General features: G+C 40.4%; 1 protein-coding gene across 2 annotated transcripts; it reads right to left on the bottom strand.

Annotated features, from left to right (window-relative positions):
- Positions 1-24,913: 24,913 nt before the first annotated feature.
- On the bottom strand, positions 24,914-136,448 carry unc13c (unc-13 homolog C (C. elegans)). 2 transcript variants are annotated; one of them, XM_085764924.1, is made up of 32 exons: positions 136,106-136,448; positions 125,101-129,360; positions 107,802-107,824; positions 107,121-107,167; positions 105,880-105,958; positions 102,836-102,907; positions 98,671-98,890; positions 97,417-97,644; positions 93,878-94,019; positions 91,974-92,143; positions 89,710-89,825; positions 89,266-89,429; positions 83,319-83,475; positions 82,127-82,195; positions 73,089-73,178; positions 71,901-72,029; positions 63,150-63,283; positions 60,909-60,994; positions 48,821-48,947; positions 47,347-47,443; positions 46,579-46,722; positions 46,265-46,342; positions 44,069-44,146; positions 40,283-40,371; positions 39,785-39,922; positions 38,512-38,635; positions 37,902-37,961; positions 35,883-35,963; positions 32,431-32,578; positions 29,471-29,563; positions 27,534-27,693; positions 24,914-26,580 (listed from the first exon to the last, which is right to left on the bottom strand). In XM_085764924.1, the coding sequence occupies exons 2-32, from the start codon at positions 129,191-129,193 to the stop codon at positions 26,295-26,297; spliced, it is 7,722 nt and encodes a 2,573-aa protein (XP_085621050.1). In that variant the 5' UTR covers positions 129,194-129,360; positions 136,106-136,448; the 3' UTR covers positions 24,914-26,294. The 2 variants fall into 2 exon arrangements, with proteins under 2 accessions (XP_085621050.1, XP_085621060.1); XM_085764934.1 differs by having other exon boundaries at positions 102,836-102,889; positions 125,101-129,358; positions 136,106-136,346.
- Between the last annotated feature and the right edge of the window lie 7,731 nt (positions 136,449-144,179).

The raw sequence follows: 144,179 nt of genomic DNA, 5'->3' as shown, positions 1-144,179 counted from the left end.
CTAACTCCAACAACACCTGTTCCACGTCGGTCGCCTTTGTTCACTGTGCCTGGAAGATTAAGAATGTTCTGCAACCACACACACACCCCTAGTGGTATGGTGGTGAAAAGCACAGGGATGCGGACGGTCCATCGACGCAGAACCTCGAGAGGTGCACGGTGCCTCGATGCCACCGTGCACGTCGTGGAGTTGACGGAGAAGCATACTCTACATTTTAGATGGGGGTCCCCTGTGGCCCTTCTCAAGGTTTCTACCCCCTTAATCTGTTCAAGGATTCTGGGGTTCTTGCCCTCTTGACGGTGAATGGGACTGCAGAAAACATTAGACACAGACTCGGCTTACCAACTCTGCTGTCACAGCTGATAAAGTCCTCACTCCTTTGAAATTAGAAAATAATACTTTTAAAACTTGTATTTTTACTTTACTTTAATTTTGCCTTTGAACACCTTCCTTGCTATGGTTCTATTTTTCTTTTGCAAATACTTACTTATTTGCGTTGCATTTTTCATTCAAGAAATACAGAAAAGTATGATTTAAAGGTCCAGTGGCAGTGTGTAATAACTGGCAAGGTTTACTGTATTGGCAAAATCTGATTATACTATCGATGAATATATTTGTGTAAGTGAATAATCACTATAAAATATAACTTGTTGGTTTGTCCTCCACTATCACTTTTCCAACGGGGGGGGGAGCAAGCGCTAAATCTAGAATCTGAACGCTAGATATCACGGTTTCTCCCACATTTTACACACTGGACCTTTAAGTGTTATTTAGATAAAAAGTCCCACTCTACATAAACAAAAACAATTCTGAGCAGCTTTGTTGGTTCTACTAGAATTCAAGAGGTCTGAATCTTTTCAAAATGATATCTCGATGTTAGAATTAGTCATAATTTCATCACTGATGATGCATAAAGATTTCTCCTGTGCCATTATTTTTTCATGGTGGTTTCTTAAGTGCCTCCTTGCTCGCAGCTACAGTCCACAACACATACACATATCCTCTCACAAAAGTGCACTTAGTTTTCTTAAATTTTAATCAGCTATAGTAAGTCTGCTCTAGAGGACAATTTAAAAAGAAATGGCTTTATTAACGGTCAAGTACCAACAAGGTAAAACTGTTGATGACAATTAAAGTGTTAACAATACAGTGTTTCCCACAGGTTTGCAAGGATGTTGAATGTTTTGTTCCCTCAGCACTTTCTCCCTGCTAACTCTTATCTGTTACAGGATGCCTCATTGGTGACACATTAGGGACAATAGTACAATCACTGTGGTGATATAAGGACAAGAACCCTCACTGGCTTCCCATCTGCAAACAGTCAAACCTGTTGTTTTGAACACATAACCATGGCTCTGCATCACTCCTGCTGGGTCTGAGTGCTGCAAGACACAACGAATCAAAACAATTATACTGTAAACTTTAAATTTACATTTAAGTCTCTTAAAGATGCACTCAACGAGCATTGACCCAAGGGTTTCACATTAAGCAGTAAAGAAAATTGCTCAAGGGCTGAGCAAGCTATGCATGGCATGTTTATTGCTGGCCTTATTTATTCTAGATGCCCACAAGGTGCTTTTAGGACCACGAGCCTGTAAAATGTGTTATGGAATTGCAGTGTTATCTGCCCCATTATTATTAAAGCCATATTATTCACACATGGGGCTAAAATGTGGGAAGAGCAGAAATAATGATTGTGGAGAGTTCCGTTACTTGGCAACCTCTGCATGCCTTTTCATCAGTCATTAAGGATAATGGCAGACATGACTGGTATAGTGATGCAAAAAATGAAAAACATGCCTTTTTTGATGCATGAGAGGCAAAGTGCTGCTGTGAAAACAGCTCCTCCGTGTGATCTACAGTGCACATACCTAATTTGGTTTACACTGATAATGTGAAAGACTGTCAGGGTAAAGGATGATTTATTGTTAATGAATAAAGGCCTATCATACATCGGCAGGGTCGATGTAGCCCCATCTGGTGAGGTCTATTCTAGAGGCCTTATATGATTTTCAGTCTTCACTCTTTCATTCTTCTCTAAGCCTTACAAGTATTCAACCACTGAGCAGTCACTTCAAAACTAGACCTTGACACAATTTCAGCATTCTTGACATACAGAGATATGAACTGTACAAATGTGGTGCAGAAATTAAAAACTAAAAACACATACATGTGAAACACTTGTGAAATATGGAAATCATAATACAAATTCAAGTGGGTTAGCATGTTCGCATTTGGAACTCAGAGCAAAATAATGAGAAGACGCTTTGCTTTCCCCTTGCAATTGCCTCACAAGAACTACCATTGTGTGGAAAGATGCACAAAACAAGAGGTTAATTTTATATGGAAAGTGCATTGTCTTTTTTTGCATCACTCTGCAAATCTTAGATGAATTGTAGATACGGGTGATCTTAGGAAACCTTGCAGAAGTTATTTCAATTTCTTTGTTTCACTTCCAATTCTAAAGCTATTATAGGCTGTCTGGTATTGGGTCAGCTTGGGAGCATCCACAAAGCATAACAATTAAACTGAAACAGAAAACATATAGGTTGGGTGATTTGAACCTTGGGTTGCTGCAGTGGTTTTACATTCATCAGTTTTCATCTGCCCGACATTCTCACTGAGGCTTAATGCGGGAATGGCCTGAGGGTGACCCTCATTTTCTGTTTATATTGTTACGCCAAGGTTTGGCTCCTGCCCAGCACCCAGGAGAAATACCTTGCACTTTGTTATCAACAAATCTTCCAGGGAAGCAGCATCAGACATCGTCTGGATGTCTACTCCAGGTCACAGAGTTAAAAGACACAAACATATGGCATGCACTGAATCAGGAATATTCAGATCAGAGGTTCTTCTACCACTAGCACATGCTGGTTTCATTTTATTTTCTTATTGAAGCATAAATGTTTGTTCATGAAACATCCTACATCCTAAAGCATTAACACTGGTTTGCTATAATGGGTAAATTGCAGTCTGTGTTCCTCCAGAAGTAATTGTCAGAGAAGATTGAAAGTTTACGGTCTAGTTGAACGATTAAATATACAGTCAAGTGGTGCAAACAGGGCTTCATGGTGTGTTGTTGGCAATTTTGACAGTGTTGTATGTACATAAATCACTGCCTCAGTTGATTTTCACTGCAGATGTATTGGTTTCACCCTTGACATAACCACTAAACAAAACCAAGCACAGGGTTTCCTGCAGCGCTTTCCTGTTAAGGCTGCTGCAAAATACTGCACACCATTGACAGAAAACATCATTCAACCAGAAACTGCAAAAAAAAAAAAAAAAAAAGTATGTGTCAGTGGTAGGTACTGCAATTAAAAAACAGCTTCTTAAATTGACCTTCAACTAATATAATGCTGCTCTCTGTGATTCCTGTTCAAGGTGGGGTGAACAAAGTCACATATTATATTTGACTTCAGACAACACAATAAGGAAAGAATGGGTCTAATTCCTTATTTTTGCCCCCGAAAAAACCATCTTGTCCCAGAGAGAAGGCTCTGAGACAACTCTGAGCCAAACAGATGACTTGTGCCATGAGGCCATGAGGACACTTGCCCAGCCTGAGTGCGCTCAACTGATTTATGGTTTCAGTGCTCTGCCTGAGCTGAGATGATTATGCAGGCAGCTCCCTGGGCCCCAAGCAGCAACATAAAGGTTATTAGAGTTCCTCCTCCACTCCACATCCAGCCATATGGAGAGACCGTGGACAGATGAGTTTTTAACTGCAGCATTGTGGACCCAATCCTTCAATTGGGGTTGGGATCACTTCTATGCAGCTGGTCAGCACAATTGCAACATTTTCACATTCTCTTATACAAGTTTCTAATCTCAGCCTGAGCTTGGTCTTTACACAGCATAGCCACTATCAGCTCATCTTTGTGGTTCCCACCAACAATCTGGGTAGCTCTTGCCAAAGAACTGTGTGCAAGGCCTCTGGGGAGAGACAGAGAAATCAATAAAGGATTGACTCTCCCTCCTTCTCCCTAATCCAACCAGGTTCAGACATGTTAAGTCATTTTCTTTGCCATGTAGCTGTTTATTGGGACTGTGGGTTACTGCTGGACAGCTAGGACCAATGAGTAAGAAGAGATCACCAAAGGAATTCTCAATGGCTCATTAAAGGCATCTTCATTTGGAAGACAAATGGCCCAACGCTAAAAGGCAATGAATCTTGATCTGAACAACCTCTGTGACCTGCACTAGACTATTTGGTGAACCTAGTAGTCAGTAGTCAGTAGTGCCAGAAATGGGGCTTTGTGTAAGACTGGGTTTTGCTCCAAGTTATGACAAATCAATAATTGCTACAATTTTCCTTTCATCTCTTATTTGAACTATAGTTGCAAGAATTTCCTGTGTTTGTCTTGAGATTGTGAACAGCTAAATTAACACTATAATAGAAACATAAAGGTTGACACGTCAAATTTGGACTTTTACTCAGTTTGAAGCATGATGTTGTTGCTTTGTTTAGGTTTGCACTGAGCCTTTTAGTTTTCAGTTTGACTGCAAAGACATGTAGATTAGGTGAGCCAAAGGCTTGAAAACATCTACCTGCGTGACTGTCTCTTGGCTCTGATGGGTGGGGTGGGATTCGTCATACGCATCCTTCATCCAGTGCTTCAAATCTGCCCTTGTGACCCTAAATGAAAATATGTGGAAAATGGAAAATGAAAAGACATATCACCCTAGACAGTTCTTTTTGAATCACTATACTTTGAATTGTAGGATCAATTTATTACCAATAACCATGGGGGACAATCAATAGCTGGACAGCCATTGGTGAGATTTATTCTGACAGCAGCTCTCCTGAAAGCACAACAATACAAGTGTGAGATATTACAGCTGTCTTCCCTCGCTCTAACCCTGTTCAACTCATCATGGCCTCATTTCAAAGCATTTTATTACTGCACAGCAGTAGCAGCCCTGGTGAATACAACCAATATCTCTAATGACCGTCTAATGTGCCATCATTTCACCAGCTGAAATAAACAAACTATCAGCCATGTCATCACTAACATTTGAATGTAACATTTCCTGTAGGGTAAGCTACTTAGCTGCAATGAGCTCAATAGAATAGACATTTCTGAAGGACTCTGAGAGCAGTTAATTGCTCTTATTTGTACTTCTGTTAGAAGCAATAACACTGATGGTGAGGATGGGCAACTATCTTTATGGCCCCAGCTGTTTAGATATTGATAGACCTAATACTTTTCCTAGTAATCACTGTGGGGTAAGTTAACAAATTGGAAATTGTGTATAGATTGGACCTGTGTAAATCTCTCTCTGTTCAGATAATTAAGGTTATATTAGCAGCAAGGACCCAAGTTACTGGTACTAGCAACAGACTGCATTAGAGGCTTTGAAAGGCATTCTGTTTTTAAGCCACACCCTAATGCTAGCTGTTTTTATGTTTGTTTTGTTGATGTTGTCCAAATGTGTACTTGAGGTGGATACTGTGCTGCTTTCTTGGCCAGGACCCCCTTGCAAAAGAGATTCTGAATCTCAATGGGATTATTCCTGGTTAAATAAAGGTTAAAAAAAAAAAAAATGAAGTCTATAAAACGAATTGTTGAACAAACATTTTAGATTAGCTGGGCTAACCGTTAGCTGTTAGCCGTTAGCAGTGTCAATAAACAATAACTCAATAAACAGCCCATGAAAAAAATATTTTTTCCAGCGGATAGTTACAACATGACTGAGCTAACTGGAGTAGGGTTTTAACAGCTGACGTCCTGATGTCAACTACGATAACTAATTACAAAAACGTGCACACAGAAATAGTAATGTTTGTTCAATAATTTGTTTTATAGACTTAACAAACATTAGTCAAAGGGTTTTGGCAGCCCGGAGCCCCCACATTTGGTGCCTACACCGGTGGCTAACGCTACCAGTTAGCCGCTCGCTAGAATGCTACTAAAACCGACTTCCATTGTGGTGTGACGCAATGGATCATGGGAAAATAAAGTGGTGGATAGACTACAGGCATGGACTTGATTGGGGTCAAAGAAGTGATCATGGGTGAGTAGTCTAGCTCTACTTTAAGCTCTGTGAAGCCGTTTGGGGAGGATCTCCTAAATGCAATTTCTGAGGGTAATGAGACAGGCACCGTTGCACTGGAGGCCATGGAAACAATTCTCAGCTTGATTGACGACAGGTCTGCATCTTCGTCCCCTCCCGCTGGTGTGTCTACAGAGAGGATGAAAAGTTGACTTCAGATGGGTGAGAAGGTGAAGAAAAAACTCTTGATAGATTCCTTTGCACAGGAACATTAACAGATGGCTCCTCCAACTGCTTGAGGCAACAGATAATGAGTTTGTTCAGATAATGGGCTGGTGGTCATCTACTGTACATTGGACCACCTGAACTCTAACATTGAGCAGCTGACTGTGCATATTCTTAGTTAAGGAACAACTTGTTATATGGCTACTTGCTCAACACAAAAACCTAAGGCCAGGAGTATACAGTTCAGCTGCACAAAATGGCTCTTTTGTCTTCTGATTCTATTCATTGCAATTTTGCAGTTTCACATTAATGTGAATACTGTGTAAATATATACGTAGAATAAAAGTCTACGTATAAAAGTCTACTGTTTCTTACCATAAGTTCAATGAAAAGACTAACAACACTCGCATGGTCTTATACTTAAAGTGAAGCTAGCAGCAGTGGCTGAAAAAACTTTATGAATGCCTGCTGTCTGGAGTTTGCCTAATATTCACAGTAGAGTTGTATCAGTCCTTTCTAAGAGACTAATTAAAAGCATGTTTCCATTCAGATTCAGAATGTCAAAATATACCTTTGAGATACTGTCTGGACTGGCAATGAGACCAGGGAAAATGACTGACAACAAATTAGACAAAGTTAAGCAGGTTTTCCCAGGTTTTAAAGTTTACTGATAATTCAGTAAACAGTCTAGTCTTTTTGGTTATTTGTCTGCCCAGTACCAGCAAGGTGGAAGAAGACAATTCTACAATCATGTTAATGCAATTCCCCAGCCTTCCCCTTTGAGGTATCACTCACGGGATGATAGCAATAAAAGCCTACAATCATGGCAGTGGTCATCTGTATTCACAAGAGTCCTTCAGCCAGGGAGTGACTTTGTTGTGGTCTTACCAATCCTCAGCATCACTATGGCTTTCTGAGGCTCTGTGGGTGTTAAGGGATCCTGTCAGGGGTCGAAACAAAGATGAGTGTGCAAAGAGCCCGGCTTCTGGTGATGATGCATCATCTGAGGAGGGAAGCTCCTTAACATGGCCTGTATACCTGCGCCATCTCCTCTCCTTATAGAGATTAATGATCCAGACATCCATTTAAGCCTACGGACGAACCCGGGCTACAGTGAGCCACAAATCATCAAGTCTTTCAATGCAGGTAATGTCAACCTATCCTCATTCTTTAGACAATGTAATGTGAATCAAACCAATGAGTTGTGACCCCTAAATCATAAGGCTGACTGGCTGAGACACCCTCATGTTGTTTACACAGAATGGCTGTCGAATAGAGGACTTCACCTGGTACACATTTATCAAATTAACAGGAAATCATTGTTCTGACAAAGACAGTTCTGACTTCACAGGTCTATATGCTTTGCCATGCTATTATTATTATTAATTTATTTTTTATTACATGCTTTCCCATATTTCATATCAAATGTGTGACATCATACAACATACAGGTAAAAGCAATGCGCTGACCTGATGTCCGTGCTTCTTAAAGGACAATTCCAGGCGAATTCAACTCAGGGGTGTATTTTCATATCATTTTAGGTCTAAAAGAATGAATCTGAAGATTTTCAGTTTAATCGCTCCTGTTTTGCGGTAGTTGCGTCTGTCCGTGCATCGCCACGGCAGCAATGAATGGGAGTGGATGTAAGTTCCGCTGTTTAGGCTGTTTCCAGCCCTCAAAGCCACATTTTTTTTCCACAGACAGCGTCAGATGGCTACTCAAACATGCACCGAGAAGTTTATTTACTTCAAGCAAGCCGACATGTTTGTAAAAGTCGATCTAATTCAAAGTCTCCTGGAGTCTCGCGCGAGCCCGAAGTTGCAGTGCTGGTGTATTCAGGCGCAGTCGGAGCTACCGCTTGTGTCATAAATACAGGAATATCAACTCTTTACTTGTTTCTAGTGTACATTTTTTTCCACATACAGCGTCAGATGGCTACTCAAAGATGCGCCGAGAAGTTTTTTTTACTTGAAGCAAGTAAAGAGTTGATATTCCTGTGTTTATGACACAAACGGTAGCTTTTCCCACTGCTCCTGAACACACCGAGCACGGCACCTGGGTCTCGCGCGAGACTCCGGGAGACTTTGAATTAGATCGACTTTTACAAACATGTCGGCTTGCTTGAAGTAAATAAACTTCTCGGTGCATATTTGAGTAGCCATCTGATGCTGTCTGTGGAAAAAAAAATGCGGCTTTGAGGGATGTAAACAGCCTAAACAGCGGAACTTACATCCACTCCCATTCATTGCTGCCGTGGCGATGCGCGGACATACGCAACTACCGCAAAACAGGAGCGATTAAACTGAAAATCTTCAGATTCATTCTTTTAGACCTAAAATGATATGAAAATACACCCCTGAGTTGAATTCACCTGGTATTGTCCTTTAAGAGACACCATGGCAGACGGGACAAAAGACAGCCAATACCTATTGGTAAGACATTTAGGGACACTAAACCTGCGACCTGAAGGGAGTAAATGGAACTCAGTGTGCAAAAAATGCAGAGGATCAGAAACACTGAATCGGCCCTTTGGAAATCAGTCTTTCGTCATATAGCTGTTCAAGATTCTTGAGGCCAGAGATCTTGCAGCACAACCTGAGCATTTTTACCAGTTCTCTTTTGTTCTAAAGCCTAAGGTAACCAAACAAAGAAATCACATTAGCAGAGTAAAACATTCTCATTGGTGTCGTATCAACATTGAAACTGCGTAATTTCCTTCAAAAGAACAGGTGTTGGTTTACCTTTTTACAAAGGAGGTCTGTATTTGCATCCAAATTTAGCCTGTCATCCAGAGCATATAGCCTACAAAATTACAAAAGTTACGTCACAAATACTACAATGTACAAAAATATGCACATCATGTCCACTGTCCACTCTGATTTTATCTGATTTAAAGTACTTTATCATCGGATATTGTCTTTAAGTTGATTTTAACAGTTAATGACACATGGAATTGCCCTTTAACTAATGAAAATAAGTTTGATGATTAAACTTGAATACAGTGTGAATAAAATAAGGTACAGTATAGCCTATGTAAAACATGTGAGCACCATTAAACATTCTCAACATGGATGACTCATTCATCACATGCAGACAAAGCTGCTAACTACCATGGCTAGTTACCCATACAGCCAGATGTAATAATGTTTCAGAAGGGTTCAGAATACAGTAAAAGCGTTCATACAACCAAAAATGACTTAGCATAGTGTTCACACTCCCAACAGCTTCACCGCGAATGAGACGCGGCCAAAGATAAACCAAGGGGGGAGTTGTGGGTTCTACAAATGAATACCACTTCTGCGTTCAAAAAGCTGCAGTTCTCCGGCGGCCTCTAGGGGCTGGGACCAGAAGTGAGCAACTCTCCATTGACCCCCATGTTAAAATAGCCGACTTCACAGCTTAAAAAAACGTATTTACAGCCTGGTACATTTTATTTTTTTGGTCTCTAGTTTCCACCTCTATGAACACTGTGGGGGCGTGGTTATGTTGAGTGACAGGTTCACAGACAGTTACCGGCCGTTAACTGGTTGCTTCAAGTTCAGTGGGCGGGTTCTCAGCCAGCTAACCACCGCACCTCTCCAAATATGGAAAGTAGACTCCCACTAAAATCCAAGATTGCGCAGTTCAAATCCCCGTAGTGGGGTCACAAAACAGACTCCCCCAAACCAATGGGTGATGTCACGGATGCTACATTCATTCTTTTTACAGTCTATGAGATAACCGACGTGGCCATGGGACTGTGGCCAAGAGCTCCCCCGGAATTAATCAATCATGGGCGACAGGTTATAGGCAGATCACAGATCAACTCATCTAGGTTTAGATGAGGTTTAAACCTCATTTTAAAAGAACTTTACAACTCATCAATTTAAACAGAAAAAAGAAAAGAGGAGGCCGCATTTATACATTTATGTTTGAGGCCAGCACCTTTTTAAATTGGATGTGAGCGACCTTTCTACTTTTTTGTACACAACTCATCAATTTATAAATTAAGTCTCTTTTCACTGTTTTTATTGACTGATTCTTTATTTTAAAAAAATCTGACTCGAGGTGTACATTTCAACATAAGTCCTTCAACCTAAACAACACCTTTTCTCTCTCAAAAAACGCGACTAAAATTGATGGAGGCAAACTGGAGTTACACCATGGCTACCCGGCGATAGCGATAGCTACAATGCTAAAGTATGAGAACAATTTTTACAACCACAACAAACACTCAAAAAACAATCAAATATCTATGGTACATGACTCGAATCCTTATGACACACCACTTAACTCATAAACTGTACAGTATAAACCGGTATAAACAGTATAAACTTTGTGTTTTTGCATGTAATCACTCACCTCAGACAGCCGAACTCTGGAACGTCCTGGAAAGACATTGCTAAATGATCGCAGAGCGCCTTCTCCCCGCCACATAAACAAACACTTTTTCCTTGTTGTGATGATTTCTTTACAAAAATAAACGGTCAGAGATATTTTGGACATTACCACTGCACTGCTCGACCGTTTATTTTTTGTAAAGAAATCATCACACCAAGGAAAAAGTGTTAGTTTATGTGGCGGGGAGAAGGCGCTCTGCGATCGCTTAGTAATGTCTTTCCAGGATGTTTCAGAGAACGTCTCTGGTTCGGCTGTCTGAGGTGAGTGTGATCAAAGACGGTTTATCTTTGGTGTGATTAGGCCAAAGATATTCATGGATTTATATCGTTTATAAACCGTCTCTGATTAGGCTATTCAAAAACACATACTCAGTTTATACTCAGTATAACCGTACAGTTTATGAGTTCAGTGGTGTGTCATATGGATTTGAGTCATGTAGCTACCATAGATATTTGATTGTTTTTCGAGTGTTTGTTGTGGTTGTAAAAATTGCCCTCATACTTGTTATGATTAGATGTTATTACATGTTTGACCGCTAGGCGGCAGTACTGGTTAGTAGTCAGCTTACCGTACCATATAACGGGGTAGAGCAAGACTGCATGAAGCCACATGTATGTTGTTGAGAACGTGAGACATTAAACTAAGTTACTTGCTATCAACACGGCCTCATCCTTCGAACACGAACATGACATGGTACCAGGAGTAAACTCGAATGGACGACATGGATTTAAAACCACCGGAAAGTTTGAAACTAACGGGGAATGTCGACGAGAACTGGCGCACCTTCAAACAGCGATTTCACCTTTATGTTGCGGCTACGGGACTCGAGGCTAAGCCGGAAGCAAGAAAGGTAGCGCTGCTGCTAACAATAGCAGGGCCACAGGCCATAGAAGTATTTAACACGTTCGTGTTTGACAGTCCTGAAGATAATGAAAAGTTGGATGTAGTGCTTAGCAAGTTTGATGCTCACTGTTCTCCGAAGAAGAACGAGACGTACGAGAGGTACGTGTTTCGGTCTCGTACACAGCGGCAGCATGAGCCCTTCGATAGCTTCCTGACGGACTTGCGGCTAAAGGCGCAGTCCTGCAACTTCGGAATGCTGACGGACTCCATGGTCCGGGACCAGATTGTCTACGGCGTGGAGGATAAAAAGGTCAGAGAGAGGCTACTACGGGAGATGGAGCTGACGCTGGCAGGAGCCATTAAGATCTGCCAGGCCAGTGAGCTGTCCCAAAGGCACGTGAGGACGTTCAGCGAGATGTCTGCAGTCGCCTCGGCGCAGAGCGACAGCGCGGCAGCGGTTGGAGCAGTGTCTTATCAGCGGAGACGGCGCACACAGACCCGGCCTGCACAGCAGGAGGACGTGATGATAAACTGCAAGCGCTGCGGCTCACAGCACAAGCCTAGACAGTGTCCAGCGTTTGGTAAGCAATGCTCCACTTGCCAAGGCAATCATTTTGCTAAACAATGCTTCTCCAAATGGAAAGAGGGGAAGAAAAGAAAAACTGTAAACTTAATAGACGAGCCTGATCTAAGTGACACGTTCTTTGTTGGAATGGTGAATTGTGAAAGTGAACAAATAAATAAGCCAATAAGACAATGTAAATGATGTCACTACAGAAGATAAGTGGATAGCTCCTCTAATGATAAATGGGACTGTAGTCACCATGAGATTGGACACTGGTGCAAAAGCAAATCTCATAAGCATGTGTGATGTGAAGGCAATGAAAAATAAGCCACAAATAAAAAGAAAAGAATCTGGACTGAAAGACTACAATGGGCGGCCAATCAAATGTTTGGGCACGTGCAGGTTGAGTGTCACAGTTAAAGGAAAAGTGCACCACCTATTCTTCTTTGTTGTGAATGAGGGACGTGAATCACTTCTTGGTGACAGAGCCTGTGAAGAACTGGGGCTTGTGAAAAGAGTGTATCGCATCATCCCAACCATAAACCCAACAAATGACTCTATGGACACAATTGTTCAGAACTTTTCAGATGTTTTCAAGGGTTTTGGTGTTTTGCCCTTCACATATAAAATACAGTTGAAAGAAGGAGCCCAACCAGTTGTGCATGCAGCACGCAGAGTTCCTGCTCCACTGAAAGACTGCCTAAAGAAAGAGCTCGACAGAATGATCATGCTAGGAGTGATCAAAAAGGTTAATGAGCCTACAGACTGGGTCAACTCACTGGTCATCACAAAGAAAAAGAATGGTGAGTTGAGAATATGTATGGACCCTAAAGACTTAAATGAGAGCATAAAGCGTGAACATTATCAAATACCTACACGTGAAGAGATCCTCAGTGAAATGTCAGGTGCCAAATACTTCACAAAGCTTGATGCCTCACAAGGCTTCTGGCAGCTGAAACTGGATGAAAGCAGCACCAAGTACTGTACCTTTAATCGCCTTCGGCAGACACTGCTTTCTCAGACTGCCTTTTGAATCAAGTCAGCACCTGAAATATTTCACAGAGCGATGGAGCAGATCATCGAGGGCTTGGATGGAGTTCGAGTCTACATTGATGACATCATCATATGGGGGTCCACAGCCCAAGAGCACAACGAGAGGCTGAACAGAGTTATGGAACGCATACAAAAGTATGGACTGAAACTCAACAAGAGTAAATGTGAGTTTGGCGTTCAAGAGATCCTCTCCTGGGAGACAAGCTGTCTGCACGTGGTGTCGAGCCAGATAAAGACAAAATACATGCAATACAGAACATGCCAAGGCCCACAGACAAGACAGGGGTGCTACGCATCATGGGGATGGTGAATTTCATAGGTAAATTCATTCCCAATCTGACAGCAAAGACATCATGCATACGAGAGCTTCTGCACAGGGACTGTGAGTTTAAATGGACAGTGAAACATGAGCATGAGTGGCAAAAACTCAAGGACACACTGAGCACAGCACCTGTGTTGTCATTTTATGACCACACGAAGAGGATAAAAGTGTCTACAGATGCTTCCAAAGATGGTATTGGTCGTCTACTCCAAGCTGAGGGTGAGCACTGGAAACCGGTAGCCTATGCATCTCGGGCTATGACAAAAACTGAATGCCGATACGCTCAGATCGAAAAAGAATGTTTGGGACTGGCGTATGGTTTGGAGCGGTTTCATAGCTACATGTACGGCCTGCCGTCTTTCACCGTCGAAACTGATCATCGACCGCTGGTCGCCATCATCAAAAAGAATCTGAATGAAATGTCTCCACGGATTCAGCGGTTAATGATGAAGATGCAAAGGTATGATTTTGAACTGATATATACTCCAGGTAAACACCTAGTCCTTGCTGATGCCCTATCCAGAGCAACTACAGGCGACAGTGTGAGTGCAACGGACGAGGACATACAGTGTCACGTGAACATGGTGTCGGCTACACTGCCTGTGTCGGACACAAAGTCAAGACAAATAGCTGAGGCTACAGCAAAGGATGCTGAGCTACAGCATGTCATGAAGAACATGGATGAGGGATGGCCAGCTGGTTCATGTCCACAATTTTACCATGTCAGAGGTGAGCTTAGTACTGTGGATGGTCTGCTGTTGAAAAAGGGCAGGATTGTTATTCCACGGGCTTTGAGAATGGACATGTTGCACAGGATACATGAAGGCCATCTCGGCATCGAAAAGTGCAAAAGGAGGGCGAGAGACACGGTTTTCTGGCCTGGACTGAACAAAGACATTGAAACACTTATAAGTAAATGTGAAACATGCCAGAAACACAGGAACAAGCAGAGCAAAGAGCCTATGGTGGTAGCTGAGGTGCCAACAGCACCATGGCACAAAGTAGGAATGGACTTGTTTCATCTCAGAGGTAAAGACTATTTAGTGGTAATGGATTACTACTCAAACTTCCTTGAGATGGCGCTACTAGCAAGCTCAACATCAACTTGTGTCATAACACATGCTAAATCTATCTTCGCCAGGCATGGCATCCCACACATCGTGGTGAGCGACAATGGCCCCTGCTTCAGCAGCAAAGAATGGCAGAAGTTTGCAGTGCAATATGATTTCAAGCATGTGACGTCAAGCCCACTATGCACAGTCAAACGGGCAAGCTGAAAAAGGAGTTCACATTCTCAAGCAACTCCTAAAGAAAGCAGCTGACAGTGACTCGGATCCGTATCTGGCTTTATTGAGCTACAGAGCATCACCTCTTCAGTGCGGCCTGTCACCAGCTGAACTGCTGATGAAGAGGAAGCTACGAACAACATTGCCGAGTCATCAAAATGACAAATTAAAGCAAAAGAATCACTCAAAGATTGAATATAAGCTACGACAACAGAAAATGATGCAAAAGTCATTCTATGACAGAACAACCAAGCATCTCCCTCCACTGACTACCGACGACACAGTCAGGATTGAGGATGCTGATGGATGGAGTACAAAAGCAACTGTCCTGCAAGAAGTTGCTCCACGATCGTACACGGTGAAAACTGATGATGGACAAATCCTCAGACGCAATCGTCGCAGTCTGTTAAAGACTCCTCAAGGGACTGTTGGTGAGCTCAGTGTAACCTGTGGTGAATCTCAGGTAATTCCTACACCTGTTATGGACTGTAACACTGACTCTCACACACCTACTCCAAGCGAACCTGAGTTAAGAAGGTCCACAAGAGAAATCAGAAAGCCTGATAGACTGAACTTATAAACAAAGAAAATTCAATATGCATGTTAAACATGTTGAACAAATTGTATATTGATTGATGTTGTGAATGTGTTCTAAATGGTCTAGTGTTGGCTTAGATATGAGTTATGCAATCTGATATAAACTGTTTATACTGCTCATGTGTTGCAGAGTTATGCTGAATGAGAAATGGTTGAAATAACTGACACAGCTAATGTGATAATTCATGTTAATGCATTTTGCCTTAGAAAAGGGGGGATGTTATGATTAGATGTTATTACATGTTTGACCGCTAGGCGGCAGTACTGGTTAGTAGTCAGCTTACCGTACCATATAACGGGGTAGAGCAAGACTGCATGAAGCCACATATGTTGTTGAGAACGTGAGACATTAAACTAAGTTACTTGCTATCAACACGGCCTCATCCTTCGAACACGAACATGACAATACTTAAGCGTTGTGGCTATGGCTAGCGCCGGGTAGCCATGGTGTAACTCCAGTTTGCCTGCATCAATTTTAGTCGCGTTTTTTGCTCCCCCCCCAGCACTGGGTGACCATCAGGACAACGATTTAGGGGTCAAAAATGACCGGAATTCTCCTTTAAGACAAGCCTGGTTGTAATGATTACAGGAATGAGAGGGGTTAATTTTAGGCCTACTGGGGTCAGTTTAATTACCTGAAATCAAACAATTCTTTCCTGTGTCATATAACTGTGTTGTTGATAAATTCATCCACCACAACCTACTTTTTTTTAACAGTAGGACCGTCTTTTGAGTGGATACTGTATTGTTTCACTTGTTTGTTTGGTTGGTTGTTTTTTGGTGCCTGAAACATGTTTTTTTCTGCTGGCTGCTCCACTGTTGTCCTTGTGCTGCTGAGTGCCTGTCATGTTAGCACACTGACGTGAGTCTACTGCAGATAATATAGGCTACTGACCATGAATGACTTCCTCGTACAACCCCAGTTCTAATAACCCAAACAATCTATTAATTAAGTAATGTATTGTTTGTAGCCTATATAGCCCTGTGGTGCTATTAAATGGAGATGAGGATGAGGTGTGAGAATGTGTTTGGCTGGTGCAGCCTTACAAAAAAAAGAATGATCTTCACTGCATCAAAACTATTCAGCAGGGACACAGTGATATACAATATGAAATTACTATACGTTTGGGAAACTCATTTCATTCATTTCTATGTTTTTTTCTCTCAAGAGTAATCCTGTACAAGTGCAATACAAACATTATTAACAGTCAAAGGTGATACTGTTAGTGTAGAGGCCTAGAGAGGATTATTGGTGGAAAATTCAGATAGTGTAAAGGCATAAATAAATATTGTAGGTGTTTTTCTATCCAGGCACTAAGACGTAGCAGAGGTACTTTGCATTAATACAACACTGCACTATTGTAATAGGACTGACATTATTTTGAGCTCAAGAACTGGCCTGAGGCTCCCCGGGGCTGTGCTGTCTGGGAATGTGGGTGCAATCTATTACATCAGTCTTGAAAATAATATAATTTTAGGTGCACAACATACAGTAAAAGTTAGATCATTACGAAAGAAATGGATTTTAAGCTATATACAGTTCGTGCTGCAGTAGTCAGTGTGGCAAAGTGAACAGACAATCATAGAAACTTTTATTGCACAGTATCTGATATAATGAATCATAAGGGAAAGAAGGAAATTCTATCCTTCAGTAGATCTGGATCTATAATGGCCTGAAGATAATCTGCAATGAGGTTATTCCAGCAGCCTATAGTAAGTTACCATGGTGACACACCTGATGTAAAATATGAACAATGTTTTATTCAGATCTTAGTTTTCTTGATAATCCTGCTTCATGAGGCAATCAAGTGTGGGGGGGAGAGAGATAAGAGAAGACTCAAATAGGCCCCAAAGATGGGAGTGCCCAGGTTCTTCATCCTGGTTCGTTACTTGGCCAGCAACCAGTCTGGACTACACTGCCTAAAAATGATGAGATGTTGCACTGGTAAATACCTTAGCTTGCAACACAGTTCTGGGCCTTTCAACACATTTATGTAGCTATTCTGAGCTTCTCTAGACACTTGTTGACTACTTGTGGCATGTAGTTTCATGCTTTGACAGCATGCAGTGCTGTGTATATTACATTCAGCGTGCATTGTATATATGTTTATATACTTATATAATGGATAAATGAGAATCTCTACAGTGATATTATTCTGAATAATTATCTAATTATAGTTACAATACTGTAATAATTAATGGGGAAGATAGAAGAGAAACTGTACAAAAAATGTAAACAAAAAAATGCATTACATAACAACATTGTTTTTTCATGCTCTAATTTTGATGTTGTAGAGTTACAATTAATCGCTTGGGACGCTTTCATGCCACATGTCCATTTAGAGAATCAAAGACACTTAAGTAGTTTAGTGGAAAGCAATGAAACCCCTCTCTCTGACCATCTGCCACAGGGCTTTCCTCTTTACTCTCCAGCCTGGACAGAAACAGGGGCAGACTGTGGTGACCTAATGTTGAAAGTGAGACACCGCCACCTTCCAGCTGGGCAGTGCATCCCTGCCTGGTTATTGATGGTTAGAGAGGGAGATGTAGCCACAAGGAAGTTGTGCATCTTAAACTGTCACTGCTGATATTTGCAAGTCTGACAACCTGCCTTAATTCCAAATGCCATGCTGTGCAAACGCACACACAGACATGCTCATGCATATATAAATTTACACATAACCCGGTTCACTAATAGACATGAAAAAAGCTGTCATATGTCAAGTATTAGTAAAAAAAAACAAAAAAAAAAACGGACTTACATGCAGCGTGTGTATGATGTGTAAAGGTGGCACTGTTCCAGTGATTATGATTAATAGCAAAACTGTCACTGCAATGGCCATGGCTGAATGCCTGCATATAATTATGTTCCACTCTATAAGGTTATGCCACACTGGTGGTGGATTTGTGAGGCAGTAAATGCATACAAGTCACATCATTTACATTGAACATGTTGGACAGCCCCACACACAATTTTATGTGACATTACAAGCATTATGGGCAGGTCATCCATGACACTACTTTAAGCACTGACTGAAAATGCTGGATGGGATCTTAAGGGTTTGTCAACAACTGCAAATAATTGTCATATAATATGTCAGGAAAATAGCTCATGAACCAATTTAGACAGACATTGCCTTACATCATAAACCTCCATCTGTTTTTTTCACATGTTCAGTGAGAGAAGCATTTAACACTTCACTCCTGTCACGTGGTTCAGGACACAGAGTTGGCATTTACCTCTCAGCCAGGCTATAGGTTGGTCTGGGGGCCCTAGATTCGGACTGAGCAGGGAGCAGTCCAACTAAGGCAGTAAGCTGTAATTACACAGGAACAGATGGCCATGCTGGAGGACTCTCCTCCCTCAATCCCTTCCTCTCTCAGACCTGCTACCTGCAGCGCACTGAGCTCTCGTCCCCCTCAAAGCTTTGTTGCTCATAGATTATTGTCTAAACCAAATGGGGGACTGGCAGGTTGGCTCACAGTTAGAGATGGCTGTGTTAGCATGGAGCAACAAGCACCATCACAGAAACAGCCAAAACATCATACCCTGGCCTCTACGGCTTACCATCTTTGAGCATGATATCAAATAATACAAGTCCCAGGGTTGTAGATGTTGTGTTATTGCGTCTACTGTACATACACACCACTGAGAGGTCTCAAAATCCCCAGAGAGAGGACTTCCCTGAAGATGTTTGACAGTATTTCTTGAGATATTGCATTCCTACCAGGCACAAATGGAAAACATTTTACTTCTTCTAAGATTTGAATAAGAGCTGCATTCACTGACTGCAGCAGCAGGAAAAAAAACATGCAGTGCAGAGTTGTTGCCATTTTCTGAGAGTCCTTCTGTGGACTCCCATGAGATAAAGATGGAATGGGATATACGGTATGCTTGCTGTGACGGCCATGTCCTTTGTTCTCTCTTTGAAATCACGCGGGTGATTTACGAGTCAGGAATATGAATAATGCCTCTGTTGTGTTTTGCTGTGTACCAGTGGCCCAGTGCAGAAAAATATATTTCAGCCCAACTGTATGGTCAGGCGAAGACTATGCATAGAGAAGAACATTGGAAACAAAAAAAGGAGAAATACTCTGGGAATTTTATTTACATACTTGTTAAATTAAGCCTAATATGAATAATGCTACTTTGAGCCACCACATAAATGATTCAGGCACCCTGCAGATGGGGGACAAACATGAGATTGTGGCTATTTACTGCCGCCATTTGAGTTGTTTTCTATACCCCCAGATTTCTGATAATGCCTGATAGAAACAGGCCAGCCCAAGGCTTTAAAACGTAATGATTTGTCAAATCAAAGTGATATACTTCCCATTGAGCGATCTGGTGACCAGATTCCAGATGTAGCCACTTCCTTTCAATCATAAGCTGCAGAATGAAACCGTGTGCAGTCAACTGAAAACTACACCTAGATTACTGTAACGCAGAAGGAAATAAATTACATTTTCTCCTCCCTTGTCGTCATGTGTGTTTGCTATAAAAATGTCAACCAACAGAGGCAATTACAGCCTTGTTTGTGCCAACTACACACTAACGGCTGGCTGCTCCATGTCATGGTTCAGATCAACATCTCATCTTTCAGGGTCAAAATGCTTAGGCTGTTGTCTTGCCGTCGTGCAAGGATTACTGCAGAAATCACTTGTTGTGTCTCTCTGGTAGTGCACTACTTAGTGCTCTGCACATGCTGCTATGGTGTCACCACCTCTGGGCTTTAATGGCAGGCTCTTAAATTCTCCATTGTGAGTGTAGACCTACTTTTCCTCTGTTTGGCAGAAGGAAGAGAAGACTCCTATTGCCTGCTGAGACACACACGCAGCTGTAATTTCACTCAGCCAGACTGGTTAGGTCAGAGGGCAGGGCAAGTGTACACCCATAGGACACACACAAATCACTTATTTAAGTTTAATTTAATACTATATAGTTCATGGGCACACAACACAGGAACAGTAACTCACATGCAGGTCACATCTCTCTCACAGCAGACACTGTATATGGTACACAGAAATGTACACACACACACACACACACACACACACACACACATACATCTCTCCAGACATGTGTTTGTGATGATTTATTAAAGCAGCGAGAGGAGAAAAGGAGAGGCACTGGGCAGCAGTGATGGAGTGAGAAGGGGAAAGCCATGGGGAGATGAAGTGGGGCACAAACCTCCATGACTTGTCACACTTCTACTGGACAGTGTGATCAGACTCAACTTCCTATAAGAAAAAAACCTAATAAAATAAAATATTTATTTTAATAATAATATAGACATTATAGTTGGTAAAAATGTAATTCGTATAATTATAATCTTCATGTAATTATGCTTTTTGTTAATTCTCATAGTCATCACAAAAAGTATATGTGATGGATCTCAAGTCTGTACTTCAAAAGAACATACAGTATCAGGACAATGACTGAGTGAGATCAATTAACTATAGGCTACTACACTATAATGCAATGTCTTGTCAATCAGATGAAAACTAATAACTACTTGTGTATGGTTGGGCAGTAGAAAGTTGGGAGATTAAAGTGCATCATTTAACAAAAAGGTACACAACTGATGATAGAGGGTCTACAAATTATATTTGATTATCAAATATTGTTATTTGACATTAGCTTTGTCATAATGGGATGATTAGACCAGGTCCATTGTGGTGCTGTAGCTGGAGACCTTGGTTTGGTACCCAAAGTACTGTTGTTGTTGTTCTTAAATATTTATTTGCCCTGTAGCTCATAACATTTAAATGTATTTAAATTTGAGGGGCTGTGTATTTAATGACTGTCTCTATTTTGGAGAACTAATTTGCTTTATTTTTTTGCTTGAAACTGTTATATTTGTGTCATATTGTACAACATTATTTATTTATTTATGTACATAAATTTTGTCTCAGTATATTGTTTAGTTTTTTTTTCTTTTATTCTTTATTTCATAGTTAACACAACTGAATCAGGTTGTGTTGCTCCCCCATCATATATGATCACATTACATCATATATGCCTTTAAAAAATATATAAGTTTATACCTTTATGTACATATGACATGATGTGCCTCAAGGTTTGGATCCACCACTTTGGAAATCTGGCCTGGGTTGAAAAAATCCTGCTGTGAATGAGTAATCCCCCCCTGAGGTGAGCTCCATCATCAATCTTCCCCTGAAGAATAAACAGCCCTCCGATTTGAAGGACACAGAAAATTCCAGGCTGGATGCTTCATGTCTGTTGGGTTGTTACTCACCACATAACAGCTGGCTGCACTACATTATCGCGCAGATGGACATGTTCTTGTTCTTGTGCCCCATAACTTCTGGATGATGTTGTTGTAATCTTGTCGAGCTTCATTGCGGTTTTATCTGTCTGTCATACGCTCAATTAGTCACCCCTGGGAATCCATCTAGGCTTTATTTTAGCAGATTAATCCAAAGTATCTTTGGGATGGAAAATCAGCTGTCCTGATCGGCAGCTTGTCCTGAATGTGTGCACACATGGAGATAAGACCAAGGGTTTAACAACACGGTCGTCACCTTACCGGGAAATCAGCTCGTCCTTTGAAATGTGCCGCAGATGATGACTAAATATTCCTGAAGGAGTTGATATTATGCAAATGAGGGGTCAAGGTTGTGGCAGTCAAAGTTGATGTAATTTTGTATCTTGGCAGCTCTACTGTAGAGTGAGTCACGCTAGTGTTTCCTTCTGTTTCCCCTTTCTTCTGGGAGCCTGTGAGTGAAAGTGACAGTATTCCCCTCTTCCCTGTTACAATAAGCTCATGTGTTCCTCTCTTCACTTACTGCTTCCATAATCTTTGACTACATGGTGTGAGAGTGAGCTGATATGACTGGTATAATTGGCACAAAAGAAAAAGGTGGACTGGGAGCTCTATATCTCTTGCAATAGCTGGTAAATCTTTTCCCCACAACTCTGAATGGCTCTGAATGTCTGTGGATATATAATAGCTACCTTTGATTTGACTTGATTGATTGATTGTGCCTAACCATGTAGTAAAGTATCACAATTCAAAACTATTTTGCTAATAAAAGAGTGCAACTCTCACACTGCTATTGCAAAAAACAATCACCCTGAGTTAAGCAACAAATAAAAGATAAATAAATAAATACCAATGTTTGTAGGATATGCCTACAAGAAATGTAGGGATTTTTTTTTAGCAGGACGACTGGAAACAGAGTAGCTAGCCTACTGTAGCTTTCTTTAAAGTGCTACCCAAAAGTAGTAAGTAACCAGCAGTTCACTGATAGACAGTCTTCATCATGTTTGCATAAAGCCATGTGAACTTCCAGGCTTTATGCTATGGTAATGAAGAAAAGTAAATTTCACACAGTGTCACAATGTTGTGACAATTATATACTATTGGTGTAAGGTTATGAGCAAAAAAGCTGGTTAATCAATATTTGTGTTGTTTTTTTCCCACGGTCTTTGCTGGCATTTTACCATGAGCATAAAGTGAGACTTTAAAGTGTTTTTGTGGTGTTGTTGTTAAGGAATTTCTTGGCTATGACATGCCAGACTATCTGCTGTCAAAAAGGTACACTTCCATTAACCTGTCTATCAACATATGTTGTAGCTGAAACATTATAGATACAACAGTGTGCAACAATCAGAAAAAGAACCCTGGGGGTACACATGCTAAACATGTAAGACCTGCCATCATGTGTATGAGGGGATTTCATTGATCTCCAAATGCATAACAGTTAAAGTTCCTTACGGTCTGTATCTCTTTTCCTTATTCTGTAGTTCCCCGTATCTTCATTTCTCTCTGCCAGCTGTTCTTTTATCAACTTCTTGATATTACTCATTTTCTTTGTCCCTCACTCCTTTACAACGCAACTGGACTACAGGACTACAGAAAAGACAAAAGGGTGACACTGACAAATGGACTTACTTTGTCTGGCCCTGTCCTATCCTGTTTCCAGGTGATTAGCTACATTGTGTGGGCTTTTGAACAAGGGGTGGCCTGTGGCTCGAATAATCTGATTTTGATGAATGGTAGGTCTTTCAGTCATCTCTGAAACACAACTTACAGTATTGTGATTTTGTAGTGTCATATACAATTATTCCTTGCATTCAACTCCTTAAATTGGGCTTTGCAATGTTGTGCTTGAGGCTACATTTCACATCTATCCTGAAATGAGCTCTCCGAGCTTACAGGGATGGCACAAATAAAAAGTGGCATTAAAGTTTTTCCAGGTGACATGTTTTTATGGGATGTGCTTCTACTCCTGTGGGTGTTCAATAGAATGACATTAAGTAGAGCATGACTGATCTGAAAACATTCATCTCAGCACCATGAAATCATTAAAAAGGAAACTGATGACAAAGCCTTCATGTTTAGTGCAAAAGCATTACAGTATCTGGTGGGAGTATCTGTAGGTGCTTTTCAAAGAATCTGCATCAAACAACAAAAACGCCTCAGATTTCTGCAGCTAAGTTTCCATGCACAGACGCCACAGGGAAGTAGGTGAGGAGGAAATTATTCATTTTGAAACCCACTACCATTAATTTCAGTCAATAAAAAAATAAACCTGTCATGATTCTTTAATTTGGGGGATATTCTTTACATGTCAAAATGCCATACTGCTCTTTAGTGTGAATCCGGAATAAGGTTGTCTCTGAGGCAGGGTGTGTTCAGGTACAATCTCACGTACAATATCTTCAGTTGATTAATGGTGCAACATCTGCTTGATGGTGGGCTGAGGGATGTTTGTAACACTTACAGGGAAAGTGGATCAAACACATCAAAGTCTGTTTACAGGTCTACTACTGCACATGTGGAAAAAGTTTTATAAAGACTCTTGAGGCTCCAGAGGGAGCTGTGCCAATCTGATAAACTGAATCAAATGACATTATCTTGCTCAACCATCAGCCAGTTACCGAACTTTGTAGCCCCTCATCTCAGCTTCACGTTAGCGACTAGACAATATTCCAGCTGCTACAATCACACCACATCTGGATTTCAGACCAAACCGCCGGCAGTCGCGTTGCATTGCAGATTTAGGCCACAGGTTTTGACAGGAAGAAGAATGCAGGGAAATAAAGACAATATTCATAACATCAATTTAGCTTCTTTTGAAAAAACAAAACAAAACAAAAGAACTGTCCATCACAAGTCTGATAGTGTTAAAGATGTACCATGCTAAATTGTTTCTTTGTGCCCGTATTACTCATAACACTGAAATATGCACCATGGGAGCATACAGATCTGCAAACATTGATGCAGTTTCTTTTGTTTTCTTATAAATAATGAAATTGATTGGTCTGCGAGTTGCGTTGCGTCCTCACTTTGGACACACCTGACAACATGTCATCTTTTAACACCTCTTTTACGCCAACAAAGTCTACTTGAGATTAAGCATGACAGACCTGCATGCAAAATTTGTCAAACTGTTCTCCAAATTAGAAGATTAAACTTTTTCATATTTAAGATCTAAGCACAAAATGCAAGACACCAAAGTGCATTAAGTTTGTATGAATATTACTTGACAGATTAGTTCTAATTATTTCAAGTGAACTTAATGCTTCAAATATAAAAATTCTCAGAAATGACAAATATTTGTGTTCGGGTGTTAAAGGGAAGCTTACTGGACAATTGTTCAAATGACCCCAATGTCTTAACACATTTGCACATACTTTATGCACATTGAAGAAAAGTAGACTTTTGTACAATATCTCACTAAATATATTTACATGACATACAATTCGCCATCAGTGCAATACATAGGAATGTTGCATATTTACCAAATGTTATACTCTTTCCTTTATGAAGAAAAATAATTCCAATGACAGAAGCTGATATAACTAATGTGTAAAGTAACATGTGCAACTTTCATATTGGTTAACAGCTTCACAGGAAATAAAAAAAATAAAATCTTAGTACCACCTTATCAACAATCAAATAGTAAGCATTGAAAAAGTAATAGATCACATGTACATATATATCTTCATACATGTAATGGATTGCTTTTGTACAAATATTTTATATAACTTTGGCAGTTTATCAGGAACAAAGTTATCGGAAAAATATGAAACAATAATATCAAACTGTCAGCAATGTCATGTAAGCTTGCCTTCCAAAGCTCATGTTCACAGTGGTCATTCAGAAAGGCTGGAAGCCGATGGCTGAAAACAAAGAACAAAAAGCCAAAGAAATAGAAAACTTTTCCATCCTTTCTGCTAAGACTGTTAGGACTGGAGGCTGTCGTCATTGTTGTCATGGTTATAAAATTACAAACACCTATGAAGGTTTACATAGCAGTCATCGCCATTTAAAAAAACATGGTCTATTTTCAGGTCGACTTAAAATACAAACAGTTTGAAGGCAAGGGGACAGGACCCTGCTCGGTGGTCACTGTGGAATCATGGGAGAGACATGACCGAGAAGAGGACATGCACAACAGTGCTGTGTGGAAGAACGTGAAGCCGAAAAACGAGGGTGCAAAATGAAAGACTTTGCAACAATCAAAACGCCACACGGTCAGAAAATGACTTACACTGGACAAATTAATCGAGCAAATTTCAAACATACTAAGTTCACCATAATTCATATACGTTGGTTTTGTTCTTTTTTTTTCACTGGTTTGGCACTTTATTGGAACAAATCTCTGTTCAAAAAGACTAAATGTTGTACAAAAGGTATTTCATGTCTCGTTAACATAACTCGTAGAATATAGTACTTAATAGTAAGCATACGGTAAGTAAACACTTGTACATACTGTAGTTTTAAAATGAACATTCCAACAGATGTTTTACGCACATGCACAAAAACAAACAAACAAACACAACTCTCTCTCTCTCTCGCACTGCCTCGCCACATTTGGGCCTCCTCCACTTCTCTTTGGACAATCTCATACTCATGCTGTTTCCAGATTCTCTCCTGAAAGAACAACTGTGGCTACAGCTCTTTCTCGTTCTCCTCCTGCTGTTTCTCTCTATTGCTCACTTAAGACAACACAACTCTGTTAATACTGCATTTTTTTTTTTTTTTGCTGCACATTATGACACTTCCTCTGTCGAGCGTGTGTCTGTCTTGAGACGCACAAACTCTTTGGCCACCTCGTCGTGGGTCCTTTGAGAGAGTATCCTCATGATGGTGAGGCCTGTTTCATCCATGGCGATGCTTTTCACCAGGGGGTAGCAGGCGGAGCAGCTGCCCTTGTCGGCCAACTCTCGGAGCTGGATGACCGTCATGCCGATGATACGGTCCTCACGGGCAAAGCAGTAGTCCTTTACTGAAACATGCAGCTCGTAGGCCTCTGGACCATGTTCATTACTCAAAACACTGGGAAAATGAAACAGAGAGATAAGAGAGGTGAAATTCAAACATGTTTACATGATGCAAAATTAGAAAAGATTTACTTTTATGATAAACAGTACTGATCCTGAAATAACTAGCATACATTGTAAAGTTTCCAAATTAGTCCAGATACTTTGATGTAAGTCACTTAAAAGAATACTACACTGACTTTGATGGACTTCCTTTAAACATGATTCCAACTTGATAAAAAGCCGAAAGGCTTGTTCTGCAGAGCTGCAGATGAGTGTAAAGTCACAGCTTTTGGGAGACTTACATATAGCTTTGTTCCTTGCTGAATATAATGTGTCAGAAAAAGAGTTTGACTGGGAGACATTTCCCCAGTGAAAAGCCTCCCTATTGTATGTGCGGCTGTGATGTGACAATTCAATCATGCTTGCAAGTGAAATGAATGTTTCTATTCAAATGAGTCATCAACTTAATGCCTTCTTAAAATTCAAATGACAATGCCAGGAGTAAATCTATATGCAGATGTGCTCTCACTGATCATGCTGCTGCTGCTACAACCCACCCTCAGATCGCTTTAGCTCTGTGACTTTACTTGGCTTGGCTCTAAGAATTAAAGTGTTGACAGTATTGGGGACAAGCTTATAGACTGCTGAATCAGTGTCTTGACTTATGTTTTAAAACAGCAAAATTGCAGCTATTCTATACAGTGCTTAGAACAACACAGTGCTGGGAAGGGGGTAGGTTTTACTGGTATTATGCAGTATATAAGTTGCTATCTTGTAGTGTGCAGATAACACACTGAGTACTAGGTGGAAGGTGTGGCAGAATACAGTACAGGAAGCTGCACACAATTTTGTGGACTGAATACAGGCAGATAAAATGCTGAATATGAATTATAGGTTTAAAGAACACACTCCCTACTCTCTCCACCTCTGTAACTACAGTAACATGAAGGAGGCTGGATTACTCACTACTGGAATGTTTCATTGTACTTTGGTGACCAGTTGTTATTCTTGGTCTTGGTGCTGAATTTGCGCTTCTTGTCAGCCAGATGTGGTCCCACTGCGTTGACCTCTACGAACGGACGGAACATGGCGTTGGTCTGCCAGATGAGGTTGTTCACACCGACCACTGAGAGACACAGAGGAAGAAATAATCAGCAACATCACAGGTTGTAGAAAGTTAAGGAGGAATCCATGCAAAACACAAATGCTGGCTAAACCTCCTGGCTCCATTTTCTATTTTTGGAAGCAGATTTATCTTATCTCCACAGATAACTGGCTAAATGTAGAAAATGTCATATGATGCCGAGATACTGTCAGAACTACTGCAACAGTTTGACAGCAGAAACGTTTCCACTTCTACTCACATTAATAGTAAACATCTCAGGATGTCGGTGTCTGTAAATCACACTGCAAAGATTTCTTGGGGGGAACTCAACATTTTGTTGTGACATAAAAAATTTCCATCATAAAAGAGGCCAGTCTTCTGATTGGGCACAAAAAAATCAAAAACATTGAGTGTATGTTATATGTTTTGTTTTGTTTTTTTTGTCTTGTGGTTCCAAACCAGGGTCATTTTGGGAAGTGTAGAAAAAATAATAAATAATTCTAATAATGTGTTTTCCTTTGATAGGAACATCTATACATGGCTGTTGTCAAAGTAACCTAACTGCTTTTCACATTGTCTGCTGCTGGTTGATTATAGCTGTAGTGCATGTGGTGGTGCTGCTGTGGGAGGTGCAACAGTTTCAGTTGTCAGCTGAGTCCAATTTCTGTTACTGAAAATGAGAAGACTAAAACCAATGTGTGATTATAGATGTGGATTTAGCAAACAGTAATGTGCCTAAGTAAACAAGCAATTTGCATGAGAACCCAGCACTGTAAATTGACTAAAACAAACATTTTAGGTGCTTTTAAGTAATAAAGGAGTTAGAATCTGGACAAATGAGAGCAATCATTTGTACATGACAACATAACATATTTAGTAAACGAATTAGTGTAGCATTCATAGACTGGAGTCTGAAACCATTAAGAGTCTTCAGGCACACCATTGGCTCTGTGAGACTGTGCTTAAAACAGCAGCGCTTTGAGCTAAATGTGAATGTCATGATGCAACATAATTGCAACAACAATGCTAATGTGCTGCTGCTAAACAGGTAAATTGACTGTGTTCAGCATCTTCGTTTAGCGTTTTAGTATGCTAACATTTGCTAATAAGCATCGATCTCACCTGCTGTTGCTTCTTAAAAAGGGTTACCAGACAGATTACAATCTTATTACAATACAGCCTGAGGAAGACATGGATGTGTGGCAAAGTTCTTGGCAATGTATCAGATAACTGTTGAGACATTCGAGACAAATTTCAACATCATGGTTGTGCTATAGAAAAAAGTCAATCATCACAGCTAGGATTCATCCTCCTGGGAACTCTGATGTCTCTACCAAATCTCATTGCAATCTGTCCAACCGGGTTCAGTCTGGACTAAAGTTGTGGGCCAACCAACAGACCGTCCATTATGCTGTGCTAGTTTTATGATGAAAATACAGACATTAAAATAAAGATGATTACGATCTTTAAACAATAAATGATAGGCTGAGCCACAACTTTTTTTTATAGTCTCTGCAAACAGACAGGAGATTAACTCCAGCTGTGCTTATATTTTTCCATATAATGGCTTTAATTATGGCATCAGCAATCTTTCAGATGCTAATTTCCTAATTTTTTTGTCTGTGAAACGAGCTCCAGGACTCTATAACAATGCTCCTGACCGTGGCCCCAGCAGCACTATCACACAAATGAGATTATCACCATGAGCCGTCCGTGACGAGCCTTTGAACATTTTGCAGGTGTGAATTCATTTGAATAGAAATGATGAAAAGCAGGTCTGAGTATGGAAAAAACTCACCCTTCACGCTGACTTTGTGCTCTCCAGTGCCAGGGTGAGAGATGAGATTCACTTGCATCGACACCTCCCCCACCGATCCGTTGGATGACTGACCTGGACACACACCAAAACAGCAACAGGAGAATTGGACAGAGGCATAATGAAAATCACAGAAGCTGGAGCAGAGGCAAAAAGGAAGCCGGGCAGAGAAATAGAGAGATCAGGAAACAGAAAGAGAGAGAGAGAGAGAGAGGATGAGAGGACCGAATCCAAAGGTGTGGGTGCGGCTTTATAAAAAAAAAGAAAAAAAAAAGGTGTGTTTAGAGCTCTCTGTGTGTCAAAGCTAAAAAAAAATAAACTGAACCTAAAAAACAGGAATAGGGGAGTAGAGTAGATTTCACCCTCATGGCAGCCCATAGCAAACACAACTAGGGTTTCCTTTAGCTTCAGGCTGAACACAAACAAGAAGAAAGAGGAAAAAAAACACAAGAAACATGAAATAATCTGCTTGGTTTGAAGGCCATGGCAGAGGCAGATGGTGTGAGGGGATTCAATAAATAAACAATGTTCTACACTATGAAATCATCAAACTGTTCAGCTCAATAGAAATATAAACACAACACTGGATTTGACAGCATGCAGACAACTCGAGTGGAAATGAAAACAGCATATCAGGAAGAAGGTAGTGAGGGGACAAGAGTGAGCAGGAGGAGGGGAGGGGAACTAGACCCTGGCCTGCACAGTTACGTCAGCATTACAGTTTCAATCACCATGGACTTGTTGTTGCCAAGAAACAATTACAATTGATTGCTGACCATGTGTCTCACTTTGCCAGATGCAGTGAGTCCTGACCATTTCAGCTGCCTCCAACAACTGCCTCGTGTTTCACCCAGCACGGGATCAACAGATGAACAGTGGAAGGCAAGCGCCGGTGTGGTTGATGAAGGGGCATGCTGATCCAATCGCTAATCAATATGTGCCAAACATGCAGTGCCCATTATAGCTGGTAATGAAGAAACAAGCCTTGTGATTTATTGTAATGAGACCCTAAGAGGCTGAGGGAGGCTGAAAAACATTGCTGCTGCACAATTAAGCAGTGGACTTGTGGGAAATTAATGGAGCAATGCTACACTACATTTACCTCAGCCATCAGCTCACATAATGTAATAAATAAATAGGTTCTTTATTTTTCTGATGGAAGTCAGAGAAGAGACGCCATCAGGCTCAAATAGAGTGCGGGAGGGACAGACTGAAAAGCGGTGGATAGAAGAGGCTGAATAAGATGAATGGTCCATAATGAAGATAAAGAAAAGCAGAAGTAGATAAAACAAAGGTGCCAGCGAGGAGGGTTAGCAGATGAAGTGAGAGAAATGGGAACAAAGGAACTGAGCGATAACAAAGGTGAGCTTTAGGCATCAGTTGTTGCATGCATGCAGATTAAAATTTTCCCTTTGCTGTGTCAAACAAAGATGTTTTTTTTTTTCAGAAAGAAACTGAGATATTCACATACAATTACTGCATGAGGAATGATGTGTGTGTTTGTGGTAGTTAGTACTGTACTTTCAGTGAGGCATGAAGCAGCTATACTGTACGACCTCATCCTGCTCCCTAACAAACAGAGACACGTATGCGTCCAAGCGCACACTTGACAGGAGTAAACCAGCACATGCCTTGGTCTAAATGTGTCGCTGTCAGAGCACAGGGGTCGGTGATTAATGAATCAGTGCCCACTGTGCTACATCAAGCATCAGCACATCCGCACACCGTTTACTGACCTAATGCACATCAACCACTTCGCTACCTACACTTATAGACATCACATGAGACCGCTGCAGATGAAGAACGACAACATGGTGTGAAGTCAGAACGGGATGAGAGATTTAGAGAGGGGGAGAAGAGCTGGAAACGCGTCGAACAAATCTCAAAATAGCACACAGCGAAAACACTGTGCGTCTATGCCCATCTGCCAGTCAGTGAGAGCAGCAGCGCTGATTGGTCCGCTCGCTGCCCGGCTGACGAGCTTTTTCCCACTGCCTTTCTGTTTCCTATGCAGCGTTCTGCAAGGCTGAGCACACTGAGGCAACCAGGAGCTTTAAGCTTCAGTGCCCCAGTGGGTTGAATTCCCTCTCAGATCTCCCTGGACACCTGAAGGTATTTCTTGGCTTTAACGGAGGTAGAGAGGGAAAAAAAAAGTTCCATATAGAGATGAATGAATGAGACAACAACGCATAAAAGTGTATCAGGAGGAGAGAGAGAGAGCACAGGGGGAATTTATAGATTACACCACACATATATCTTAAATGTCATGACAGTGTTTTTATGCGTCTCTAATCATAGAAAGGGAGTGAGAGAAGGGACGTGGGAGCATTCAAACCCTTCAGGGTATGGGGTGAAGAGGCCTCAGATAACTCTTTTTTTATTTATGGTGAAAGAGACAAATTACTTATACACTGAGAAAATAAATGCAATTACTGCGATGTCCATTGCATATATAAGCTAAAGAAAATAAAGTGACGCAGAGACCACTGATCACACACATCCTGCAATGAAAAGGGAGCTGAGACTACCGGGAAAAAAAGCACAATGTGGAAGCACAGTGCACAATGTGCAGTGGAAGGCTGCAGACATGTCATGTAAAAACTGTGAATAAACCATTTCACTCCTAGAGTTCATCAGGTTTAATTAGAATATGTTTAGGTGCCTGAGAAGAAAGTGCTAATGTGCTGCTGAATGATAGTAACCACAGCTTGTTCCTTTTTTCACACCTTCCTGGACCCCTTCACCATTTATAGTTCAGCATTTTTTTTCAGGAATTAATGTTCAGTTGTTGTTTTCATAGCAACCTTCCCAGTCTGAATCTGCCCACCTGGAGCAGAAAACAGCTCTTCAATCAAATGTTTTTCAGTATTTGAATGCTGAGGCAACTCCGCTCCCTGATGTGACACTTAATGCAGCCTTGGCTCAGAATAAAGCATCCTTACCTTGAGAGGTTTGGGTGCATATATATTTCTTGATCAAGGCATCTGTAGGTTGAGTGTAAAGGCTGAGAGCATATTTGAGGGACTTCATATCAGGGCTCTTTTCAAGGAAGGTTTTCTTCAGCCCATTTCCTCCAGCATGGAAGTATTGCTGCAAAAAAATAGTGTAGTATAGTTTTCCAGAGTGAAATAGAAACTTTGAAGTAACTTGGAAACATAAGGGGAGCCTCCTTTGAGATTACACATGACAGCAAGTTATTGTTGCCTGAGAAAAAGCCTAGGATTAAACAGACAGTATGCATTTTACAAGGAGGAGCAAACACGGAGAAACCAGGCAAGAGACAGCAGTAATTGTCATGTTTGTAGCTAATTACCATGCATTTACATCTGAAACCAGTGCTTGGATGGTTAATGCACATTTGTGCTGATAAGCCTGATAGTTCAGGACAAACATGTCTTCGCTTTCTTTTCAAGAGCTGTCACCTCTACCACATAGCATGTTACTGTAGGTGGGAGGGTGGCTATGGACAGATCTTATTAAGAGAGGAGGGAGTGCTAAAAAAGAAGTGACAATGAATGTAAGTTCTTGGAAATCTTTTTTTATTTTTATTTTTTACTTCTTAGAAATTGGCTGCTGCACTTAAATGGCACTTTGCAAATCTCTGAAGCCACTCAAAGCATTTGAGAATGCCATTCTCCAATTAACACACACATCAATTCAACCTTACATCACACCCATACTCACACTCACAGACATCAGTGAAAACCTAGGGGTCAGTATGATGCTGCAGGACTGGTGGAGATGGGGATTGAACTATGACCCATTTCTTTTTTCTTGCTGTTTTTACTTTTCATGCTTTTTCTCCTTTTAATCCTTTTAGCTCATTCAGTGCTTTAAAGCATGTTGTTTTAATACTTAAATCTTATATCTTACTGTGGTCCCTTCTCGTCTTTTATGACTGATGTCAGGTCAGAACTCTGCAGTGACTTGACACAGTAGGAGGTTGTGGTTTCTGCCTCACAAGTGTCTTATGAATCACAGTTTGACCAACATGTGCCTCTTGTGAACTACACATAATCAGGCATGCAGGCGGTGAGTCATTGAGTCATGGGGGGAGTTTATCAGGACAGAAAAGACAGAAAATTAAACAGCACACTCATAATGAATCCGGATATATTTTGTGATTCAGGTTTATACTTTCTGTCACAAATACGCTTGGAAACCAAGGTTAAGATAATGTTGTAATGATGCGTTAACGGCCAAGGTTCACACAGCAGGCCCATGTGACCTGAATCTGGATTTTCTCAGCCTATATGACTCAGATCTGATTATTTAATGTCAATGTGAACAGCATAAATCACATGGAATCTGATCTTTTTCAAATTAGATTTGGACCACTTGTTATAAATCACACATGAAAATGATTTTTTTTAAAAGTGACGTCACTCTGAACAAACCATGTGACTCACATGTGAACTCAATACAACTCCTTCGTCATGGTGGATCAAGCTACGTCATAACTGTGCGTAGGGAAACAAACAAACAAACTTAATTCCACTATTCCTAGCTCAGGGAATGTGGACAGCTGCATAAGAAAAAATATCTAGAAAGAAATCTAAAATGGATTGCAGTGGAGATGTAGTCAAAGTGAGTTTATGAGAGTTAATGAGAAGTACCTAAAGAGGTTCAGTGTTTAGAGTATTCATTTATTATCAACCACTGGTCCATTCACATCACTTTGTCAGAGCATCATGACTGATCAAGTGTATCTGGTCAAGAAAGTGCTGCGCAACGTTGGTATATGCCTTCAGTGTTACTGTTAGGCTGCACTGCTATACTGCCTCTGGCAAAACGGACTAGCCACCGCAGCAGAATGCATGCTTAAAATATCTCCCTGCCTCTGGCAAAATCACCTGCCGTCATGCCACCCTTCCACCATTTCCTCTTACATTTCTTTCTATCATCATTCACCTAATATTTAAATCTGGCTTAAGGAAAAGAGGTGATAATGATCTTTATTTTTTTATCTTTAAAATGTTTTTTGTCGAAAACACATGCCATTTATTCTAGATTTCCATTTCCATGGTCCATCCATATCAACTGCACCAAATCTAAACTTGATGAGGAAGATGAAGCAGCTGTTTTTCTTAAACATGTCCTTTAGAGGTAAGAGTTTAACGATTGGAGTAAATGGTGCATTATTAGAGATCTGTTAAATGGACTGCAAGCTGTCTTTGTTTCACGTGAACTCCTCTGCGGACCAGTGCATTTACACATTATCCCACCCATTAGTTTTCACTAGTTCAAAGTTCAATCCATTTACAGTGGGATAATCACTAAATGCAATCATGACTGAATATTCAAATAGCTACACTGAATGTGTTAATTTGTGAACACAGGAATACTAGTAGTCAATAATACTTAAGGAGTTTGTGTATACAGCATAGTTAGGTCTGTTTCAGCATATTGATACTGTTTTTGGTCTTTTTAAATATTATGTCTGTAACCCTCTACACATTTTGTTATCTGCTCTCTTACGGCATTACTCAGCTCTGTTAATTGATTGTTCTCAGCGGAATACTGATGAAAAGAATTCCAGTGACGTGATTGATCTAAACCTGCAGGTAGTTTCCTTGGAGACAATAGAATCAATTAGTTTTCTCAGCACTTTATGATGCACTGTTCCCCCTGTGGCACCTCACCATAACTCTCCTCTTGTCCCTGTAGAAATGAGGCTTGGTCTTTGGAAACTGTCTCATATCCCTTCACAACAAGGGAAAAAGAAGTGAACAGTGCTACACTGTATTCCACACTGTTGTTTGCAGAGAGGGTCTGGGCATCTTTCCACTTTCTTGTTTTTTTTTAATTTTTAATTGAATTGGCACTCTGTCTAGTGTTTCTAAAACTATTACGGTATTTATTTCTGCTTGCAACTACCTCGTGTCTCATCAAGAAACACTGAGGAGCCAAGGAGCTGTCATGAGTATCTTTTGTATTTGTGAGAATACCGTGTAGAATAATATTACTGCAATTTAAAAAGCAGATAACTGAAACTGAACAAAATAAACAGTTTTTTTTTCTTTATCCTAAAATTGTGGTGTGCACCTTTCCCAGCATGTGAATATCCGGATAAACATCAGGCTATTACTCCCCCAGTACATATAATTTACCTTGCTTATAATACTAACCTATTTAGAGTGTTGATAAATGGAGGGCAATGACATTTCAGTTCATGATGTACCAAGCACATAGCTAAAGCCACAGAGTTGCAGGTCTAACATATGTTTACAATGTATCTATGTTTTATGAAAATAAATAAATTCTAAATAATTTAAATCAATCTGCATGTCTCTGCTGTGTCTTGAGCAGCTCAGTCGTCCTATTTGAAGGTTAAGCTTAATCATCCATGTGGTTTTTGCTGTACAGCCAAAAGTATAATCAACATAAAACTCACCTTGATGGTGGGAAGAACAAGGTCCATGGCTGCACACTGGCGTGGAGTCAGACTTCTGGCTTCTTCTCGAATTACATGCTCCTGGAGGAAATAACAGAACAGTTCGAATACTAATCAGCAACACAAGTTGCATTCAGAATCTGAATTCACCAAGTCCCTTAAGCATGATGCATGATGGTTACATATAAAAGACTGATTTACAAAACAGCCATTTAGCAACTGCATTGTCTGATGCTGTTTCACATCAATACTAATTTCTATAAGACTTTGTCAATTATAATCTGAGCTTGTGATTGTAATACAGTAGCCTCACTAACTTCTAGACTGACATATTTCCCAGGTGTTTTCTTTTGAAACCAGACAAAATCTTTTCAATTAATGTTGCATTAAATGTTGCCTCAGAGAGAAATGAATCCAACAGTGCAACATCAGCCACAAATGTTCAACATACTGTACCCACAGTTGGAGAAACTTGAAGAGACTGCACACGGTGAAACATAATAATCACAAATAACCCCAACAAATTATGGGCTGCTAATGAAAAAAAAACCATGTATGTATCTTGTATTCAGACTTTTGAATAGATTTTGGACAAATGTTGTGAAATGAAGAATATTTAATAAAGAATGGTCTGTTTTGGAGAATTGCACTTGAATTCCTCACTTGATTTGTATTGACCCATCAAGGAATCTCACCCAATGCATGAAAACAATGTCACAGTGAGTCCAAAATCACAAAAGGCTGCAGGCAAGAGCTATCTCTTTAATGAAAACCCCATGATGCGAATAAATAGAGGCTGTGCACACCTTTTTCTCGATTTCTCTGATTATGACCTGGAAATTTATAAGTGTGAGATATTTTAGGGAATTTATTATCCCCCCTGCCAAGGTTAGGAAGGAACAAAGATAGAATACTACAAACAAAAATAAACTCATTTTCAGGCAGGTGAGTTCTGCCTGAAAATGACCTTAAGGTTTGTGGAGGGCAGGTGGGTCTGCACACGTCACAAACAATGTTACAGCTCAGATAACTCTTCTGCTATTCCCTGACTTCATGCCATTACATGGGTCAAAGGACACAGCACTTGAATAATAATTTGACAGATACTGATTTTGCATGATATGCTAATGTTATGTTAATGAAATTACAGTCATGCATGAATAATATATATTAACTGAACAAGATGATTATGATTATAAGCAATAAATGTAACAAATAACTTTTAAGAAAATCACAGTTTAACTACACTGAAAAAAAAAGAAAATTTAATAAAATGAGCTGAGGATTATCAGTCATAATCAACAATATCAAGAGGATAATAAACCACCTCAGTGCTTCAGGAGCGGGACATAAACATATCCATCTGTGTACTGATGTACAGTAAGCAGATGTTGCCTCAAAGGACATTCCACACAAAACACAAAAATGAATATAAATACATCAACAAAAAAACACACATTCACTTTGCAACCCCCATGATTCAGAACTGAAATACTCTGAGGTACTGTCATGCCATGGTTGTTAGTAAAACCACAGTGTAACCACTGATGCATTGCAGTGCTGCCCTACACAGAGCTCTAGGGATTAAACATCATCTGGTAACACTAGCAATTAAGACACCAGCCTGGTTATGTTACAGTAAGATGTAACCTACTGCACAATAAAGCCTACAGAAGCTTAGCTACAGTAAGCTAAGCTTACACGACTTTGTTTTCAAATGACATTATCTAACTATCCATATCTGGCAGGGTATGAAATAACAGTTAGATTCTCTTCAATTCTCAACTCTCAATACTCAAATGTGGATTAATAGACATTTTGTCTGTTTATTCTGTCATCCATAATTATTCTCATGTACTGTACTCTTTCCATCAAGATTTCCGTTTATGTTCACTGAGCTGAGAACAAGGCTGCCAAGATATGAGAAACTGATTTAAAATCATATGTATGTAATTCAGTTAGTATAGTGTTTATGTAGTGAGGTGTGAAACATCCTTCTTGGACACAACTGAAAATTACCTTCAGTTTGGACAGCTGTCCCAAGTCCTTGGCAGCACTGAAGATCATCTGAGCTCCTTGCTGTTGGAGAAACAGATACTTTCTGGGTTACAGAAAACCACACAAGGGGAATAGTCAGAAACACTCAATAGATGAATGTGAAAGTAAAATGATTATATAACCAAAATAAGAAACTGAGGCTAAATGGGCATCATTTAACTGAGGCTAAATGAATTCAGTGCATCAATTTTTTTTTTTGGAAGCTTTCAGTGGAAAGGATATTTTTTGAAAAACTGCTTGACATGATGACACTAAAACCTGCATGTTTCCAATGTCAACAACAGAAAACTTTTAATGAGAAATTGCCGAGATGAAAAATGCCAGCCTGGTTTTTAGAGAGGGATTACTTGTGTAAAAAAATCCACATGCTTTAAGATTTTGAGATGCCATGTTGATTCATCTCCTGTGCTGTACAGTAATTTGTGTGTTATGAGGGAAGCAGGGAGAGCTGAACAGATGGAGGAAACGAGAGAGAGAGACAGGTTGACAAGAGGAGGAGGGGCTGGGGGTGGGGGCAGGAATGAAAAGAGTAAAATAAAAAGCAGAGAGACAAATAATTGATGAAACTTACACTCTGGTCACTCAGTGGAGGCAGAACAATTGTTCTCTCGATGGTGTTCAGCACAATTTTCCATAGCTCTTTGAGGACTCGTTTCAGTACTGTCTTCTCACAAATCTTTGCAAATAACATCAAACTGCAAAGCAAAAAAAAGAGGGGCCATTGTCAGGTCAACACTCGCTGCTCGTGGTTCAAATGGAGCCAAAATGGCTGAGGACTCCAAGTGATGACGTTTTTATAAATAATATGATTAAGTAAAGAAAAACACCTGTGATTCATAGAATAAATGCAGAAGCTTTATGCTTTAATCTCACCCTATTGTGAAAGCAGGGAGTCAGTAGACAGGAGGAAGGATTTTGTATTTCCATATCATTAAGAGGATTCCCTGTAATACCCCATTGGCCTCAATGTTGCTTTGACAAATGGTTGAGAGCGATTCCCAGAGCTCTGCTGAACCATATCATCGCTATGGTTCTTTCAAGAATGCCTAAGAAGTAAATACCGACCCTCAGTTGAATTAATAGACATTCACAGATAATGGAGGTCTCCTTTTTTTTTTCTCTCTCGAAAAATGGTAATGATTATGATACTGCTGTATTTATTTCACTGACAAATTTGGCGGACCTTAAATGCTCCAAACTAACATTAGACATTGAAATATAATTATTGAGGATTGCCTCAATGTTGATTGTGTCTGAGAATGTAAATATCATTAATGAGGTGATTGACAGTGAGCTGAGCAATATTCTTTGGTCTCTCAGAGTTGAGGGTTTTTCATCCTGCACATGTTGATAAGGCTGCATTCAAAAACGCAATGACGTGGCAAGAAAAAAAAAGTAGACCCTACTTTATATTAGGTATGGGATTGCTGTGTTGATGTAGAGAAAGGGCTTGTTGCCTCAGAAAAAAAGGAAAAGTATCAGGTACATGGAGGTCTAATCATATAACATGGTAAGAATTGATCCCTATACATTTGCAATATAGTGCACGTCAAGTCCCTCTCTCTTTATAAACTTCTCTTGATCCATAACAATCCCCATAAATGTCTGTCAGCTGGGACTTGGGCATTACAAGTGTATGGTGCTTAGTTTCAAGAGGACTGGGTAAACACAAGTGGGCAACCTTAAATCAGTAATCACTGCTTTATATTTTGTTGATTCAAGCCACCATTATAGATTCTCAATACTATACAGTACCAAAATGAAGACTGAGAGTTTGAACTCTTCAGACACCCTAAGGACCAAATCCGAGGTTAAACTTTGATCCTATTTTGATGGATACTCACTTTTTATCCAGAAGGTCCATAAGAGGCCTGAGGACACTCTCTGCATCCATGGCAGCGTTGCTCCCTTTGGCAGGACCTTTCATCTGGACCAGCTCCTGGTTCATCTGCTTCACGCAGTCCTCGATCACAGGTTTGAAACTAGGTGAGAGAAAACACAACAACACTTGAAATCTTCTGTTGCTGAGTGTGTATTTCAGGCTTTAGGGAGGTGCAAGCTTGCTCCTGCTGGTCCTATTAGATTATTTAAAACACCTTAAGAGTAGGAGTGTCTTTTGCTCAAGCTGAAATGTTTAGCAACTTGCTGTGCTTGTGAAGCATGGTGTGCGGCAAGTGCTCGAGTCAATTATAACTGGAATACATGTCTGTCAATAACTAAGTAGTGTTGTGGTACAATTACTTTAACAGAATAAGAAATGAATGAGGACATTAACCTAAATAAGAATTATCCCATACAGGTACGCACACACACACAGTGAGTCAGACTACTGTAATGCTTACCTGGAGCCAAACACTCCACTGAGCTCATCCAGCACCGTGTTGAGTTTATTCTGCAGCTCCTTTAGCAGATCACTTGCCTCTGCATCCAGCTGTCGGTGGAAGACAGACAGTTACTACATCATTACACATACAGTAGCCCACACTGTCTAGAACTCTGTGTCTCTGGTGGATGCCTCAACTGGGGTGGGGGTGTAAGGAGGGAAGACGACAGACACAGAGGAGAGTAACCTGCCTTGCTGGTGGCCTCCCACTCATTCTGCCTGCCATCTGTGCCAAGTAACGTTCTGAATACAAATGGAAGGCTCACCTCCGAGCGCTGCAATGATGACTGCTTGCCGAGTCATGAGACATGGTGTCAGCAAAGAGGGATCTAGGCTAGTGGTCTCTCAAAAATGGGAAATTTTTGTGGACTACCACAGTACACATTACAGTAGACAAAGTTTGCCGTCTCCCAGGGGCATAAAGCTGACATCCATACATAAAATCTTGTATCTCTGTATGTTCTCATGCCAAAATTTGACTGACTTGCCTTAACAAGAAGGAAATTCACAAATTTATTCACAGCATTTATGTGCCCATGCATGGTATGTGTTGGGTTTCTGCAGTGCCATAAATATGCATGTGCATGTGATGGATGTGCAGATGTGTTCATGTTTGTATTCGTCTGAGGTTTTGAGTATGATGTGAGAAAATGCATGGGTGGACATCAGATGTCTTGTGTGTATTTATGTCAGTGTATGCATGTATAAGTGCATCCGCTTGTCTCTTATGAGTGGGCTTATGAATTACGTTTTTACAAATGTCCAAATATTGATGTTTTGAATGGGGGTGGAGAACACACGTTGCTGAGGCTGAGTGCCTGAGATGGTTGTGTGAGGCCAGGCACCACACCACATGCATGACAGATCGTCACATTAGAACCGATAAGCTTAGCCATGGAGCCGTTCATCTCACACATTTTAATGGCGGATGGCTCAGCCGGGAAGTGGACGTGTAAACTAAACCTTTTATAGACATTGTTATTCTGCAGACATGCTTCTACTGTATCTGCAGCATGAATGGGATAGATTTATAAGTGTGTGAATGTGTCCTCACATGTGCGCGTGTTCATACCGCTGTCGCTTGAATGGAAGCGATTGCAGCATGCAAGATTTTTCTGTCACAGAGAAAATTGCCCATAGAGGTTAGAGATGTTATTTCGCTGTTTGAGTAATGGATAACATCTTTTCAAGTGATAGCAGAAAAATACTGTAGGCCGTAGTCTTTTATCAGTTCCCCCTAGCCTGGGGAAAGTTTTAGACTGGGCTCTAATCTGCAACCTGGCAGTCTCTGAAATTGAGATTCTCAGTTTTTTTCAAGGACACTGTATCTTAATGGGAATGCTGGCAAAGGAAATTCATCCTGCTGTTAGATAAACCAAGGCACCTGTCGACCCCCGAGAGTTGGAAACTCCATTCTGACTCCATGTGGCACCTGATGCTCCAGTCAAATAGCTACCTGAAGATTGCAAATCCTGTCAGAAAAACCTTCATTTAAATGTAGTCAACAATATAGTAACAGATAATTTCTGACTTGGCCAGTGAGGCAGTTTTTTAGTTTGGAAATATCAACGATTCACCTTCTGAAATGTCAGGATAGAGATAAGGTCCCGGTTTGGCATGGAAATTGGATATGATGTGGAGAATGGAGTATTGAATGATAATTACATATGGGACGCTATGAATACTGTAGATCACATGTCTTAGGTCTTTCATGCTCTATTTGAACTGTCAGAGACTAGTTATTGTCAGCGTGTGTGCTAAATCTATGTACATGGTGTGATAACACCTCAAACTTTTTCACATATCTTTGACACTTATAGAACTAATAGAATAGAAAGTGACGTAGTGATGAAAACTTAGTGATTGACAATGTTTCCAATCATGGTGATGAAACTTTATAAAAAGTAAACATCAATTTCAGGATCTATCACCATGGTAGCTGGTTTCACTCGACACTGAGCCCTCCAGAGTGAACAAACTCTCCCCTGGCTGAAAGCCTATCAACTGCAGCTCAGCTTTGTCTGTTTCAACAACACAATATCTGCTCACCGGCAGGTTGTTATTCCAAAACACTTTGTCCTTAACAGTTCCGAGTAAATAAAAGTTTAAAAACCACCGTCACTAAAGTGAGAAAAGCACATTAGCAAACAGGACAAACACTCAAAAAAAAAAGCCAGATATCAATCTGTGGACATCAGTCCATGATGATTCCATAAATGTGGGCACTGTAAGAGATTATTGCTAATCTCTGTTATTGGTAATGCTTTGATAACAGCTGTGGGTAATTACACTGGCTCTCTGGGAGTTAATTGCTGATAGGGTACTATTCTGTAATGAATAGGCTACTGTGCAGACAGGAAACTAATGGAAAACCTTCACAGAAAATACACTTGAGCTACAAAATTAGGGTGAACTACCTAACATAAAGGCTTCTTTTGCATTATTTTCCAGACAGAAAAAACAGTCTGGGAGTGATCCAGGTCTAGATCTGCTACCTGGGAGCAGGGAGCAGCACCTCAACTGAGAAGCTCATTAAACAGTCTGAAAAATTCCTGTCTGAAGCATTTTGTGACTGCAGCCTGGGGAATGAATAGAAATGATCAAAACCACAGCCAGCAACCTGGTGAGCCCCTGACTCCGCTCTTTACATAGCAGAAAAAGGGAGGGGGGGTAACAATGGACTTTAGTAAACATCACTCTAAATTAGCCATGGACAGAAAAGTGGCAGATAGAAAAAAAAGCAGGCTAAAAATAAAAGTGGGATCGGGTGGGTTGAACCACTATCCCAAGGGCGCTGGGGATGGTGAGCTTGAGTAGCCTGTCCAGAGGGGTGATGGGTAATTCAGATTCCATATGCTCTGTGGCACATGCTGCTGGAGGGGGTGGGGTGAGAAGCATAGGAGCGTGGAGGAATGGTGGGGAGGCATTGTGGGAGGAGGGGGCGTGCTTTTTCGTATCATTCGGTAAATGGTGGGAAGGGGTGTTAGGGACGAGTCCTATTGCACACACCTTACAGAAGGACACAACCCCCTCCTCCTGGAGACAGAGAGAGAGAGCACAGGAAGGAAACGGGGGGGAAACAGGAGACACAACGACAGGAGACAAGACGCAAGGCAAGACAGGCGTTAGATACGGAAGAGAAACATGCAAGTAAGTCACAAGAAGCGGAGGTCGCTGCTTCTGAGGTTAGACTAACAGACTGACATGTCGACAGGGAACATATTCAAAGGTGCTTCAAACCCAACACACAGATTTAGAGGGTTTAAGGAGGAAGTTACAAAGGAAAGGTGATATTAACAAAGTGAACTTCATGACAGATTAGTCTATTTGATGGGTAAGTACATAACTGAAGGAGGGAGTGTTGGGGGTCAATTCACTTTCACTTATAAATGTCATTTGCAATGATCATCTACATAATCATGACACAGTATTTATTCCGCAGCAGAGCGCTGATCTGAGGATGGAGATTTAAACCTCAGTATTAACTTGCATCTACTCTGCCAAAGCGTCCTTCAGGGATGACACCCAATCCTCTGAAGCTCTGGGGATCCTCCACTTGAGACAACCTTGTGGCGTGACCTTCCAGTGAAAGGACACACGTCATAGTGGTGTTGCGTTATAATATTTTTTTTTATTTGATAAAATATATTTTTAGACCTGTCAGTTTTGACAGTTGTATTGAAAGTGAATCGCCTCAAACCTTTACACACACTCAGCAGACAGACACACGCAGGTAAGCACAGACCTGTTTGCCTCCCATGGACTCGAACATCTTCTCCAGCTGGACGCGGAGCTGCTGAATATTGTTGAGGAGGATACAGGGCTGTAAAAGTACAAGAATCAAAATGAGTACATTGTCTCTGCAGTGTTTGATCTGATGGGGCCAGAAAAAAAAAATCGTTAACATTCTGAAAAAGCTAGTACATTCAATTTGCTGTTCTCACAGCTGTTGTCACTGTACGGTTACAGTTTGTGAGCCAGAAACCAGCAAATATAATGGAAAACACAGGGCGAGTTGTCGGACAAATCACAAGTATAACAACGGTAAAAATCCATCAGTTTTGATTTCCTGACACTTCATCTATACAAAGATACGAGGTTTCTGCACAACATCAAGGGTCAGAAGGGAAATGTGATACGTAATATACAGCAGGGAGAGAAATGTCTGCACTGAATATGTCAGGCATTATCGATTCTTAGATCCACAGCAAGTTTAACAGATGACAGACATTAATCACGGTGCTTTTTATGGAGACTGGGAGTCATTCTTCAGACTTTTCAGTTAGGCACCTATTATATACATTATCTACCCCCCTCCCCACCACCACCACACACCACCACCAAAAAAAGAAGAAGAAGAAAAAAAAAAACCCAACAACACAACTGACAAAAAATTATGATTGTGCTAATGGATAGCACTAAAATGATAATTCTCTATCCCATAGGAGCAGGATGATTGGTGTCTTTCAGTCCACAAAGCAGCCAGTGGTGCCTCCGCAGCAGCACACAAAGGACCACTCTCTACCAGATTTATGAGCATATTCGTATTGAGAGTGATTAGATATTCTAAATCTGAATGAACGTAATCGCGAGTTCCCACAGCTATATATGTCCATCTTGAAAATACAGAATAAGGAGGTTGATTACATTGGATATACTGTCAGTTATAGTATGTGAGTGGGTGATGGGACATCAAACAAGATTATAGATATCAAATGAAAAAGAAACCCATTTCACAGTGGTGAAATTATGTACATCTGCTCATCAATTCATTTACAGTATTCATTAAGATAATGCAGTTTGAACAGGATAACTACAAGCTAACAAGTTTTCTCTGGCAGTATTATTTACATCAAGAAATGTATTCATACCAGTTCTATGTTTTACAGAGAGACTAAACAGAGCCCTCGGGATTCAACAAATGGGGAACAAGGTGTCACAGGGTAATCATATCTTACACAAAACAACATTTATAAGTCTGAAATTGGTCAATTTTGAAATGTAATTTGAAGCAAACTGAACATTCGAACTTGTAAGTCATGACCACACTGTGGCAGTTGAGACAGTTAGTCCCCTGATGATTTAAAGGTGAAGTCACCTTCTTCATTACTTCACATTGTGTCGTGTTCATCTGCGCAGGATTTTATATTGTGTAACAAGCATGTACACATGTACCAATGCATCCTTGCGAAATTTGCATGACATAAACAAAGTGGGACAAACTGCTCACCAGTGTCACTGGAGGTGTAAAACTTCACAAGGAACCTTTGGGTGTTACAGGCTGCTCAGGTTGGGGACCACTGATGTTCCTAGTAAAGATGTCTCTGACTCATTTCATGTGTTATGAGACAGTTAACAAATTAGAGATTAGGTTTAATTTGATGTAGTCCTGTTACCGTATAACACCATCTGTCCCCTATTCCCTGTTTTCCATCATCTGTCTCTCTTCAGGCCTGTCTTGAGAAGAGACACTTCATGTTTTCTCTGGGACAATTGTAATGAGCCTGTCAACACTGTAAAGAAACATCTGCCTCCCCCGCTAGTTCCCTGTGTGTTATCTCTTACTTCAACTTCAAAGACCAGTGTGGATAATTAGGCCACTCACAAGGCTCCACATTTGGTCATCCATCACATTGAACAATGGACAGAGAGCCCAGAAAATACCAGTGACTTTGCTCCATCAGCTTTGGGCTGTGAAATGAATAATTGCATTTCACTTAATAAAGACTGTTAAGAGCATTACAGAAGACGCACCGGGCTCAGTTTAGAACAGACTGTGCTGCTCTTTGAAACATTTTCTTTATGGTCTCCATGCCAACTGATGCTCAAGAAGATCATCATGGAAACACCATACTTATACTCACCACATTTGTATTTGCATCAAAAACCATTGCATTAATGGAATCGTTAGTATTAATATTTGCAGACTGTGGGTACTTACCACATTCTCCTTACTCGCATGTGAAGGAAAGTCCTTGGTTACGATTGCAGCATACTGCAGAAGAACTTTGTTGATAGTCTGAAAGGAGGGGTAGAGACAGTGTTATAATTACAGTTTGTTTGCCATTCTATTATTGGATCTCTGGAACTCACTGAAAACTTTAAGCAATGACAGCCTGGTAACAAGATTATATCAAAATGAATAAATATACCAAAGAGTCTTCTCAGATCAATGGCAAACTCTTTAACTGTGAGTTATTACTTCCAACAAGAGCATTCAGGGTTCACTGGGGGGGCCTTTCCAAAGAGCCTGACCTTTGCAAAGCGGCACATGAAGTGAGCCAGAGCCTGTGGGTTTGGACACTCCAGTTTCTTGATAATCTCAAAACTCTGGTTTAGTTGAGTGAACACATCCACCACCGAACAAGAAAAGAGGGCGTGCTCCGAGGTTTGCTGGAACTGTGGCAAGAAAGAGAATTGAAGGAAAGGACAAGAAGTCAGTGCTAACGGAAGATTACATTTATGTGGATATTTCCCCAAGAAAGTGCCCCTTTATGAATACTGTTATTAACACTATTTATTAATACTGTATATTCCTCTCTACTACTTCTCTGTTTAACATTAAAAATATATCAAAATCATAGTGTTATGCAATGTTTCAAACAGCTTTTTGTTGGCAGCAACCAGAAAAGCTTCTCTACACAATAAACTGAAAGAGAAGTCCAAAAAAATGTACTTCCAGTGTGCTAATAAAACTGACACATGCATACAAGCGTGTGAAGGTGTGTCAATACTTTGCAACAATTTCTATGCCTTGTGAACACATTTCCTCTCATTATTGCCTAATATCCCTCTGTGTCTTTTGCTGCCCTAAAAATTCATGTTTTGCTTCCTGTTTTTATAAAAATCATTATCAATTTAATTGATATTTCAGTCATATCCCTGCCTTTTGATGTCTGTAAAATTCCCTTTATCCCCCTGCAACCTTTTCCATACGAGGTAAATTCAGTCTTAGCAGACCTTGGATAATTGTTGGTTAAATATAAATCTACACATTGAGGAATAAATTAATGCTGTACTCACTCCATCTTTCTTGTCCCTTTCCAGTGCTCCATTCAGGAAATCCATGGCAACGTCCTCATTTTCATCAAGCCACTGAATGACAAACGGCTCAAACCACCTGGAAAAGAAAAGCCTTCTGTCACTGAGAGGTCCAATCACAGTTGGATCATTTCATCTGTCAGGAGGGCCAGATGAGTGTGGGTTTACGTGGAAAGACATGATGATAAACCATGATTTTTTAACTTCTAAATAAACTATCAGGGAATGTGTGTGTGTTTAATGAAGATGTGGTTTGGGCCAAAGCTCCAGCACAGTAGACACTGGTATCAGGTTTCAGTTTGGAGACTGTGAGGCTCAGCCAGAGGACAGCAGAGGACAGCAGAGGACAGGACAGGCCTGGACGGCTACGTCAGGTAAGGAAGTACATCGGTTAGTGGAATAGTAATGCTGTTTTGTCTCTTTCACTTGGCCATTTATTTGCTTAATACAGTGCCTGAACTTGTCCTCAGAGCAATGGATGTCCCCCCGAAAGCTTTTTTGTATTCACGTTAAGGGCATCTGCTACAGGAGGGAGATCCAATAAATAAGGTGGGTGTGGCGACAGAGAAAGAGAAGAGAGACGGGCATACAAAAGAGAAGGACTTTGTGTATGAGTATGTGTGTTTGTATGATGTGTGTGGCTCTGGAAGAATCAACCCTGCCAGACATCGTGCGTGAGTGACAGTGTTTGAGACAGGGAGGGCAAGTCATTACTCTGATAGACTGGCATGATGGGACAGGGCATTGCCTCCCTCCCTCTCTGTGTTACATGTGTTTGAATTGCAGCTGTGGTACATATGATTATGCATATATAAGGAAAACAAGACACGTGAACAGAAGAACAAAAACATGCGGTTAGCCTATACATTTGTTTCCTCATCTAAAACAGTTCATGATCAGCTTGTTTTAAAATATGACAGTTTTACAGATTCAGACTCAACCACTAACTGGTCCAAGTTGCAATGATAGTGATTACCTTCACATTATGATCTTTTTTCTGTTACGGATAAAAAACAGATGATTTGATTGATTTTAATTTAAGCTATAAAACATTCTTCTGAGATCAGTCTTTAAGTCCTTGCTTTTGTCTTTTTGCCTTAGTCACAGTATGTAAATATGAATGTGAGAAATATTAGTGACCATGTGAACCATGAATGATGTGTATGTCCTCAGTCCTAATTCGTTCAGACATCCTGAAGCAATTGAACAGTTTGAGCTTTGACTTGTCAACCTTTTCCTCTTGTTTCTTGTTGCCCTGTCTTAGCGTGGGTGTTCTTGTTTCATTATGCATTTGTAGTCAATTCTACTTTGTACTGTTTTAGCACATCAAGTTGAATTAAATATATCTCCTTAATTAATAGTGTATCTGTGCACTTTTGCGCATACTGTGAAGTAAACGTCAAAGCGTGTTGATGCATGTCTTCCTGTACACGTGTGAAAACGAGTGGACACTTACAGTGAATATTCAGGAGGAACACCCTTGAAGGCCGGCAGTTCACGGACATACTCATTATGGAACCATTTGACTTTGAAGTGAAGATTCATGTACTCTGTACTTTTGCATAGGCGGTGCTTGTCATGCTCTGTAAAGCAGATAAAAATATGAGAAGCATATATGTTAGCATGTACAGTAGAAATGTGTAATATTCATGAACTGAACACACAGCATAGTACATTGGAAGGCAGAACCGCAGGGGTCAAACTTTGGTGCCTTAAAATAGTGAACATGTTGCATGTGCCATATTTCTGTTGCTTCTTTGAAAGAAAAAAAAAAAAAAAAAAGCTCACTAGGCCCAAGCATAAACACATTCGAATAGAAATGTACAAATATTTTAATATGCATAAAAAGGACCTGGGCAGCAGTGGTTGCTTTTAATCTGACATCTTAATGGGCTCGATTATGTACAGCATAGAGATATCAAAGAATGAGAAAATAAAAACAAGCTTGTCTATGTGTCCTGCTCTCCTCAAAAGAAAGAATGAAAGCCCCTGCTTGAATGACTGCAAACAAACTGAAGCTAAAATGGATTGGACTTTCATATCAGCTGACATGGCTGCTGAGTCATTAAGTCCAGCTCACTGTAGACATTTCAGAACAATTAAACATTTCCATGGGATCCCCTGGAGAAGTAATGGATGGTGATGGTGCAGTAGAGGGAGGGAAGGAAGAAGAGATGAGGGAAAAGAAAGGAAACCAATGAAGCAAAAACAGAGTGAAGGATAAGAAATGAAAGCGAGAAAAACACAAGGGAGAAATACAAACGAGAGGGAAACTATTCTGCAACGGCAACACTGTGTAAACTCAATTGTCTTTGTTACGCTTCTGCATGTAATGCACTGACACTAAGAGGAAGAAGCAGACAGAGGAGACATGAAATAAATTACAGATAAGCAAGTTAATATTGCATAAAACACTAAAAAGGAGCAGAGTGAAGGCTTAGTTAGGGAGTGTCTTCATCAAAAAAATGAAAGTATTTGTCATTTGTTTTACAGCCTGTTTGAATTTTCTGTACAAGTAATCTCCTGTGGCCATGTGAATAACAGCTGCTGTGTACGTATCGGGTACAGAGATGGAAGGCGGTGGGTGGCTCGGTGTGCAGTGCATCTGCCTCTCACACCAGAGACAATGCAATCCACCTCTGTGCTGTTTTCTTTTATACAGGATCTAAATCTTTGTTAAGATCAGAAAGTCATTCAGTTAAAACGACAGACTGACATTAAAGTGCCACCCCACTACCTTCACATATGAAGTTCAGATAATGTGTGACAAAGTATGCTACTCAGTCTTTCAAAAAAAGTTAAATAATCCTCTATGGTTGTGAAGGTACCATAGCAGATCACCTCAGCCCTGTGTGTGTGCGTGTATTTGCCTTTATCTCTTACTCTTTACGGTTTTGTTTCACTTATTTTGTCCAGGCTTTCCTTCTCATTTTAAGATTTTTGTGTATATTTTATCCAGTATGCAAATAGCCATGTAATCCTTTTTTGCATGGCAGACTGCAGATATCTGTTTTTTTTTTATTTTGCTGCTGTTGCAGTTTTCCACAGATAAAATGTGGGGAGAAGAGGAGGCTGCATCTCATCATAAATGGTCACTTGAAACACATTCGAGGCATTTTCTTATTGCCAGGTGTGAATCCATCTCAGCTAAATCCACATAATATGTGTCTCTTTGTGGACACTTGACAGCAGATCTTATACACTGGTGACGCAGAAATAAAGAAAAACATATTCATATCCCAGTCTTTTGCAGATGAGATACATACATCCACACAACATCAAAGACATGTTTAATTCCAATGCATTGCACCCTAGCTGCTGTTCCTTAATCCTGAGTGCTTACTCTGATGAATAGTGCAACGCCTGCCACTGCACACACTCCTTTAAGCTGTGAGGAGAACATTTCCATATGTGTAATTAACATATTTACCTGAATGACAATATATTTAAATGTACAATTCAATGTTAGACTGGACGAGTCAGTTTACTGCAGCTCATTGCAAACCCACTTTTAAAACTGAGGGTTAAACAGATAAACTAATCAGCCCAGATCACAGTGTCATGTCTTCGTTTTCATTACGGCAGCCATGGTAACAGAATGGACTGCCTCTGCCTCATGACTGTATGACAGATCTAGACATTTGGTGTCTAGATGGACCTTTATTGTAAAAACCAATACAGAACTACAGCCATAAAATATTGTGTGCAGCATCGTTCCTATCCAGGTTATTTTCTCCTCTTACACAATGCCTGGGGTTTGTTTGACTTGCACAAACAGATTTTAACATCTTGACGGACAACTTTTCACAAATCTCAGGAGCCACAGCAGGAGATTGTTTAAAATTTTACAATGTCCTGTGCATTACAATGACACAATGATCCCAGCACCTTGCAGATATTTTCTGTTGGAGCTGAAGACTAGAAACGGCTGGGATCACTGCTTTCATCTACACCTAACCTTCATGGTCAAAGTGGCTTTGATGGCTGAAATTGCAGAGGGATTTAAGGTTTCACCTGGATTCACCTAGTCAGTCTGTGTCATAGAAGGAGCAGGTGGTTTAAACAGTGTGAATATTGAGTTGAGATTGTTTTACTGCGGAGAGGTCCTGCAGTTATTCTGCTGCAGAGGCTGTGTGATCTGAACAGAGGGCCCACTGTGGCAGTGCCACTTTAATAACAGAGCTGGCACTGCCAGCCAGCTTTAATACGTACAGGGGTGGACAGGACACACACATGCACAGAGTTACACTACACAATCACAGTTTGTCAACCTTTCTGCCCTGAGCTCTGACTCCACACACTCACAGTCACACAGTCACCTAAAGGAAGCAGATGGAGGGCAGCTGGGGGACTAAAAAGTTAACATCAGCAGGTGATAGCTTGCTGTATGTGTGTTTGCAGAGAGTGTGTGTGTTTCATTATATCCACTCACACATTTATCATAAACATACAAAGATATAATCAATGTCACTATGCATGTTTTTAAGGTTTTCTTTTGTTTCCAAAAATAATACAGTACAATACTCAATTGGAAGGTTCAGAAGAAGTGTTCATTTCAAGTCTTTCTTGGAAAAACAATGAATGAATGAATGAGTGAAGAGTCTTGTCGCTAATTCAGAGATTGCACTAAACTGATATTCATATTGAATATTTTTAAACAAATATCCAGGAAAGGCAGGAGGAGTAGACAACTTTGTCTTAGATCAGCAGTACTGCATTAACACATTGAGGTCTCTATCATTTAAAGAATGTAATGGTTCATCCAAATATTCTAAAACAACACTTTTCCTTAAAGCTGTAAAACCATTTGTTTGAAGACAGAAACATCTGCGAGAGGTTAACAGAGCGATAAGTCCTTGAGAAGCTTCCATCTTTCGTAACTCCTCCGTTTAGGAGTCATAAAGCTGATATCCTCTCTCCCTAGAAAAAAGGAACCACAGAGGGACTGAATGTGCTTCTTTGCACACTCTGAATAAAAGCAAAAAGATATAATTTTCCACTCACTGAGCCCAATGTGACTGTCTGAATAGAGGAGTGAGACTGAGCGAAATGAGGCCACAGGGAGCAGTGTTTTAAGATCCCACAACAGAATATACAGACTCTGTGAAACTTGTTTTTTCTTTTCTTTATAATCCAGACAAGGGTTTTATTTAATTTCTTTCTCAGAATTCCAACAACAACAAAAAAAAACAGGAAACAAGAGATAATTCTTTGTTTTTCTGTTTAACAAACTGTTAGAGACTGCTCAAACATTGAATTACATGCTGGCCTATCTCCATGTGAATCATTCATTGATGAATTTCACATCTAGGACTAATAATTTTGTAAGCTTAGGTGTCAGATTTTTTCAAATGGACAATCTGTCATCCTGGAAGGTTAGGCACTTAGTTATTCATGCTGTTTATGCAAATGCAGCCTCTTGAGGCCTCTTTGCAGTGTTACACAGACTGACATGTAAAAAAAAAAGAAAAAAAGAATGCATTCCACATAATGTGTACATGCGCATGTGCACATTTGAATGTGTGCTATTCTTGTGGAAACAAAAAGCAACAATGTGTTATTTTTCTGACCTTGAAACACGTGTTATCTATTCGTATGGCATGTTTGCGCCCTGCACCCTGTGAATGATGCAAAGGTTTGAGCAGAGGCACAACAATACAGTAGCTGCCTGCAAATGAGATGCCACAAGGTCAGGTATTTGAATTATTCCAAAAACTTGAATTTTGACTGTCAAATGAGAACAGACAGCTGGTGACCAGGACTGTATTTACTGCTGTGGAATATGCAAACAAATTATTTAACCTGACCATAAAAAATGCTAAAAAAAAAAAGATTGTATCAAGAACACTAGAGAGATTATTCATTAATTATTAGCAGCATATGTCACCCACAACTGCCTGCAAACTGTATGACACCCTTGTCTTTAATTCATTTGACTGACACCTAAACAATCTGCAGTCTCTAGATTGAAGGAGGGATGTGTGACATCAGCACCAAGCTGTCATAAAGCAATCACACAACTACAGTGCACATCAGTCTGGCCATTGCTTTCTTAGTCTTATACACCAATGTAGGTCTGGTTCATTTGGTGTGACACTTTATTACAGGCCACTGTGATTGGCACAGGTGCTGAACAGATAATGTGACGTGCTGAAAAGATAATGATAAACCATCACACACATCCTATTTATATTCCACTTCAATCCATGCTTTTGCAAATAGCATGTACATGCTCAAATGCACATAAAGTCAAGTGTGCCTGAATGTGCTCTCATTGTCTGTAGACACATAATCTAGCAATAATTATGCTGCTAAAATTGGTCCCTCAAATCTGTGTATACAAGTGTGTATGTGTGCATGTGCTTAAGTCTGTGCATTGGTACTTTCATATCCTGGTGTGTGTGTGTGTGTGTGTGTGTGTGTGTGTGTGTGTGTGTGTGTGTGTGTGTGCACGTGTGTGCACGTGTGAGTGTGTGTGTGCCTTTGTGCCCTGCTGGTGGTAAACAGTGTGGGCTGTCCTGAGGGAGGAGTAGGCTCAAGGTCCCTGGTGAGGATGTCATCTTGTCTGACTCAGCCCACAGGGGCTGACAAACGCACTCTCTTCCTCATTGATTTAAATGCCATGGATATTATGACAAACTGCAGTTGCTCACCATCCTCCAATCACCATTTGCTGAGCATACATATGTATATGTATAGGAGCATATGGTTAGGTTTGTTCAAGAAGAAAAAAAAGACTGGGGGAACAGTATAGCAGCCGAGTCCAGTATAGTTTTCTGTGTGACATAATTCATTCATCTTGGCTTCTGACCCAGTTTTGTCAAAAGGCTTCTTAAGCTGTATCACAGGACCTACTGACACAGCTCTGCTATAACACCATAGCCCACAGAGACACTAACTCCTGTTGATGTGACTCAAACACATAATGCATTCGGACAAAGCCAAATTTATGACTCACTAATCTAAGAGTCCACCCTGGTTTAGAGTAGAAAACCAACATTGTAGTGTGACTTTTCTGTTACAAATGTAAACTGCATTTGTTTTTATCAACTGTATCAAAACAAATTCACTGAAACAACAAATTGTTCTTCAGGCATTTAGAGGACTCTTGTGTTCGTAAAAAAAAGAGAAGAAAAAAAACCCTCCTGCAGGTAGATCTGCGTGTACTGATGATGGAGAGGATGTATTAAGTATTTATGAAATACTGTATCTACGTAAGTGTAACAGAAATGCACCACCTGTAAGGTCTTGAACATCATGTCGGTGCTTTAGAAACCCTATCAATATAAAAAGAGATCAGTTGTCAGCTGAGGTACAGACAGACAGATGAGAGCTAAGAGTGCAGTGTTATTCTGATAACTGCAAAGAGGCATCAGAGACAAACAATTATAGGCTAGCTTATTAAAATCTGCAGCACATATCCTACAGCCATGCCTGAGCACCGTAAACAATGTCTTTCTGTAGAAACACGGCTCCCACTGCTGAAGGTACATTAATTGCAATTCAATTAAAATATTCTGTTGAGTGAAGCTATTCCAGTGAGCTGAAGATGAGTTAATAGGCTGCTGGAGCATTGGATCTTTAATGACATGCTCCAGAGACCATGGGCATTAAACAACCATACTGTGGATATACAGCATGTACTGTGGGACTTCATCACTGAAGTATTCTGAAGTCTGGATGTAGCACTATTTTTTTTCCCTATCGATAACTCCCTTTGTTACCAGAGAATAGACAAATTACTGTATTGGCATGCAACCTTTGTCAAGGAGCTTGTTTGCAATCTGTCAATGTTTTAATTGAATCTAAATTTCCTGTGTGATAGCTTTAGACTGATTTCTGAAAAATCAAGAATTTACGATATCATCACAAAAATGATGATGTGAAATAAGGTGACAACCTCAGCAGGTAAAAAAAGAAAAAGAAAAAAAGAGATAGACTCCCATGTTAAAACGCCCAACTTAACTAGTCTATTATTACTACTTAGGGCTGGCTTCTTTGAGTGTCAGGTGGGTGAACGTATGTTTGCCACAAGCTGGCATACACCACAGTCTGAGCTCCACATGCGCCCCTTCTGCTTTATACAGTTTTGGTTTACCCGGGAGTTCATCAGAGTCAGGTACAAGCAAAGAGGCAACAGCAGGAACTTCTCCACTCTGAGCTTTAAAACCACTCTACCTACCACTCCAAAACCTAGGGGTGACAACAGAGCATCGTTTGGAGTATTTACCATAGGCATTTGAGAATATGTGAATGAGTTTAGCTGCAGCCATTCACCTTCACATCTTTCCTCTCCTTTCCCTGTCTCTGATTTTATCCATTCTGTTTTTGTTCCTCCATCCACCCTCTCTATCGCACTTACTTGCTCTCTCACACATTCAGAGATCCACACTAAGATACTAAAATTAGTAGCATCCATTTCTGCACCAGCACCAAGGGCCTCGGAGCAGGAAGCAGAGGATGCATCAAAGACTTCATTAAGTAATGTGCGCGCGCACACACACACACACACACACACACACACACAGATAGATTCCTCTTTTATTCCTCATTCATTCTCTCTTTTTTACTTGCACAAGTGAGCGCTCGCCCAAATGCACAGACAGAAAAACACAGACCAACAAAGCAGGACATTCTGGCCCGCCTCCTTCAGGGTGTCTCTGTCAGCTGCCCTGCCAGTTCGCTGTGCCTTCTTATGTAAACAGGTCACTGTGAGTTACTTCCGTTTGTCTGGATGAGAAAGAGAAGCAACGACCTCGACTGGCTCAGTATTCCAACCCTCTACCACATCATTATCGCCTTTGACTGTGTAAAAGCACATACATGAATGTATGTGTGCAGAGTGCATACATTACAAATGTGACCTTGCATGCATATAGTATGTATACTACCCATTTGTGAGTTTGTTGCGTTTTAATTGATCATCTCAACAGGCACACGCACATGCACATAGGCATTTGCCAAAGGTGCTTGTCAGTGTGATGGTGGGTACAGGAAGTATCACAGTGGGAAATTAGAGGGTAAAAAACTTCCAAAGTATTACTTCTCCTACAAAATGGATGCAACACATTGAGTCAAATCAGAACTGTCTCACCTTCCCCCAACGTGTAGTCAGGTACAATAAATTGTGGCTCTTCCACTACCAGTTTTAAGACGTGAATGTGCAGCCGGAGGAATGTTTTGTGAGTGATCTGTCGAAAGCAGTGAGCTGTTACTAGAGTAATTAAATCCCCTATGGTTTCAATGCTGTGTTTAACAGATAGCCACTCATGTCCCCTTTTGTCTGGAGACACATTTTATACACACACACACGCACACACACACACACACACACACACACACACACCTGATAGGAACTTTCCTCATTTGTCAGGTTATGGTTAGCTTACATTGCACGTATTACTCTGCCTGTCAATGTTATCAATTCTTCATCGAGCATTCATTAATTGCTCTTTGTGTTCTCTGTAAGGAGAGTCCAATGATGCATGAAGCCAAATGTCTTACTGATTGAAAATGTGTATTGTGTATCTGTTATGCAATTTGTTATATTTTCCTTTGATAATTTAGATTTAGATAGATTTATAGAGTGACTAACAAAGAGTCTTTAGTTTATCAACTAAATGGCACGTAAATACACTGGTTACATAATGTAGTGTACTATGGCCAATACATTATGAATAGGCAGATATTAATGCCACAAAAATGCACTACATTCCCCTATAGAAGATGTTAAGTGTGAGCAATATATGGAATCACACACGGAGTTGTCTCTGCTGCCTCATGTAAAGTTTGCCAAGTCCAAACTTGCACCATCTGTTTTTTTTTTTAATGCATTTTACAGTACAATCTCTGTAGTAAAACATATTATGTGGTTTACAGTCTGCACTGTTCATTTATGAGCTATCAGACTCTTCTTCATTTAACTACGAGCTTGTCTCCACCAAACCAAACCTAGAACTCCAACAGCCAGCAGGACCAACAAGAAATGAGCAATAATTCATACAAAGTGCTCCTTTGAGGAAGATGACAGTCATGTCCTCCTCCTGGCACGTGTCGCTGTGGGCGGGCGGTGATGTACTGACAAGAGGAGGAAAGAGGAGGAAAAGCAGGGGAAGAGGGTTCAAGCTCAAGGAGCCAGAAAGAGCGGATATGTGACCGAGTGCATCCATGATTCTTGTCTCCTTTTGTCACACGGACACCCTCAGGCAAATCAGACACACATACACACAAACACTCACACTGCCCAAACCTGCTGTGACAGCAGTCAGTAACACCCTAGGTGGTCACATGCCCAGATGCCCCGACTCAGATATGGTCACAAAAAGTCTCTCTGTCTCTATCTGTTTATCGATTGACGTGACTCTGTATATTATCCTTCACACAGTGGAAAAAAGACAAATGATATAAATAGTTTTTCTGCTATCACGAAACTGCGTTGTTTTGTAAAACAGCATTAAAGCCGTGTAATCACTCGAAAATAATAAACCTGTCAGGCGCAGTGTAGTTTCCTTTAGGTTATCATTTATCTGCGATGTCCGTCAGTAGTTTATTCAATAAATATGACCACAGGTAGATTTTTGATCTTTACTCCTAAAATTGATTAGGTATCCCCCAAGAGCTACACCTTTTTTGTTAATTATCTAAAAGAAAAATGACACAATTCTAATTCATTTAGCCTCGAACTGACTGTAGTGCATAGCTTTATGCTGATGACACACCATTCTGCCATAAGTGTGAATAAATGCAATGATCCTCCTGCGATAAAACGTGATGAGACTAAAGTCATGCTATTTTGAAGACATGTAAAAAATGACTACTTGCTGCTGAGGACAGTTTCATAGATGAATTCTTTTGGATTGATGATTCTTTGTTCATAGTCATATAACATTTATATTAAAAATGCTGCGGCTGAACCTCAGATTGAGTAAAATAAACACAATTTTCTAACTGTTTTAACTGTTTTCTAAATTGTCTTCTCATAAGGGACATTGGTATTCACCGCATTTTTTTACACTTAATTTCACAATATATCAATGCACTTTGATTATGTGAACAATCTGCTGGATTGCGTTACAACACAAAACACATGATAAATAGGTTACTGTTCTTCACACAGCGGTGGAAAATACTTTATGAAACAAGGTTGATGGAGACTTGTTTTTTTCTCTTTAGGGCACAGGAAGGCAACAGGGTGCTAACATCCTATTTATGACAGAAAGCAGGGGAGGTCTGAGAAAAAATAACTTCGACAATAACACTAGTGTGAGGAAGACTGATGTTTCCTGACACTTAATACATTTTCAGTAAATATTCCACCAAGGTTTCACTGATAATTTTACAAAACCAGGGTGAATCTTAAAAATTATATAAATGTGGAGAAGTGAGAAAAATATATTATGACTAGTGATTTCATATAAATCTCATCTCAAATTATCCACACATGCTGCTTTATAGCTGCTCATTACCTCAGTCCAGGAAGGCACAGCCATGTGTGTACATGTACGTGCCAATAAATCTACACCCGTCTCATTAAAATCTGATGCATGGTCAGATTTATGTGATTAATACTCAATACTATATACTTTTCTAGCTAAAGCTGATTACATTTTACACCCTTGTATATTGCATGTATAGAATCAACATGCTTCTTGCATGAATGTGAGAGTATATCAAGACACTGCAGTATGCAGTTGCCATAGCAACTTGAGATGATTTGGTAAGGAGAAAGCAGCAGGTATATGCTGCAAAGATGAGGTATAAATCATAAATTATATGGTATGGTCTGGACTGTATATGAAAACTGTCCTGAGATAGCTTCTGTAGCTGTAAATGCAGCTGACTCTTTTGGTGCATCTCTGCTTTTTGTCTTACCCACAGTCTAAGGAGCATTTCCAGTCTGTGACCTCAGTCAGATTGCCCAGTGTCTCTTACCACTTCCTATCTCTCTTGGCTAATTCACCAGAGATGTGCTTTGACTTGGATAAAGCAAGGTCTGTGTGAAAAACTCTGCTGCATCAAGATAAAAGCTAGGCGTGTGGTGCCAATAAAGGCATCACAAATTTCTGAACACGTGATATTACAAAGTCTGGCTAAAGTCCGGGAATTTGCTAAACTTGAACATTACAGTGTGTGCTGAGCATTAACATCATATTACATGATCTCTAAGTATTGCAGCTCAAGAATCCTCACTGCTTTATAGTGACACAGTCAAGGCAAACTTCAGAACAAGCATTCACATGAAGCCACAACCCTGGGTGATATCCCACTGAGTCCCTAAGTGCAAACACACTCACAGGCATTTTAACGTTCATTCACAACCTCACTCACATTAATTCCCTTTTGCATTCCTCCCACACCCACACCCCTCTCCATATATCCTGATATCCTGTGGGGTTTGATCCAGAAGCCTCCAACCTGAAAAAAACCCAGCTCCTTCAATCAATAACCTCCTGGAGGCTTTTGCAGCCGTTTGGGAGGTGAGCTGGAGAAAAAGGGGGTGGAGACTGAAGTCAAAACCCACGTTATATCTGGGAACATCTGTCTTCCTGCCAGCTGAGCAGATCAGAGATTTATTGCTCGATCACTGCAAATCTCAGCTCTTTGAAAAAAAAAAAGGCTATCTGTTGTGGACAAAATCTGTTCTAACCTATTGCAGATTACACAAATGCTTAATGTGAATTACTTTCTTGCGTCTTTTCTGCTTAAATTAAGCGCTACATGACTGCGATGGAATGACTGGTTTACACTCTTCTGTATTTAGTGATAGTGAAGGAGGGTGATGGAGTATTTTGGTCCATATGGATTGTTAATCAGTTCAGTTCACTTATATGATGCAAAATCTCCCTTTTTATGACTTTATTGAATTGAATTGAATTCCTTTTATTGTCATTCATACCAAGGTACAAACGAAATTATATATATATATATTATGCTGCACATTGCAGGCAATTCATCCGTCAAATGCGTTTCATGCAACCTCATCACGGCCTGTTGTATGTCTGTAATCATGCTAGGTTGTGGGGATAAGGCCGCTTAAAAATCATACATCAAAAAGCTTCTCACTAATTGTTCAAGTCAGATAGACAACTGTGCCTTAATTGTGAAAACACTTGCACAACACAGGTTACAAAATACAGAAACATGCACTTGCACATCAACAATGTGCCACTGATCCAATGTTAATCTTGATTACAAGACATTCCAGTTTCTCTATAGTGATCAATACAGTGAAATCAGGGAAGTGTAATCTAGATAGGCAGTAGAGCTGACCACAGCCAGACACAGCTGATAAACAACACTGTGAGACCAGCCAATAAACATCACTCAGATATGCAAAGGTATAACACAGTAACACTTTAAATGCATCCCTGTGCAGTTATAGAGGAAGGAGAGAGCATCACATCAAACCATGATGAACCTTATCCGAAAGTGTTATCTGTTATTTTGTTCCAACAGTCGGTTTATATAATTTATGTTAAGATCTTATTCACTCCCTTACTCGCACACCTTCAAGAAGCAATTGTCTTATCAGCAGCATTACTGACCTTCCATTGCATACTTCATATCCAGGGCGAAGAGGTTCCACGTCATCTCAGCGCTGATCCTGCCCACGTTCAGCTCCTGTGGAAACCTGGAGGAATTGAGACGGATTCCAATCAAACTCATTTCCGTATAATGACATGCTCGACTGGGTGGCCTGATGGCTCGGCCCAGCCCGAATCTCTAACAAATGACTTAACAGATGTGCAAAAAGACATGGTTGGTGGATCTCCTAATCTAATAATCCCCCATTATTTCCTAACCTGGTTGAGTAAGGGCGGAATGGGACACACATACCCGTGGGATTGAAGATGAGGGAAAAACGTACAGGGAGGGAAATGACAAAGTGGAGGAAGGAGACAGAGGGTGGCAACCTATTTGGCAAGTAATCTACTTTTTTGAATACCTATAGATTTTCAGTCAAAGCCTGAATGTGAGATGTCGATGGTTTAATTATCCGTATCTTCAGACAGTGATGGGAGGACATTTATAGATGACGGGGAGAAAGTTCAATTTATCTGGAAATGTTTTACTTTCGCGGGAGACCGCCCTGTTTTTTCAACAACAAATTAATTTGTCCACCAATTTCTATTGATGTTAGAATCATCTGCTCAGCTGGGACACTCCTGCAACAGACAAAGCCCAAGTGTGTGTGCACGTACACACACAGACACACAAACACACACACTCTTTTGTCTCCAAATGCTGGTGTATCCTTTTGTGAAGCGAAGAAACAAACACTGAGACGAGGAGGTGGATTTGTGCTTCCAGTCACTACTGGAGAAGAAAAACAGAATCTCAGAAACAATTGCATCTTCTTTCATCTGTATTGCTCTGAGAATATCCCTCTCCTGTTATTCTCTGGTTATCCCTCAGCCCTGCAACGCACCCACATGCTGTACTGTAGGCAAGGCAGACAATGAAAACCCTTTATAGCAAAAAATGAATGTAACATCTTGTGCCACTGTACATGCCTAACCCTAACCCTATTTGGTGATATTACTGATGCTGTGCAATATTTCTGGAAGTGGTCTTTGAAGAAGCTTCTTATCTTAATTAAAAACAGCTGATACTTCTAATTAAAAATACATTTTGTGGATCAGTTTATTGGCTTGAAAACATCCAGGCTAGATTACCCATGTAACTATTCTGAGCACAGAGCAACAGACTAATATTTTCTTTTTCCCACTGGCACCAGCTCCTCTTATTTAAAAGCAACAGGTCCATCCTTGGATTTATGGTGAAACAACATGAGAGTTGCTGTCACTCTGGAAGTTGACCAGAGGAATGTGGAGGAAATGCACATGAATATTGCACATCTATCATTAGACAGTGTAGGAGAGAAAGCTCAGGGCATAAACAGAGTCTTAATAAGCATCATAAATCAGCAAGAGGGAGGAGAGGAGAGGAGAGGAGAAGAAAGGGGGAGGCTAAAGTGTGAGAGGATATGTATGAGTGAGACATCATATTTCTTCTAAGGCAAGCTCCACTCCATTTTCTTCAGGTTTCACAATTTATTTGATTTTATTAACCAAATCATCTAAAGGGCACAAACACAAACATCTTGCAGCTCTCTCAGCACCACCAACCAAACAGCTCTCTGTCCCCCTTTGTTTTTCGACCCACAAATCTCTACGCTGTTATGTAATTCAGCAACACTGTGTTCCCCTTTGATGCATCTGTACTCTGGCTCACCATGCAAACAAAGTATTTTTCATCGCTGGCTTCTCTGGCTGCCTCACAGCTTTCTTGTGCAACACTGCTCCCATTCTTGTCTCAAAAATTACAGAAAACATTTTCACATTATACTGAAGCAGATGGAAGGACCCTTATCTTTTCCCTTACATCCTCTAAAATTAATATGAGGTGATTATTTAGGACGGATTTCTCTTCCTCATCTATATAATCCTCTGTGCTGAATAATGAAGCCAAAATTGACCTTAATTTAGCCAAATAAACAATTAAACACAATAAAAATAACAGCTATTGAAAAAGTAATTTAAAGTTAATCTGCATATGGCTATTCAACCTGCAAGCTATTACTTTCACAACAACACACTCACGTACATGTCCTATACAATAAATTTTAGAGTGAAAACTCTTCTATATCACTCACTCAGCTCAGCGTTTAACAATTTAACAAGTAGATCCACTGGCAAATTATAGTTATATTAAAACATTATGCTGTGTTTCTTGTTGTACTTTCTTGGCAAAGAGCATGCATGGCGTAAAAAAGAAGTACATACTGGTTTATGACTGGGGTGTAAGCTGTCCGGTCTTCATCTATTACGGACACCATGAGAGTGATGAGCTTTGGCCAGAAGTCCAGGTTCTTTATTGACGGACCCTGCTCCTCACGGGGAAGGTCCTGCTTCCGGCTCTGTGGAGAAGGAATTTAATACAACTGGAATAAGAAAAGGAAAGCAAAACTAAGACAAATGTCACACTTTTTTCATGAATAAATAAAACCCTTTGTGATGATAATTAGTAGCTGCAGTCTTCAGCGATACTTATTCTGTGTCTTTACATTTATCATTATCTGAAATCACTGTTTGAGTCCTCCATCCCCCCTTAGGATTCAAATGATCTTCACATACATCAAGAATTTGAAGGAAATAGTGAATGAATGTAATTCAGTGTTACTGTTTACATTTCCATCTCATCAATACCAGCCACGTTGTTCACTGCTCTGCTGATGTATTGCTAATTCAGACACAACATTTCCTGCTACTCCTAGTTAACAGTGAGGATTTGTGTCCCTCACCAACCAGTCAGGCTGCAGGAAATACGGCCACAATCTCCCCTTTTGGTCTGAGTTAATGGCCAGAAAATTGCTTTTCCTGAACATTATGATGTCACAGTAAATTTGACCTTTGACCTTTTGGATATAATTTGTCACTACCTCATAATTTTAATCTATTTCTGTTATTCCATGTGCTCACATTTATGAGATCACAGTCCTTGACCCTTGGCCTTTGACATCAAAATCTGGTCATCTGGTCAACTGGTCATCCTTGATTCAAAGTGAGGGTTGGTGGCAAATATAAAGTGAGATAACTGAAAACATAATGCCTCCAACCACAATTATCACCGGCATAAAAACATGTACAGTAATTGCTCTGAGGAAATAATATTAGAATTATGTTCTAAAACTAGAAAAACATAACCCAAAAGGTGACATTGCTGAGATCAACTCACATCTGCTGAAAATTATTGCCAAGAAAAAGTTTAATATTAAACAAAAAAAGCTTTGGCACTCATGTTAGCCAACAAGTAACACAGCCAAACTTCACAATTCACAGTCCTGGTCATGGGTGGTGCGTAATGAAGGCTAGGGAAGGCTAAGCCTTCCCAAATGTTATGCTGGAAATTGTGAAATTACCTCTCTCTGAATTATGGCAATCATACTGTATAATAATGAGGTTGTCCCTGCAGCTGCTGCCCGTTCGTCACTATGTTGACGAGTAGGGAATGCAGGTAAGGAAACTATTTAAGTCTGGTCGTTCTTCTGCTGTTTTGTTAATTAACTTTCCGCCTGGCCATGTGCATTTGTTTCCAATGAAGCCGGCGCAAAATCAATACACAGAGCGGTGGACAAGGCTATGATGTTACGACGTGTACATTTGTGTAGTTTTAACTGTCATAAACAAAAGATTGCTGCCTATGGTCCTGGTCCTGGAATATTTGTCTCTAAGCTAAACCCTGTGCAGAAAAGTAAGAATTATTATTTTGAAGTACATAAATAAATCAAACAAAAAAGTGGTCTGTGTTTTTGTTTTGTTTTTTGTTTTTTTTACAGGTGGAATCTGTTGATGCACAGTGTAAATACGATTCCAAGAGATTTTATCGTATGCCGACAGCCTCCATTAATGGTAATAAGTAGTAATTTGTGGTCAGATTCTGTTCTAAGAGATTGAAGTACATTTTGGGCACTTGGTTAATCCAAGTGAACAAAATGAAAAGGACCCATGGGTCTCTCCTTGACAAAGGCTTGATAAAAACGGATTCACTTACTTGGATTAATTTACGCCTTATTCAATTTACTGCTCCTGGACTTTCAAGCAATAATCCTTCAGGTAGAATAGCCTGGCAAGTCATTGCATCAAAATAATTGTGTTTACAAATTAAGATTTGCCTGTTAACTAGTTTCCTGCTATATCTCTTTTGCATGTGTCATCTGAACGTCATAATGGCATTGCAGACGCCTCAGAAATTCAACAACTTCAACTGCTCTACATGTCTTGTATTTTCTATAAACTACTCATTCAGGGTACTGCATAGTCTGTTGAAAGCTTTTTCAAGCTTTGTAAAGTCTGGGAAAATAACCGAAAATTAACCAGATTTTCTTGTCTGTCATTTCTAGGCTTGGAAATTAAAAACCATGAGGCTGTGAATCATGGCGTGTCCATGTAGGAATTCTCTGACAAGCAGATGCCACTATTTGGTTGACATTACACATGGGAGGTGAGATTGCATTGTTGGAGGTTTAAATGTCCAATAATTTAAAAAGTCAGGATATTTTTTTCTTTTTCGGTGGCTACCTCTTTTATGTAAACTAGACTCACCTGTTAAGTGGCCGATGTTTTAAGTGTGACTAAAATGTAGATATACTATTGAAGTAGAAAAACCCCTACAGCTCATGTCACAGTAATCTGTTTGTACAGTAATGAGGGTTTGGGAACAGTGAAGATAAAACTTGTGTTCCCTTTCTGTCTGAATGCTCAGGGAGGATGAAGCAAGGCCTCCTCCAAAACTGGTAAGCACACAGTCCTGACTTCAGGCAGTCGATTGTTACATTACGCTCAATTTATCCCGTGCAGTTGCCAAACATTGTCAACATATTTGTCTCCACGTTTCAGGTGTGGGAGGTGGACATCTGCATGAAGATGAGGGATGTTGAGTTTGAAGCCAGAAGGCTGCTCAACTCATCAGAGACCATCCCTCTACAGTTTCAGTGAGTCATATTTGACACTCATTTATTATCAGTTCCAGTGCACTGGCTGTGATGTTTCTATGCTTTTGTCAAATGCTTTTAAAACTACCTTACACACTTGTATTAAAAGTTGTCGTAATTAGCATTAGAATTCCATTTATGGCCAAAATCATGTTTTTACTTCAGTCCAAGTGAATTTTTTTTGCCAAACTTAGAAAAAAAAACCCCACTTCACTGAGATATTGCAAAAATATTACCAATACCGAATTTAGGGACCTGTAGTTCAGGGCGTTGCAAAATCAGTCTTACATTGTGTTATAAATTCAAAGTTTTAAAAATGTTACAACTCTTCAGTCATTTAGATGTGGGTGTTGTCAGAGTGTTGCTATCCCGAGGTGAAAGGTGCTGAATCTAAAACCACACTGACTCGACCATCTGTTCCCCCCATACTGAGTGCGACCACACTGATCCACCAGTCAGCAAGTAACTGTCACAGTCTTTCACTCTGTCATATACAGACACAGAAAATGAGCTGGGCTACACACACACACACAGGAAACTGAGGGAGTATGGTGGAGCAGACTAAACCATACTAAAATATGTGTATCATACACAGGCATGATTACATGTTAATATATGGATACTGACAGTAACAAATATAATCTTGTGGACTGTGGGGAACTACGTACCTTCCCCAAAGAAAGGGTGTAACACACCATTTCTCATTAGTGTATGTAATTCGGACTGGAGCAAAATGTATTTCTGATGAATAGAAAATTGCGTTAAAAATGAAACATGTTCAAATCAGTTCTTGAATAATTCAGGCTGAATTATTTATCAATCCTCTGCATATTGACTTTGGCACAGCACACAGAAGAGACGTTTTAGGGAGAGCTGGGGAAATGAAAATGCAACACGGTTCCATTTATCCTCAATACAGTCTTCAGAATCTAATCAATTCCTACAATAATCAACTACAGTCCAATGATGTTGATTCTTGGTTTAAATATCTGGTAATGCACAGCATATAATGCTGTTGCATGTCTTGAAAATGCTGCAGCTGAAGGAGCTACAGAATTTAATCTCATGGGAACAAGAACCACTGATAGGGCTTACGGCTGATTCTGTGACAGCTGATCATGTGAACCCAGGGTTCACGGCTTTAATCATCTGCAAAGGGGCTGCAAAAGTTAAGTCTATCATCTTATGTGCCATAGTCATGAAAGGGATTACTGTTAATTCATCAAAGGCTCACAACTTTCTGATTTGCATTTGCTGTTAATATTTGCCATATAGCAAGACATGGAAAAAGCAAGCAAGGGTTTTCAGTACAGAGGCAACAGGAAGTCAGTCTGGACTTCATGAGAAACAGAACCTGGAGTCAATGACTGTACAGGGCAGTTTGCACTGGATGCATGTGCAGATGTCTCTAACGGAGAGGATAATCTACAGTAACTGCTGGAGAAGTGAAGCAGCACTGCTCCGTGTGATCATAAATTAAGACAATCGACCTCAAAGACAGATCTGCCTGGACCATAAATCATACAATTCAGAATACTGAAAGATTAACAAGTGATTACTAGTGAAAAGAAAATGAGCAATTTATGAGTTTAGATCAAAGATGTAGGAAATAGTCCTACAATCCATTTTGGCCCCTAACTCATAGTTTATGAAATTAGAATTAGTGACGCATACTTCAAAGAGAAAAGCCTGGTGCGAAACGCGTGGGCCATCGGGGGGGAGATCTGCAGTGAGGTAAATTTCTGTTAAATTGGAGACATGAATAATGAAACAAAAATGTCTCTGCAGGAGGTGAGTCAGCTATGCAAAACCTGCCTGTGCGTGTGTGTGTGTGCACACGTGCATAACTATATGCATGTATGAAGGACAATGAAGGTTGTGTCATCCCTCCTGGATTAGATGCAGTATGCATCCCCAGGAAAACACAGTGTAGACTAACTTTCCTTATCGGTATTCACCTCAAGTAGATGCAAACACATTGTTAAAGGTGATTAAGTGGCCTGCTGTTTTTTTACAGTCACAACAGACCCATGGGCTCTGCTCTTAGGCGTTCTTAGGGGTGAATACTGTACAGTGCTTCCGCTACTACCAGTACACAAAGTGATGGGGCGGCAAAAGCAGAAATATTCATAGCAGCGTATCTCTCCTCTAGAGGATAGTTAGTGGTTTATGTTTATTGTTCGGCAGTTTCGGTCTCTGTGTGGGGGGAATCAACATTAGCATACGACCGGCTCCTCATCAATTCTCACATTGTGACACAAATTACAGAGTCTCTGATTGAAGGAAGCTCTCAGAGGATGTGATCAAATTCCCTCGAGAAAGAGGCTAGGGCAGAACTGGAGCTGTGGGACTGCTCTTCAAGACACAGTAAAAATAGGTTGTATGTGTAAATATTGTCCTTTATGTATGGGAAAATGCACTAAAAGACACATATTCTGCAAATAAACATGTTCTTCAAACACAGTTTAATCAACCACTTGGGTAATGTGGGCAAATATGAGATGATGTTAGTGAGAGAGCTCCTTATCAATCAATTTGAATTGCTTGCTCAGGAACAAGTGGCATTGACTTTGAGCTCAGTGGATCCCTGCCTGTGCGCGTGTCATAGATCACCAACCTCCCTCCTCAAAACCAGATTGCTTCTACTTACGAATAAATCTTTGCATAATGCATATTATATTTACATAGCTTTCATAGATTCATGTGCATGGTAGCGGGCTTTTCTGATGCGTTTACTATACTGCTGCTCCACATTCCTTCACATTGGATGAGTCAAAAGTTTGCCCCTTTTTCTTTTTTTTGTTGTTTTATTTTTCCCTAGATTCCATTGACCTCTTCCCATTTCTCCTTCTATTGGCTTTTCAATATCCTTCCTCTCCTGTTGGGATTTCAGAAACTGTTAAGCTAGATTCTCTCTGCCTTAACCCACCCCCACAGTCACTTTATGCCTAGGCAGAATAGAGAGCTTTGTTGTTATGTTATGCAAGATGCCTCGTCGTGGCTGGTATATTTCTCCGCCTGCCTGACCACCGTGTCAGTTGTTCTGTCGCCGCACTCAGTCACTGTTAGCAACTGGAGAATTGGGGTCTGAAATGTGTTCTTTCCTCTGAGTCAAAGGCTACCAATGTGTGTGAATGTAATAATTTATAGCCACAGCGAGGTTTGCTTTGGGGTGAAGCTGATGTCTTTTTCTTCTGCCTGGGAGGAAACACTGATGGAGAGGCTGTCTACTGTGAAACTGTGGTGGACGAAGATGTAATTAGGGAAAGTGTCTATCTCTCCGGTTTGGTAATTGCTTACAACCCCTAAGGCTGTTTAAACAAAGGAAGCTTATTATTCAACTTTTGAGCGGATTGGACCTTATTACGACCTAAAAAGACATTATCTTCTGTGGTGTGGAGGCCATTCTCTTTGGGAAGTAAACCATAAAATAATCAGGCAGAGCTGCATGTCACCTGATTATTTACTCTGACACAAGCATGTGAATATCTTCATGAGTTCAAAGAAGAGGAGTATAATCCAGGACTGGGTGATGCTGTTTCATAAGTGTAATAATAACATGAAAAACAACATTAATGATAACTGAGACGTTGAGTTCTCAATTGAGCGAGCACATGAAAACATGCCTTCAGCTGCTCATGACACCCTCCTAATACAAGTTTATGTTTTTTTTCCAGCTAATTTTCTGTGCTCACGCAATATCCATCCAGACAGTTAAGAGCCAAAAATTCCCTAAACAACAGAGATGGTAATTTACATCAGAGCTGCTTGATGCTTGGTGGCTTTTATATACGTCTCTCTTTACGGTGGACTCTTCTTTTCCTCGAAGGTTGAAGTCCTTCATGCAAAGTTTACAATAGAGATGGTGTACAAGTTTTACTGTCTAGTAAACGTCAGTCATGATATATGGGCTATTGATTTCCAGCCCTGCTGGATTGAATTTATATTTTCCTGGCATTGTCACACATCAATGCAAAAACACAGTAAAGTTGAAAGGGAAAGTGTGATGTCAGATTTATGGCAGGCTGAAGGTGAAAGTATATGAACACATCAGGTGAGATAGGAGGTATTAGCTTCTAGCAACTTGCAGAAAGATTTGAGGAAAGACAAATTGACAAACTGATTAGAGGTGACCCTGGAGTAATAAGCATATTCAATATAAATTACTTTTTTGGGAATACCTGTAATTAAAGGCATATTTTAAGGTATTCTTCTAGTCTCTTATGAGGTATGTCAGCAAGCTGCAGCAGCAACCCAAAACAGCTTAAAGTTTGCAATGGTGCAAGGAGTAAGTTAATTAAGACTCAATTTAGCATCAGTTATCTAGTTTATGCTGCTGATCTGCCCAGCTCATTACTGCATTTTGAGTTGCTGGTTTGTAGATTAAATGTGACAGTATGAATCCACACAGCAGGTATGCTGTGAGTTGTGCTCATTAAGGCTTCAGCTCACACTGTGTTTACTCATCAAATCAAGACTCACAATTGCAGAAAGTGTATTTTTCTTGATACAAGAAGTTTATGATGAACAATGAAAACACTGATCTTTCTGATTTTTTTTAACATTATTTCCATTACATTGTGTGTAATCCATAAAAATAAAAAATATCTTGGTTAAAACTGTCTTGACCATTATATTTGTTGTTTATATTTGTGAGCAACTGAGCATTGCTCTCAATGGGGCAGCAGTCTGCTGGGTTATGACTTTCAAGCTCAGGGAAGCCATAAAGACAATGGCCATAATGACAGAAACAAAACAAAAGTAAAGCTGAACAGGTGGCAGACAAACATCACTAAAACTAAGACAAACATACTTATTTCTAAAATGGCTTCTTGTAGGATGTTGTTTCTTTTCTTCTTTTTTTTGCAACGCACATTTTAAAAACCTGATGTGAATCCTGATGTGAAAGTAAAACAACCCTCACAGCAGAGCCTCTCTCCCTGTTCTTCTACTGTATGAAAAAAAAGTGAGGCTATCTGATTGGTTGTTTTGAGGGATGGAAGTTTTCACCATGCAGAACCATGCAGCTGCCCTTATCGTGATTCAACTCTAACAATGTGCACCCTAAATTAATGCACAAACCGAAACAGTAACTCCTATGGCTCCTATGACCAGCAGCATTCCTTAGCTCTGGTTGTGAATGTTTTAATTTCATGGTTTTCTTGTGCAAGATAACATTAAATCCAGGTGAGGAATCATTAACAGGGTTTTTCTATTGAGGGGGGATGGTTGTGCTCAGTTGTGTCACAACCAGTCAAGGTGCATTGGCATACAATGAGTGTTTTTCCACTGCGCCACACAGCAAGGTAAGGTGTTGCAAGTGTGCTTCCCGCAAACCACAGCAGATGCTTGTCACCTGCAGCCCTTTTCAGCTCACTGTGGCTGTTTCCGCTTCTGCTGTTCCTCCCCTGCAATATTTAAATATATATTCCTCATCACCGTCATATCTGGCTGAGTTGTCCTTCTCACTCAGTGATAAGATAAAATAAAAAACACTCCCGTTGGAGTGCCCATGTAGAAATTGTTTGGTTTGCATCAGCAGTAATTTGATACATCTTCTTAACACCTGAAAGCAATCAGCAAAATAAAGCTAATATGTGAAACTGATGATGATGATGCTAAACTCCAAACTAGAGATTTGGGTAAAAGACAGAAACCAAGAACTGAACACAGAGTTAAACAATAAAACCTTCTCTCTGGTCACATTGCTGCACACACCAGCAGGAGACTGAGACTCCAGGCTGGTTGTCATCAGTAAGGCTGCCTTACAGGACGCCAGCAGCACAGCCCAGCACAGCTAACACCTGTAATTAATGGCTGTATATGTGGATATGCATGAAATCACGGTGTGGCTGATATTAAACCTACACAGGCTCATGGAAAAAACCCTACAAATGCATAAGGAATAGAGATCTCAAGATTTTGGCAGCTGTTTGCTCTGTGCAGGACATGTGACCTGCCGCTGTGGAGGATGGATGTTTACTCTTGTGAACGGAAAAAGCTGATAAGCAGTAATAGTCAAACAAATTTGGAAGCTGTTCACCTGATCGAGGAGTTGATTGTAGAGCTCATGACAGTTGTCAAAGATGTATTTGTATGTGGAGTCCAGGCAAGCCTTCACACAATCCTTCACCACCATGCTGGCTCTGGGTGGACTCTGCAGCTCTTGTACCTACACAGATACAAATATACATGCTTGATTAAAATGTATGCTTTCAGGGTTAGGTGTTCTCCTGGGCTGATCTGTCTCAGAAAAACAAATCGATTGCAACTACTTTATCTTAAATGCATTTCTATGTATATAACCCTCCAGCAGTGGAGTGATAATCTAATGATATTATATTACATGTTTAAAGTATTAATAAAAAAGATATAACTTGATGATGTAAAAAGGGCTACCTACTCGCATCCATTATGTATAAGATAAATGACATGAGGCCAGACTGGCATTGAGGTGCATGTTCAGTATATTCTATACTATACATTCACTGTAGCTCCTGTGTGTGAGCAGTGGTGCATGTACACAGTAAAGCCCAGCATGGGCATGGCACAGACTGAAAGCTTTGGTAACCTAAAGTGACAGTTTTCATTCCTTTGCTCACAGCTGCCATCTTAGCTATGCCTCAGTGCTCCAGTGCTACACCCCCACTCCCGCCAAAAGAACTGAATGGAGTGGGAGACATGTCGGCATACTGTTTGTGGAGAGGAAACAAGACAGAGCTGGAAGCATTTTGAACATGGAGGCTTACTGTAATATGCAGGTCAACACACATTACACAAACACAACCCCAATGCATAGGGATTGCGGTCGAAAAATTGTGCAACAATAAATCATTTAGATTTAAATGGTAAGTTGTGTTGGGACAAATGAGTTCTCAAGAATTATGGGTCTTGATTGATTTCACATATAGCAAACGTGGCTAAAATCAATCTGGGTTTATGTTTATAAATGAATGTTCACACATTTTACAGTCCAGACCTTGTATTGAAGGTTTCCGTCACTTAGTCAAGGGCACCTCAATGCTGTGATAAAAGTTTATGACTGGCATGTATTTTAGCGACACAAAGGTTACCTACTGTTGTGCTCTGTCATCATTTTTTGCAATGTTTGTGTTTCTTTCAATCGTTCTGAAATTGAGTGTCGTATTCTACTGCTGCCCTTCAAATTGTTTCCAGCCCGAACAAGCAACTCTCCCTCTCTCTTTCTATTACACTCATACACACAAGCTACCTTCATCCTGAAGAAGGTGATGCTGGTCAGCAGATCAACAGTAGACTTCAGATCTTGGAGTCTTTCTGGGTTTCCTGCAGGGAAATTATCCTGGAGTGAGAGAGACAGAGAGGGGAAAATAACATGAAGAGAGATGGACATCTCATTGAAAGCAGCCCTCTCACGTCACAAGCCCACACCCACCCACCCGCTACCACCCCTGACTCCCCACATCACATCGCTTAGGCCAAAACATTGAAATTGATTACAGAGCGACGCCCAGCAATCATAACGAAATGACTGTCTGTCTAATCGTTTAGTGGACAAGGGAGGTCTCTGCTGATGAAAACCGCTATTTCAGGGCCATGAAGTCATCAGGCAGTGCACAGCACCGTGACGGGGAGCATATAAAGTCCTGACAGCCCTGAGGAAAGGCATCACCGCCCCATACATTATCCTATTTCTCCAACTCTTTCAGTCCTCTAATAAAATTCTTCTTGTTTTCTAGCCCTTCTCTACCTTGTCAATAAAAGCACACAAGAGATTCAGGAAATGGAGCCAAATCTTCACAGCAACCTGTGGGCTTGACAGCACAAGAGTGGAGAGCTCTGTCAAGGCCGATCAGCAGAAGCCTCACATCTTCTGAATGTGAGCAGCTTTTTTTGTTTTGTTATGTGTTTGTTTGGCATATGATTGAAGATAATGATCGAGTTAAAAAACAACAACAACCACAAAACAGGAGCAGGACTTTTCAAAAATAATTGTCCAACACAAACTGGTAACTGGCCTTCAAAGCTAACCAACAGAGTGGAAACAAATGCAGATGGCCCACTAATGCCTCACAGACAGTCAGCTGTCTACTGAGAGCTTACAGTATATTTCTCTAGACACAGAATTATGAGGAATAGTCTAGTTTAGAGGTGAAAGTGTAGCCCCCAATAAAAACATGCTTAGCTGCCTCCAGGCAAACAAGCTTGACAAGCATCTTGCGCAGGCAAAAGTGGACCAGTTAAACTATATTTAGCTGCTGATGGTGAAATAAGACAGCAGCCAGTTTGCATCACTCTCTTTTCAACAAATAGTATAGTTATTGGGGTATTTCATCATGTGTTTTCAGCTTAAAGATTAAATTCATCTAAAATTTGGAAATGCAGTTGAAGAAACCTGAGGATCGTGACTCATCCAGACGCCTTTTCACAGAAATCCTTCAGCTATGGTACTGACACCTGTCTCACTCACAGCATGGAGCCCATAAGAGCCATCAGTCACTCACTACCCTTTCCCTCTCTGCTGACAGTGACATTTCTCCACAATAACCTCGTGTGTGTTTAGCCTTCAGACACAAGAGAAACAATCAGTCCCCTTTGGATGTTGTACTGTAGCCCCCACTGCAACCTTGAACGCTGCTGTCTGCACACACCCTGAAATCACAGTGCTGGAACAGTTATTGCAATAGTTCAAAACGTCTTTTATTTGCCTATTTTGTTTATAGGAATTGGATCTTTTTATAGAGTGAAACCAATTAAGAATGCAATGTGATTTTGCTGCTAAAAAGTAATTCTGAAAAATGAAGTCAGCTAATCCATTAAAGCACCTGCACCCCTGAAGTAATGTCCAACTAATCTGAGCTCTCTTGCTTTTCCAGTAGAAGCACTGACACCTCGATCAGAGAGCTGAAATGTGCAATTATCACTACTGCTAGTCTGCCTTCCAGTGATAGTGGAGGTGTGATCCACTGTTTGACTATAAAATGAACACAATAAAATGTTATATCATTTTCTATACATTTAAATGGACAAATGCTTCACAGTGTAGCCTTATCCAGTCTGTTAATTAACATGAAAAAGGCAATCCAGCTGTACAATTATGATGATTGAAGTTGAGGTAAGTCAAGTATTCACCGACTCTGTGGCTGCTGGGTTCCTCACAAAAACTAAATGTCTACTTACAAAATGTTATGATCTCATCAACCAATTCAATTTCATATTTGACAGCCTCTTTTGATTGCAAATAGTAAGGGTTCACAAAGGAGTATTCACTGTTAAATTTGTGATATTTTAAACTGATGCACAGCTTGTACTTGTGAACTGAATGTACTGTAAAATGTAATTCAGCCTCTCCCCATTGCTACAAATAAAAAAAAGCCTACAGTAAGTCCCTTGATGTAGAAATACTGCTCTCAAGGTTAGCTGTTTCTATAGAAGCAGCAACAAGAGTGAATAGAGCTGTGACTGGCTCTTACAGCTACTATGTCTGAGTATACAAAGACCAGTAATAACTCCAACTTCATCAGCAGAAGACTAAAGGAAAGAGGGACAGATTTATTACAGGCGGGCATACTAAAGAAACAAAGTATCCATCTCTGCGCCAAAAGTAGAGACAACATCAGCACTGCTGTCCAAAGATGACAGAAAGTCCATTATAAGATGGGAAGAAGACTGAGTGATGCTGATGAGCTTTTCCTTCTTTGTCGTCTACACTGAATACTTTGTGGGACCAGTGCCTACTCTGAGTGCTGAACTCAAAAAGTAACTGCTTATCATCAAATTAAAGAAAGGTCAGCAATGGTACAAGAAATCCACTTCAATTAACTACAGTATCCAGCTTCTTATAGGGCATAGCCTACAGAAAGTGAGAGTATTTCTGATCAGTCAACATGTAGTACTCCACATTGAATCAAGTGACAGTGACACACACACACACACACACACACACACACACACACACACACACACTGTTGTCAATGTGTTTGAGAAGCAAGGGAAGTGAAGTTTTTATGTATTTTTAATTGTTTGCCAGGATAATTCTTCAAAGATTTCCAGCCTCATGTTTCAAAATTCATTTTTCTCTTGTCTGTGAAAAAGAGAAAAAAAGAAAAGAAAAAGTTCTGCAGTTTCATGAAGTCCACTCCTAACTATTGCTACAGACAGCGCTAATCCTTGAGCATTAGATACTGTGCTAGAGGAGATTGACAGACAGATGAAACTTGCCACTGCTTGCTAATTAACCCAGTCAGTTAACACCTGACATAAAGATGCGTCTCCACATGCATCTTAAGTGACCACTTGTGATCGGATCACAATACGTCACTCAATATGTGCTTGCTGTTTTTAGTGAGTCTGACAATGACACACGGGTCTGTTGTCAATGTGTTTGAGTGTGTGAGCAAGACTGAAAGAATAAAGAGGGAGTGGAAGGGATATAAACTCAAAAGGATTGAAATAGTAAAATATTTTGAGGTTCATGATGAAACCGTGGTGGGACTAATTAGACTGTGGCAGAGGAAGGCAGTTGCGTAGGTTGATGCCCAGGACACATTTGCTGTCATACTATTAAAAGAATTTGGTCAAATGTGGTCTAGACCCCATCCAAATGTAGTCTGAGTGACTGAACCTCAAATGCATCATCAGGACACCCTGGATACATTCACACCTGAACTCAGATCACCAGAGATAGACATTGACTAGGTCTGAGAACCTTATGTAAGAGCAGCCATCAGTAACAACATGGTCGAGTGGACAGATGGATGCCATTCCTAACTGTGAGGCCCATGACAGATTGCTGGGAGTTTGCCAAGAGGCACCTCAACAACTCTCAGGCCGTGAGAAGTAAGATCCTCTGGTCTGATGAAATGAATATTGAACAATGTGATCTACTTTCCACAGAGTATTAATGGTGGAAACCAGGCATTGAGCATCACCTCATTAACGTCATCCTGATCCTCAAACACAGCCGTGGCAGCTTCATGCTGTGGGGATATTTTTCCATGACAGGGACTAAGAGATTAGTCAGGATCGAGGCAAAGATGGATGCAAGAAAATATGGAGTAATCCTGGGTGAAAACAAAGAGCTCAGGATCTGAGGTTCAGGGGGAACAAAGCAAAAACCTAAACCATGCCAACAAGAAGACACAGGGATGCCAGCAGGAAATTGTCTGAAAAACATCTGAATGCACTGTAGATACTGATGATGTAACAACAGGTCGAACGTTGGAAGTGAAACGGATGACCGTTTATTATGCCCTGTGCAGATTACAGTGGCTGAATAATGGCAGGTCAAATACCAGGGAACAACTGCAGTGAGTGCAGGTAATCATGTGTTAAAAGAGATCAAAAGCACTGAACTACAAACTGCCATGGGAACACTGTGACGGTCACCCTGACCATCCTGAGTTAATATGTACATCACAGAGTATAAGTCTGTGCTTATGTCATCATCCTTGCTATTGGACTAGGCTAAGAAGGTATGGTTATATGATTATTTATAATTTAAGAGTAGAACTTCCTGCATTTTTGACTTTGAATCCTTTGCCCTTTCAATAACTTTTATAATTCCTCTTTTTTTAGTCCGTCAGAGTTGGCACAGGTGCCTTATCTTGTGCACTCTATGAAAGGTGATACTGGCTTGTCTCCTGCGCTCGAATTTCCACATTGTCTGTCACAAATTTGAAAAGGGTTAGCTCAGGATTATTCAGGTTTTGCTCTGGAAAGAACTAGATTATCTTGAATATTTGCAACAATGCTGATGCAGCTTTGTTCCCTGAATATTCCCTTCGTCGAACAGAAAATAGAAAACTATATCTGTGTCATATGAGGATGACATAGGCTGGTTGTATGTCGTGCTATCATGGGAATGGCACTGATTTATGCTTTATCAGCTTTATGAACATCTCTGTGTAGTTGTACAGGTGTAGCTTAAAACAACTATTTCACTCTGTGGAGAAGGCTGCAGAGTCTTGTTTATCACACAGGATAAACCAGCTGTTTATATTAAGTAACCTTTTCTCTAAAGTCCCACGGTAATTCTGCAGTGAGTTCCTTTTTTAAGAGAATAGCACACACCTCCCAGGGGTGCTTGTTGAACAAACATCACTTTATATCAAACTAAACTGAGCCAGCCCAAATCCCTTGCAGCGTGTTCTGAATACTCAGATTTTATGTCCAGCCCAGAGAAACCCTTAAATCCCAGCTGGGACAGACAGCCTATACAAGGTGTCACTGTGCATGAGGGCTGTTAAAATAAAGTTTAAAGTGAAGAAACACATATGTAGCAAAATGCAGAGTGGCAGCAGCAGTGTGGGTCCCTCTCTGCTGATTCAGGCCCTCTGTTTTACAAAAGCAAACTCAATCCCCCTCAGAATGTCATTATAGGGAAATCCATACGGTGAGCGGGCGGAGGAGCCAGATCTGAATCTTATTACTGTCGAATAGCGGCAGGCTGGCTCTATGGGACGGCTTCAAAAAGTGAGAGTATGAACATTCTGTGTGAAATGTGTGTGTACGTGTGTACGCACGCGCGCGTGTGCATGGACCACTGGTCTGTGGCAGGCTTGACAAGAGAGCAGCAGGGCAGTGCTGGCAGGTGAAGCCAATGTGATATTCTGTGACTGGTCTCAGTGAAGGTTTTATCGCCCGACAGCCAGGCCATCTGAAAATACAAGAGGGCCATCTCTCCTTCACTTAACCCTCCCTCTCCCTCTCTGTCATCCACCGAGCGTGCTTCCTTCCATTCTTCATCTGCTCCTCCTCCTGTCTTTTCCAAATCCATCTCCTCTTCCCTACAGCTCTCCCTCTCTTTATCCAAATCTCCTCTCTAGCTCTCTCTCTTTTTCTCAGCTTGTTTCATCCACCGCTCTTTCCAAATCCTCTTTCTCCCTCCCTCACTATTTGCAACTTAATTCTGTGTCCCCCTTGAGTCCTTTCTCTTTCTCACTATGTACTGTCCCTTCTCTCATCCTGTCGATTTTGCCTTTGCAAGCAGACAGCAGGTCTACTGCTATCAGGGTGTGTCTCTGTAATCACATGTGGCTTCACACAGCGAGCTGTGACAAGGAGCAGGAGAACTAGAGCAATCACCCACTCGATGACACGCTGCCTTTTGTGTCACATTAAAGGTGAGAGGGTCATCTTTCAGTTACAGTTGAGCGTGTAACACCACCAGCTGGGAGGCAGTGTGGCGATGTGTGCGTCTTTGGCTGCTCAGGTGCATGTGTGAGTCAGTGAGCACCAGTAGGGATGCCTGCACATTTGGGGGAGGGTATTTTAGAGCTAGTGGTTTTGTCTGTGTGAAAGCGAGGCGGCGAGGGAGAGATAAAAGCATGTGTGCATGTCCGCATGCAGCACTCACGTTTGTATTATGTTCCTGCATGTGAGCTAAGGTGTATGTACATGTGTGTACATAGGGTCAGGCAAATCAGTGCCTGGGTGTGTTTGTGTGGTGGTGTGCGGTGGTGTGTGGTGTCTAACAGGATTACTCTCCTCTGGAATTGTTCTGGAAGATTATGTGCTGTATGTCACAATTTCAATCTGCCTGAGTAACATACTGAGGCATCCTTAGTGGCCTGAGAGAGGCATACTATATATTGATAGAGAAAAATGTATGGTTAGATAATTTGTGTATTTTTTTTAGGTTATTTAAAAAAGTTATTTGCATGTTTCCCTGTATCTTCAACAGTGGTTTACTTGTCTATCAAAAACACCCATTGTAAGATCAGCATCAAAATCCATTCTTCTACTCAACAAGATCTTTCTGCATCCAGGGATGGAGTAGCTCTCTTTTCACTCATGCAAGTTAGCATGCTGACCAACTAGCTCCAGCCCAGTCGGACTTTCAGTCACTTTCTATTAACAGTCACTGTAGCATCCAGGCTGCGCTGAAGACATAGCACTGTTCACAGGATATTATAACCTCTTGCCCTGTAAATGCAGTGATAACTGAAGCTTTGACCCTGGTGATGACTAAATGCTAATGTTAGCCACGTAGCAATAGTGACACAGTACAAATAGCTCCATTAATCTATAGCCTACCACTTGCTTAACTGGAACATTGTATTATATGTTTTGAGTGAAGGTCTTGTAATAGTGTTTGATTGATCTTTGAAATAATGTTCATCCTTATTAGGATTTAAATGTTAAATGCAATTTTACAGTTAGTTTAGGTATTATTTTGGTATGCCTTGGTTCTAATATTTTATTCCAGTTTACCACACAACTAAGCAGATTTAGTATCCATCAGTGAACATACGACAAAAAGAAAAAGTGCAAGACAACATGTGATGCAAGACTGTGCCAAACGGCTCATCACAAAGAGATTCATAGACACCGACTGCCTGTAGCCTGATAAGACCATCAAACGGTGACAGTCAGCAGTTTGCATCTCACACATACATGATATGTCTATAACAGGTCAGCCGTAAAATAAAATTCTCCATATAGAGCAGTACAGTCAAGCTTCCTTATGTTGCCTTATGCTCATCACTCACTGGAAATCACAACGCAAATGGCCGTGAAGAATGAAGCCATCTCATACGACAAATAGGTCTACAAGTGTGAACAACTCCAATGGGGGATGAAATGTCACTATGGCTGTTCTTATATAGCAAATGCATTTCCCAGAGGATGTGTAGGGGGAGGAAAAAATTAGGTTTTTTTTTATATATACAGGTAACTATGCATATCATATCTTTCTAATATTGTACATTGATAAGAAACCTAATGATTTCACATTCTGAAAGGTAGTGGAAATTCCTGCTGGACATTTATCTCATCCTTGCTTTCTGTGCTGCACTCACTTGTAGTCTGTAGTGTAGTTGGTTGTAGTACAGTTTGCATGGTTATCTAGCAAACAGTTAATAATATTATAATCATGAAGCCTCAAACTTTGGATACAGAAGCTTGAAAGCCAAAATATTAAGCATGAAGTGAAATAAAATATATATAAATTTTACTTAGTATGTCCTTTGTTTTTAAAGCTACCCCAGCCCTTACTACGAGGACTTTCATTTTGTGTTGATTTTAGCAACCCCTGTAGACAAAAGCGGTAGGTTTCTCTTTGTGGATCCTGATCCAGTATCAGCCATGATGAAAATATAGCAATGAAATTGAGCTCGGTTTTACTGGCTAGCGTAGCAACAACTCAATGCTAATTTATAGCCACGCCAGGTGTGTAAATCATTTCGTCCAGTGGCCCGACCCTACCACTGCCTCCAGAAGGTATAGTTACACTATTAAGAAATACTAGCTTATCCTTCCACAAATAGCCTCATTTGCTGTTGGAGGTCACACAGAGATATCAGCAGAAACTTTTTTTTTTGATGTTCTTCGTAGTTGCTTTAATAATAGCACTAGGCTAGCCAACATCAAATCATTCTACAGATGCTATTGAATATACATATATGAAGGTGCAAATCTTACAGATTTTACAAAGTGTCCAAAAACTCACTAGATGGTCTAATAAATGGACCACTGGGACCAGTATTTCTTGCGATGGCAAAGCTCCCCTTCACACATGCAAATTCAATTTATGAAATTTCATCCAGGACCCTCTTCCTGTTTTTGTTGAGCAACAATGCACAGCATGTCTCTGTCTCTGGGTCTTTTTGTGTGTAATCAAAGATTTTTATTAGTATATATTTCAAAAATCCCCCATGATATCACAGTTTAATGCCACAGTCTTCAAAACCATATACTAAATGCCACAAGTGTGGCACGAGACATTACCAAATGCCATTGGTGTGACATCAACATATCTATGACATTTACCTCAGCATAATCCTGATATTAAATGTAAAACATTACACATGGCATTAATGTGGATCCTGTGGGAGCGCACCGTAAGATTCAAAGGGGGCATAAAATACAGATTGAGTTGAATCCAAGAAGGAGAAGAATCCAGTCAATAACCATGTTTTGAGGGCAACAGACGCAAATTTGGCATTAAATGCAAAGTGTAAATGGATTGCTGCTGCATGCCAGATAACGAAAGCACACAGTGTACTGTAAACAGAGTTGAATCAAACTAGAAGCCTGTATCAAATCAAGCAGATGGCAGGTGGCTTTAATGGCAACACTTCAGTCAAAATGGCACGCAACCTGCATTTTCACTGAAAGATTTTGCTTGCAATGTGTAAAACAGAGACACATTTTAATATCCAATGAGAATGCAGTCCCACCAGGCAATATGTGGACAAAACTTAAACTTAAAAAAAACAACCAAAAAACTTATTTTCGAGTGACAGAAGTCCCATGAACGAAGATTTTAAAAAAAACACTTGTACATACCCGATATTTAGAGAGATCGATCCTCAATGAGTTATGAAGTTGATCCAGTAATTTGACGAATTTCTCCCTCTGTCAGGAAAGAAATTACATCAATCAGTTCAAAGTGTCACCACACCCAAAGCACTGGGCCTAAAAATTTATAACTGCGTGGACCATAGCACTGCTTTGTCTACAGTGATTCATTTGTACTTCCTGGAACAAATTTTTGTGATTTACTTTTGTGCCAGACTCTATCAAATATTACTTGATGCCTTGCAACATTAGCTTATTAAAAATTCAATCAGAAAGCACTGGCTACCTCTGAGATTTTGTCGATTTCAAGTGCACAACCTATTTTAGACAAATAACTGAAAAATGATTAAAGGTAGGGTTGGAGATCCTGGAAAAACGGTTCTAGCAGGCCACATTTTTCATACACACGTCAAAAGTCCAAGCCCCTTTCCTCAGACTTCTCTCTGAAGCCACACCTCTAGAGCGCAGGAACACGCAACGCTTGTTCGGTGTTGTTGGGTTCACGTCAAGGTGAAGCCGCGAAGGTGTCACTTTCCTGGTACGATCAAATGTAATCCCAATGTGAGCGACGCTGCTTTCCGTGATACTGTCGCGTGTCACTGTGCAGCATCGTTAACTTTTCTCCAGCTTTTTCTCATGGCTCAGTGAAAGAAAACACCTAACATCATAACAAAGCCATCCAGCATCACGCTTAGCGGTAGATTGCCACCTACCAGACTTCAATGTGGTACACTGGATCACTGGCATTTTCTTTTCCAAGGTCGTAACTCGTTGAAGACTCTGATTGCGCATGCGTTTAGTGCAGTAGAGCAGTAGGGAGGGACAGAAACGGCAGCTTGATTGACACATCACGATCCAATTGACTTTAACATCGTGTTCAAGATGATTACATCATGTTTTTACAGGATTGTCCGTCCCCCGGGTGACTGACTTTTTTCATTTTTGTGAAAAAGCATTTAATTAATTGGTTGCAATCAGAGTGTGAAGAGGATTTCAAACAGCTTAGTAAAAATGCTCCAGAATAGGATCTCCAACCCTACCTTTAACTATAGCAAAAAGGAGTGATGACAAAAAATGAGACAGAACATAAGATAGTAACAGGTGTTATTTAAGTCTTGACACTGGACACTACACATTTTTATTCAGCATTAGACTACAAGATAAGAATAGAAGCACTTACTCCAAAGTTAGATGCAGCAAATCGGTCAGAAGCAGAGGCAGTGGTTGTGGTGGTGGTGGTGGTGTGGGCGAAGTAGGCATTGATATTAGCAAGCAGATTGCTCATCACTGCTGGCACACCAGGACACATGTATTTGGCGGACAGACAGGAGAAATGCCTGCAGGGGAAAAATAAACAGCTATTATTCAATGTAGCATGAGGGACAGTGATGAGGACATTCAGGGACAACATGGATCAGTAAACAAACATACAAAGAAAACAATATACAATATAACAAGATGAGACTTGATGTCAACTAGACACTTGAAGAGAATGAGGAAGCAATCAATGTGCCCTTCAGAAACTCTCAAAATCCATGAGTACACAGCGCTGAGAAAGATTAAAAGAAATATTTTTCATCACTAAGATAACTTTTCCTTTCAGTATAGAGTATGGCTCAAAAAGCTGCCATATGGTATCTCTCTATTCAGAAACCACAGCAGTAAAAAACAAAAGGCAGGGCAGCGATATTCCAGTATGTCTTCATCATTTAACCTTGTAACTCGTTAACAGAGAGCATATTTTCAGTGCTCCATACAATTACTTCTGCTGGATGAGTTAGTGCATTAGAAGTTCACTGCTCCGCCCATGTAGAAAAAAGTGTCTTTAATGATTATCGGTAGCAAATAATGCAATGCATCAAAGCCGTTTAACCTACTATCAACAACATAGAGCTGCAAAGTAATAGATGGAGTAAGTCAGACAGTGAATCAGTTGTTCCAATGGGAACTAAGATATCATCATATCCACAGGACAGGAAGAGAGTTGTGTATTTTACTTTGTCACTTTGAACTTATTTGTTTCTCTTACTCTTTAACAAATACCATGAGACAAACCAGCACAGTGTGCACACTTGAGGTGAATCCACAAGTCAGCCAAGCACAAACTTTACCTCAGTACACTGCAGTGTGCTAAAATTACTCAAGCCATCTCTCCCTGAGGAGGGATTGAAGCAGGGGTCTTTCACTGCTGCAAACCTGGTGTCCTCTGTTTAAAGAAATCATATTTCCCTTTCTCCTGTCTCCACTAGCATTCTAACTCCCTCTGACTTTAAACCACTTTCAAGCAACAAATGCACTTGCCACCTCATATTTACCACAATCTCTCTCTTTCGCTCCCTCCACACACACACACACACACACACACACACGCAACAGCATAACCCAGCAATAATTAAGTGCTGGAGCCTGGGAGACCTGGTTTGAGCAGAGATCTCTGCCTGAGTCAAGAGCATAATGTTCATTTTAACCCTGCAAAACACTGGACAAAGTGTGTTAGTGTGTGCAGAGAACACTGAGACAGCCTCCCAGCTCCATCCTCATTCCTACAGCTCAGAAAAGATTGTGCAGATAGAATACCAGATATAAAGAGAAAATGCTTATGCATAATAATCTGTATGTTTATTCAAAAGCAGCAGACAATGTATACATAAGGGCTTCCTTCTCAGCCATCGGCGTGACCCACAGCAAGCAAACATCTGGATGCACTGGATGCTTTTTACAGTACAGTAAAGATGCCTGAGAGATTAAAGTGAGAATGAGTGGGCGGGGATATGCATTAAAGATATAAATATATGGAAAAACAATTAGGTTGCTCATTAACTTTGTTCTACATTCTATGATCTTATTGTCAAGCCGAAAAGCTGGTCATTTATATTGTTTACAACTTCAGTTTAAAATGCTGTTGTGAAACTGTAGGATGATATACATTGGTACTGACTTTAAAATGAGACTTTAATATGAGAAATCTATGATATTAACATTTAAATGAATATTTTTTATTTCACGAATAGTGATATTAGTTTCACAAAGATTGTGCAACTAATATCATCTTGCTCAGTGAGTCATTGCTTCATAAAGCCAAAGTGTTAGGTACTGAGTTATGTGGAGTAATGATTACAGATTTACTCCCCCCTTCCGATGTGCAAACCCATGCATGCGCACACACACGCGCAAATAGAAACACAAACACGCTCTCTTCGGGAGGCCTATTTAATTACTTTGCTTTCAGCCTCCAAATTACCCAGGAGCACTTGGGGTTAGGCGAGCAAGAGAGTGATGCAGAGAGAGTGATGATGGCATCCGCTGAATTCCCATGGCGCTTTTAGAGCTGGATCTCCTGAGCCAATTTTCAAGAGGGAGACGTTGCTTGTCCTATCATAACCCCTGCCTTGGTTTTTACCAGTGGATGAGATTTACAATACGCACAGACAGACACGCACACACACGCACACGCCTGTATCATTTCATGGTCTTAGATAGCTGTAAGAAATGGGAAAAAGATGACGAGAGACAGGGACAGAGAAACAGAGGGGTGGGAGGTGTAGAGAGTAGGGAGTGCTGATGGAGTGAGATGAAGAAAAACGACCACAAGGGATGGGGTATGTTGGTGGTTGTTGTGGCAGGGGGTGGGGTGGCACAGGAGGGTGGGAGTGCCTTTGCAGCTGCTGTGATTTATGCAGCCATCATGTCAGGAGTGACTGGGAGTCAAGGTTCTGTGAAACAGGGAGGAAGGGTCTTTCATAAATTCCTGATGAAGCATAATAAGAGCAGATATGAGAAACGCAGAGCTTAAATAAGGTTCAAGCCTGAAGCATTAACTCCACCTGAGAAAGTTGGTAATAAGGCCACTTACTCCTTCACTCGTCTACACTTAAATAACCCAGCAATTCTTCATCTGCTGCAGTATACTCTGTCACACTGAAACAATAGTCTGTCACCTGGCAACACCACAACTCCATACCAGTGTGCAGCACCAAAGCTATCAAACACGACTCACTCGTTTTATTTATATACACACATGTTGCTACAGCAGTTGCACTTATGTGGACACAATGGCTGATAACGTGGGATGTGTGGGATGTTTAAGAATCATCAAAACAGCTAAACTAAGCTTTAGAGGGCTCACAACAGAAACCCAGTGATATGTTTCAGACATGTGACCAGTAGGAAGATGACAAAGGACACAGTACATCCAGATCCAGTGGTCTCATTTCACAACATAACATTAGACACCATCCAATGCAAGACTATTTTATGCTACTACAGTTTAAGCACTTCTTGATTTTAAGCGATTTCAGGATCACGAAGCAAAACCGTTTTACAATATTGCTTCATCTCAGCTACACACATGGCCGGATTTCCAAACATGAAAGCACAAATTTAAACTGCACTTTGCCAACACAATCTGTGTGTAATTAGACTCTGATTTACTAAGGCAGCAGCTAATTACATAGTCAGCTACTGGGACTGCCCAACAAGTGCACTCTGCAGAGGACAGAGAGCTTAAAAGGTGATCTGAGATTTAAAACATCTGCTCAAACTCTAATCACAATGTAATGGTGAGGCAAGAGGTATTCCTTATCCCATTATTACTCCCTGAATTACTGAAGTCAGAGGCAAACAATGGACAAGAGTCTGAGTCCAAACAAAAGCTGTGATTGTTGATGTTTGTATTTGAAATTAACAAACTGGCAGGTTATGACAAAACTGAGTGCAACAAAACTGTATCATCTAGCAATAAGTGTATTGTTTTCGAGGTAAAGTGTAGGGTATGTGATCTTATGACCAGCAGTGCAGGAAATTCAGGCTCCAGAGTGCAACGTCAATGCAACGTAAGCACACCTTCAATTCCAATTAAGGAAAATTCCACGGTAAAGGTCATAAGAGCCGAAGCCACAGCCTGACCTGGATTGTGTTTTATCTAACAAGGATCCACACGGTAATGAATTACCAGAACAATAAGACACGAGATTTCACGGCTTCATAAAAATCGGAGCGGGAGCAAGGAGGAGGAATCCAAGAAAAAAAACAATTACTCACAAAAAATGAAAAGCAGCATGATGAATACTACCTGCACATTCTTTGGTCACATGGAGAGTGGGAGTGGGCGTATGAATGCAAAAAACTCACATTACACGATGAATGCAGATCTATATACCTAAATACTGAATGAAGAGATGACTCCCTGTCATGTGTTTGACAGGAGAGGAATTTGTCCAACATGCCACACACAATGCAAAAATCATCACGTAATCTGGAAAGGAGAAAACCAGAAAACCAGTGGTGTAACCTCAGAGGATTTTAAAGCTGAACGTAGAGCAACAAAAACCCCTCCAGCAAAAAGCAGTTGAAAAGATACATCTGTGAAAAATAACAGAACATCTTTTCACAGATTTGTGCAGGGCTGGTGTTATCCATGTATAGGAGAATATATTTGGTCTTCTTCATATATAAAGGCATCCACAATATCAAGAGTTTATTGCCTTTTCTTATAGTTGGTTATTTCATCCAGGCCTTTAATTAGAGTTTAAAGAGCTTCAAAACATTTCAATGTATGGCTTCATGATTCTTAGTCTTTGGCTAAAACAAATACAATTGCATTAAATGGTCTGGATTTGTAATTATTTAAATAACACTAATCCAATTTGGTGATACTGATCAAGCTGAGTGCACTCAGTTTTGTTGAATAAGGGGAAGGTCCAGAAGAATGCAAGGTTGGTCTGAGGTGTCTGTGAAAAAAATGAAAAAGCCAGAAATATTAAAATATTCCCACATGAGGGGTCAATGATTATCACTCCAAAAATTCAGATTACGTGTGTAATTTAAGGCTAGCAGCTGAACAGAATTTGTTTTAAGATGGTGTTTAAATAGGAAAGTCCTTTGGTCACATTGTGAAGTGCTTCTAGTGTGAGAAAACAAAAATGGGCATGCTCAAAAGCCTGTGGTACAAATCTAATGCCATCAATTTACTGACTTTAAAGGGTAGCGCAGGTACACTCTCCACAGACGAAGCAGATTTCCTCTACAACACCAATTTGAAAGTCTCCCTTTTGAAGAAAAACTTGAGGATAAAAGCCTTAATAGCTACCCAAACTGAGCAACATAACAGCACATAGAGGGGAACAGTTGTGCTCAGACAGATTATTACTTGAATTTATTTAGCTGGTTTTGAATCTGTCTAAAATAGCTGTTGTTGCTATGAGACATACAGTAATGACATGCTTAGATGCTCACCAGAAAATATAGCTTACAGAAAAAACAAGCTCTGCAACCAGTGCTGACTGAGTAAAAAGCCTTATCTTACTGTCCCCAACTTTGGTGACCTCAAAGTAATCTCAGACTAGAGCAGATGGACGATGACCCAAGTAGCAGTGGCCAAATGTAACTAAAATAGTTCCTGATCAGCTTAGTGAACATCAAGTTCAAGTATAATGTCCATCGAGCCACAGCTCCCTGAATGCTCCTTGTCATATGGTTGGACCGTCTGCTGGAATACAGTAATACTGTATTTAACCAATGCACAACAGTTGACAGTGTCCCATCTCCATGTATTCAAGTGGTTACATTACAAATCTTACATTAGAAACACTGTTTCTGAAAATCACATATTCTTATGTCTACTGTATAAAACACCTGTACAAGAAAAAGTTGAAGTTTCACGTAAGGTTACATGCATGCTGCAGATTCTGCAGGGGTAACCAACACATCAACACTGCATAGTAGTGTAACATTGCATGACCTTGATCAATACTTAATGATTCTGGTGATGTGTCTCTGCATGTGTAAATGGAGCAGGGGAAACGGAGAGAGAGAGAAAGAGACAGATTTGTGGATGGACAAAATCAGAGAGGATCAGAGAGACAGAAAGAAGGGGAAATGAGATTGTTTATATGTGGTCACAATCAATGTGACCAAGGCAGGACCTTTTTTTTTTCCAGGGGAGCAGCAATTAATCAATCAAACTTAGGAGCTCAATAGTTTCCTAAGCTCTAATTCTGCTGAGGAGACATTTTTACTACTCTTTTCCTTCTGCTCTCCTTCTCTCTTCTCCTTCTCCCTTTCACTCTGTCGAATGAGACAGTGACTGAACGGTGAGGTAAAAGGCCATAGATCAGGGTGGTACTAACGTCATAGCCTGATAGATGGACTCCACTCCGTATCTCATGGCGAATTCATCCACTATCTCCTGAGACACGTCGTCATAGTAGACCTTCCACGCCTCGTCCCCTTTCACCTGTGGGATCTTCACTACCCCGCTGTTCTTCACCTCGGTCAGGTAGTGGAACAGGTTCTGTGAGTGGCACGAGAGATAAGACGCAACAGGTTATGGTGATGGAGCACAGTGTCACAACAAGTAATAAAAGAGGCATTTCTTTGTGCAACGTATGGCAGCAAATACAGACCCTTATCACAGCTGGAGGCATGTTTGCACAGTGCAGTCACTGGTACAGTAGTTTGTCAGAGTACTCACAGCAGTTTATAATTTTTTTACTAAGTGTCCCTGCAAACGCAATACTCCATCTCCCCAATCATTAATTTTGCATAATGTTGAATCACATCATGAAGGTTACCTCATGTAAACAGGTGTACTGGCCGTGAGGAGGAACCACATTCTCCTCCCCTTTCATTTCCACGCTGATCTTCAGTCTGATGGCACCAGACACAGCAGACTTGTCTGTCCTCTTATCTGAAACACAAAACTTATATTAGTGACTTCTAGTTTCAATCTACCTGCAAAATAAGTTGTGATGTTAAAGTATCATTTTTTCCCTTAACCCCAACAGCATGGCCCAAGATGTCCACCACTAACCGCAGACTAGTATTATCAGTGGTCAAAATGATTTGCTGTAAAAGAAAATGGATTGAAGCTTTTCTTACTGAATTTTCTGATCTTTGAGATCCTTTGGGGCCTCTGTTTATTTTTTCATCATCTAAGAAAACACCTAGCAACAGATCATTTCACTTGTTGCTTTTTGGACAGTCTGGATGTGAATGAGCCCCTTACTTTTTCAAAGAGATAAGAGGCTGAAACCAGCTGACAATAAGCAGAATCCAAATACCACGTGGTCCGTACTGTTCCCTATGGACCCCAGGAAGATTAGTGGTCGCCAAGGCGGCAGCTAATGGGGATCCATGTAATAAACAAACAAACTAGTCTTGTTCAGCAGGAGTCAGTACATCAGTCTCCCTGACTTCTTCATCCTAGATGATGCAGTACACTTACTAATCACTGGGAAGACGAGACTAGATTTTTAGGTGTTTCTCTTCGCAGTTTCTGAATTGTACATCACTGGGTCTGAATTCAAACTGTTCTCCAGGTAGATGGAGGAACAAGTAAAAGATAAATGTTGTAACATTTAGTAAAATAGCTCAAGCACACACACATAAATGACCCCACTCAGTGATACAATGTACAGTTCAATAAACAACATTATTGTCCCCCTCCACAGAGATTTGCCCTTGACCACACCATGGCAGCAAGACATATAAAACACTAAGAGATTAAAAACAAAAGACATTTATGACATCATCTGAAACACAAAACATTAATGACATGACATCATGTCCTGAAAAGGTTAATGACATCACATCTATGAACCGAGCCTTGCTGCAAAAATAAATAAGTACTTGCATGAGCAATGTCACCATCAACACAGCCAGGCACATAGATGCATAAATGCAGGTATATGACAGCTCAGAGAGCTGGTGCCTTCACAGCTGCAGGGGTTTGTCAACTTCAAATGCCCACCCTCTGTGCTCTCATATTCTTGACAAATCATCTCCTCTGTGTCAATTAGGGACATTTCCTTTTACAGTTAGTCGGTCAAGAGACAGACAAGTGAAAAATAATAACGTGACAAAGCGAGAGAGAGACTAGCACTGTAAACACAAAAGCCCAGATTGAAGAGGAGCTGAAGAGGCTTAGAGAGGAGAGCAGCTGGAGGGGGGGGTGACACCCACACCAGCAAAGGCCTGTTTAGACATTCATTGTGGACATTTAAAAAGGCACAGAGCAGCAGCGGTGGGCAGGGGTCACTATTACCACAAATTGCTTCCTTTTAGCTAGAGAGGCAAACAGAGACAGCCCCCGCCAGTCATAATACTTCAACAGAAGTAGGAGCTCCCATTACGCTGCCATTCAACCTCATGCAGGATGGTGAAACCAGTGATGTATGAGAAGAAACTGTGAAACGACCTGCATTAACAGAACCAGTACCCAAACTGAACCACAGCTCTCTGTGGCTTATTGGTATATGGACATTAATGATAACCTCAACTGGAGGACAACCCTTTCTACGCCCAAACATCAATCTTCATATCTTGTCATTGTTGACAGGGTAATGGGAGTAGTGGAGGAGAAAACAAGTATCAATAGCTGTAGTACTGGCTGGTCCGGACTGAATGTCTGGTCACTATGTGCTAATTTCAGAAAAAACAGGATTCTATATTTGCCATTAAACTTGATAGCCTGGTAAACATTCACAATGTTCAAACACGACAACCCAGTTTGAAAGATAGGGTTTCTGTTGCTTTCCCAAGCTGAGAGAACTCCAGTTTTTTCATGTATTGCTGTTTTCCTCCTGCTGCATGTCTTGAAATAATATTCAATCAAGACATGAGAATCTAAGCAATTTGTGCTACATGGATGAAAAGCAATTTGTAGAAAATGATTTTATATTACTCCGAGTAAGGTGTTGAAACTATTTTTTCCTCTAATGGTGATTATATAAGAATTAGTATCAATCTTCAAACAATCACTAATAAAGGCCCAAGTATAACTGCCACCATGATTTGAAATTGGTCAGCATCTCATCAGCTAAAATGGGTAACATACCAAGATTGTACCAAACGTCCATCTCTCCGCTCAGAGTGCGAACCTCGATGATGGTCTGGCCCAGGAAATCATCCGACTCACGCTTGAAGTGCTGCTTCACCCGTGATTTGATGTCATCATCTTCATCCCACACACGCACCTTGATGCGGTCAGTGGCGTTGTGACATTCACTGCAAGTTGGAAGATGATTATGTCAGGTCAAAACAAACACAACAACATAATTGCTGACGGTGTATTCAGTGACCACTCGCTGGGCAAAGGTATTCAGTGGAGCAGACTGACAAGTGAAATGAACAATTCAAGCATAAATGTGAATTCAGAGACAGAAGTTTTGATTTAAAACAGCGAATGTGTGTATTTGTGTGTCCATATGGACGGGTATGAGTGAGTGTGCATGACTTCAATGTGATCTGTTCTGCCTGGCAGGAGGAATTACCCCGAGACACTGCGTGACCTTTACTGTGCATCTTTGTATTTTTATTCTCTCTCAGTTCCTGCTAAGATCATCAAGAAAGAGTTGAATGCTTCACAAAAATGGCTGTAGCATTCACAGTGAAGCTACATCTCCGTCTCTCTGGTCCTACTTGCGTTAATGTAGCTGGCAGACGTTTCACAGTAAAAAAAAGAAAAGAGGTGGCCAAAGCACTTAGCTTCAGATGGGGTTGGACTGTTTGGCTCTGGAATTAAAACCGACAGATTACATTTTGTTTCAACGACATCTTGGGTGTGACAGCCAGAGAAAAAGCATCTGCAGTATTTTTTTTTGAATAATCCGTTTCTGGGGGAAGTACTAGTTGTTGTTGTTGCTGCTACTGCTGCTGCTTTAGTCTGGGACTTAACTTTCTGCCAAGCACACAGTAATGTAATGTACTGCTCTATTAATCTACATCCCTGTAGTAACTGTGTCCCTGTGTCACTATTTTCTAAGATAACATTACTTTTCTTACAGGAACATCAGCACGAACTACAATCAGAAACCAGAGAAGTGATGCTGGAAAACTCATTGCATAAATGAATCAAAAAAAAAAAAAAAAAAAAAGCCATTAGCTGCTCTCTCTTTGGTTAAGGTCAACATGTCAAAACCTCCCGGATCCCACACCATATACTGTACAGACAGAGAAGTACAATTTAAAATGAAATGGGAAAAAGAGACAAGACAAAAATGAATACCCAGTGTGCTGAAACCAGACCTAGAACAAACTATGTCCATATTATTTTTGTCATATGGAGCACATGAGCTCTGCAGTGTTTTCAAAATCTCCACATTTTTCTCCACAAGCAACTTATTTGTAGTGTCAAGTAAATGTTCCAAACTGTTTCCTCGAAAATCATTCATGATAATCTACTTACTGTTAGATCTTGATAATCTATAAACTAAGTCATTAGTGTCCACCAATTTTATGTACCACTGTGAGGGAAAACAACATTAACAAAAAAAAAACGAAACCAGCAGACTGAGGCAAAAATCCTGTGGTAATTGCATACCTATTCTGACCAATGACAATAACTTGTGCTACAAAGAAACGCGACAGAGTCCTTCACACAATGGAGAAACCATATAGAATGAGAAGAGCCTCTTAAGCACTAAAGCTCAGAAGGATTTATTTTGTTGTTGAAACAACAGGGTTAAGACCCGTGCTGTCCTCACTGATAGATACCATCGTAAAGCTGTGTTTAGCAGAGTCTCGATCCGCAGAATCTCTGCAGTGCAGCTGGTGCGTAAAATGTCATAACTGATAGCAATTTCCTGAGTGACTGAGTCTTTTAATTTCAAAAATAGATATATAGGTAAACCCCTGAATTGTGTATTTATAAATGCTTTAAGATTCTCTTAAACATGTGATCTTTATGTTTGATGGGGATAATCCAGTGAGACAGATTTCAAGAAAATAAAGAGCACTCACAAGTAGAATTTCTCATCCCAGACTGGGTTGAGGTTGCCAAAGATGGTCTTTGTCCTGCGTTTGGTCTTCCCCACCTGGACGGTTACGTAAGGGTCGCTGGAGCCGGTTTTATCTTTGGCCTGTAAGCCCTGTGCACTCATGACTGTAGACAAGACAGGGTTGAAGAGGAGGAAGAAGAGTCATCATAAACACCGCAGGCAACATACAGTATCTGATCATGTTAAGGTTTAGAAAATTGAATTTCATATAGTCACTTGTTCCAAATTTGTTTATGATATAACTGAGCTATAATTAAATTCACTCGATTGTCAGATGTATATTATTTTGGAAGTCAGGAAGCATTGCACTGGGGGCTGAGGTTTCCTGGAAGACTCTCACTTCCATTCATGAATCTGTCTCCATTACTCAGTTGCCTGCATTTTGTTTATTTGGTTGGTTGCTTGGTTCCAATTCAAACATCAAAGCCTCATCACAGCTTCCGCTGCCGACAACTTTGTTCACTTGCCAAAAGCTGAGGCAACAAAGCTGTTCTTTGGTTCAATGGCCATAGCCATTATTCATCTTTTTTTTTAATGTGCTCAATATATCTATGATTTGTCTATTCTTACAACCAGGCTATTCCACCCCCGTCTGTGTGCCCACTGCTTCAAAATGCCCATGCTGAGCTAAAACTTGGCTTCAATAAAAGATCCGTGATTCAGAATCTTATTTCCACACTCAGAGAAGAAGGTGCAGAGAAGGAGAGACAGTAGTATTTCACAGCGTCATAAAAGGGAAAAAGGACACTGAGACATTAAATATGCATAAGTGACAGTCTAAATAATTCAGGGTACATATATCCTTCAGTTCAATGCTGACTGGAGTTGGTAGGCAGGATATAGAGGTTCCAAGGGCCATGGCCTGCTTGCTCCAGGAGTACTAAAATCAAATGCCTCCTGTAGTAAAGGAGGGGCCTGAGAGAGCCACATGTACATATAAAGGATTCAGTAATCTTGAGACAAAGGGCTTGTTGGGTCATTCAACAGGGTCCTAAACCCCTTCATCACACTTTTTCATGTAGCGATGATGTATGGCACCAAGCATTTTGTCTAAAAAGACCTGACAACTCAGTGAAAGCAGGTTTACACCTCTCTTTAACACATTGCCTACTGTATGTACAAACAAGTGAAGATTGAAGAGTGTGAGCCATTAGCTCCATATGAGCAGTTATCACATCTTACCACTCTGTGTGTGGGGTGGAAATTGGCCCAACCGTCAAGTCCAGGTTAATCTTGAGCATTTCTCAGCTTAATTTAAGAGGGAGCGATGTTTTTGCTAAAGTTTTTGTAACGAATTGATTCAAACTAGGTGTTGTATGACCACGTTACAGGTTTACCTTCAGAGAAAATACCTGCCTCAGCACGTTAATATTTGCTGAGCCTGGGGTGGGGCCAATTAAAACCAAATAAATTGTTATTAACTATGTATATGTCTACATCCGTACAAAGACATCAGGGTGTGTTTTAGCTTTTTTTAAAAATAATATTTTCAATTAATTAATTTAATTGAAAAGAAAAGATGATAAGACAGATAATTTGATGAAAAACCACTACACAAAATAAACATTAACATTAACGTGCTAGCTAGACTTTCCTGATTGCATGTTTTGTGCATTAAGTCCACAACAGAAAAAGTGATAAGCTTCAATTTTCAAAATAGCCGATTATAGTGTCTCTGATCTGAAGGTTGATATTCTCTGCCAGGCCTTGCTGTGTGCCTGTTCACCAGAAATACGGGATCTCAGGGTCACTGTCAGCGCTAATGCCAGTTTTTGTTTATCTAATGATGATAAATAAATAACAACTCAATAACTACAGTCTAAAATGAGGCGTTCAATAAACCCCCGGGAAATTGACCAAGGCAACCTCGGATCTTTCTCACATCTCTCCGACTCTTGTGTACCTCTCCTTTTAATTTATCCTCTTTCTTCTCCTCCTCTCCTCCACTCTTTTCCATCTCCTATCCAATTTTTTCCCTCTACATCTCTATTTGTCTCCCTCCCTCTCTGCTTCTGTTTCTCTCCACTCTGAGACACAGCGAGAAATGGTGGGCAATAAACGAGCTGAGCCTGGCACTGATACCACTCCACCAGATTACAGTCGAGGTTTGAGGCTTCAGACAACATATTACAGACATTGCATTGGCTTCACATATACAAGTACATAAACATATTAATGCTTGTTCATTTGCGTTCTTGTAAAGTTAATGATTCCCTAATGCATGTTAATGTTAATGATATTAATATGAACACTGGAAAACTAGGTTTTGAGCCAGCAAAAAATAGAAAAAGGAACAAACAGCAGTGGTTATGTAATTAAAGTGGGTATAAAATAACACAGAAATTCTTCTTAAATATGCACATGGGGTCAGTTTTATTCCCTCTCACTAATGGGGCTGGAATATAAAGAAAAAACAGGTTAGGTAAGAAAAGGAAGAACACTGGTTTTCAAATTACTTTTCAATTAAGGAGACAGAAAAGCAAAAATGTTCGGTCTGACTTGTTAAAACACTCAAGCATTATGTAACCAAAAGAACTAATGGTTCTACCAAAATGGAGCAAAATGTGTGTCACAAAAAAAACAACATAGAAATACTTTTCCATCTGATCATCTCTGTGAAGGAGTATACTGTCAAACTGCACTCTGGGGCATGATGTTTTGATTGGCACCTGGCAGAACTAAAGGTGCAGCTCTGGAGGGCTCATATCCAAACTACACTGAACAAAGGTCTTTCATCATATCTGCATAACCGTATATCTGTATTAGAGTGTTAGTGAGCTGTAAAAAAGGCATAAAGATCTCTGTCAGCTGCAGCAAGTACTCGTCAACCCTAATAATAAGTCATCATAGCCTCTTTACTGCAGCCTCTCAGGTACTTTTTATTTATTGTGCTGCTCTCCCACTGCTTAACCTCTATCCTATCATGTTTTCATTACAACTTCATGTCACAGACTTGGCTGCGATCTAAAATAAACATGTTACCAAAAACAAATAATTGGTGAATTAGTCACAGGATTGTGAATGATCGTAATAATTTATGACAACTAAACAAATCTTTATCTACTGTCCACAAAGCCCATTTTCTGATTATCAACAAATCACATCTCCTCTCTATGACCTGATCAAATTCTGTTTTTCCTAATTAAATGTACATTTCCATTTGGGGCTCCATGTCAGAGGTTAATGACCAAGACCTTAAGGTTAATAACAAGTAAATACTAATTAGAATAACAAAGTTTGTCATCTGGGATGGGCTTCACTTGTAATGACAGTTTTGTTGATTTGGCATCGGAGGACTGAATAGAGGGTTAAAGGTCATGTTCCAAAAGGTCAAGGGTTGCCAGCAGCAGCAGAAGGCCATTGATATTTACAGAGCATTTGTCACAGTTTGGCTGACTGATAAATGTGCAACCAAAGCTAATAAAAAGAAAATCTTATAAAGATTCTATTATGGCATTGAAATCAAAATGAGTTGAGGAAACTCACAGGAGGTAGACTAACCTGTGATGCTGATTTTGGCAGACCATTTTGAAGTCCCATCGAGCACAGCTTGCTTGGCTATTTTCAGGTGGCTGGTGAAGTCCTCTTTGGAGATGTGGAACATCTCCTGGATCACCTCGAACACTTCAGGACGGTTCTTCTCTCTTATCTTCATGCGCTCCTTCATAGCCATGATGATGTTCTGGGTTTTGTCCTCTGCCCCATGTTTGGAGCTCTTCTCCACAGCTCCTGAAACAAGTAAGGGTGACAGAGATGCATCTCAGTGCCACTGAATCCAACACACATTTGTCATAGTCTCATTTTTTAATAACAAAGGTCACTTTATTTTTTTGCCTTAAATTATATACACATATACATATACAGTATTGTATTGTATATACTGCCACAGTGTGAAATCATTCTACATCTAATCAGATCTTATATGTCACTGTGACTCTACACACTATGTCTGCATGAACATCTATGCAAGATTAAAAATCTTGTGCCATTATTCATGTGCCTGACGCATGGCATGTCTGTTGGTTAATTCTCTATATCTGTATCAGTGTCATGTACTCTATCTACAGTGCTTTAAAGAGTGCAGATGGAAACATGATAAAGATGAATCCAGTTTGAACTATGAAAAAAACTGATATGTTATAAAACGCTGACTTTAACAACACTCAGGAGCGTAGCTAATCCACTTAAGGTGTGCAAGGATTGCCGTGAGGATCATCCTGAAGCCAGCACGTCACATTGTTCACCTCAGCCTCTGCTGTAACAACGTGGGTGAGCTTGATTGAAAAAGCTGATTGGAGATTGGGGTGAGTGTAAGTGACTGTTTGAGCAGAGTAAACATAGCACGTCATTTGAAATAATGAGTAAACTCATGTGTGTTGTGTGTACACCAAAACAACATTTAAGTCAGAAAGATTCGATATGATGATGAGTGTTACAACGATGTACCACTGGAGGACTACAGTATGTGTGCGGAAAGCAAATGTTTTTAGATTTAACTCATATCTGATGGATCTGTTAATTACTCAAAAATTACAGTATCAATTTTTCAAAAAATAAAATTTTCTGTAAGAGGTCTTTTAGGCATAAAAACATACTTGCTTTCTCTCTTTCCCTCTTTGTCACACACACACAGCACATTTGTGGGTACATATGTTTGACTTTCAGTGAAGAGTGAATCAAAACAGTACAGGATGTAAAAGGAAACAGCTCAGCCAGTGATGTATAGATGATGCATAAATAAATCGGCTTCCTTACTTTGTAAACAATCTGCATTGAGCAGGTCTTGGCACTTCTCATGACACTTAACACCGCACTCCGAGCAGCGCATGCCCTGACGGGCAATGCCCCACAGCAGCCCCTCACACTCATGGCAGTAAGTGGGGGCAGTTGCTGTCCACACCTCGAAGTTATGGGGTGTTGTGGATGATATTGGGTAGATCAGGGCCTGGAGTGTCTTCTTGAAGACATGTAGTTTCTGAAAAAAAGTTAATTGAGATATTGAGGATATAATAAGATACTGAGGAGGTGCAAGGCATTCTGGAGTATAAAAACAAAGATGGAAAAGTGTGTGCTGATGAAAGAAATAGAGGAGATACAGCTGATGTTGTTATACTCTCATGGCACTATGAGCTGGTAAAAATAAGATTTAATAATAAGATATAACAACTTCAAAAGTTAATAAAAAAGTTTGCACTTAAATTGCTTTTCTCAAGCTCAGAATACATGTTGATATCAAGAGAAATCCACCTGTTCAAAGACCACCATGGACGGGTATAATACGTTTTAGTTTATAAGTTTCACAGAAACCTGACCACAGTGGGTTTAATTCAACTATTCTGCATCTGAGGTACATGCAGATCTGCATTGATCTTGGCATTAACACAGCATAACTTTTCAAGTGCAGCTATCATTTATTACTATTCAGTACTGCAGCATCGTTCACGCTTTCTTGAAGAAAGGGTTCTAACGATTATGTAAATTATTGCAAGACATAACATGAAGGAGGCTTGGTTGATCCTTTACTGACTACCATATTATCAAGTCAGCCCTATGAGTAAATCAGACTTGCATCTCAGAGATCAACAGCATTCTTTACCAAGAGGCCTTGCTCACACACTGTGGTTTACTGACAAAATCTCCTTCAGACCAAATACTAAAGTCGACTACAGGCCTGTCTAGACTGATTGCTGTGTAACAGAAGCCTCTTCAAATTGAATGCTTTACTGCAGCAGCCCTTCCATCCACAAGGACCGGAAAAAGGGCCGGGACTTGCCAATTCTTGAAGGCAGAATCAATGGATGCTGTAAATAAGGTTTTTAAAAGTGAGCATTATCCAGATTGAGAGAGAGAGAGAGAGAGCTAGAGGGAAAGTGACAGAAAAAGAGAAGGAGATGTATGGTGGTTAAAATAAATCTAGAGAGGTACTTGCACTCCACTTCTACTGCGCTCCACTACTCACCTCTGCTCCTCCACCCCTCCCGCATGCTGTCAGCCCCCAGTGTGTTGACAATGTGCTTTAACACCTGAACAGCAGCGCTACACTTTACAAAGACTAGAGCGTGGCCCACTCAGATGCGCATACAGACACAAATACACAGAGAGTGCAGAGATGATTAAATGAAACCAGATGACAGGACTGCAAGGTTATCTAACATTGTGAGACTTTGCTGATGCAATGGAGAGGCTGCTGAACCCTGGAGGACCTTTCATGACACTCATAGGGAAACAGAGATTTCCCTTTTAATCTGAGGATGATGAGATAAAGCAGATGTCTCTGATTTATCCACAACTTCCCCGTGAGCTAGAACAGAGCCACAACCAGAGGCATTCTCCTCATCAAATTTAATATTGAACTGTCTAATTCCGACAAAGCCTGTAAGAAATGAGTGAGCCGAAATGTGTACGATCAAAGAAATGGCAGAGACCTCACAGTCCCTGCTTTTATCAGCAAATTGACTTAACTCTGGCTTGATTTTACAAGTCAACTCAATCTTTAAAATGGTCCTACACCTGTGAAACGTAGAACAAATTTTCTGCCTCAGCACTCTTTGACCATTGCATGAGTAATATTTTACCACTGATTTCATTTCCACAGTCTACTTCTGCCTTTTGAAATGTCCCTCCTTCGCTCTATCTCCTCACTGTCAGCCCTGACACCCTGTGTCGCACTGTGTTGCCTGTGTGGGAAGAATGCCGCATGTGTGACTCTCATGTGTTACACTGGTGAAACCCTGGTGATTTTTTGTTGCGAGACACTGCTGGATTTGATTGACAGCTGCAGCCTCTGCCTGAGAGCGACACGACAGAGCTGAATCTAATCTCTCCACCTCCTTTCCAATTTCACCACCTATTGTCCTTGTCAGCCACTTCATTGACAGTGCAATCCTCCTCATCCTCTTCCAAACCTCTACACCTCCAATCTTTAACTACTCCACAATTTTAGCTGTGACTGAGAATCACCTGACCTACATTCAGAAAACTGTACTTACTGTATGTCCTGCAAGATTCACAAAACCAACCACATTAAACAGGAGAGCATTTTAAAATCAGTGAAGTCTACTTCTCTACTAACAACCAGCCTGATGTTATCTGAACTGACTTAAAGCAACACATCACATTTTATTTCCACATTGTTCTTGACCTGTGTCAGATCGCAGCTTCCTTCCTCCTTTGTACAAGTGAGTCCCTGCCTTTGTCTCAGCAGGTAAGCGTGGCCCCGGTTTATGTTGACAGTCGTAGTTAAAAGTCTCTGGTGTTCAGATCACTGAGCGGACACACGGGGCATTAGCCAGCCCACACATAATGTTCCTTTCTGCTCTAAAAAGCAGATGCATGGGAGACATGAGTCAGAGAGAGAATGGCATCAAGAGGGAGGTCTATACATCCACAGTGACAGAGTAAGACCGTTAAATCTAATTACTATGTATAATGTTGAAACAGAGAAAAAAAAAAATCAAGAGGGAAACGTTCTAAATAGATTCAAACATCTGTCCCGGGACCAGAGGGGGGATTGTTCAACATCGCTGCCTGATCAGTGAAATCAGGGCTGGGGGACCATGGTGACAATTTGTCACTCTCAGCTCTGATCTTCTTTTATTCAATGCTCACTTCCCTCCTTTTCTCACGCTGCTTTCCTCTGTCTAAGTCCTCCACACTCTTGGACTACATATGGTCGTTCAATATTCTCGCAGTCCTCACAGGGAAGCACTCTCCTGGACTTAATGCAGCAGATAAAACTCTGACATCTGTTCGTCCTACTTACAAAGAGTGCACAATCTGCATTTGCTCGGAACTCAGTTTCCCTCAACCGCCAATTACTGAACTCCTCTTTTTTTGCTCCTAATCAGGAAACCGGACATCTATCCCTAAAGTTCAAACCTTATTTACCACTGCAGCCCAAGAATCAACTGCCTTCATACACCAATTAACACACTGTGACTATCATGTCATTTCCCCTTCATCTGGGACATGAGCTGTTCATCCCTAAAGCCCCTTTAATCAAACCGACGGCTATTAGTAAGCAACCAAGCCCCCTTTACTTTAGGGCAACTGGGCATGTGTACCATGAGGACCAAGTCAAGTGTGCGAAATAGATACGTGAAATGAGCAGGCACACAAATCAGTGTGAACAAATTGTGGGCAACGTCTCTCATTTGAAAAATATGAAATATTTGTGCATGATGTACAGAGCACATTTGAATCCCGTAATCTTGTAGACTTATTCAGCCCTGTGTTGCACATAAGTGGATGTGAAATTGTCTGCTTGTTTGTCTTACTGAGAAACTGCTTTCCCCTGCTGTTTGCCTCCTCCTCCATTTTCCCTCCGGGAGGGAAGAATTGCAATCAATTAATGCAGAGCAAGCTTTGGAGGTCAACACAGAAGTGTCTGTCACCATCGACTGAAGGATTCTGCCCCTTCTTTGTAGCGCTGCCGTCCTCAATGCACAGTGGTTATCATTAATTGTGGGGCATTGTCTTCATTTTTGAACTCAGCCAAATGATCTGACAGAAGGGGCCACAGGAGAAAGAGTGAGTAGCTGGCCATTGAGACCATTTTAATAAACTGCAGTGTGTATTATAGACCAAGGGACGGGCAGACGGACAGATGATTGCACACTGTATCTACATCTGAAGAAATAAGGCCAGGAAAAATGCAGTCCATCTCATTTTCATCTTGGAACCCTGTGTTCCTGGCAATGTGATCCTTGTCCCTCAAGTACAATGGCTGCAGCGCACAGCACAGCCGTAAAAAAATTGTCAGACTTCCAGCACCCTGCTCTCCAAACACCTCCCTAAAAAGTAATGAGAGCATGGGTCCAAGCATCCTGTGTCCCTGAACAACCCTCCATTACCCAAATAAGACTCCACAATAGCCAGTAACTGATTTTCATGCAGGAAATGTGAGCATGTTACTACTCACCAGGTCCTCATTATTCAGGGTAGACCGGTTCACCAGAGCGAACGAGATGCCTGCCTTTCGAGCAGTGAGGGTCTGAGAGAAGAAGAGGAGAGGAGAGATGAAGGATATATGCAGCGACCCATTTTACCTTTTTGCACTTTTATGCAGCATCTCAGTGTGGCACACAATGGCATTTTAAACACGTACATCTACTGTAGATAAATGGCTTGTGAAGGGGTGATCAAAGTGCGCAGAGAAAGTAAGCTTACCAAAGCCTGTGATTTCCAGAGAGGCCATGAATAGGGAATGAAAGAAATAAAGACATTTAATTAGACAAGGAGTGGGAGGGTGACGGCTGAAAGCACAAACAGCAGAGGACTTGGTGCTATTTTTTTAATCCATACTGAGCGCATAGGTGTCTCAACTGCCATGCAGGACTGCTGGTTAGGGCGCAGAGTTTTAGATTCAACTATCCATCAGGAGAGACTATACAGCTGCTGCATGATTCTTTATCCACTCATGCATTGGAGGTTACTTAACTGCAGTCATGCTTGGCGTTTATATTCACTTCTCTGTTGAATGAAGCTTTGATCATATTTTCTGCTGTCTGCTCTGCACATTAGTTTGACACAAACAGAGAAACGCAAGACACACACACTCATGTATGGGTGAAGCCAACTGTACTACACAACACCGACTCGCATTCATACACACGTAGAAACGTAGAAACACACACGCACATCTTCGTCAGACATTCACAAGCATACTTGTGACATAAAACAGTAGACACCCACACACGGCTTCTCACAAACACAAACAGGTAACACACGCGCACAGACGCACACCAAAACACACATGAAAATTAGCTCTTATATTAATATCCATTGAGTCTGGATGACCAGAAATTGATAAACATGTATCCCATACTGGAGGAAGTTACGTAACAGAGGAATGCAGACATGGACAGCTGACAATATTGGATCAGTCTTTACCACGACCCTCTTGTCTGTACAGCCCAGCTATGGTAAAGATCCATGGAAGCCATGGAGAATGTAGGAGGGAACGTGACCTCTACATGAACTGTGAGTGTTGATGTAAGTTTATCAACATGCACCAGCACTGCTGAGGTTGCTGCGGGCAATAAAATATGACCCTCTGTCCAGATATTATCTATTCAGCTACAATATAGCGTTCAGTGCTTTGTGAATCGATTTTCACCTTTTAATTTTGTTGTTTTTTTTGTTTACGGTTTTGCATCCCACCATAATGTGGGGGAACCCTGCTGTCCATTCCAATCAAACGCTGTTGCTGCCCTGAAGCAATCACACAGCAAATGTGGGACATTGACAAAGGAGAGGCATGAAAGGGGACCAATTAGATTGCTGACTAGTGACTTCATCCCAAGTGTAAAAGGCTTGCTCAGTGTCACTTTTACATGATTTAAAAGCCTCACACAGTTAAATCAGAAGTCAATGAAGTCTCTTAGATATATTTTTGGGTTGAGTTGTCAACATTTCAAGTTGAATACAAATCTTTTTGAGACCTGCTGAGCAACAAAAAGAAAAAAAGAAAAAAAAAAGAGGAAAAATGGAAGAAAAATGGCCAAGCATCGGCAAGGGTGAAATCTGACAACTCACTGAAAAATATCACCCATAGCTGTTATGGGTCTATGTCGGAATGGCAAATATACACGCAAAATCCAAAAAATAAAAATAAAAAATAAAAAACGACAACCCATACTTACCAAGACATTGTTGGTTATTAATTTCATGAGAGATATGGACAAATACAGCATCAACTCATGTTGTTCACTGTGATATAAACATTCATCAGCATCTATGTGTATGACATCAAGCTGCATTATCATTTCCATCAAATGCTATTTTATCACATGATAATCTAAAAGGGTGAAATGTTTTAAACATGTTTTTTTAGAGACTTAATTCAATAAAGTCTGATAATAATTCGTAATAATTCCATTGTTTTGTCTAATACATGAAGATGAGAAACAAACATACACAGGACAGACAGATACCAATGCAGAACATGAACCAACAGTTGTAAACAGACATGAAATCTCTTGGCGTCAAAACAGTGTGTTTTCTTTCAAAAAGCCTAACCATGTGGCACAGTGCTAACGTGGTCTGCATTGCAACAGGCCTCTCTGTGGGATACGTTATAGCACATTATGTTGCAATAAAAACAAATGGCAGAGCATCACTGTGATGCAATGTCTTAAACACCCTCTCTTGGCTAATTAATCATGCCATGGAGTTATGGCTACGTTTACATTTAACATTTCCTACTCTATTCTAAACGCCCAGAGTTTTAGGATGCTGTTTTTATTACCAGTCAACACTTCCCTAGCTTGTTTTTAAAAAAAATCTAAATTCAAGTTTATGTGACTTTTTTAAAACCTATTTAACTTTGCATAGCAGGTTGACATACAAGCGCTAAGTGTTTATAACAGTGTTCTTCAACCTTGGGTTCGGGACCCCATATGGGGTCGCCTGAAATGTCTAATTGATAGGAAAAATTTACTGAAATACACCACACACAAGCTTAAACAACTGTATTCTATACTTTCACTTTCTTGAATATAAATCGAGTTCAAATAAAATGCAGCATATAAAAATATCTGAACTGGCGTATCTTGATTCACGTGCAGTCACGTGATCGCAGGGTCGCCAGAAATTTGTGGTGTCAAAATGGGGTCATGAGCCAAAAAACGTTGGGAACCACTGGTTTATAATCATCACCGTTTGGCGCTTAAACAAACTTTTGATTAAAACCCCAAACAAATTGTAAACTAGGCTTTAATAATCATGTTACAGAGACTTCAGCTCAGAGTATATAAAGTCCTAAGGATATTAAAAGACAATAAAAAAATCACTGTCACTCTGCAACACTGTCACATATTATCAGGTTGTCAGCAAAGTTATTGTTGTCCTCAGCAAGGGCCCATACTTACACAAGAAAGGATTCCACCAGTGTGTTATAATGTGGGGTCACTCAGATAGATTGGACATAAATCACAAATAACCTTGTTGGGGCAGATGACTCACCAGGTCTCGGACAAGAGGCACTGTCCTCTTGCGGCGTAAATCTGGCATGCTGTCAATACCATAAAGAATACTGCCAGCCCTGGAGAAGCAGACAGATTTAAGGTGTATTAATATCATAATAATGCCATGCTGGGGGAGACATTACTACAGTGAAGGGGGGGGGGTCTTGATTTACACAGCTGGCAAACACCATGGATCATGCGTCCTATCTAACCTGTCTCACCCCTTCCTCTTCACTTTGCATGGTGCAGACCACCCACACTGGAGCTCCTTGTAATCCCTCTGACTCTCTGTTGCTCCCAGAGGCTCTGTCTCTTCTATGTTATCTCAATTTGTAAAGTGTTTCATGACTCATATTACTGTACACCTATCATTGGAGTAATTTTGCAAACTATGAATACCAAAGATGTTATACACAAAGTAGTGAAGCAACTATACAAACAACTGATTCCACACATCAAAATTTGACACAAATGCAGTTTCCGCTTCTCTTAATCTCTCTCCATCTTCCACCTTCCCTTGTGCACAATCCACAGATCCCTGGCTGCTTTCCCACCCGTCTTACTTCCTTTCCTGTGAGGCTCTCAGTAGCATCACCTCAACTGTCACTCACAGCCTCTCTAATGACCTCAGCATTGACATGGAGGCCCAATGCTTTCACACTAAAGCTCCTCAAGCTTTTCCCCCAGTACTCTCAGCAACATCAGTGGTGCGACCCTAAAGATACACAACGTGACGAGCTGCACAGGCCCTTGCCTCACCCCAGGGTCCTCGCCTCTTGCTGCCTTCATGCACAATGCGTGCTGCAGATGGCTGCACAGTCATGCCATGAAATGCGGTAAATATCATTATTATGTTCGCTCTTGACATTATGACAACAGTTGGCTACATCGCTAAGCTCTAATCACTTATCTTTCACATACACGTTCAGAACAAACCATTCACGAGCATTTCTTCACATGAAAACAATTAGATATGAGAAGTCAAATTAGTATAACTTCCTGCACAGATGTTGTGAAGGCATGACGCATCTCTATTCATCTTCTCTCCGTCAAATGACTCAAAAATGATGCACATGATACATTACTAATATAAATGGGGCTGCATGACACAGAATCAGCATGTTTCATTAACATTAACTGCTCCATCCATGTGCCTCAGCATTGGGGCAGAAAACAACACAGCAGCTCAGATTTGTGTAATTGTGAAGTGATCATATCAGGACGTGAGCTACCACTCACCCTCCAGACTGCAAGCCGAGCACTTTGGGGTCCAAAAGACTGCGAGTCTGCATAGAGATGAAACACAAAATGTAAGATAAGAAATATGAGGTAAACGTGTACACCTACACACAAAGCACAGTGCAGTAACAGTAAAACAAAACAAGCACACAATCAAACAAAATGTAAAAGGGAAAATACAGTATATTTGGAGGTCAATTCAGGACAAGATAAATTATAGGAGAGGAGTACAGCACAGGGAGAAGGGAGGGAAGCACCACAGGCAAAAAACCAAATTATTCCACATCAATGTAATTTGTGGGCTCAAGACTGAGAGTTTTGCCGCTCTTGGTGCTTCAGGCCAGATTTGCCTATTGTGTAATGCCCCCTCCTCACTGACCAAAATGTCCAGTTTGGAACACAAATCATTTTCTGAAAAGAAAGGAATAAAAGGATAACCAGCACAAGTGACATCAAGATGGCTCAAAGGCACATGCTGTACTCATCCTTTTATACTGACACATATTACTTCAAATTGTATCTACAAAAAAACACTACGAACGCAGAGATACACACAGGTGGCTGTCGCAAAAACACACCATCACACCACATACCTCAAAGACACATACACAAACACATGCACATGCAAGGAAATCACATTATATGGTTATATTTTATAACTGATAAACAATGACTTAAAACCTGAGAATCCAAAGCACTGGTGTCTGGGAGAAGAAAATGACAGGAAGGTGGAGAGTTAGACAGCAGCAGTTCACTTGAAAATGCATACACTTAGTTAGGACACTTAGGACTCAAATTTGCCATTATCGCTTTCCCACAGTTTCAACATGCCCGAGCGAGACTTGCTACAAACAGAGGAATACCACATACAGCAGAACCAGTAAGAAACTTACATAGGCACACACACATGGTGTGGTTTTTAACTAAAGGTTAAAATAAGAAAAAAACATTCCTTGAACAATGACTAATCTGTCACAAGGAAAAAATGTGTTTTGTGAAATCACATCCGTCCTTGAGTCCAGGTGGATATTTATGCAAAATTCAAAAGGGGTTCCCTTGAGGAGTTTTTGACATATTGCGTTGACACAGCCAAAAGTTTGTGAGGTCATGGTGACCATGACCTTTGACCTTTAGTAATGAACATCTAATCAGTTTGCCCTTGAAAATTTTTTATCAAATTCCCTCAGAGAGAGAGATTTTACGCTTACAAGGCTAAAACTGTGGTTTGTGAGGTCACTGACTTTGACCGTGGCTACCAAAATCTAAACAGGTAATCCTATTTGTGCCAAACTTGAAGAAGGTCAATTAAGGCTGACAGACAACCCAAAAACAATACACCACCAGCTCTGGACATGATGAAATGAAGGAATAAAAATGATGTCTTTGGTCGATAATGTTACCTGTGGGACATTAGGTAAGGATAGGCAGTTGGTATCATACTGCCACTTTAGAAATGAACTGCAAGATGGCAAGCCCTTTAAACAAACAAGACTGTAGAGGTGCAATTACTGTGCTATTGATCCATGGGTGATAAATAGCAGCATAGTCATGATCTAATGTGCCACAAACACAAAACAGCTGTTCAGAAGTGAAAGATCAAATTGCTGATCTGATTAAAACACACTGTTTGTTGTTGGCATGCAGTTATTTTAATACTAATCCAGCACAAGTCAGTGTAAATTTGTTTCTTTTCTTAATTTCCTCAGTGTCTATTCGATTTTGTTTTGTCTGTTTACTTGAAAGAAATAGCATCATTAAAATATTAATTGATAACAATTAAAAAAGCAAAAAATCTTGAACCTGTGCACTGCTTGAGAATAATTTGGTGGATGATATTACCCTGAGTGCTTTATAGTGTTCAACACAAGTGTCCACCTTTTCACGATGAGTGGTCCTCATGGAGGCACTGATACTATAAAACATTAAAAGTGCAGAGACTGCTTACTGACTGGTAGAGACTTTTCTCACTTCATTTTTTGGTACAAATTTAACTTTAACTTTAAAAAGCAGCACACAGAGACACAGCAGAGGAGCTAAGCTCCAAGTGGGGACCATGGACAGCGACCAGCTAAGCTACTTTTCAGCATGACTCTACAAGATAGAGTCATCTCCTCCACCAGCAAGTCCTTAAATAAAGCCAGACCACAAAGATAGTCTGCAGAGCTCTGATATAAACCTCATCTCACAGGTACCTTAAATCTCTGGAACAGAAATGTCATTGATTGTTTGAAAACCACCTCCCTCTGTGTGTGTGTGTGTGTGTGTGTGTGTGTGTGTGTGTGTGTGTGCACTGTTGTTCCTATCTAAGAGGGGACATCGGCGTCGTTACACATTCACCAACAGGGGACCAAGCAGCCAACAGGGGACTTTTTTTAGGTCCCCTGTTGGACATGCTTTAAATCAACTTAAAATCATGTGAAAAACCTTCTGGTTAATTTTTTTAACTTTAGCCAAGAGGGGACCTGAGTGTGTGTGTGTGTAAAATACCATATTCAGCAGTGCCCCGGCAGGCTGGAGCAGGGTTTTTAACGACTCATTCACACACGTCGTTTCTTACACTCCTCCAGAGTGTGAACGACTTGCAGCCCCGGCAGCCTTTCAGACTGTAGAGAGGCTATCAAACAGGCTCCTTAGTGAACATACCAGTACCTTGAAACATAATTTGTTATTCTTTGTAACAAAATATAAAGGTTCCGTTTTCATGGATGTCTTAAGTTTAAACTCAACACTGTATTACGTATAATAGAAATTTTAAAATATTGAAAAAAATGATCACCCATAACAAAATTTTAAAGAAAATGGTCATTTAGATCATTTCTGTTGAATTCTGATTAAACATTAAAAATAATTGACCTTGTTATTGTTGCTTGTCCAGTTTTTTTAAGCACAGGGTTTCAATTTTACAATATACATGTGTTCTCAATCTGTATTTATAGTAATTATTAGTTGACTTACATTGCAGAAAAAGGTCCACACTTGGTTTATATGGAATGACAGGGGTCCACTGTTGGTTGATGCATAATGACACACGATCCCACTTAGTTAGCATGGAGTGACATACACACTCCATCATGTATGAATAAGAAAGAAATAAGCAAAAGTGATAGTTTTTAAGAGAAAACTTTCATCAAAACTTAAAACAAACATTTCTAATAAAGTAGCACCAATAATGTTGTAATTATTTTTTAAATGTAGGGTGTACTACTGCAACACACATTTCTACAGTCTATTCATTTTTTAATAGAGGGTTTTAGGATTTAGGGTAATCTTAATGTACTTGCATCATAAATCTGTATTCATAAGGATGTATTTTATTTACTGTTTTATATTACAGAAAACTCAATGGCAACCTATGATGATATATTATGTAGAAGTAAACCATCAAAGAGTAACTGATATTAAAGTATTGGCACGGCAATTTGTTATCTTTGGGGAAAATACAGAGGGTTTGGGAGATCATCAGTTTGTCAGAGATACAAGGGATAATTCATTGAGAGGATTAATCTCACAAAGTCCCTATGTTAAACTATTGCCAGACACATTTCTACAGTCTATTAATTGTTCACTGTACTGGTGTTTTATACTACTTAACTGCATTGTTGTCATGGGAAAATACTTAAACTACTCACAGTTTGACATGGCCTGATGGCTCAGAGCCACAAAAAGTTACTTTTTGGCCACGTACATCTCATATAGATGAAGCTCTGTTGGGGCCACCTATGGTCAGACTTTTACTTTTTAAATGCATGTGATTTCAATTAATTTTAATGTATTTGCGTCATAAATCTGTATAGGAATTATTAGTTGATTTACGTTGTAGAAAAAGGTCCCCACTTGGTTTATATGGAATGACAGGGGTCCACTGTTGGTTGGTGCATAATGATACAAGTTCCCACTTAGTTAGCATGGAGTGAAATACACACTCCATCATGTATGAATAAGAAAGAAATAAGCAAAAGTGATCATCCGTAAGAGAAATTTTTCATCAAAACATAACACAAACATTTCTAATAAAGTAGCACCAATAATGTTGTCATTATTTTTAAATGTAGGGTGTACTACTGCAACACACATATCTACAGTCTATTAATTTTTCCCCTACAAGAGTTTTATACTCCTTGACTGCATTTTTGTTATAGGACAAATATTTGAATCAAAACTCAGGGTTTTAGGTCATTTTAATCATGAATCTGTATTTATGAGGATGTATTTTATTTACTGTTTTACATTACAGAAAAAGGTCCACACTTGGTTTATATGGAATGACAGGGGTCCACTGTTGGTTGGTACGGAGCGACACACACACTCCAGCATGGGTGGATAAGCAGAAATGAGAGAAATTGCTAAGTTTTAAGATACATTTTTAATCTAAATTTAATACAAACATTTGTAACTATTAATACACATAACACACACACAAACACATGCAAACACACATATTTCAACTTAAAGGGGACAAATTATGCAAAACTCACTTTTTCATTGCTTTATGCCCTGTACACACTGTGCGATTTTGGCCGTCGCAGACGAAAGACGGCCGATCGTGGGAGAATCGTGGCGAAATCTTTGGTCGTAGCTCTAAATCGGCCGTCTTACGTCGCACAGTGAGACAGGCTCTACGACGGCCGTTGTCAGCGTCTTGCGACCAAAGACGACCTGCGATTAAATTCTGACAGTGTCAGAAAACTGTTACGACCTACGTCTACTAATCAGCTGATGGACGTCTATCAGTGGCGCAGGTGACAGGGACGAGCACTGATTTTCGAGTAAATAGTCATTAAATTAAAAAACGAATAGTTTATCTTGTCATGACTGGAGAGGTGTATATTCCTTTTTACTGTCGCAGAAAGAGGAGGAACATGGACAGACTCATACAGCCATTAGAAAAGTTGTGTGTGAAACAAACAAACAAAAACAAAAAAAAACCATGTGCGGACTATGATGAGAAGCGGTCGCCTACCGGAGAATATTGACATGTTTACGCCGGGAGAGGTGACTTCGTCCTCGTTTAGATGTGCTCTCATTACGTGACGGTACTGCTGTGATGTTCTCTGCCAATACAGGCCGTGATTTCATTTTTAAATAACGGACAACTGGCGGTAGCTACTGCTCCACTGGTGCCGGTGACTTGTGTCTGTGTGTGAAGAGGGAGAGAGGGAGGAAGGGAGTGCCTCCTCACCCCTTAAACGTCAGTTTTGACAACTACGTCAATATTTTGTAAACTGCCATGGTAAGAAAATGTGTCTCGTAACAAGCCGTTTTAATTTCACCCGGCTTATTACATCACAAGCCGGGTGATGTGAATATTCAAGCCCTCGCTCCCATGGTTACCATGGTTACCTCAGCTACCAGAGCGAAGATTCCAAACCGACCGTTTAGAGCAGGGCTGTGAAACTGGTGTGTAGAGAACCCAGCTGTGCTCAATCTTTTGGTTTTTCTGACCAAAGCATGTTACTAACATTACTTTTAGACATCAAGGTACCATGTCAAGAAGCAGAAATGAGCATAATAAGTCCCCTTTAAGTAGCACGGGTTAAGTTGTCATTGTAGTTTTGTTTTTAAACATGGGGTTAGGGTTAGTTACTGTGAAAACTCAATGGCAACCTATCATGATACTTAAGGGAATATTTCAGTTATTGACATTTATGGATCAACAATAAAACATGTATGGGAAAATAAAAGAGGAGCTGGGGGGTCATCAGTTTGTCTTAGATACCAGGGATAATTCTTCTAGAGGATGGATTAACCTCAAAAGCTCAAAACTTAATACAAACATTTATAATGAAGTAGCAACGGTAATGTTGTGTTTTTTTATCTGGGGTGTACTGTGAAAACTCAATGGCAACCTACGATGATATATTATGTACAAGTAAACCATCAAAGAGGTACTGATATACGACAATTTGATATGGGAAAATACAGAGGGAATGGGGGATCATCAGTTTGTCAGAGATACAAGGGATAATTCATTGAGAGGATCAAAATGTTTTTAAACAGCCACGACCTCGAGAAAGCCATCCATGCGTTGCAGTAATCAGTTCTAGATTGGACTATTGCAATGCACTTTATGTTGGCGTCTCCCAGTCTTCGCTCAGTCGCCTCCAACTTGTCCAAAACGCTGCTGCCCGTCTTTTTACTAACACTAATAGACGTGAGCACATTACTTCTGTTCTTAACTCCCTTCACTGGCTCCCTGTCCCTTACAGAATTGATTTTAAACTTTTAATGTTTGTTTTTAAAGCACTTAACGGCCTGGCCCCACTGTATTTATCTGAGCTACTTTATTAGAAATGTTTGTGTTAAGTTTTGATGAAAAATTTCTCTTAAGGATGGTCACTTTTGCTTATTTCTTTCTTATTCATACATGATGGAGTGTGCATTTCACTCCACTTACTTACATTCAAAACAGACTGACTGAAACATGGGTACATGCAATATAGAGTCACAGAGCATTTTTATGAGCTACCATTCTCTGCCAGAAATGTTGTCTGGGAACAACATCTTACTTAACATGGCACAAGAAATTAGGATTCATCAGATTGTCAGAGATACAAGGGATAAGGCATTGTGTGGATGGAATAACCCCAAATAGCTCAATGTTGAACTGCTGCAACACAAATAAAAAAAGTTGACAGTGGTGTGGGCCGTGTCTGAGGAATATAGTTCTTGCTGTGTCCTAATTGTCCTTTACAAGGCTTTGTAAGGCTTTGCATGTGTTTTTATATTTATGCGTTCCTTTCTTGTTTCCCTTGATTTTCTAAATACCTTTTAATGAGTAGTTTAACAGGGGGGTTTTTGGGGTTATTCCGTCCACACACTGACATATTCCCTGTATCCATGACAATCTGATGAATCCTAATTTCTTATTCCATGTTAATTGTTGTTCTCAGACAGCATTACTACTAGCAGACAATGGTGGCTCATATAAAGGCCCTGTCACAGAATATTATAACAGGTAATTACACACCTTCACAAAACTCATCAAAGAACTGACAATTCTTTAGACAAAATGGAATATTGCTGGTACACCCACTCTTTACAGTTGCCACAGAAGTTGAGTCACCAAAGGCCATAGGTGCGTAGGTAGCACATGGCCAACCTAAGACCTGGGAATACCTGTGTCTCAGTCGGTCTGATTTGGATATAAGATATTGGCTGAAAGAAGGTAGAAACTCTGAAGCCCAACCTGAAAATACCTAACGACCATCGTCAGCTACGACAAACCATCCCCCACACTGCCCACACTCAAGGACTGACACAGGTCATCTGGCAAAGATTCAAACCCCTCACTCCACTCAGATCCCAGCAACTCTACCTTAAAGTTAGGATCTGTGAAATACATGAGTGCTGGCGACTTAACTACTTCAATGTAGAGGAATGTTTCGTGCCCACATCATAGACTGAAACCCCATTAAAAATGTTTAACTCTACTTAGAAAACTGTGTGTAAATGTAATGAAGTCACATTGCTTACTACAACATGCACAAGGTTATACCTAGATAATGGAATATAAGGATAAGGAATAAGGGATAAGGAATATACACACTTGTGTTTAGCTGGGTACTGAAACAAAAGAAAATCATTAGGAAGCAACCAAAATGTATAACAAATTAATTACTTAAAAAATAAATACATTAGATAACATGTTTTGCCGTCTTCTGAACACAATTAATTGAATTTGTTTATAATCCACTTCAGATGCTATGAATAAGGTAATATGGGATTGTTGAATGTACAATCCACACATCCTGAAAGCAACCAGACCCATTTCTGCTGAGCACCAGTGTGAACTGAATACAGCTTTTATTGTGTACTTCCCACTTAATGTAAACTCTCTGATCCTGTGCCAATCCTGTACCCTTTGACAACTTTAAATTAGGTTTCAATTTATTCACCAATTTCATCTATAGATGTGTATGACTATGTGATACAGTGTGTAATATACAGAAAAAAACACAAATTTAGCTTTAGTTTTCATTTTTGTTGTGGACCAAAAATATTCAGACAGGTATACATGAACTCCAGTAGAGCTAATGGTTTGGTAAGTAAAAAATTGTGTTGCAGTAGTTCAACAGTGGTTATTTTGGAGTTATTCCATCCACTATAGCTGATTTATCCACTGCATGTCTGGCAATCTGATTAATCCTAATTTCTGCTGCCATGTTAAATTGTTGTTCCCAGACAACATTTCTACTGGCACACAATGGTAGATCATATAAAGGCTGACAAAATATTATATTGATCACAAGGCATCACACACCTTTACAAAACTCATCAAAGACTTGACAGGGTGGATTATTGCTGGGACACCCACTCTTTACAGTTGCCACAGAAGTCCATAGGTGTGTAGCACATGGCCAACCTAGGACTGGGGAATTCCATTGTCTGTTAGTCTGATTTGGATATAAGATCTTGGCTGAAGGATGTTAGTCTTTTCCAGGTTGCCCTTCAGAGTTGCTAACGACCATCGTCAGCTACAAGAAACCATCCCCCACACTGCCGACAGTCAAGGACTGACACAAGTCGTCTGGCACAGATTTAAAGCCCTCACTCACTTCTCAGAAGCCAGTTCCACATTTAGAGTGGAGAGTGGAGGTAGAGTTAAGCCTACCACACACATAAAGATAATCGGGCTGATTTTGCCCCGATTTTCCCCCTTCCGACCAAAGACAAAAATCGGCCGATTATCCTAAGGTCTTAAGATTATTTTATGAGATTCTCTTGTAGTGTGTGGTGTGTTAAGAGTCAAAATTCTCACAACAATCGCCTCGGAAAACGTTCGGCGCCGATAATCGTAAATATTAAACATGTTCAATATTTACGAATCAAAAGTCATCTTGCGTGTGGAAAGCTGGTGTTGTGCTGAGAAGTGCCTGCTTGCCAAGCTCTGCATGCTGCTCGCGGCAAGCCACTTCTCGACACAACACCGGCAATCCCACAGAGAGCCACGGTGCAGCCCTGGCAATACATGAGGTTCACACAGACATTCACGCATACACGGGAGATTTCCTGATAGCCGATAGCAAAGACGGTAGCGATCATAGCCGGCAACAGCCAGCAATAGAGCAACCATGTTTAAACGATCACGTGACCGCCGCTCACAGCCGCTTTACTGCTCGGCGTCCGAAGCCACAGACACACAGACACACAGAGATGGTATCGTTGTAAAGGCTGAAGTGTCCCGCTTTCATTTTAAAAGAATTACATCGCTCTCATTGTCCATTCCGGAAATAGACCCGAAAGAGTAGCTACAACAATACTGATCTCTTTCTGAGTTTTCTGACCGGAGGGTCAAGATTCTGAAAAATCTTAATGTGTGTGGTGAGCTGTGTTTGGAATATCACAGCACACCACACACAATACGATCAAAACTGTTCAATCACAGATTTTTTATCTTCATGTGTGGGGTCTTTCACAGATAAAAAAAATGGTTGAAATTTAGAGAATCTTTATGTGTGTACCAGGATTTAGGATCTGTAAAATACATGAGTGTTGATGACTTCACTACTTCAATGTAGAGGAATGCTTTTGTGTCCACATCATAGACTGAAGTCCATGGGTGGGAATTGACCCTTCGCGTAAGCCCCGCCCCCTTGGTTACTGTTGCTACGCCGGGCAAGCTTTCACTCCCAGCCATGCTCCTGGCAGTATTTGGTATCGATTTCAAAGGAAATATCATCAAATTTCTGGATAAACTGTTCTGAGATAATAGAGAGAAGAAGTCACAAAGATCATTCAGAGTTTTCAGTGACGTGACTCGCGCAGGAGGATAAAACATCTGTTCAACGACACGACTGGACAATGTACAGAGCAGCAGTAAGGGCTGGTAATTTTTACCGTCTATCAACCCACGAAGACTTAGCTCATCTCACTGGTCATGAAACGTTGTCAAACTGCAAGTTTTTGGGCGATTGTGAACCACATACAGCTTTCGCTGCTGTTTTTTTTCTCCCACCGCTGTATCAGTCAGTGAAAGCAGTCCCTGCCTGGAGGATCCCTCGCCTAAAAGCCCAGGTAAACGTGGTAAAAGTACAGCTGTCATTTCGGAGGTGAACATATGGTTATCCCCATATTTACACTTGCTCAAGTCGAAAAAAATGTCCGCTCGTATCTGAACATCTCTATATTGCTGCTGCCGCCGCCGCCGCCGCCGCCACCATAGTAGCAGCAGCAACAACAACATCCTTCTCTACAAACAAATGTTTTTCGTCCTAGTCTCAAAATGTGTCCACAAAAGCAAACGTAATGACCGGTTCCTCTTCAGAACTGGTTCCCACGTGATCATTTCCTTGGGATTGTGTGCGTGCATGCTTAATGATTCCGCTAATCGATTTTGCTTTTTTTCCTTTGCAAATGTGCATGTTTCTAACCCAAACAACACATGCTGTATTCGGGTCAGAACGAAGGCAAACACGGCGTCGAGACCAAGGGGGCAGTTGTCGGTCTGAGAAGTGAAGCTCACTTCCGCGTTCAAAAAACTGCAATCCCCTCGAATTCCTCTGGGGGCTGGTGTCAGAAGGGAGCATTCCCCATAGACCCCCATGTTAAAATCGCCGACTTTACATCCTCAGTAAACATGTTAAAAGCCTGGTGTCAGAACGTTTTTTCGTCTCAATCGATAGTTTCTACCCCCGCACACACTCTGAGGGGGGTGAATTTTTTTTTAACTCTACAGTTTTACTGTTATAAGGTTAAAACTCTGACCAATTAGGGCGCGGAAACGTTGAGTGACAGGTCCGAGCAGCTCCGTGGACAGCTGCTTCGAGGCCAGTGGGCGGGTTCTCGGCCGGCCAATCCAACATGGCGCTGTTCAGGCTGCCATATTTGAGTCACAAAAACGACTCCCCAAAACCAATGGGTGACGTCACGGACGCTACGTCCATTCTTTTTACAGTCTATGGTCGAGACAGAAGCGCTCTAAAGTGTTGGGGTAGATGTGATGTGACAAAAAATATTCAGATTTATAAAACACTGCATACACACACTTGCAAGTAAAGTGCCTACAAGGCACATACATACTGTAGATAGTAAGGAATATACACACTTGTGTTTAGCTGGGTACTAAAACATCAAAAAATCATTAGGAAGCAACCCAAATGTGTAACAAATTAATCACTGAATCAGATTGCCATTCTACTATTTGTTTTCAAAATAAATTTGATTAGAATTAGATTTATTGTGTACCTCCCACTTAACTCATTGAGTGCCATTGACGTACATATACGTCAAACGCAGTTTTCTGCTGCTGGTAAATGGGGACGCTGTCGCCCACACTGTGAGTAATTTTGGGGCTTCTGGGATGTGTAGAACGAATGAGACTGTAGATCAGAGCAAGAAGTGAAGAAGAAGGAGAAGACGAGTGCGATCGCTACGGAGATAAAAAAGTTGGAAAAAGTTTCTATTTCTAGAGAAAAACGACGGGCAGAGCCTGGAACAAGTGTAACGTGGAGCTGTGATGAAAAATTTCTCTTACGGATGATCACTTTTGCTTATTTCTTTCTTATTCATACATGATGGAGTGTGTATTTCACTTCATGCTAACTAAGTGGGCACTTGTATCATTATGCACCAACCAACAGTGGACCCCTGTCATTCCATATAAACCAAGTGTGGACCTTTTTTTTCTGCAATGCAAAACAATAAGTAAAATGCATCCCTATTAATATAGATTTAGAATGCAAGTACATTAAAATTGATTGAAACCATGTGCTGTTAAAAAGTAGAAGAGTGACAATAGGTGGCCACCACAGAGCTTCATCTATATGGGACATTAGGTGACTACAGAATAACACTTTGTGGCTCTGGGCCATCAGACCATGTTGAATCCTGAGTTTAGTTATTTAAAGTAGTTTTCCCATGACAACAATGCAGTCAAGGAGTATGAAACTTCATTAAGTCAAAAACTTGACAGACTGTAGAAAGGTGTGTTGCAGTGGTATATCATATTACTTAGTGAGGTTAATCCATCCTCTAGAAGAATTATCCCTTGTATCTCAGACAAACTGATGACCCCCCAGCGCCTCCTTTATTTTCCCATACATGTTTTATTGTTGAGCCATAAATGTCAATAACTGAAATATTCCCTTAAGTATCTTGATAGGTTGCCATTGAGTTTTCACAGTACATCCTATGTTTTAAAAAAAAACTACAATGACAACTTCACCAGTGCTACTTTAGTTTAAATATGTGTGTTTGCATGTGTTTGTGCGTGTGTTGTGTGTGTATTAATAGTTACAAATGTTTGTATTAAATTTAGATTAAAAATGTATCTTAAAACTTAGCAATTTATCTAATTTCTTTCTTATCCACCCATGCTCGAGTGTGTATTTCACTTCATGCTAACTAAGTGGGCACTTGTATCATTATGCACCAACCAACAGTGGACCCCTGTCATTCCATATAAACCAAGTGTGGACCTTTTTCTGTAATGTAAAACAGTAAATAAAATACATCCTCATAAATACAGATTCATGATGCAAGTACATTAAATGTGACCTAAAACCCTGAGTTTTAATTCAAATATTTTTCCTATAACAACAATGCAGTCAAGGAGTATAAAACTCTTGTAGGGGAAAAATTAATAGACTGTAGATATGTGTGTTGCAGTAGTACACCCTACATTTAAAAATAATGACAACATTATTGGTGCTACTTTATTAGAAATGTTTGTGTTAAGTTTTGATGAAAATTTTCTCTAACGGATGATCACTTTTGCTTATTTCTTTCTTATTCATACATGATGGAGTGTGTATTTCACTTCATGCTAACTAAGTGGGCACTTGTATCATTATGCACCAACCAACAGTGGACCCCTGTCATTCCATATAAACCAAGTGTGGACCTTTTTCTGTAATGTAAAACAGTAAATAAAATACATCCTCATAAATACAGATTCATGATGCAAGTACATTAAATGTGACCTAAAACCCTGAGTTTTAATTCAAATATTTTTCCTATAACAACAATGCAGTCAAGGAGTATAAAACTCTTGTAGGGGAAAAATTAATAGACTGTAGATATGTGTGTTGCAGTAGTACACCCTACATTTAAAAATAATGACAACATTATTGGTGCTACTTTATTAGAAATGTTTGTGTTAAGTTTTGATGAAAATTTTCTCTAACGGATGATCACTTTTGCTTATTTCTTTCTTATTCATACATGATGGAGTGTGTATTTCACTTCATGCTAACTAAGTGGGCACTTGTATCATTATGCACCAACCAACAGTGGACCCCTGTCATTCCATATAAACCAAGTGTGGACCTTTTTCTGTAATGTAAAACAGTAAATAAAATACATCCTCATAAATACAGATTCATGATGCAAGTACATTAAAATTTAATGTGACCTAAAACCCTTGGTTTAATTCAAATATTTTTCCTATAACAACAATGCAGTCAAGGAGTATAAAACTCTTGTAGGGGAAAAATTAATAGACTGTAGAAATGTGTGTTGCAGTAGTACACCCTACATTTAAAAATAATGACATCATTGGTGCTACTTTATTAGAAATGTTTGTGTTAAGTTTTGATGAAAAACATTATCTTAAGAATGATCACTTTTGCTTATTTCTTTCTTATTTATACATATTACATATTAATGTATTTCCTATTACTGTAATTGGTTGAAACCAGATGTATGGAGCATTTTGACTATTTAAAATTGAGATGATAGTAGGTCCCCTCTTGGACTGCTAAGAATGACAGAGGCAACACATTTATGGATGAGTAAAGACAGACAAGCAAATTATCTTTGTTCAGAAAAAAGGAATTCATTAATTAAAGCTGGTTTTAAGTAAATGTTGTTGCTTATACTGCAGAACTTGATATTAGTGCATGCAGCCATGTTACTTCTGAATTGCATGCAATTCAATAAAAATATTTACTCTCAAATGTGGCCATGATTATTTATATATATATATATATATATATATATATATAATTTGTATTACAGAGACTTTAAAATCAAGTTATATTATCCATTCTTGAAAGAAACTGAGAAAGTCATTGTTGTAAACAAAGACTCATTAGGTGAATGGGTCGTTAGGTGAATGAATGGGTGCAGACAGCTCCACTGCAGTATGTGGAGGTCCACTCTTTGATAGGTAAATGTCGCTCAGAGATCCAAGTCCCCTCTTGGCAATTTCTTTAAAAATAATTAAAAGTCACATTTTCAGTAATATTATGATAAAACACCTTAAAAGTCAATTTTATATTCCATTTTTGGTTTTTCAAAATAAGCAGAAACATAAGACCCCTCTTGGCAGCTTGGCCTGACAGGTCCCCTCTTACCCCTATTGGTGTGTATGTGTGTGTGTGTGTGTGTGTGGTAAAAGTGTTGAGGTGGCAACAGCAGCAGTAAATCCTGAATTTCAATGCGGACACACACCGTTGCCCTGTACATAGATCAGAGCTCATTGGAGCAGAAAAGCCAGCATGTGGCCGATAGTACAAAAAGGTCTGACCCTTGGTCCAGCACACACTGAAACATGTGTTCTTATGTGGACACAAGCGAGCACACATTTACACAGAAACCCCCAAACATACATACACACACATAGCACACTGAGGTGCAGTGTTGAGTTTCAATTAAAGTACTAAACTTACAAATAGAGAAGAACTGTACACTGGTGAAGATCTGTAAAGTGTTTAATTGAAACTGTAATAAATCCCTATTGTCATAGTATTTCAATTTCATTAGGGGCTTAAAGCATGAACCTGTAGAGAGTAGTAAAACACGTGGGACTCCCTAATTATATTAACATTACACATACTGTCACAGGTAAATTTGTACTGGGTTTGTATAACTCAATCGCCCCTACTGACGAGGGAAAGTTGATTGAAAATTCATTAAAAAAAATGATCGCTGGTTAACGAGCACAGATAATAGGATAGAGGTAAACTGATGATGGGCTAAATCTTGTGACACTAGGCACAACGTAAATAGCACACACTACATTTTATATAATTGTGAGGAAAGGGATTTTCCTGTTTACAACAGTCAACAGCAAAATAAAATCTGTTACTGCTTTGAATAGGATGGGGTCTCCTAAAACAACTCTTCATTCCCTGCATCTGAATTTTACATATCAACACTTTCTCTAGAAATGGCGCACTAAGCACAAAGAGGGTCTACCTCCTTTGCTCCCCCAGGAGCAAGCAGCAAACTTCACTAGCAGTAGACCTCTATAAATATTCCAAGCAAGGCTGACCTGGTTACAGAATGCCCTTGGGAGTGTGAATTAGCATCTGAATACAGACGCTGCTGTAGCCAGTTGAAGACAGGCCTGGCAGGAGTGGCAGCACTGTTGAGACTCCCTTCACAGCTCCCACCTCGACCAGCCAGCACGCTTCAGAGCACGAGCATGGTGAGCACACATCAGCTACAAGAGATGAAGCCATGAAGCTAATGAGGGGGAGTAGGGACTATGTAGTTGTGTCCTTCCTTTTATAACTACATTTTCATCAGTAAAATAATGAATTTGAAACAACTGCCCCTAGTCTCACAAAAACACATCTTTGATGTGTTTCCATTAACTCTGTAAGAGCAATTCAACTGTTTGAGCCAAAGCTATGACGGGTGACAATAATGGTAATTTTGAATGAAGTCACACAGAATTTACCATATTCCATGGTGACAATGTAATACAAGGCCACTTGGACTGGAATGGAAACATTATGGTCAAACCTCAAGGAAGTGTAAAAAAGTGATTGTAGAATCAAGCTTTGAATTGCCCTCTGGGATTAATAAAGTTGATCAAATCAAATCAAATCAAATCAAATCAAATCATGCTTTATACTGCACGAAAATGTCCAGCAGGTTAGGAAAACAACTTAGATGTACACAGAAAAAATAGGCAATGCACTAGTGTAGTCTGTTAATAAAACTTAAGTACAGAAATGACAAAGATACTTTGGTGTTGGTGTTGTTTTCAACTTTTGAGGCAGACATCGTGGCAAAATACAGAAACCTACTGTATGACCTACCATACAGGTACTGTGTGCTAAAGTAGTGCTGTAAAAAATGTAACTAGGGGCTCAGCTCAGTTGGTAGAGCACCCGCCCCATGCGTTGAGGCTAATAGTCCTCACTGCAGGCGACCCCGGTTTGAATCCCGCGCCGAGCAGTCCTATCCTGCGTGTCATCCCCCTCTCTGCCTCCCATTTCCTGTCTCTCTCTCAATTGTCCTGTACATTAAAGGCCACATTGGCTCACACATTGTATCATCTTCTTTCACTCACTTAAATCCATTTTCTAGTAAGACTTTAAATCTACTATCAGTATGGCCTTCATTTCAGCAAGAATTATTGATGCATCCCTTCTTCCTGTGTTCTCATATATTTTGCCCCCAGGGGATGCTCAGGTATTAATGTGTCTGCTAAAACTGTAGTGCTACATTTAAATTAAATTCAATGGAATAATTCAAACGATTATGTATTATATATGTAGGACTACGGTAATAATTTAGATGATAAGGTATAGTGTACTCTCATCTTACGTTGTAATGTCTCATATAAGCTGCAATTCGTTGGTCTTAAAGGCTGTGTGCTTACAGATCTCCCAGCTTAAGAGTTTCAGTAAATAACAACATTGGATTTATACTTTGCTCGACGTTAGGTAATGGTAAGATGTTTGTGCACACATCTGTCACAACTTCACAGTCTTCAGGTGTAGCCTGTATTCCCTGAACTACAATGCCTACCTCTCCATGAGTACCACAGTTGCAGTTACATATGTAGGTCAAGAGCTTTTTCATTTTAAGTAAGAGTGGAAATTCCCTTGTCTCCTTTTTCTACCAGTAGAAAGACGACTCTTCCTTCAGTGAAGCAATCCCAACCATTTGTACACCCATGATTGAAATCACATACTTTTTAAGAAGTCCTTGAGGAGGAAATTACTGCTTTGAAGGAAATGCATGATACAAAAAGACAAATGACAGCATTGCCTCTCTGACTAAATTCAGGGAACACAATATGTTTAACTAATAACATGGTACAAAATTCTGTGACATGCAAAACATTCTGGTTGATGGTTTTTTTTGCAGATGTTCACACTTCCTCTATCTGTCTGCCAACACAATGTCACCCAATAATTGACTGTAGTAATGTTTCTATTCATTTTCTAGAACTTATGGTAGTGCTGGAGTCCAGCCCCACTGTAGCTTTTAAGGTGTATTAAATTTTTATGATGAATTACAAACTTCCAGAAAACCTATTTGACAGTATCCCTTGAGCTACAGTCCTCTACAAAATACTCTAAAGCTGTGCAATGAGAATACAAAAACAGGTCTAATGTCACAAAACACTGCTATCCACCTTCAGAAAATATCCCCTCCTCAGTTTTCAACTCGAAACTAATTACTTATGCAAAGACTCATTGCTTAAGTGGATCAGAGTGAAAGGTTCTCATAAATCAAACAACACTAAACCCCCAAGTTTGTCTCTACCACATAAGTTAAATTTATACACTACAAAATTGACTTTGATACCAGGAACACCATGAGGATGTAGATGTTGTTAACAGACCAGACCAATTTTTGTGCATGTTTTAGATAACAATAATAAATCATTTAAATGAGGTGTTCTCATTATTTCCTCTAAATTGTTGCCAATACTGCTTATCACATGCTGTAGTCCGCTGCAACCATTGGCAGTTTGTAGCTTTTGTGGTCATGGAGGCTCCCATCATGGTGCAGTGTATGGAGCATTGATGCTACACATGATGTACAGTAAATACACATGGCACTTTCCCTAATCTCCAGTTTTACTTCTTTGTCCTTTATGATTCAATTTCTGAGAGCAGACTTGAATGTATTAAGAGTTTTTAAAACAGCTGCTTTAAGACTCTGGTCATTTGCTTTGACAAGTCATTGGTTGTTTATGGCAGCTATAGAAAGGTATGACCTGCCATGCACTGACAATGTAAAGCATAATAAAACAGCACAAAGTGGCAAACAAAAAATGAGTGAAGAGTCTTACCCCCAGCCAGGATTTGCTGCTCCAGTTCAGCCATCTGTTTCCTGTAGGCCCTGAGTGCTGCTTCTTTGAATGTGGGTCGAACACGTTTCTTAGGTGGGGCCTCTGTGGGCTTTTCCTCAGGAGCATTTTTGTTTTCGTCTTCCTGCTGTTGCTCCACTTTTTCAGACACCTCTGCCGCCTCTTCGATAATCTCATCGACCTCCTCTAACTCCTCATCACCCTCTTCCATCTCCTCTGTCACATCATTGTCCTCAGTCTCATCTGGTTCCTCTACGTCTACATACTCCACCATTGCATCATACTCAGCAGTGTCCTCAGTGAGCTGGTTTTCATAATCCTCACTGTATTCTTCATCATACTGCTCATCCAAACTGCAATCATACTCCAGTACAGATACATCTTTATTGGGCTCATACTCCTCTGTAGCCTCATAATCTTGAGAGGCCTCAAAGTCCTGAGAGGCATTATCTTGAGATGCCTCAATGTCATCAGATACATCATAGTCCTGAGAAGTCTCACACTCCTGTGCAGGCTCATCCGTCTCCTCTGTTTCAGCAGCACTAGTTCTGTTCTCCAAGTTAGCTAGTACCTGCTCCATCACCTCAACATAGTGAGTTTCATTGTCCACTGGTTGATCACCTACTTCTGCCTCTGTAGCCTTTGTCTCTTCCTCTGCCTTGTAGAAGGTCTCATTGTGGGCATCTGAGTCTATTGTAGTACTTGAGTTATTTGCTGTGGAGGTGGACAGGGTGCGGAATCGCCCCATAAACGATGAAGAGGAATTGGTGGGCTCCTCAGCAGGAGCAGCAGTAGGAGTAGGAGGAGTAGGAGTAGGCTGAGATCCAGTTTTCCAAACAACTTCCAGAGCTGACTTAGCCCTCTGTAGTGTGGAGCCAAAACCAAAACCAAAGGACTTTTCACTAAGATCTATGCTCAGCCTGCTGCTCCAAGACTTGGGAACCTCTTCAACCTTTTCTGTACGAATCTCACTCTGACTACGGTACATAGTTGCAGATTTACCCTGGGGCTGGTGAAAGCTGTGATTGACATCCAATTCGGGGAATTTGTCTATAGGAACTGCTTTAGGTGTTTCCTTGGGGGCATCTTTTGAGGCTACTTTAGGTGCCTCTTTAGGGGTCTCTGTAGGGGCTGCTTTTGGGGTGTCTTTTGGCAACACCTTAGGACTCTCTTTAGGGGCTACCTTTGGAGCTTCTTTAGGTGAAATTTTAGTAACTTCTTTCATGGGTACTTTACTAGCCTCCTTAGATGCTACTTTTGGCATATCTTTTGGGGGCAGTTTTGCAGCTTCTTTGGGAGCCTCTTTAGCAGCTACTTTCAGACCTTCTTCAGATGTAACTTGTGGGGGCTCTTTAGAAATGACTTTTGGGGAGTCCTTGGGTGATTCTTTAGGTGTTAGCACAGGGCTCTCGATTGGAGTTATTTTAGGACTCTCTTTAGGTGACTCTTTAGGACTTTGTTTTGGAGTCATTATGGGGCTATCTTTTGGGGCCACTTTAGGACTGACCTTTGCACCGTCACTTGAAGTCACCTTAGGTGTAACTTTAGATACCTCTTTAACAGTGGGTTTTATGGTTTCTTTAGGTGTTAGTTTTGGACTGTCTTTGGGGAGGGTTTGACTGGATTCTTTAACTGCTGATTTCTGAATCTCTCTAAGTGATTCTTTAGGTGACTCTTTAGGTGACTCTTTCTGAGCTACTTTAGGCATCACTTTGGGTGAAGCTTTAGCAGTTACCTTGGGACTTTCCTTTGGCAATATTTTGGTAGTTTCTTCTTTAGAAGCTAACTTAGTTTGTTTATGTGTCACTTTAGCAGCAGTTTTAGGGGAATCTTTAGACAATACTTTAGATGTGTCTTTTGTGGTCACTTTACTTCCCTCTTTAGACTGCCGAGTGGATGTCTTGATCGTAGACTCTCGCTCTGTGGCGGGAGGAATGATGTGGGTGGTTATAGGTGGCAGAGAGGTTTCTCTGTCAAGCATCATGAATTCCTCGTCTCCCTCAAACTGTAAATCAACCTCCTGACATTTAGTGATGTTCTCTGGAAAACCAGGGATGGTTGATGGGTCAAAGGGACTGCTGACCTCTATGGAGGCTTCCAAGCCAGAGTCAGCACCTTGCTCCAGATGATGCCAGTCTTTCCATGGTGAGAGATCACCTTGCAGAGAGAGCTGGGAGCCACTGTAGTGGCTTCTGTCTCCTGACATGCAGACAAGTCCATTGCTCACTCCACTGTCAATAGTCTCTGTTGTCTCAACCTCATTGTGTTCATAGGTTTGATTTTCATGGCCAAGTGGGTGACTAGGGCTAGCATACCAAGAGGAGGCCATGTCTTCTTGTTTTCTCTGCCAGAGCTCCTGATCTGAGGAGGACAGCAGGGAGCAGCCATTAGCCCGAGTAAAGTATTGGCTCTCTGAAAAGTCTTCTGAATATGACTGGCAAAGTTTTGAGCAGTCAGACTCAGAGCGGCTGAGTTTAGGGGTAGAGTAGTCACTCTGGGAAAGCCAACCTGGGGTCAAATCAGAATAGTAAGCCTTGGTATGCTTGTCTGGGTCATAGTAAGAATCGTCAGCATAATGAACTGCACCTGAGTAGCCTACTTCTTCTCTAGACCTGCTATGGTCATGGGATCGCCTTTTCTCTGATTTACTCTTGTGAACAGGCTTTGAAATCACCATTGCATATTTATTTCTGCTTAATTCATCCAGTTCTTTATCACTGTCCATTGAGTCCCAGTCATCACTCTCCACTACTTTATCCTTTCCTGAGACCTTAAGATCCATGCTTTCGTAGGTTTGTGATGAAGACATTGTTTTGTCTTTTCTCTCCTTTCCATCATGAGTCAAGCTGTCAGTGGAGACTGTAATGCCCGTTCCTTTAAGTTTATAGCATTTTTTCAAGACGATATCCCTATCTTGGGTTGTCGCAAAAATGACAATAATTGGGCGAGGTTTTGCATTAGAACATTCTCTTTGTTGCCCTAACCTATGGGCAAGCTCAATTTTTAATGATTTAGGGGCGTCAATGAAACCCATTTTGTCTTTTAGTATTTTATATATTATGCTCTCTGTTTTCTCTGACTTTTCTTCAGGAACATTAAGGAACCGTAAGGTTGAATTGTTGGCCTGGTGGCTAATTTGTTTTATGTAGTCATGGATATCGCGTGTTTCCCTTCGAGACTGGACAAATCCTGAGCGAAGTTGTTCAATCTCACTTTGAACTACTTCCACACTACTGGAGATCTCATCTATGGAGCTTTTTAGGGCATTGACATGACCACGTAGTTCAGAAAGTTCTGTCTCTATCTGGCTGATCCCTTGCAGCTCCTTAAAGATCATCTCCATTACATCCTGCGTCTGACTGATGCAACCTGTGGAGGAGGAGCCAGGCTCCAGGGTTGAACTCTTTTGCTGCCGTCCTGCACGGTCCAAGGACTTACTCCGGATGCCCAGGGTTTTCCTCCAATTGCTCACCTCCGAGTCTGAGGACACGCATTCCTGACTCTTTTTCCATTTTCTTAATTTGCGGAGGGCACCCAGTCTAAGTGTGTGTAGACTGGAGCGTTCCACTCGTTCACCCTCAGAACTGCCATCAGAGGGAGCCAAACTAATGAGGCTCTTCCTGTTTCGTCTTACAGGCATAGTGTGTGATTTATGCTCATCCAGTCTCCGGATAGGTTTTGTCTCACTCAAGGAGTCAGAGTAACTGCTATCAATTGAAAGAACCTCGGGAAAGATGCTTTCATTATTATTCAAAAAAAGAGAGTTTTTTGGGAGTCCATTTGCTATAGCGACACGATAACTAAAAGTGGGTGACAGGGATGAGCAGTCGTTCTTTCCGTCGTCTTCTTCAAGTGATATGTTACGTGCCGAAGAGCATTTGGAAATCTTTTTCACTGTAGTCTTCAGTGTAGTAGAGAGAGTTAGATTGTGCGCTTGCAAATCGGAGGTCAATTTAGGCTCTTTATTTTCGCTTCTCTCTTTCTTCTTTATTGGGTTTGCCAATTTCTTTGTAAACATTCCTTTGCAAATCTTTTCAATGTAGGATGATATAGTCTTGATTAGGGCAGAAACCATGGATGGCAATCCGGTGGACTGTTTTTTTATACAGCGGTGGTAAGCAAAGCACAATCAATCTGTGCTTGACAGTGAGAGCCCAGCTCACAATCTCTAAAAGCACAGTCCATGTAGAGACTCACTAATACTTTTAAATCCAGTGGTCTTCCTCCAGAAAAGGCTCATCTCTGTGAAAGAAAAAAAAAGGCTTTTTAATTTTGTTTAGATTCTCAGATTACACAGCAGAAATAATGCATACTTATGTTATTACCTGTCCTGATAAATGCAATTGTCAAATCTTAACATGCATAATATCAGAAGTTTCTCATTGTTTCATCTCCAAACTTGACATGAAGGAAACTGATAACTGACATGAAGAAAGATCTGACCTTCATTTTAACATTCCAACAAGGCACAGTTTTTTCATTTTTTGTTTAAGTGGTAAATATTATGCACTATCCCTTTAGAGCATTGTGCACAGTGCAAAAAGTGCTGAGTGTGTGTGTATGATCTTTTGCACAGGACTGTGTGTGCATTCATGTATTCATGTATGTGTCTATGTGTCAGTCAAGGTCAATCGACCCATTGGCTACATTGATGTATCCAGCTTCTACTGGAGGAGATAGCCAATTATTCTAATTGCCTCAGTGCTACAATACTGTTGTCAATACTCTTGTGGGAAACAGGGAGGAAAACTAAACCATTATCATTGCTGAGCCATGTATTTCATCATAATAATGAAAAATTATGGAGAATAATAACGAGTCACCGAGTCTGAAATTTGGTCTTAATACAATAATTTTCATTGTGTATTACTTTTCATTTTCAACACATCCGTTTTTCAAAATTATGTTCAACACTGAGACAAAATCTCTCTTTTTTGGCCATATTTTCCATCTATTATAATGATGAAGATGATGTGGCATTTTTCACTAATTATAATGATGAAGTTAGTGACTTAAATTGTCATACATTTGATGTCCCAATTAGATTAATTGCAATGGTTCACTACCTGAACCACTCAAGTATAATGCATATGCAGCAGACCAAATGGTCATCTCAAGCCTGTGAAAAACAGGCTAGAGGCTGCTTGAATCAAGCTGCATGGTATTAAACCTTTAACAGCTTGAAGTGGCTCTGATAGGTGTGTGTTTTCTATAGAGTGGAACTGGCCAACTGCGTCGAAAGAGGAATGTTTGTTGTGCAGAGGATCTGACAGCTGCTCCACATTAGTTCTGGGGTTTAGAGCTCGATGTGTCTACAGTCTCATGACCACAGAGACATGCTCACTTCAAATGAGCTGTGAAACACAGCATCACAGTTAGCTTTTATTGCAGGGCTCTGAAGAAGGACCAGGCATTAGCAAATAGAGCTTAAGATTAGGTTGCCAACATAGATGAATTTCTGCCAGCACTGTAGGATGGAATGAATCCTGGAGCCTGACTATTTGTTAGCTTCACGGGATAAGATTTGAGGAAGCCCTGAGGCTGAGATGTTTGTCCAAAGAAAACCCTTTTTTGCATTACAGAGATGGAATGACAGGACGAGGTGAAGAGGGATTCCAATAAATTCTAATGGTATGAGTGGGTTCATGACTCAGCTCTCCTGAAGACTGGGATGAAGCCAAGAGCTGCCTTTTGTAACTGATGGGTCACCACCCCATGCCCCAGTCCCCATGCAAAAACTGAGGTGTCTCAGCACAAGTCAACTTGTGTCAGTCAGTGAGCAGCTTACTCACTGAGAGCCTTGCTCAAGGGAACCTTTAGCTGTTAGAGTAGGGTTTATTGGCTCATTCTACCAGGATGAGAGAATAAGCAATTTTTGCTATTTAATTTTTTTTTCTTTTTTGATAAAGTATGGTATCACAATACAAGGAAAAAACCATGAGAAATTATAGCACTTGCATTGCGGTTAAATATTTAAAGCCTCTACAAATCCACACAGGTGGTGTCAGTGATTTTGTCTGATTAGACAAATTCTGTGGACATATAGAGACATGTCTCATCTTTCTGATTGAAAATCATACGGTTACCATTCTTATTCAAGAATTTCATTTAACCAATATTTTGAGAAAATTGTATTACTTATTTGTTTCATGTATAAAATTAAGGAGAGTCTCTTTTTATAGCTCACTTGTTTAAATTTTATTAAGACTTTTGAAATTTGCATTGCAATTGAATGTGCTCTGTGTGGCTACACACACGCCCTCCTCATTGCCTTTTTTTAAAGAAACTGGGGAGTTTGGTGGAATCAGGTATGAACAAGAATGGCAAGGGAACTGCCCACACCGAGCTTTAAAACCACACTTCAGAAACCTATAAATTAGGTCAATCTATGATTTTAAAAAGAAGTCTTAGCTATATATTAATGTTTTTTTTGTTTTTTTTCCCCCTGCATTACCGAATCGCTAAAGGGATGTACTCACTCATTTTAAGAAAGATTCTCCGTTTGAAGAAAACTTTACAATACATAATGATGGCAGGTTCTCTGTATTCTGCTCTGCTTTTCTGAATTCTATCACAAAAAAAAACTCTGAAACATGGGCTTTATGAATGGCTCCTTCTGTTTAAAAAAAACAACAACAAAAAAAACCCCAGCCCTGAACAAAAAGCAGTTTTTCTGTCAGGGACAAATCAAAGTGCCTGCGCACTCACACAGGTGTTTCCAGTTATCAGCTGATTAGACCTCTCAGGTGGAAGATGGGTGGAGACAACACTGAAGTGAACTGGGTTCTCTAATCAGGCAGTATACAAGTGGGTGGCCTGTGGGTCTCTTGGGACTGGAGAATGAATGAAGAAACAAGATGACCCAGAGGTGTCAGTGATGCCATTTAATCAGATGTAGTGGGACAACTGGATTTTAATTATGTGATGGATGGTTTCTATTGTGGAAGGCAAAGCAATAAATATATAAAAGAAAAAGTAAAGGAATGTCATGCTGTTGTGTGCATATTGCTGGTTTGATAAACAGTGCAACAATCCGACAGGCTCAGTGCTTTGTTGATTAATAAAACTAAAAACTGTTTCAGCAGGATGAGTTATTCAAAACATCTAAGATAGGGAAAATAATATACAGTTGTAAGAGGCTTGGTTTTACAAATGTTTTCAAGTGTTTACTTAATATCAGTCAATGTGAAATTTGTGAGCTCTTTTCCTATTCAATGATTTCTTAGACAGTTGCGTGCAAAAAGAAAAAAAAACTGCATGATAAATGTTTTTTGTTGTTGTTTTGTTCCACACACTTGAATAACACAAAATAATGAGAGGAATGAAATGTGGGCACAAAATATCTGTAAGATAGAATTATGTCTGAAAAATAGTGAATTAAAATGAGCAAAATTAAGTGACTGGGACAGTAATTTGTCACTAATAGCAGATTACAGAAACTAAATCAGCTCTTTGTGAAAAAGATAGTGGGCTGTGGTGAATGATAATAACAACTGCCAACCTCTTGTAGCCAAAAGGAGCAAACAATAGATTAAGATCAACCTTTGGCAACAATCTCTATTGTCTCCTTCAATATTATATAGAGCTCAGAGCTTGGTGTTGCCCTTTTCACGACACTGTAACATTGTTCTGAACCAGCGAGCTGGTTTGTTTGTCATGACTGCTGGGGTGAAGCAGCTCTTGCTTGGCTCTGATACAGGCCCAAAGTATCAGCAATGCTTAGTCTTCCACAGGTTTGGCAGCTCTTTTCGTCTGATCAAACAAACTTTTGTTGCCCTTTGCTGAGACTGAAGAGACGCATGTGATACATGCATAGCAGGGATTGTTGTCTCTGGGTGAGCATTGGCCAAGGATGAAGATATTTTGCTCTACGGTTGTTGGCGATGACCAGATATGACTTCCACAAAGCAATACTACCAAATTGTTAACAACACTATGCAAAAGACTTTCAAAATAAGAGGCTGGAAAAAAAGAAAACATTTCTACAAAGCAAAGATATTAATCTAAGATTTGAATCTAGATTTGACCCAAACTAATGGTTTTGGTGAGATTTAAAAAATAAGTTACTCATGCAGCATATTATATTAGAAGCTACAATGCAAAGAAAAAAAGCTAAAACATTGTTGATGGAAAAGCTTTGTGTAACCACATTTTTCAAAGGATGTGATGTGACTAGTCGAAATATTCACATTTTTTGTGGGTATTATATTTGAAGCACATGTGGAAGTTGTATGTGGAACACTTGTTTTTCCAGAATTGCAAGTTTAAAAAAAATACGGCGGAGCACCCGCCAGGTTTCTCTCCCACTCTTTTAACCTTTCATTGCTATTAAACTGCATCCTTTCGCTGGCACAAAACCAAACAATGACAACTGTTAGATTTCTCAGCTCGAGCATTAATGAGAATACATCCAGCTGCAAGAATTGCACACTGACCGATATGGACCATTATCACAGAGCACTTTACACAAAATACATAATGATGATTGCTGGTCAATATTGATCAATTATTTCAAAGCATTTGTGATGCCATTAAAAAAAAAAAAAAAACACTTCATGTACTAAATTGAGCTACAGTCCCAATAATGTCTGACAGCATCTGGGATGTGTCACTGTTTACTGTCGCAGACACTGGAACATCACTTGCATGAAGCACTGTGCTGCACTGTGGCTGCCCTCTGTCCAGACAAATCACACTAAAAGAGTTCTAGTGTTTAATGAGTGCTGATTACCAATTAGGGAGCTGCCTTTCTCTTTACAGAGCCAACATCCTGACATCTGCATGTTAAGGTTTGACAAATGGAGCATTCACCCTCTTCCAGAGCTAGAGTTGATACGCAAATGACTTGATAATGCCCACGAGGTACCGCCTGTATCGTCCCATTAGAGCGTAATGATGCAAGAATTAGGAGAAAAGGATGACAGATTACTAGATCACCTTATCCCGCTCACATGTGTTATCAACTTGGCCACAAAATCTGTAAAGATGTGGCTCTGTGTGCAGACTCAGCAGCAAATGGTCCACAAATGAAATGTTACCATTTATTCAGACTGAGCCATCATGACAAGCTCATGTGAGAAGGAGATTGCACGTGGGGTTATCTCGATGTACAGTATCTGCCCTATTGTTCACCCTCGCTGCAGTTAGCAGCATAATATCTAGGCAGATCCATTGTAATACAACTCATTCTGTGGCACATATGTAAGATAAGTGGACAGTAGCAAATTGGTTTTAATAATAAGATGCGTCATAGTTCATTTATGTAAATGGCATGTGTGCACACATGTGCACACTTCAATCCACCATCAAATGAGGTGTTCTCTGGAGCATACAGCCCCTGCATTAGAAAGCCACAAATATGTTAGACCATCATATGTTGTGGTACATCATATAAATTGGTTTTAGACATAAACATGACATGTTGAAGCAATTTTATGTTCCACAGGCCTGTGAAATGCCTATGAGTGGTAATGATGTTTCTGTGTTCCTGCCCTCATAATTAGCCATTATCAAAGCTATGTGCATTTAAGCAGGACAATGAGCCTTCAACTGTACCAGTGTGTCTCTTCATGCAACTCACTTCCCAGCTACGTGGCTGTATGTTATAATTTAACTTGTTCTTTGTTCCACTTGCTCAGTCACATAAGAACTCTATTAGTTCTCTATATTAGATGCCAGCTACTGTGACAAAACAAAATCTGGGGATTCCGGTGGCCCTGAGGTAGAGCCCCTCCCATTTGTGAGTCAGACTAGAGAACCCTCCAGAGAAAAGGGGAGCACCTCAGCCACACCCACTCTCTGTAGCTCTGAGGCACTGCTTCCCCAGGCCCCCGCATTTATGCCCAGGGACCTATTTCCCCCCATTTTCCCTAATGCATCTGATTAGCAGAGCACTCTAAAACACTCCATTTCTCACAGGTACAATTTCTGCCACTTTCCTTTTAATGACAATGACTGTCAGTTGGAGGCATGCTAACCTATTTCTCACAATAGTACAATCTGCTCTGCTCTCCTGATGAAAAGCCAAGTACTCCAATTTAAGGTTATTGTGCTGCAAGTAATTATACTGCATGCTGGGTTGCGATGTTCATTCTCTTATCACTCAGAGTGACACTGAGAAACAATTTTGTACAAACCCTTACGAATGGATGCATATAGATGAGAGATGCTCATGTTACGTCATGTCTCCAGAACACATGATTGTGGATTATGAGTGTGGATTAGTGTACATGCGAGTGTGTGTGTGCACGCCTGTTCCTCCCTCTGTATTTGTGTGTGTGCAGCCGTGCATGCACACACATGTGCACGCCATGCATGACTCCGTGCATGGTTGCTTTTAAGCATGCATTTGCTGCTCTGAGAGAAAAGCGAGGCATACCAGTGGGGGATGAGCATGTGAGGGGAGGGTGTGTGCATCCTCAGATCATATTGCCCTCACGCCCATCCTCGGCTACATTCTGTCTCCCTTCTTCTAACCTGTGTATTTCCCAACAGTGAAATATCTGCCTGCAGCCTTAGGAAACCAGCCAACATCACAACAGATTGTCTCCCCTCATAAATCAAAACATTACCATTTCTTTGGCCGGCATGAGGAGACTCAGTCTCATCGCATTTGTTCAGTGTGAAACAACAGCATTGCTCACATGCGTTCATGTTGTGTGTTATGCATAACAACATTGGGAAAGGTGAGAATGAGAGCAAAGGGACATTTGTGTGATCAGATCTGGATCTTCAAACCATCAGTTAAACGAGTAAACACAATGAACACCTCACATTTCTTGGAATTTTTCACCCCAGCAGCCACATCGATGGATGATGCCATCTATCCACATCATTCTCAGAAAACGTTTCATTAATCCACTGACAGGGCCACAGAGGGAGGGCAGGGAAGCAACAAGAAGATTTTAGGATGAAGTCAAACAGTCAACGTCCCCTAGACCATGCAAACACGCATCCACCGTCAAAATGAGGCTACCGCCGCTGTCACATACCTGGTTGTGTCAAATCCCTGAGCAGGACGCCAGCGGTATAGTGAGCACAGCGAGCCGTGTGTGGAGCCGATTCCCCGGTTTCAGCGAATGGTCGGAGCGAAGAGACCAGCGACGCTGGGGAGGGCAGGGAGGCGGGGAGGGAGGGGAGAGAGGCTCGGTGCGCAGCTGCCTGCTAATACCAGAGCTCAGAGCATCTCCCTGCGTCCCTCAGACACCACATCCTATACAGCCCTGCCTCCGCGGAGAAACAAGCACACACCTCTCCTCCATGCCACCTTCTGTGCCCCCCTCTCTCGCGGCTCTGCTGCGCTCCCGTGTTCGCGTTGGGGGGTGGGGGGAGAGAGAGAGAGAGAGAGAGAGAGAGAGAGGGATACCGAGGATGCTGCCTTTTTATTGCCGCAAGCTTCAGGCTTTTTTTTTTTTTTTTTGCCCCCACGATTGACACACAACAGTCACACGCACCCCCTGCTCGTAGACTGTCACAGCACGGGGTGTCTAGTCCCCCCCCCAAAAAAAAATCAGACAGCGCTGCGGCTGTTCCTGGCTGCCTGCACCGAGACTCTGCTACCCGGTTAGGATGTCTGACCCTCCCCTCTAAGTCTCTCTCTCTCTCTCTCTCTCTCTCTCTCTCTCTCTCTCTCTCTGCTCACTGGGAGAGTGAGCTGGGAAGAAGTAAAGAAGGGAAGGGGAACTGAGAATGAAATGGATAAAGCTGTGTGAATGTGTGTGTGACTTCTATCGGGCCCGTAGAACTGAATGATCTGCAAAAAAAAAAAAACTAGCTGAAAACTCCGATGGAAACAGACTGATGTAATAGGTCAATAAACCTCGGAAACAGTCACACTCCGGAGAACAACGTCGGGCTTAGTAGGCATTGCTTTAATTTTTCGTCATGTCTCGTGCGCGCACGCCACTTTGGATTTCTGTGCGCACGTGCACGGGTTTACGGGCATGCTTGAGGGGCACGAGTAACTAACTGTCATTCCTCTCTGACGAACACACACACATATACAGATCACTCACAACCTATATGATGAGAGTCAACCTCCAGTATCTATAGACAAATCCCATCTGGATTTCACACACTCACATTTTCACAACCAGATAATTAGCCGACGTCTCTCACTGGAGATGTCGTCACACATGATCGCTCATTGGCGTTGCACATTAGTCATCGATGCAATGTGGTGTATTAAAACACCATCAGTGTCATGTAATGCACGTGGCCGAGTTTCACATCTGTGAAAAAAAACAAAACATAATTTGATGTTTTGATGAAAACACACACACACACACACGACACGAGTCTAATTCCGCGATAAAATAGCGGGGAGATGGAGGAGAGGCTTTATTATTTATTTATTCTTTTTTTTTTTTTTAGCCAATTGCTTTATTGTCCTTGTGCGACATTTCGCTAATTGAAGCTTTAATTTCACATTGACAGGGACAAATGAAGACGGGCACGTCGCAGGTAGAGTGTCACGTGATTGTCCACATCATTTTCATGTGGTGATTAAGAATTTAAATAAAACCCATCTCTCTCTCTCTCTCTCTCTCAGCTCTGCTCCCTCGTGCGTGGGCCTGCCTCCCTCCGTCAGTCTTGTTCTCCTCTCAGCTGAGATGTGTGTCATGGGTCCCTCCAACAGCCACTAATTGTCTGGCCTTCTAGCGAAATCACATTTCTTCCCCCCCATTCCTCCCTCTCTCTCTCTCCCTCCCTCTCTCTCGTGGGAGAGAAGTAGGGTGTTGTATGGAGATGTGTGTGGTTCTGTGCGCAAGCGCGTGTGGAAGCAATGGGGAGTTGGAGGAGGGAGACGAGGAGAGGTGGTGGTGGTGGTGGTGGTGGTGAAGGCGGTGGGAGGATGCGTGTGTTGGCTGCAGCTCCTGCTCGTCCCCTGCTGGTGATGGGAGTAACTACACCCTAGAAGCTCAGCTGTGTCTGAGCCAGTCTGACCCAAATGATCCCTTCCAATTACTGCAGCGCACTTGTGTTCAGCCAAAGATAGCAGAGCAAATGCTGATTTATTTAAGCATTTGACATGGTTCAGTTCAAGCATAATGTGATCTAAGACTGAGGTAAATGAGCAAATGAGTTGTTAATAATATTGTGGAGGATTTCAATTGTGAGACATTTAGTGGCGTCTATCACAGTTAAATCATATCAATACAAACATCCATTTTTGCAAAAGAAAAAAAAAACAGTCCTACCACATCGTTTTGTTCCTCTCTTTCCCATTCCACCATCTCTCTATTTCAGAGTCCTGCGCCATCCCTTTCCTCTGGTGTATTTCACTCTGCCACTTTCTGCCTTCTCTGGAAACAGAGACCCTTGCTCCTGTTTATGCCTTCAGCTGCCCAGGGACAGCCAGCCAAGACTCCCGAGGTCTCCTCCACCTCCATCCCCCACTCCATCCTCTTCTCTCTCATGCCCTCGCTGTTTCAAGCTTGTGCAAAAAAATATTGCCAATTTCTTTCTCTAGTTCTCCCTCTCAGACCATGGTCACTCGGAAGCTTGAGAGTTTTTTTTTATTTCGTATTTCAAAATATCTAGTCTCTGATCATTAATGTTTTGTCTTTACTGTTGAATCAGCAGGGAACAGGCATAAACCGAGTATTTATTCTCAATTGGAGTGAATATGCTCATAATTTTTCAGCAAAATATATATTTTTTGGGGCAAACAGTAACCCATAACAACCTCCGCACACCCCAATGACCTGATAAACAAATTTAATGAGCATTGCTTCTCTGCTTTAAAACTCCAGTGTGCCGTTAAAAATAAGGTCTGTTCTAGTTGTCAATCATCCTCCATGAAGATACCGTAGTTTCAGACACAAATTCAGACAGGCCAACTGCTGGTAGAGAAGAAACAAACTAGATGCACATCTGTTGTGTCTTAAATAGCTCCTGGCTTTGTACAGCCCTAAAATTAAGTATGTGTATCCTACTCATTTCTGTGAACTGATTACAAATGGCCAAATTAAACCCAGGATTTGTCTCCAGAAATCAAACAAGCATCACTTCTACAAGCATATTTTTTATTATTCAACTCACTTATTACTATATTTTCACATTTGAATTCACCCTCCATCCAGTTTGGCAATATGTTGCCCTCCGTTTTGAGTCATTTACATAATTGTCTCCAGCCTACATGTGAAAAGCTGAACGGCCTTGAGCAAGCAATGTATATTTTGCACCCTTATTGAAAACACCCATTCAGATCCCTCAGAACTGTAGAAGCAGTAGCCTATAGATCTCCATTCTGTTGTTTCTGTTCAACCATCTTAGAAAAAATGCAATTGTGCAGTTCATTTGTCTTCAGTGGTTCTCTGGGACTAATCCATGGCATCTCGTACACACAATTCTGAAATCATATAATTTGCTCTTTTGAGCGTCCTTGCTATAGCTGATGATACAGCTATACTGTACTTGCACAACACAGTCCTTCTCTGGCCGTGACTTACGTACATGTTAAAAAGTCTAATTCTAGCCCACATGCAGTCACATCATCTAACACTTGAACGCCTCCACACATTAGAGTTGTGCCTCCTCACCAATGGTGGGAATGTGAGATGCTAAGACCAAAAGGTTCAAGACTGATGACTTTATGTTCACCATTTTTGCGCATTATCATAGAAACAGTTTATTGTTTCAAAGTCCCAGAGTCAGTCCACTGTTTCTGAAAATTGCTCTTGTTGCCATTGGAATGGTCCTAAAATGTCTTGTGACTGTGCAAAGCGCTTCTCTGTGTGGTTTTTTTTGTTTGTTTGTTTGTTTTGTTTTTTACAAAAGGTTACCTCCCCCCACTTAATCTGTTGGCTAAGATCACTGCTCTGCAGAAAACAGAGGCAGAGCACCGTACCTCTCTGACTAGCCTTGTCAGTGCTTACACTCGTATGTGTGTTTACATGTCTGTGTTGTTTTCTAACCTGCAGAGGTGATGTTAAATGCTGGGCTGCGGTTTGCCAGTGACTTTTGCAGACCGAAGATTTGTAAGCTTAAGAAAGGTCATGGTACAAGAGTTGAAGCTTTCATCTTAACCTCGAAGAGTCAGGAATATGGCATAACCATCTCAAATGACAGACCTTTATTCTCTGGAGGCAGAAACACAGGAAAGTTGGCACTAATGAGACAGGCAGATGGCCTTTATATAGCCCGTTAGTGGTTGAAATCCTTCCATTGAAGCATAAAGGGATAGCCGTGGGCTGATGTAGCATTAAATCTAGCACATGAGCATCAGCTTAAAGGAAAATATCTTTCGTTTATGTTGAGAAGAGAGAGAGCACATTTAAAGGAGTGTATTCAGATCACACAGCCATCAACTCATGCTGCCTTCAGCGTTATAGGACAGGATTAACATTCATCATATTAGCACCTGGTGAACCAGGGATTTTAATATTGTTGCTGAGAGTCTACAGAATAATAAAAACACATGGTTGTGCATTAGGATGAGCAGGATCTGAGAGAGAGTGGATTTGGTGGAATCATTTTTGCACCCCATTAATGTTTACTTGTCCAGCATTGATGAAGTCTGAAAATTGAGCTCTAGTAAACTGACACCTGAAGCAACTCAAGTGGTTTTCAGAGGTACGTTAAAAGTCTTAACATATTAAAACACATTTACCATGACTGTCACTGTTTTTCCCCATTCAGTCACCAAGGAAACAAAACTACTATAAGAGTCTACACAGCATGTCAGCAGCTCCGTAAGGCTAATTACATTGTAATTTGAGCAAAAAGCAAATATGTCAGGCACCATGTTTTCCTTTTTAATTTTGTTGTTGTTGTTGTTTGTTATTAGCATGATTTCATGTACTAATTAGACAGAGTACAGTTGAGGCAGATAGGAATGTTATTTATTTTGCAGGTATTAGGTAATGAGAGGTGAAAAAACAGAGGATTTGTATTGATAGCGGAGATAGATAGAGTGGAGGGATCACCAGACATTCTGATGAATGCTTGTACAAAAATTCATGACAAATTTCTTTCTTTATGGTTGTGAAGTGTGCATCCTCTGGGAACCAGGAATATCTGCACAAAATACAGTGGTAATCCATGTAAAACTGAAACCATCTGGCGATTATACGGTAAAAGTTTGGGGTCATCAAAGCCATTGGGATATGTTGTCTGGGTGTTGTGATGTCTGCACAAAATGTGAAAGCAATCCCTCATGTTGTTGTGATCATTCAGTTTCAGTCTGAGTGCTAGACTTACAGACAGTGCTCAAAATGTTTCCAGCTGAACTATCAGGGTTACTAATGAGTGATATAAGTAGATTGGCGAAAATACTCAGGAGAGTTTGATGGGTAATACCGTAAAGCTGGACTGCTTAAACATATCATTTGTGCAATCGTTATATGTTTTCAATCTTAGTCTGTTTTATCCTAAAGAATTAGTAGCCTTATGCTGCTTCTCACAGAATGCAATTTTTTACAGTACTGTATTTATTTGTTTCTATCATTAGGGGAAAAAACTACGCTACAAATGAAAAATGACTAGAAAGTTTACTACCGGTGCTTACGGACAACAGAAAAGTTCAAATTCAATATGTGAAAAACAGCAACATATCACTATGGAGAAAGCAATAAAAAAAAGCTGTGAAAGCATGAATAGATACAAATGTATTTTGAGATGTCCCATTAAAGATAAATTAGATGAAGATGGTTATGTTTGAATATATTATTTAGTTTATGAAACAAATATGGATGTTTGTGATCCATGTTCACAAAACAAAATCAACATGTTAAAATCTCAGCCTATAGTCTGAGAGGGAAAGTGGTGTTGGGTTCACAAGATGTGGAGGGAAACACTACGGATCAATCATGGGGTGTTTAAGTCCCTGGCAGAGTCAGAGTCCTCTCCTCAATCCGCCCAACTGCTGCATTGCAGATAAAAACCCTCCTCTGCCAGACACCTTTTACACACATCAGAGACCAGCTAACCTCCTAAACCCGAATCAGACCTTCAATCAGGTTTTTTATAAGATGCTAAACTGTAAAAAAAAAAAAAAAAAAAAAAAGAGAGAGAGAGAGAGAAAAAAAAAGAAAAAAAAAAGAAAAGACAACAAATGTAAAGTTCAGCCAACACCAATGAAAGAAAAACAAATGCTGACTTGGCTCTTGACTTAATGCCCATTTAGCATTGAAATGACAACACATGGGCTGTTCACAATGTATGCTATAAGTTATGGTGGCAATTTATGTCTGGTTTTATTGGGAACAGCTTAGTCTATATATGTCATTCAGATTGGGATTTGATATACAAGTTATTGTGGTTATTTCCAAGCATGCCTCCAATAGCCCTGTAAAGCACCTAACAACTACACTTTGACGTTAATTGTCTCACTATACATAAAATAAAACAATGTTTTCACTATAAAGCTGTCAGTTTGATGCTTATAACTTTCATAGTCACATAGGCATAAAGTCAGAACTGTTATTTCTTCATATTTTGTTGATAAATTTTGATTAAAAAAATTTATATTTTAAAGAAAAATACTTACATGTTGTTTCATAAAGCATCCTATGTAGATGTGTGTGTGTGTGTGTGTGTGTGTGTGTGTGTGTGTGTGTGTGTGTGTGTGTGTGTGTGTGTGTGTGTGTGATTAGTGCAGGGTGTAAAACATTTTGCATTCACTGAAAACCTAAGTCTGTACAGTATGTGTGGCAAATACCAGCGCTAATACTGCACAATACAAAAGTGAGGAAAATGTAAGATTATAGGCAGATTACAGCATTGAACTGAATATATCTTAAAGTTTCCAAATTATGGTTGGAATACAAGAAAATACTGAACAACAACTGTGATTACTATGACTACTACAATTGACAGTAATGGTTATAATGCTGATCATGCTGTGCAACATATTACTGGTTAAAAAAATAATTAAGAAAAACAGTGATGCAACACAACGTAAGCCTCCATGTTTATTGCCCGTGGGTTTCATAATGAAAGATGTGGTTTGTTAAACTGACATTTGATAATTAAAACCGTACATCCTGCATGAGGAGAATTTTTCGCCTCATGTTTAAATTAGGAGTATACCATCGGTATTCAGACAAGGCAAAGTAATTGGTCTCCACTCAACTACGCTGCTGTACCTTTGTGCAGCTCCACTAAGCTAATCATCATCTTTGCTGTTGATTGTGGTAGGTAAACCAGGACGTTTCAAGAGAGTGAGTGTGGCTCAACACTTAAAACCTTAATGGGCTGAGAGCTTATCCTTAAAAAAGAAAAAAAAAAAAAAGAAGCTTGTTGGGCTGCAGACGACAAACTGTTGTGCTTCTCTGAAATCCCACGCTTTTTTCAGTGGAATATTTCACAACTAGGATCACAGTAATTATTCTTTCTGCTCACATGGCCTCACAGCAAAAACTGTCTCAATTACTTCTGCTGTTTACACCCTCACTGTGATTAGCCGTCAGTGTGGAGTTGGAGGTGATTTGTCAGATTGTTATGTGCAATGGTAAATGAATGATTAAAACCATGCTGCTTCACAATTGTTTTCTTGATTGTTACACTAAGGAAGTACATAGGTTTAGGTGTTGTATCACATGGGCACAACTGGCCTGTATAGAAAATATTGTGTACAGTGTTGTATGATGTTTTGTTTGTTGACATGTTTTGATTCTTCAAAAAAACAAAAACATAAACAAGTGGACTGTCCCTGTATTAGTGGCTGCAATGTGCCTGTTTTGCACTGCACATCCTCTCAAAACGGGATTGCAGGCTTGAAACTGCCACTCTCAAGTCATGCTCAATGTTGAGCTGAGAAGTGTGTGTGTGTGTGTTTTCATCTCTCTCAAGTCTGACAAATATAAGCTATAAAACGCACACAAATATGATCGCATTTGTCAATCGCTGTATTTTATTTTGAAAAGTGCTTTATTTTGACAATTGACCGGATTCTCTCGTTTCATGTGTGACTTCCTGCCAAGATTTACGCGATTGCTCGCGTGTCGCTTCTGGTCTGAACTACACAACCGGTAATTGAGCACAGAAGGGAAGCGGTCTCCGTTCTGCGCTATTCGCGGCGCTTCGGCGTCCGGTGTGAACCCGGCAGCCTGCTACCA

The sequence above is a fragment of the Trachurus japonicus genome, chromosome 3 (assembly GCF_045865225.1).
Source record: "Trachurus japonicus isolate A0001 chromosome 3, Traja_1.0".
Lineage (NCBI taxonomy): Eukaryota > Metazoa > Chordata > Actinopteri > Carangiformes > Carangidae > Trachurus > Trachurus japonicus.
Note: the sequence above shows the minus strand (reverse complement) of the source record. Positions and strands in the feature narration are given on the sequence as shown.

Coding starts and splice junctions, on each gene's coding strand:
- unc13c (XM_085764924.1), bottom strand. CDS start 129,193: ATGGTTTCTGCCCTAATCAAGACTATATCATCCTACATTGAAAAGATT. Junction 97,645..98,670: donor CAATGCAGATTGTTTACAAA/GTAAGGAAGCCG, acceptor TACTTGTTTCAG/GAGCTGTGGAGAAGAGCTCC. Junction 48,948..60,908: donor TATGAAGTATGCAATGGAAG/GTCAGTAATGCT, acceptor TCTGCTTTACAG/AGCATGACAAGCACCGCCTA.